The following is a 116,103-nucleotide window of genomic DNA, read 5'->3' on the forward strand; positions in this document are numbered from 1 at the left end:
ATTACACTAATAATATAGTATAATATAGCAATTTTATATGTATTAGATTATTCTTCATGTTATGACATATTATATCTTCGAATAACAAACAAAGATACATTTATGATTTATGAGTATTGACTACTCTTTTTTTCTATTATTCATCGAACCGACACAGTTCTACAATCTATCGAACCGATAACACCACATTAAATTTAACTTTGGTCAACTTTACACTTCATTTGAGCTGTGATCCTGTAAGTTCAGCACCTTGTATTCACTAAATTATGTACTTATGTTTAATATTAATGTATATTCTAAAGACAAGTGTAGATCATAAACATCTGCAGTAGCCTGTTGCATTTGGCATCCACATATATTATCAATATTATCGATATTATCAATATAAAAATATTAATATTACGACCGTGATATGAGCAACGTTCTGATCGTTCGGTACAACCGCAACTACCATCATTTTGTGTTTATACAATCACACGAGCACGCCAGCATGGGTTTTAGATTACGAACGTTTTCCCGCGGTCTCCAGTCACGAGTTGCGAGTCACGGCTTGCGGTTGCGTGGTAGTGCGTTCTTCGCGCCCGTCTGCGTTTTATTCCGCTATATTTATAATATACTATATATTTTTTAAATTATTTAGTTATTAAATTAAATTAAATTTTTTTTAACTGTTTTTGTGTAATCACCGGTTTTGAATTTTGTTCGGCATTGTTAATTCTCCCTACAGTGACGGTCGTCTTTTGTGTACCTGTGGGCTGTGATTGTTTTAATATTATAGAAGTGAGTGCGTTCTACTATTACGTGAATACCTAGCATTTCGATTGTTTAATATTGATGAAATTAAATTCAAAATATAATATTTGTTTTACTACTAATTTAATTAAAGTGTTTTGGTATATTTTAATTAAATGATGAATATTTCCAGGTGTTCAAATGATTTAATTGTGCAAAAATCAAAATGTTTGGATTGTCTAAAGATTTTAAATCGGAAAAAATCATTGTGAAAATTCATAATACAAAATCCAAACATTCTGGTGATTCTCCTCCTATGTCACGTAAGAAACGTCATAGCAGTATTAATATGAATAATGGTAGTTCAGATGAGCGAAAATTGTATAAATATGAATATGAGCATTGTAGAGGTAGAGGTCGAACGCCATCTAGATCATCTAGTCATTCTAAACTTGACAAATTTCACCGATCTAGGGATTTGGATCGTTCGCGTCACACTTATAAAGTTTTGCGTATAAATCCTTTACATCCAAATGCAAGTGACCAACAAGTCAAAGAAATTTTGTATCGAGAATACCACAAGTTTGGTGAATTTTCAGTTAAAATATCATATGAAGAAAATAAAAGATTGGCATATGTGTGTTTTAGAAGGTCAAATGATGCTAGAGATGCCAAACACAGTAAACGCATGATAAATATATTTGATAGTATAAGTTTAGTTACACCTGTTTATGAAAGTTCTAGTTCTAGAGATTATTATGAATCAAAAGCTAGACATTTTCAATACAGAAATTTTTCTACAGAAAGAGACTACCCAACTTTTACTGATATTCGTGGATCACTTTCAACTGATAGGTTTTATGAAATGTTACCATATGGTGCTCTTCCTTCCATGCGACCATCTAAATTCTATCGAGAAATAAGTTTGCCACTGTTACATCCCCCAGAACTTATGTTACATCAACAACCATTATTACATCATCCGGCACATATTCCTCATCATTTAGAGTCAATTCAACCGTTCTATGGACTACCAACACATTGTTTGCCATCGTATACACCATCCCCTCGTTCTTGTTTAACGCATGACAAAAAAGATAAATTTCCAAACTATTTACATCATATTCAACCAGAAGATGATCCATTAGCTACACGTACATTGTTTGCTGGAAATTTAGAAATTACTATTAAGGATGAAGAACTGCAATGTATATTTGGTAAATATGGAGTTGTAGAAGATATTGATGTTAAACGACCATTGGTGGGTACAGGAACTCCATATGCATTTGTTCGTTATCAAAATTTAGATATGGCCCATAAAGCCAAAGTCGAATTATCTGGCAAATATATAGGAAAATATGAATGTAAAATTGGCTATGGAAAACCTATACCAACACAACGGATATGGGTTGGTGGTTTGAGTCCTCGTACATCACTTGCTCAACTAGAACAAGAATTTGATAGATTTGGTGTTATTAAAAGAATTGAGTATGACTACGGTGACACTTGTGCCCATATACTATTTAAAAGCATTGATGCTGCAATTGCAGCTGTCAAAGGTATGAGGGGAGTACCTTTAAGAGGATCAACACGCAGACTAAGAACAGATTTCGCTAATAGATATGCGTGGGACAGTCCTACACTAACTTCTTCATCAAATTCTAAGTCATGTCAAGATGATTCTGCTGAAGATTCGCAAGAATTAACAAAACAAGATGAATATCCCTTTGGTGGGTCAGATGATGATATAAAAAGTTATCCTGAAGATGATCATGTGAATATTTATGAATCATCAATCAAACAAGAACAATATTCTGATTCTGATAATAGTCCTCCTCAATCACCATTTCACTATTCTTTTAATACTAATGTAAACTTTAATGAAGAAGCAATACAATCTGTATGTCCTTTGGATTCTATTTTTACACTAGAGGATTTTGTTCTTAAATGTACTGATGTATGGGATGGTAGATTTGTAATGTGCAACTTTCAATACCTAACTTCTTGTCATTTAATTTTTGGTGATATTAATATTTTTAAAACAGTAATGAAAAATAACAGTGAACCAATATTACACATAAATAGACATTTGCGTTTACGTGAGGCACTATTAAAAGTCATTTCTAGACCTGAAAAAACTGCTGATATGCTTGCTATGTTTTTAGCAATACCTTGTACTAATGACTCGATTTCCAGCAATGATGCATCAATAAATATTCAACCGTTTCATAATTTAATATTCTTACATAAACAAAAAATGGCTATTGGGTTATCATTAGAAAGTATTGATCACGAAGGTAATGTATTATGTGTATTTCCTCCATGTGAGTATTCAACCAAATTATTGAAACGAAGTGCAAAGAATTTAAATAGTGAAACATTAAAATATGATAATTATTTGGTTATATTAGTAGTCAGTATGAACTTTTTTATGTCCAATTAAATTTACCTAGGTATTAATAATATATATAAGGTATATTTATTTTATTATTATTTTTTTTTTCTGTATCAATTATATTTAATAATTTTTAATGGTATTAATTATTATAAATAATATATCAACAATAGAATATATTTTTAATTAAATATTTTTCATTGACCACAAAGTAATTTTTGATACTACAATATAATATAATTTTTTTGTTAATTTGTAAGTTTTATAAAATCATTATAAAATAAATTATGGTGATTCATTAAAATTGTATAAAAGTTATTTTTTTATTTTTATAAATTAAAGTTAACAGACATAGCTTAATTGCATATTAATAATATAATATATTACATTTAGAGTGTAACGTAATTTAATATACTGATTGTATTACTATGTTTATTGTAGAACACCAGTTGACTATTATGTACTTTAATGATACAATATTTTCCATAACCATTTTAAAATAATGCATTGTTTAATTATTGAGTATTAATATTTTTAATGATCTTGCATTTAATTAAATTATTTCTCTTACATTTTTGAAAGTATAATATAAATTATGAAACAATCCAATCAATTTGAATTGTTTAATAATAATGAATTTTCGTAACTATTTAAAATAAATTAAATACTTTTATTAATTATTCATGTGTATTATAGACATTTTGTATTAAAGTATTTTTTTTTAATTCAACTGTTATTATTTTTTTTAAATAATCCTTATTTATTCTATTGAAACCACGTATAGGGTCGGCGCTAGAAGTATTGACGTACTGGGCGAGACCATGTTTTAGAGCCCCCCTTACACCCCCTACCTAGTTTGAGTAGTAATAAAATCGAATTTTTTATGAAGTTTAAATACAATTAGTAGGTATGTATTTTTATATTATAATTTTAAACTTTATTACCTGATCATACAATATTATAATAAGGTTACTAACTAATAAATTACACAAAAAAATAAAATAATAGTAATATTAAATTTAATATTCATAACTATAATTAATATTAAAACTAGATCATTATACAAATATGAGACCATTGCAGATGTATCTTCAATTAAAACGATATTAGATAATGAATATTTAAAATTGTGTAGATTGTTAATACGTATTAAAAGATAAATTAAATAAAAATAATTTTCAGCTTGGCGCCCTGGTCACTCATAGCTTTAGCCGGCCCTAACCATGTATGACATAGTATGGTAATTTTTGCTCATTTAAATTATACAATTACTTGAATATGAAGTATTGTTGTTTATTTATAAATTATTACTAACAGCATTTAACTTGGAAGTTTAGTAAATATTGTTTTGAGTATCAATAAATGTTGGTATTCAGTATTTAGAGAATTAGGTGTATTTTTTCTTATGAGTTTATATGTAAATAATAATTAACATTGGTTAGATTCATGTAGATTAGATATTGAAATTCAAGAATTTAAAACATTAAAATTACAGCTATTTTGAATTTTACTGGGATTAAAATTATATGTTATGAATAAAAAAATTTTCTAAATTTAAATTTGGATTTGACGACTAAAATCTATAATTTTAACATATATTATGTGTATTTAATATTGATCAACACATACATTTTACATCTGTTATTATAATTATTATAACTAGATTTATTATTAAGTTAATAATAATTAATTAACATAATCATCACTCTCTCTCTAAAAAAAATTCCATGATACCTACCTTATTTTAAAACCAAATTAATATTTTCCTAAAATTAGGTATGTGCTCTAATTTAGTTAATAATCATCATTCATACTAAATAATAAATATATACATTAAATAAATAATTAGTTTGGTGGTCATTTAAACTATTCATTGACCAATTAAATTGACGTAAGCAGACACTATTCATGTACTAATAAAGAAGATAACAAGAAGATTTTAGTGTTCAACTAAATTAAATTGACTAGAGACTTATTAAGATTGAGAAAATATTAACACTAAGTCGAGCAGGATTCATTTTTTAATTACCTATATAAATGTATTATTTTTTAAGACCTGGTCTCGTAATTTATAATAATATATGTGATTGGACCAAAATAATGTCCATAACTCCATAAGCCTTAGATCATAATTATACTGCATGCTAATGAATACATGCAGTATTATTGTGTTTACTGTATTTCTATTATTACCTAAGCCTATATTGATTAAAAATATGACTACCAATTGAAAAAAAGAATAAATTCAATTTCACAAAACATAAAAAATGTAGATAATTAAAAATTGAAAAATATAATTTATTGCAAAATTACAATAAAAATTCTTTTTCATCAATAAGTTTCACATTAGCCTAATATGAATAAAAAATGTGATGCACCCAACCCCAGAATTACTTAATCAATTATAAAATAACAGTTTTATTTAAATATGGTAATTGACACTATATTGTAAATGAAATGAAAAAAATAAACTACTTGCATCTGTTCAGCATCATCATCAGTTCAATTTATATTAACGACTGAAATGTTCCAAGAGAATATTGTAGTAATAGACTTACATAATAAATATATTTATAATGTAGCAATTACTAAGATAATTGTCACAATTTCCTAGTAAGTATATCGTTAATAAAGAAAAAAAATACTTTAAATGTAACTTTATAGTATACTATTATTTTTCTATAGCTATTTTATAAAAGCACAAGTTATATTGATTTATACATAAATAATAAATGGGTTTTAGTATCTAAAAACCTATTTTTGATTAAAATATACTTATATTTATAAAAAATGTAAATAATAAAAATTTATTCTGTCAATGCACAGGAAATACTCTTCTTTATAAAATATATAATAGATACTTTTGCCCTAAACTGAACTAGGGAGTCGTAATCGTGGAAATACGGAAGTATATTTATTACTATATTATGTGGGAGAGTATGTGATGCAGGCATGTATATAAAAAAAAATGTCGGGGGTTGGAGGGGGGGTTGAACTCCAAACGTGCCTTATGTGGTGTACAGAGAAAACAAATGTTGGTGGAGCAGCTCCTTAAACACTTTCAAATCGTTTATCATATTCTTCTTCTTATAATATTAACATTTATATATATATATATATTGTATACCCCGCGTAATTCGCTAGAATACTCATAAAATAGTGATAATAATTTTTCGGATATCTGTGTTTTTTTCCCCTCTTCTGTAACGACTATTTTCACATAAATTTTATTGTGTTTGATTCGGTTTATGCGGTATGCCGTATATACGGTCAGGGCGCGCGCTCTCTCTTTCGCGTACACACAAGATACATTGAGTGTGCGCAGAAAGAGAAGAAGCGTATAACAAAAAAAAATCACTGTCGAAACAGGTGGTCCAGCGGTGTCGCGCTCACCTGCGCACGAAAGAAATGACCTTCATCTGCAGATAGAGGGATGTTTTGTTATTGTGTTCAACAACGGTGCGTTCACTGCCAACACAATAGTGCAATAATCATGTTTTTATATACTATTAATTATTGACACTATAGTATATTGTATAATGTATTTTAACAGTTAAAAACAATTGTTATTTATTTACTGTTTATACTTTTTTTTTTATTTTTTTTTTGAAACCATATTATAACTATGGGTGTATTTAAAAAAAAACATCTATTTCTGCCGGCAGAGTTGTAATTAAAAACAAAAATTAATCTACTAACCGGGGCGTACACCCGGGGAATTTATAAGCGGTTCGTTTGACTTTTACGACGGTTTCCGACTACAATATTGTATGAGTATAATGTTTAGAAACACTCGAGCTATTGCGAGGAGAAGACGAAAAACTAATAGAATTTCAGTGGGTTAGTGGGTATAGGTATATACCATCATCTTTCGACTACGGCCGTGGCGTGCATTATATATTTTTCCAAAATCGAACAACACACATAAAAATATTATTCCGTCAAGTGAACGGTTGGTACCTATGATATTTTATATAACACCTACACGACCGAATACGACATTCGGTTTTGCAGTGAGGGTCGAGGACAACCGCAGCAGCGGGGTGCCCGAAGTGAAAACACGTTTTGAATGCCGGACCGCCGGGTTCGAGGCGGTGGAGATTTTGGGTGGCCTTGCAAGACCCAGATTCTTGGAATTCGTAAACAACAATAATTTCGAATAGGCACTACACCGAGTTTCAGGGTCACATGTGTGTGTAAGGCGTATACAACGTAGTATTGTGTGTCGTTGTGCACGGGTCGTCCAGCTGTCATACCGAAATGATATATATTTTTTTTTCGGATTTCTCTTCTTTTATTCGGTTTCTTCTGCTAATAAAAACGGCCAAATCGTCGAACATAACACTGTAATATCGTTCACGGGACGCACAGAAATTATATAATATGCTGAACAAATGCTATGCCGGACGTGCCGTTTCATATTCCACCACCCTCGTTTTAATGTAAAAAAAAAAATAGTTATATACACATTTTAATACCATATTGATACCTATATGCCCTACATATTATATTATAAGTGAAAAAGGACCGAATTTCCGACCCAATGCTGAATTACAACGAGTCCGTATCGAATCGTAGGAATTTCTTTAAGTAACCGAAATGAAATGATACAATACAATTTATTATAACTATAGAAATTACAAAATAAAACTCCTTAAGTCTGTAAGAAATCTAAGGAACATGTGGTGTACATGCAAAGGACTGTCTGTTCATAAAATATTTAGTTATATAAACAGCATAATATTATAATATTATTACTTAAAATAATAATAATTTTCTATTATTATTTCATGGATAGAATGATATACAGACATACAGTGATTATATTCGTATGCATGGTTTGTTGTAATATTACAATAAAATAATATTATAATATTCTAATTTATAAATTTTTTTCGGTGGGCTCTTTTTCGATTCGTGATACGCCTTTTGTTGATGTAGGTATGTATGTTACATCAGATGTTTCATATTCTGCAGCATTTATATTTTATATTGTATGCAACTCGAGTACTCGACGTGTTTATGTTAATAATAATAAATTCATAAATCATAAGTACTTGTCATATTACGATCGGTGGTCGGCGGTGTCTGTCTATTGGACATTACCGAATAGAACATTTTAATGTACACCACTATTTACACCATTAATTTCCAACGTGGGCGGTACGACCCACTTGTAGGATTTTTAATGTTAAGAGGGACGTTTTATTTAAGAGGGCACGCCAAAAGGGAGCGATTCTATTGTGACTTTCATTTTTATGTAACTGCGTACATTCAAAAATAATTTAACTACCATAGTTCATAACTCATAAGTAATATACATAGCTATGTGCTCAGTATATGGGTACGTATAAAATATATATACACTAAAACACTATAAGAATTGAGTATTCAAAAATATAAATTGTTTGTAGATTTTTGATTTTTTACTTATATATTAAATTGCTGATTAAACTGTAATTATTTTAATTTATTGGACCTTGACAACTTAAAATTCATGACGAATGACGATAACCTTCTTATAATTGATGTCTAATCAATTGTAATTATATTTATATGTTTATAATGTGTAAACTATATGTAATTTAAGATAAAGAGTAAATCTTACATATAATAATGGTCGACCGTATATTCGCTGTCTTCATTTAATAAAATAAAAAATAAAAGGACTATAAAATACATCAATACATTAATATTTGGAAATACTGTCTATTACATCTTCATTCTTCAGGATTAACTCGGATGTTCTTATAAACAGTCAACATAATATTTATTTGCAAGCATGTGAAACAATAACCACTATACCTATGCCACGTTTTGGAAATGAGAAATACGACAATTTGGTTTGAGTTATCTCCGGCCACACCACACCACACCATCATTATGTTTTTTTTTAAGAATATTAATCTATTCAATTTATTCGGTTCTAATAAATTGTACCTATACCTGTACGTAGATCAAAATGTCAATAGTAAAAATAAATAAAGTTTTAGGAGATTTTTTTTATTCCACTCATCTTCTTTTAATTAGCTCGTGATGGATTTTCAACGGGTATCTAATAATTAAGTAATAATTTATTATATTTTAGAGTTAAAACTTAAAATTAAAGATGGAATTTTAAATGATCATTTTAAAAATTGTCATAAAAATAATAAATATAGCCAATATAGGATGCAAAACGAACTTGTACTATATGTATTTGTTTAAACACTATTTATCTAATAAAAAGGCGTCGGTAATATATTTTGTTGGGAGTTGGAAAAACATTTAAAAAGATGCAATTAAGAAAAACGAATAGGATCTTTTGATAGAACAAAAGTTTATCGAGATTAGTAGGTTTTTTTAAATTAATTAACAGCATAAAATAAAATGAAAATTTTTTCAAATCGGCCGTCTTTACAGTATACCACGTTTACTACTATTATTCGCATTAAATTTATTATCGCGGCTACGCCTTCTTATAATTGATGTCTAATTTTATAAATCAATTGTAATCATATTTATATGTTTATAACTTGTAAATTATATGTAATTTAAGATAAAGAGTAAATCTATGTTAATTCGTTACATCTAATAATGATCGATCGTATACTCGCTGTCTTTATTTAATAATAGAAAAAATAAAAGGACTACAAAATACATTAATTTATATTATTATTCATAAGTACCTTATACATAACATTAGCTAAAACACATTTTAATTTATTATATATTAACAATAATTATTATTATTATATATATATATTATTTTCATGCGATATAAAAATTAAATAATAACAATAAATACAAATTCTATTGTTCAACTGCTATATAATTCTGAGTCGAATTTTTTTTACATCTTTCAATATTGTATTAATAATGATAATAATATCAATATTAAATAAATGTTGTTCTACAATCTTTAGAACTTGTCTTAAAATTATTAATTATACAAATTTTAAATTAATAAGTCATATTTGTGTTCAGCTTACCATTACACAATATATTGTCGTAGGTGGGTGGGATCTAATTTGTCGGTGTTAATATTATGGCTTCATTTTATACATTTTTTATAGTGTGGTGGTTGAAATACCGATTTATCAGATTTCAATTTTATTGTATATTGAATGTAAATAATTGATTATTTAACATTGCATTTTAATGACTTTATATTTATTGTTCAATTGAAGGTTTACTATTTATTTTATATGTTACACATTAAATTGTTTTTTTAATTTTTTCAACATTTAATATTTTTAAGTTGATATTTTTCCTGATTTTTTTGGTATACCTAAATAGTTAACCTAACTAATTATCATTCTTCTCGTTCTCGGTAGTGGCATGCGGTCAGGGCAATCTAGGTAAGCGCCACATGCCTGCTTAAAAAAGGAAAAAAATATTTAATTAGAAATGTCAATTGGCAATATGTCATATTGTAGTATAGGCACGTTTATATATTTTTCATTATCTGTAATACATAATTTTTTTATTTAGATATGCAATACATATATCGACAGAAACATTCAGTATTTCGATTACCTGCCGCTCGTATCATTATAATATTACAATTAATATTACAACATGTCCGGGCGTGGTTTTTAATTTTGACCTAGATTTTGGCATGAACCGAATACCTAGTATTGTCATTTTCTTATTTCAATTTATTCAAATACTACATGATGTATAATTAATTACCATGCAACAATATGAATATCGCTTAATCGTAGTAGCACCAAACTCAAGTATGTCGAGGGACGTAACTGTTCACCTTTTTTCAATAGTGGGTAAGGGTAAGTTGATGACAAGTGTAAGGTAAGCAGTAGTCGGCGGTCGTCAAAACCGCACACTTACCGTTAATAGCCGCATATTTTACACCGTTTAATACCGCACACATTTATTCCATTATTAAAAAGGGAAACTTGAAGAGTTGATAATTCAAAACCGCACATTTTTGATTGACAGTCAAAAATTAAACAACAAAATCATAAAATTTATTTTATTTTAATTTTCTCTATCTAACCTATAACATATTATTATTGAACTATTATTATGTTTAAACTTATATAATATGTTATCTAAATTTTAAATCGTTCTTTGTTTAAATTATTGTATAGGGCTTCTCCATAAATAAATAAAATTGCTTTTCATCTGGACAAGTAACCATAATTTCGACAAAAACACCTAAGGAATCAAATGTAATGGTAATAGGGTAACCCAATAAAAAGTTTTAACCATAATCCAGATTGTGAATTTTTATCTTGTAATTTTTTTTTAATATTGGAATACAACTGATTTTTCTGTATAATCCCGAAAGTTTTATTTTTATGATTTTGTGATCTTGATTAAATATGAATATCTTGTGTGGTACTAAATAAACGATAATATTATTTTAGATAAATGTGTACGTTATTATTGTTATTAATATATATCAATGTGTGGGGTATAGAACGGCGACCTTTTTTTTGAAAATGTGCGGTTATGAACGTTGATTGCAGTCGTGTATGTGATTGCTAGATGGGTTATACTGTACGTAATATATTATATAATATTAAATATATGTATGTAATATTTATATTTGATTGCAACTGTTATTTGTTACTTTGTTAGTACTTAATTTACCTATACTCTATAAGTGCAAGTTTTATTAAGTACTTGAGATAGAGTATTCAGATATTTTTTTAATTTATACTAAAAGTCGTATCAGCGTTTAAAATTAAATTCATATTTTTAAATATTTTGCTTTTCAGTTCATAGATTTTATACTTACAAGTTACAACTCAATTGTATAAAATAAAAAAATAAAATTACGTAAAATAATCTTTAAAATTAATGTAGAAATAAGGAAATATTCATAAATACATTTTTAAAGTATCTGAATTGAATTGGAACTCAAATGCTTTTTTTTACTAAATTCAAATACCTTAGGAATTGTACCTACTTTAAAATGTAATTCAATACATATTATGTTTATTGCGTTTTTGTAATACTTTTTATAAGATTAATGTATACCTACACCTTAGGTAGTTAGATAATAATTAAGCTTGTGAATTTAATGCACTTAAAAACTATTAAATATGCTTGCATATATGCACTAAAAACTGACAAAATATGCAAAAAAACTAATAAAATTTAATTTTTATTCTTATTTTTTATTAATTTTAGTTTAAATATTAGTAATATATATATATATATATATATATTAAAAATTGGTATGCTTGCATGAGTATATGACATATTGGGCTTGAATAGTCTTGACCTTCGTCGTATAGAAGATCTATAAAAAAGATATGCTTAGAATAAAATATGTTTCTACTTAAAATTATATATTTTATACCTTCAAAGTAGTTATTGCATTGTTCAATCAACAATTTTTGTCATCCGTTATGTACGAGTTGATATCAGTAAATTAATTTAATCTCGACTTCAAGAGTACAATAATCAATAATACACGTTAAATACCCAATTAAAAATAGTAGAGTACGAAAAAAGCATTTATACAAAAAAAAAACGTTAAAACATTAATTTATAACCTAATCCAAGAAATATGCAAAATAAGATTTGGTATTTGAACTATAAGTAAGTCAAATCAAATTTTGCCCGAATCCATTTTATTATACGGTGAAGCAAAAAAAAAAACATGAAAATGCATTAAATTCACAGCCTTGGTAATAACACATACGTAAATTCAGGGCCGGATTAATGGCATCTGTACGCCCTAATATTGAAAAAATCGCCTCATTATATTATAGGTACTTTTGAAAACTATTTATATATTATGTACATACATTTATTTAACTGTTCATATTATGCTCCGTATCAATTAATATTTATTTGTAAATAATTTAATATTACTTAATTAATTTATTATGCCATGATTATTGTAATAAATAATACTACTTAATTATGTTAAATGTAACTACCTGTACAGTGGCGTATTTAGAAATTTCGGGATATGAGCATTAGGAACAACACATACTATGTAGGAATTAACGTATATATATATATATATGTATAATTCTTTACCGTTTACTCTCGTGTAGCGTCAGCGTGTAGCAACTTACGATTCCCCATACGTTAAACACTAGTGATAATATCACGTTCTCTTATAAACTTTAGATCTTTAAAAATATGTCGCTCTGGTCAACGGGGCCCATAGTCCCAATCTAAATACGTCTCTGTACATGCAACTATGTACTTACTACGATACTAATATAATATTTAAATTCATATAACATATAACTTCAAATTGTATTTTATTGATCTGATAAAAACAAATTTACAAATACATTAGTCAATAGTTATTTTCAATAATTTATTTATTAAATCTTTTTTAGTAAGTTTTAGACATTTTATAGTTGGAAGATAAGAAATTATTTAATATACATTTTAACATTTTTTCTTCATTTTGCGTTGGAAAAATTCATCAATTATATTATCATATTTTCTAGTTCTGACTTTACTGATAATAATGCAAGATATGACAATTTTCCTACACTAGTTGAAGATGTTTGCCAACTTTTAATTCTTAGCAATGAATATTATAATATATTTTTATAGTTATAGCTATTGCTCATTAAAATATACAATCGCCATGATTGTGGTCATTGACGATTTTCTAGGGAAATAACCATTACTTTGCTAAAAATAAACGAAAATAAAATCAAAATACACGGTTAAAAAATATATATTTTACTGCTGCAGACACTGAGTGACCGTGCTTGAAATCAGAAGTATTGCCCCGATAATCGTGTGAATTATAATGCCATTAAGATGTCTATACTAATTATTACTAATCATTTTCGACTATCGTTAGAAGCAACGTCGCTGTTGTCGATAATACATTTTTTTGCGTACGACCAATTAATAATTCCATCGTACAAAATTACATCAATTAAATCATCAGCCATCAGGACAAATTACAATATAAAAACTAAACACGCAGGTACACCTATCGGCTATCGCGATTTATAGGGGACGATGGCGATGTTGATAATTTATCGAGGAAATCCGAATGGCGAGACGGCCGAGACGTGTCTCAAAGCGTAGATAGTAAAGCTCATTGACATTAAAATCCCCCCTGTACCCGCGTATCCATAATATCATAATATTATAAATTTTTGGAATGACCCACACGCCAGCTCATAAGTACGGCCCGTGCATCTAATCTATTCTAAGAATTTTTAAAGACTAAATATTAAAACATATATCATTCTTATAATATAAAATATCAGTGGCTCAGTGGTAGTATAGCTCAGGAGTGCGATGAAAAAACTAAAGAACTAATACATCATACAAAAAATTAAAATGATAAAATAGTAATACAAAATTAAACGCGTCGCCGTCGTTGCCGTCCGATTTGAGCGATAAAATTCGCCGCACGTCATAAGCTTCTATAGCCGTCACGCCGCCGCGATGAAATTATTACTCTTATAAATTATAATATTATTAAAACTACGGTTATAAGGGAAACCGGTATTTGTGTGTGCATTCACAATGTCACACAAGCCGCGGCGTTGCATAGGCGTATTTATAGCTATCCATATACCCGTATAATAACATCGCGAGTTCGTAACGATATATTATAATAAACAATGAAAATAATTTTAATAATAATTAAAAATATATTTAATTGTTAAGTTGTTAATGTATAATATACTATATACTACCTAGTATATACTAAAATATGTACCTATTTATTTTGTAAATATATTTGTACTATAAATTGTTCATTTCTGTAGGGTGTGCGACCGCACCATCGCACATATGCACGAGCCGCCACTGTAAAATATAAATGACGTTTAAATTTGTAAATATTTTGTTAAACAAAATTATTTGTACTGTGTTCTAATTTCTTAGTGGGTAGACGTTGTCTCATTGTTTCCTATGACGCTTCGACTTCGTCACTGCGTTCAGCAGCAGATCACGTTTAGCTCGCCATTAGTCGAAAAATTAGAGTGAATTGACTTACTATGAAACTTGATTGTACGTTGGTTTTTTACGATAGTTCAATTTTTTAGTAAGTTCTACGTATATAATATAGTGTAAATTAAAAATGCTCATTACTCACTTAAAAACTGAAAAATCTTAAAAAAAAACCAACCTACAAACACATATAATGTTATTAGTTATTACCATCAAGTTTCATAATAAGTCAATTCACTCTAATTTTTAAACTAACAGAGCTAAACGTGATCTGCTGAACTTATTTGCCATGTTACGCATTGAGTTGTCTATGTTTTAAAAATGTAAAACATAGCAAAAACTGTTTTGCGTGGGAAAGAACCGAGAAAGTTTCAGTAATAACTAAAAAATGAAATTTTCACCACATAAAAAGGTGAACTTTGGCTGTGAAATATCGTTTTAATTTTTTAGATACTGTAACTAAAAAAAAAATTATTTAAGTTAAAAAATAATGGGTTTTGAAACAATAAGAATTTTTTTCATATAAGTGATATTAAAAAAATAAAATCGAAATTTCACATTTAATGTTTTTAACTATATTATACATAAATTTGAAGTCTTAACTATCACTACAGCTCGAGTAGTTCTATACCGTGCAAAACAGCTTTTGCTAAGTTTTACATGCGCAAGACAGAGACAAAATATGCGGGTGTAGTGTTCTCATAAGTTATTTATTTTACTATTAGTATTATTATTAGGGTAAATTAATTTTTAAAGAAAACTTGGGATTCTTTATTAAAATGTCAAGAATGTTGACCAAGTAATACATTTTTTATTGTCATTTATAGAAAATAAAATTCAAGAAATTTCATAGTATTAAAAAATAATACATGTAGGAAATGATAAAAACTTATATTAGATATATACGGTTATTTGTTTTTAAATTACAAAAATAATTTTATGAGTAATATGGTTATTATACCACTGGTGTAAATAATAATACTAATAATATCCATTGTCAAAAAATTTAAGCTTCACAGTAATAAAAATTAATTTAGTTCTTCGATAGATATTTTATTTTTGTTATAGGTAAAAAAAATCTGATGAGGAATCTCGTATAACATTTTTAAATTTTAGATATAAAATTATTTTTATGAATTTCTAATTTTAAATGCTTATAAAAAAATTTTATGACAATATAGTTCCGAGTTTTTTTTAATGTTTTTGTTCAATTTTTTTCAGATTATTTTGAAAAATACTAGGCATTTTTAATTTTTATCTCTATAAAGTTCAAACTACATCCAATTTTCTATCTAAAATTATCCTCAAAGTTGTGTTGTATATCTATCTTTCGATGGTACACCTCAACCTAACCCTGATAGCTCAAACTACCATAAATTAATGGGTTACAGAATAGTTTTAAAAGTATTAATAGGACTAATTCACATTTTAGACCTTGTCCTCAACTATAAATTAATCGGTTGCAACTTACAAGTTACAGATCAGACTTTAGAATAATACTAAGTGTTCGCAACTACTCAAAATAAAATTATAATTCACATTAGACTCTAAACTATTTTATTAATATATTAAATAAAACATATAAAAATACTGAATTTCTAAATCATCGCTACAATCATGTGCGGAGTGTCCGGATCAAGAATCCGCATTAATTGCACTGTTACCGTGGTGTTCGCGTCCTTAAAATATTTTTTACTATATGCTGCCTCGATTCATTTGCTTTATTGACATATATTACGAATATAATATTGACTATTTCATAATTGATAATATTATTATTATTATTATTATTATTTCATTTAATTTTGTATACACCAAATTAATAAACAGTTTAAATTCGAAAAAAAATGTTCTATTTATCGTCTATACCGTATATTATTCATACACAAAAGATCACATACATCATTTTAAAATCAATGCATTTATCGCTCCGCCCAGAATCTAATATAACCATATAACTAATAAAGTATAAGTCTATCAAATTCTTTTTAAATTATTGTAAATGGAATTATTATAGTTTAATATTCTTTGTATTGAGATACGTTTAGAAACCGAGAATTTAGCACACCTGTGCAGTGAGTTCCTACCTTGATTTTACTTATAAAATAAAAAAATATAACAACATACGACATATCTGATACTCTTAACTAATTTAACAATTACTGTACATAAAATATGCTATATATAATTATAAATAATATTCATAGTGCAATTACACTTCGAATGAATATTATATTATTATTATTAATAAACAATTGCCAAATTTAATTTTAAATAAAGTCAATTACGAAAATTGTTTATCGACGAACGGAGTGTAATTTCTGACATTTTCGAACGTACCTACTACCTATATCATAATTGTAGCAAAATGTTGTGTTTTCAGAGTGACCGTACAAAATATAACATAAATATTGTTATTTACTATTTACACGCGTCAACGCGTTGGCTATAACTAAATAATACAATATTATATCATGTAAATGACAGTTATTACAAAATAAAAACAGGTATATTGAATAAAGTCGTTGATTTTCCACACGATATTTTAAATTATTTATAAATCATATTCCTTATTAATTATTATTGATTAGATATTCTAATAATAATATTCGTTTGTAGGTAATAATTATTCTATTATTTTTTCCCCTTCATTATTGTAATAGGTAGATATGTAAAAATTATAAGGTTTAAAAATTCAACAATATTTTTAAAATAAATACTTAACAGTATTTGTAAACCTACTGAAGAATTTCGGCAGCGAGAATGGTTTATCTACCGTACCGTATATCGTATATGGCGTGTTTGTATTTTTGTATAATGTGATATATTTTATTTACCACATACGATATATATTATATTAGTGTTTGTACATGATATACTGTTTGTGGAAGAATATTCTGGTTGTTTTCGATTTCCAAATAAAAACGTTTTACACTGTCGAGTGTAGGTATAACATTCCATTCGAACGCGTTTGAAGTATACGTATATATATTATTAGATGCTTACCTAGGATTTCGACGAATATTGTTATGAACTGTTATGAAAATCCAAGAATAAGCACGTTAATCAATTTTATATATTTCGCATGCATTCTGTGTAACCAATTATCGTCGATTATTACAATATAAATAATAAATTATTTTATTTAATACTATATCTATACATAATATCAATGTATGACCATGGGCGCTCATTGGCAAAATAATTTAATAATTTTAAATTTATCGTATCGTCTTCTTGAGATCGGCTTTCCCACTTTTTTAATAACCCCCAAAAATATGCCATGTATAGCCCTGGTCTAAGAATGATATATATTTTTAAAAAAAGTAATTAAAAAATTGATGTATTCCTATTTTTGGAGAAGTTAAAATTAAAAAACATTGGAAAGTCGATCTCGAATAGATTTGACGACAAATTCAAATTTGTTTTCAGAATTCTTATCGCTTCATTAAATCAATCAGGTAAGTTGGAAATAGAACACGTTTTATGTTTATTCCTATGTTGCGACTTTGCGAGTGGTTAGACAAAAATAGAAAATCACCGCTTCCAATCCTTATAATAATTTAATTAATAAATACTACTACGATATTATTAACTTATATATTATTATAATAAGACATGTATTAGACTTCATAAAACGAGTAAATGTGCAGTTCTTTTTTATCAAATAATATATTTGATTATCTATGTTCTAATTTGTTTTCTATTTTTTCCTGTAATTATTACAATTTATATTAATCAAGTATAGTATACCCATAAAAATATTAATAATTATTATATAAAATAATAACAAATAATATTATAACATATATTTTGTATTAATATTATGTTGAGCTATCATTACACATATATTTAGCTTAAATTTTAGGTTTCTATATAATTCCCCGCCTCATACAAACGTCACCTGTGGGCGTTAATGTGTATTACATTTAGTATTATATATATCATAATCCATTGTAATATGTTTATTGTTTATGTTTAAATGTATAATTAATTTATGTTTCAATCTTGATCGTATCGTTATTTTGACGAAAAGATCGACATAAAATATTTAATTGATTACTTTTATAATTTGCATAATGATGGCAATAAGCAATAGTGTTTTTTAGAACTTGAAATCTATGACTGGAGAAAGATGGAAAAATGACACTAAATTCAAAAGATCACCGCAGAATATTATAAGTTATAACCGTGTTCATAGTATAATATGTGAGCAGGCAAAAACGCGGAAAAAATTTCGTGGTGGTTTTGAAAATGTGTTCTGCTGAACGCAAATTTGTTATGATGTACGTTAGTAAGACAGAGACAACACATGTGGGTATAATAATAATAATCAACAATGATAAATTTATATATTTTTTTGTCTAATAAATTGTTGGGATAGATAAATAAATTAAATAATTTATTATTACAAAAACAATCGAAACTATTCATTAAATTGATATCACATTCTGTTTATTATACAAAATAATAATATAGAAATAGTATTTTTATTTTATAATAAACAATTTTTAATTCCTGATAATTGACAATTACCAAAGTGCCACATAGTAATTTAGTACTGTGTAGTCAAACGCAGTTTGAACTGTAAAATGATATTATTGCATACCTTTTTATTAATTAAAGATTGTTTTCATTGTTCGATCTATTTATACACAATATATCGAATAATACCTAAGTGAATGTGATGAAATAAAAAGATATAATTTACAGAATGAAGTAATTTTGACACGATAGTAAAGTGAAATTTTATGACTAATTTTTATACTACAAATTTCAATATTTTTTTAACTGTCCACATTCCACAGGTCACAATCATGAATTGTGACCTAAGTAGACAAAATATTATGTTTTAAAAAAATATTTTTGGTTGTAGAATAAAATATACGAATCAATCATCAAGTATCAACACTTAAAAATTCAAATAACAACTTCGTAATAGATAATTATAAATTTATAACTAATCTAATAACAATAATAACTTTATTATTATGTCTGATGCGATTTCATAAAAAAAATCCCCATCATTCGTAAATTGTGTATTTATATGTACCAATACCACTATACAAATAACTGGCACGTGGCAATTTTTTAAAACTAATTACAACATTTTGGCACGTTACCCGAAAAAGGTTTGTTATGACTGATCCAGATAGACAATACATTTTTCATCTAATATGTTTTGTGCAATCTCTATAATAATATATTAATATCATAACGGATTCTTTTATGTGATCCTTCTTTCAATGTTACACCATTAAAATATTTAACTTTAGAACTAAATATGCTTTGTTAATAATTAATAACATATTATATAACGGTATAATAATAATATGTATATTATAATAGGAATCTATGTATACTAAATTAATATAATTTATAGCATATAGTTACTACAATACTATGGAATAAATTTTAACAGTAAGATTATTGGCTGAAGTATTTTACTTTTTTTTTTTGCCAACTCACGCGATTCGAGAATGTTAAATTTTAAAAAAAAGCTCAGAGGTACCTTCTGAAATATTTTATTTTAACATTTTATAATTATAGCTGTTTTTGTTCTAAAATCGTTTCCGAGTGATCTATTTTCAACCAAATTATACAAGTGTTATATTACATTAAAAAAAAATCACCTATGTAAGGTACGATTTCCCTGCAGCGTTTAAACGCTGCGTTTAGTGACAACTACACCGGTCTGGACATAAAGTATAAGCGTCTAGACTGTATAGACGCGGTGTCATAACTCCGTGCTGTTCTACTGTTTGACGATTTGACGTTGCACTTAAACGTCCTCTTAATTAAACTTTTATCCCATTGTTGGGTCTGTTAATTTCGATTTTTTGAGTCTAAATTATTAAAAATGTATATAATAATATTATAGTTAATACTTTAATAGTGTTACAATAGTTTATTACTTATTATCAGGGCTAGAATTTTCTAGCAATACTTATTTTATTTTTGTAGGTAAGTCATAAACTTGAACATCGAAAGTCAGATAAAAATTTGTTTCACATATTTTCTGATGTCGTATAAGAAAATTTATTTTGCTTATTTAGAGTTTAAAGTGTTTTAAACAATATAACTCCAGTAAAATATACCAACAAATACACGAACGAAAATATGTAATTTGATTTTCATTTAGTAAGTACGTCGTACGTTATCGATTGTTATCAGTTATCACTGATGAATTCGGACAATCTATTATTTATTCAATAAATTTCCAATAATTTGGATTTAAAATTTATATCAGATGCATTATACTGTAATTATCATCGTATTTACGTCCCAGAGCATTATTTTATTTATAATATTTAATTATTATGTAGATGAAAATTCAACATACATATAGTCCGCCACGCGGTACACAATGTTTGTGTACTATATAGTTATTGTTTATAAATTTAATAATCTATTCAAAAATATGAATTCATAGGAGTGTTTTTTTTTTTGAATCGTAGATATAAGCTTTATACATTCTACACATATTTATTGTTGATGTATTTATAGGTTTAAGTTATGTATTTGACTATTTTACATTTAAAATATTGTGTTGGGAAGGAGGACGGTTACAGACGTTACGGTGTCGACTCCTCTAGTTTTTTTCTAGAGTATATTTACAATTCATTAAATTTATTACGATATTATTTTGAAAGCCAATAACCAATCTAAAGCCAAAGTCTGAGAATCCTTAAACTCGGTTATAACCAACTATTAATTAATATTCATTTAAAAAATATCTATCATAATAGGTTAATAGGAATGCTTGTCAATTTCGACAAGTTAATAATAAGTTTCGACTTGTTAATAATATTAGACGAGACACCACTTCGTTAAATCGAGTACAATATTATTTAACGTACATTGAAATACAATTTTAAATATTTAAAAAATGAAATGCTGTTCATTGGTAAGCGAATGACTTGAAAATAGATGGACAAATTCATCTGATTTTTATTTTTAAGTCCGTAATAGTCCAGATAATGTACATTTTTAATTAATTAATTAATTAAATTTTTATTTTAAATAGTAAAATTCGTTATAGACAAGGCGCGTGGCAGTAATACAGTACAGCATTGTGTGCGTGCGTAAAAACGGAAAATCACAAGCTTCGGAAGGATATGACTTTCAAAATAATGATTTGCGCAAATTCGTTTCTGCATCATTGTTTTTAACTCGTTGAAATACCTATGTTTCAAAAATAAAAAAATCGAAAAAACGCGTGGTAACTAAACTGAAATTATGCCTAATTTTCAATTTATCACAAACACTGAATAATTTAATGACTAAGTACCTAAATCATTATAATGAATATTGTATAATGTGATTTTTAAGTATATACAATTCATATATTCTCTAATTCAATACACTCTATTTTGAATTATACTTTATAATATACCGTAAACTGGGGTAACATTGGCCCTTAAAGGCAGTTTTGGCCCAAAAAAATAAAAAGTTTATTAATGACATAACAGATGACCTATCTAACGTATTGTTTTCAAAATTGTATCAAACTATCGGTAGGAGTAATGGCTTCAATATTTAATGACTCGTATATTAACCATCGTACACAACTTCATTTAGTGAAATTGATAAAAATTGTTATCAAAACATCAATAAATTGACTACTTTATCATTATTCAAATAACATTCAACGTTAAAAATCTTCGGCAAGTCAATTTTATGTATAAAATTGATAGAAATAGGACATAGTGGTTTGAATACACTAACTTTGTTAAAATGTTGAATAATGATGCATTATCATTTTGGTCAAACTTTGCCCCTGTATATAACTATACAGTTTTATCATTAGGAGATTACCTACATATATAACCAGTTGACATAATATAATTTACCTACTTTGAGATTGAAGTTTGTTATAATATTATTTAAGTTTTTTGTTTATTATTAGATTGATATTATTTTTTTTTTTTGTTTATAATACTATTGTTTCATAAGGAGGTTACTTAGAAACAAAACAAATTATTATTATTAATTTTACCAATAAACAGTGGTTAATAAAGTTTTTTTGCTATTTTTTTTAACTAATGCATGTTTAATTTTGTTTGTTATATTATCTAATATATACTAGTATAATGTAACATTGTCCCAAATCATAAAATACACGATTCACAGTGAGTTTTTACACAAAGGAGAAAGTTACCCCAAGTACATGCAACAGTAACCCAAAATTTTGGTTTATACAACGTCAAAAATGCAAATGTGATACATAATATTAAATAGTTGATCTATATTTTACTAAAAAAAATTATAAAGTATTGATTTTTACAAAGATTTTCCCAAAATTTACCAGAATATAAAATATAAATAATAAAGTAATAAATTTGTACAGAAATAATTTAATGACCAAATACCCAAATCATTACAATGAATATTCTATAATGTGATTTTTATGTATATACAATTCATATATTCTCTAATTCAATACACTCTATTTTGAATTTCACTTAATAATATAAATAATAATAATAATATCAATTTCATGAATTACTTAAATAAAAAATATAATTTGAATAATTAAAAAATTATATCATTGAAATACTCATTATATTCAATTTCTTACTTACATAAGTTAATAATGAAGTTGATAAATTAATGGTATATAATTAAATAAATAATTAAACTGGACCTCAATAAATAAATAAAAAAAAAATTTATTACAACAAATTTGTTGAATGTTCTTAATATTTAAATATAAAAAAATAATAAAAATATATGCTTAGGTAAATAATAAATAATAATGTGTTGAGAACACATAAATGAAAAATCATACAAATTATGAGTTACAAATTTACAATAGCCTAAACTCTAAAGAAGCAAAAAATAAAATTAATAAAATATTAAAATAAAAATGTGTAAAGATCACACAAATTATTAATCATATAAATTATTCAAGATAAACTAGCCTAAATGAGCATATAAATATAATACATTTCTATGAAAGAGCACAAACATAACAATACAATGTAATAAAAATGATTTAAGAGATATTATTTTATACAAATAGGTCTGTCAAAAAAAAAAAATTATAAAATAAAACATGAACAAAACACATTAATAGTAATTGCTAAATCATAAAAAAAACATATTGAAGTAAAAAACATAAACATCATATATTCATTAAAATTAGCAAAAATAAGAAAATAAAAACAATGAATTTCAAATTATAATATGAAAAATAATTGTATGAAGATAAATGAATAACAAATATTATAAGGTATGCGAAAACCACCAAAAACAAATCCATATTCGTATACATGTTTATATGATAATACAAATTTGATTTTCTTTTCATTTGTAACTGAAGTAAAATTCATATCTTCTTCTTTTTTTCTAAAGATTAAGCATTATCATAGTGAAAAAATAGACTTCAACTATTCTATCTTTAATGCTAGAGTCTTCGTAAGTGAATACCCGTTGCATCCGGATATTCCTATGAATGGTCTTCCTCGGTCTTTCACTTCCTTCACGTCCATTGATTCTTCCTTGAATGGAAATTCGTTGGAAGAATTATTGGATTTTTTACCTAATGAAAGATCATTATTCCATTTCATCATCGCCATCATCACAATACCTAATTGATCTGATACAATATTTTCTAGTTGATTTTATATTTATATAGTCCTATTATCCGGTTTTGTTTATATCAAAAGGTTCTTGTAGCAACTCTCCTATTGAAACTGTAGTTTGTGTCTGAAGTATTGGATCAGGTTGGGTACCTGATTCGTGTTTATGAATAATTAGATTTTTTTCTCTAATAGCGGTTTTAGAGTATGGTTATGGCGGGCAGCTGCCCATACCAAAATTTCTAATGCCGCTTATTTTCATACTTTAATTTTTATACAATAATAAAATGTTTTATTATTTGACATAACCTAATGCAGTTTTTCCATATATACTTTTAATTATTATTATAGCTATTTTATCAATGTAAATCATATAACCTGAGTGGGTTTAGCTTGGTCTAAATGCATTGATTGATATTGAGTTTTTTGGTTAAAGCCAATTGCGCTAGTTTGTCTTCGTTTATGTCAAAAGCTCTCAATAGAGCTTTGAAGTCACAACATCAGAAACTATTCAGCATTTTGATACAATGATCTTCAGTAATATTCAGTCACTTAAAAAAAAAAAAAAAAAAAAAAAACAATAAAGGTAATTAAAACATTGTATTTTTATAAATTTATAATTTTAATAATTACATAATAAAAAAAAAAATATTATTAATGATAATTATAATTATCTATATAAATATATGTTACAAGCAAAGTATACAATTTGGACGTTTTATACAATGCCCGGACATAATATAAAATGGTCTTTGTATATTGATCAATATGTATAGATAATATAATATTCAATAGTACAGTATTGTCAAAATATCAGGACCAGATTAAGCACTGACTATTATTTGTATATTTGGATTAGTTAGTGTTTTTTTTTGGTTTTCTTACAATGGGACAGTCAACATATTGTAACGATCAAAACGATTTATGATTACCGGGGACGGTTATGTGTCTTTAAATCAATTTTTTAACTATACTATAAATTAATATATTACCTTTCCGATTGTATTGTATTGAAATTGTTGTTTGAAGAATGTAACGGTGACTAGGAATCCATAATAAAACAATTTTTTACTTATTTAATTGTTCAATTTCACTATGGTTGAATTGATTTTGGAAGCTTTGTGCTTAGTCAGTTGTTGATGATCAGCTAATGTACCTTGTCTTGGTTTAAGATAAATATATTGATTATAGTAGTGCAAATGATGTTGTATGAATTCTCAGTCCTTCGCAGTCATTGAGTGTTGAGTAAGTTACTTTTAAAAAGTTACTGATAATACTGGCAGTCATATACATGAATTATTTTGTCTTAAATCTATAATAATATGTTAAAATACATGCTTTTCCTAGATTATTTACTTATTTTGATAAAACAGATTAATAAGGTTCATTTATCTTAAAATTATATATTAGTTATACAAATAACTTTAAAAAAATACATTATATCTAATATTTTTTATACATATTATATTATATAAAGGAGGTTTATACAATATAAGTATGAAATTGGTAACAGTTATGATTATTAAATATACAACATGGTTCATATGAAATATAAGTATTAGAAATTATAATTCCAAATGTATAAATGAACAATACAAAAACATGCAGGGTTCTAGGACTATAGTTTCGTATGGGTAACATTAGATTTATGATTAGGATTTAACGGCAAATAATATTATTTTATTATTGTATACAAATTACATTATTAAAATAAGCAGTATCAGAAATATGAGTATGGGTAGCTGGCTAACCTGCTCACTCTCCAGAATAAAAAGGTCTTTTTATTCTAAAACCCAAGCTGGGTACCGATCCAATACCTCAGACGCAAACTATAGTTTCAACAGGAGAGTTGCTATAACTTTTTGATATAAACAAAACCGAATAGGATATCAACCAGAGAGTATTTTAGTATCATCTCAATGGCCCACAAACCATTTATTGTGATGATGTCGATGACGACGTAGAATAATGATCTTTCACTGGGTAAAAATTCAATAATTCTTTCAACAAATTTTCATCCAAAGAAGAATTAATGGACGTGAAGGAAGTAGAAGACAGAGGAAGACCATTCATAGGAATAGCCGGATGCAACGGGTATTACCTTATGAAGACTCTAGCATTAAAGATAGAAAAATGGAAATCTATTTTTTCGCTATGACAAGGCTTAACCCTTAGAAAAGAAGAAGATATGTATTATATTTCAGTTACGAATGAAAAGAAAATCGAATTTTATCTGTCATATGAACATGTATTTGAATATACGAATATGGATTTGTCCGTTACATGTTGTAGGTTTTCCTTGACGTGTCCATTGAGTAAAATGAAAATGGTCGCACTGGCGAAATATACCTAGCCATTGTGATCAGCTACAATGTTTTGATAATTATACATTTCTTAAAACGAATGACAAAAATAGGCAGAAGTGCCCAAACTGTTAGCAAGATTGTTTTTTCGAAGACATACAAATACAAAATAATTTTCTTGATATTGTGAATAATCCAATAAAGTGACTACAGATATAGAGTTTATCAAAGGGTACATGGAAAATAATGAGGTTATATTATGTTTGGATGATTAAATATCCATTATTTCATTGGGAGAAGCAAAAGAACAAAAATCAGTAATAGTTAGACAGCTCATGTTATATAATATTTAAATCCAAATACTATTTTAAAAGAATATTAACAAATATTAACATATTAATGCATAATGGTATTGCAAAACAGTTAAATATAAATGTGCTTAACACAATATTTTCATTATATTTGTTCAATGATGTTAATAGTGCAAAACATATGTTGTAATACAATATCATCGTCATCAACATTTTGATACTTTGATATCAATATTTACCACTTAGGAAAATATGTTTTTGTAAAATCAACTATTATTTGAAATTAAATAATTTTTAATTCAGGGTTTTTCATAATTTGTTCAGGCATTCAATAGTCTTGAGCAGATATACATTTTGATTGTGACACCTTCATTGAAACAGCCATAATCACCTAGAAAAATTCCTATGTTTTAATCATGATTTTAATACAATATCATAAGAAAAAAAAAAATTCATTTTACAAACCTAATTTAAGATATTTTTTGAAATAAGGAAAATAAAAACTTCATGGCTATCTGGTATTACTGTTTCAATCTATTCTTAAGTAAAGTTTGATGGAAAATTAAAACCTTTAATTTGTACGCAAACCTAAAAAAAACACATTTTAAAGTATAATCATATAACTGAAGTTTTCTAAATAATAAGTGTCCACCAACTGTTTCAATTTTGTTTAATTTAAATAATACCTGAAATAAAATAATTAGTTGATTATAGTTGACTTCTTTCCCTTCAGCTAATTTTAAGAATAATTCTTTGTCACAAAAATTAGACCAATTAAAATGAACAACAGATTTAATCTGAAACAAAAAAATAAATATATGAATAATAAAAACTACATGTTAGTTCTAAAACAATTTTGATAAATTGCCGCTGGTAAAATAAAATTAATAGAGACTTAAAAATGTTAATTTCATTTATATATATTTATAATTAACTGTAAATTTTATTAGACGTTTCACAACTATTTCAAAACAATTATAACTCCCCAACACAAGCTATGCTTATAGGGGAGTTGCACATCCTTTATTATATATATGTTATTTGTGTTTTGTTTGTTAAATTTCCAAATAAATATTATTATTATTATTATTATTATTATTATATATAATATATATTTAAAGTATTTTACAATAAGCCTAATTGCTACGGATAAAGAGTTTTTTATACCAATTTATTTAAAAAATATAGAAATACTAATATTTATATTTACTTTGTAACATGTAGTATAGTTGTGAGCAACATGACTAATATTATTTTTAAATTTATAAATGAATAACTTTTTTTTTATATATATAATATAAATTCTTAATACTAGGAAAACTTAATGAGTGAAAAATAAATTCATCATTTATAATCATAGGTATTATAAAAATAATTTTTATAACATTTATTAAAGTACTTTTTAAAAAACAATACTATAATACTAATTACAGATTGGACTAAAGATAAGTATATCATTTGATTTAAATAACCTTAAAACATAGTGCTTGAGGAATTATTTAGTTTTATTACCTGCATTCTACTAGTTAAATAAATTTACTTCATAATCAAATAAAATATAAAGTATTTTTAATAATAAATTATGATTTACTGAATCAAATGCTTCTTTTATGTTTAAAAATATCCTAAAACTTTTGAGTCACAGTCTAAGTAATCATGGATGAATTAGTTAATCAAGTATAAGTATAGTGAATTTGCTATTTAAAAATTCAAATTGGTTATTTGAAAATATTTATTATTTAGTATTTGCATTATTCTATTTTAGAAATGAAAAAATTTAGTACTATTCAACAATAATTACTACCTACTACAATATAGGATTATTTGATTTATATATTGGGTGAATTTTACATTTTTTTTAAAAATAGAACGAACAAGCCTAAGGAATTTTCCAAGTTGGAAAGGTAAACTAAAAGAACAGATATAGATTTTACAACTTTCAATAAAATATAATTTGTTAACTCTATTCAAAATAGGAGGAGTGATCTTTAATTTTATATATATAAGATTCTATTTTAATACTAAATATTTGTTTTAAACTGAATAAAAACTGAATCTGTTATCTCACAGTTGTTATTACTATACTTAAAAGATTTGTGATTAAAACCAGTTGATTTAATTTTTACTTTTTTCTTTATTTACAGGGAAAAACCCCATTTTACATAATATAAATATAATATTTGGTTTCACAAATTTTTTAATTGACAAACAAATAATTACAATATAATATGATTAATAAAAATAAAATTAGTTTAGATAATAAAACCTTCGTTAATAGAATATTTATTAAATGTATTACAAATAGTTTCATTGTTTTTATTTTCAGAATTATAATACTTAATTAATGACTTATGTATTCCGTTTTCTACCAATGGCTTTTTTAATAAATTTTCTAAAGTTGTTTTGTATCTTTACCAGATTTAATTAATTTACCTTAATAATACAATATTTTAACACTTTATTAATCAATTCAATAAATGTCTGTAAAAATTATATTATATTTATATTAATGTCCAAATGAATTGTTTAAAAAAAATTAAAAAGAGCTATTAAAAAATATAGTAATAACGATAAGTTATAAGTCATACATCATTATTTATTTAATTTTAAATAATATCATATATATTTAATTTTATTTAATTATGGATTTTAATTTAAGGCTAATATGAAAATGAAATTAGTAGATTCTCAAGTAAAATTAAAAATAGATAGTTTTTTTTACTTTATTTTAATTGAATTTTAAACATATATAAATATAAACTCATAAATAAAGAATAATATTTTATGGAATCAACCGGTTAATAGAATCAAAACAATCTGAACCAATGTGATCACATTATGCGGAACTCACTGTAGTATTATATAACATATTATATTGATAAAGACTGTAAATACTGATTATTAGAATACTATAGTCAATAATACCTATAAGGTATCATGTTATAAATGTTTAATTATATAATGTATAATAATATTCACTAGTCAGGGTTTAATTTAATTTATATTGTACATAACATCTGAAAAACTATAACAGTATATTATAACGTCTTGATTCCTTTGAAAAATACTAATTTTTCAAAAGTGACATCTGAAGCTGGTATTAAATTAAACAAATAATTTTTTTTTGTTGGATACTTTCAAGTCAGCTTTTTAATGGTTTTACCAGTTGCATATGGTTAATGGGTTGAAAAATAATTTACAAATAATACACATATTAGAAACAGTCATAGTGGGTAGATAGGTAAGTGAAAATAATCGTAAAAAATTAATTTTTTATAGTATCACATTAATGTTTACGATACAAGATACTCATTACTATATATAATTGTATCTAAGATATGTATCTTAGTACTGCATAACACTGGTTATTGGCTTATTCTTTTTTAAGCTAATATAATTTGTACCATAAACAAATCTAGAAATTCATAGCAGGGTGTGCCTTTACCTCAAAAAAGCCCTCTGTACTTCAAAATACCTCTCAGTTATCATTCATTTAAGAGGTGTTTCCCATTTGAAATAACAATATTAATAATATTAAGATTAATTTTTATTAGTTTAGAAGCCTATTTTTTATGCTGTAAAATATATATGTTATATTTAAAAATTATTCAATTTAATAAACTACAACTATTGCAAAGTTCAATATATGTTACTCAATTACTATTGGACACACTTATAACCAACAATTAAATTGTTAATCAATTATGTTTAAAATTCTTGGAAGTTTAATATAACATCTTAATCTTATTATCATTAATAACAAAGAATTGTATTACATATATAATATAACTGGAAGTAATCAACATTTATTTTTTATAGGTACAATTGCTATAATGCTTATAACGATAATATTTATTGATTGTATTTGTACCCATAAAAATGTATTAAGCTAAAAGATAAATTGTTTAATGTTTTACTCAATAGTCAATACCATTGTACCTGAAATGAGTATTATAGGCACAGATTTATAGGAGTCGCAGAGTGTGCACCGGCACATTCGGCACATCCTTTAGATTTGCCTATGATTTGTACTATTGTTTTATTATAAGGTATTATACTGACCTACATTTATTATGTGCTGAATATAATGCAGAACTACTATAATTAAGTACTATAAACAAAAATGTGTTAAATATACTTGTTGAGTTGTTCCAAATTCTTCAATTTTCTCATTGGTTATATCGTAATTATCGTATAAACGAAATCGAGTTATTTCACATCCTTCATCAACTGGATTCTTGTTAGAATAATAGTGGTACTTCTCACCGGCACCTGAGACCTATCTATAACGAAAATTTACATTTTTATTTTTGACAAAATAAAATTATATGTATAAAATCATTTTTGACCTTCCATAAGACATCTAAACTTATTTTTGGTAGTACTGTTTTAACACATATTGCAGTGTACTTTCATTTATTGTATGGCATATTTCAATTAATGATAGGTCGTAAAGTGACGTATTTCTGAGATTTAAAGTACTCATGATGAACTAGAAATAAAAATATCTCAACAAAACTACAATAAAAACATAATATGTTGGCATCTACTTACTTTCTTAGTTCGTGTAGTTTAGATTACCGACAATGAAATAAATTAATATTATTTTGCCAGTACCTACTTAGTCCAGCAGTTTGATGTCGAATGAAAATCGAATTGTGTGATAGGTTTATGTGTGACTTCCAGTATATCAAATCTTGGGAGGTTTTGCGAAAAAGAAGTGAACGATGTCGGCGGTCGAACACGTCGTTCAAGTATCGCTGCACAACAACTCAATACTAACATGGTGTTTCTCCGTCTATTGGATTTCATCTATTCACTACTTTTTATCGATATTTCCATACCGTTGCTCGGCGTAACGGTAGGCCCGTTTCACACGGACGCGTATCATACGCGACGTATCGTACGCGCGCGTTTTTAGCTTACATCGATTGGAGTTCATACGCGCCATACCGGCGAGGGGACGCGTCATCGTCGGAGTGGCGCGTATGTATTTAACCAATGTAACCGAAAATGCGCGCGTTATACCTACGCCGACTCATTTAACTATTGATCTGCGCCTGCGCATGGATTCGAATTATTTTTCAAGTCATGTCTCTGATATCGTAATATTTATATTTAATAATGTTTGATAATACTTTGATAATATGACAATATAATATAATGAATTATATAATATCGTTAAAATAATAAAAGTAACTATTACTGTTGTTACATATTATCTAAACGACGAATTGTTTTAACAATAAACTTGAAAAACCTAATCAGAACAATATTACAAATATATACCTATATTATTACTTCGAACTATGTGTTGAGCTTAATGCTTTAATTATACACAGCATGTTAAAGAATGTGGAGTTTTTATTATTTGCTGGAAGTTGAGTGGGATCTAATGATTTATGTTTCTTTTATCTACTTGAACTTATTTTATTTGTGTAACTGTGTTCTGGTACTCGTCTCCAAATCGGTGTTCTTCCTGCTGTAGTAACCAGTCGCTCTCACCGTTGGTGTTACTGACACGTTTCTTTTACGACGAGTGCACGTTCGTTTGTTACGTGGTTAGGAAGATGGATTGGATAGGCGTAATAATTAGTTACACACAGATTATAATTTACGTTAACTGTTTATTGATTAATAAAATAACTTAGTATTATTTACTAAAATAAGAATTGTTTCGACAGAATGGTTTTAATATTCTACCGGAGAGTAGTGTTTGTGAAACGTTTCCCTAGAGGCTTTTGGTAAGCATGGGTGAAACGTGTGTGTACAAAGTTACTTGAAACTGCTCTGAATACAACTCAGAAAGGCCTCCTATTTATATGGAGACATGCCGTGATTAGGAAAGGATGATATGCCGTCATAGACGGTATAAATGAGTTGATCCAGTGAAAACCTAATTGGATACCTAGAGTAGTGGCCTATTCCGGTGGCGTGATGTTGTTGTAGTTGGACTTTGTATTAGTAGGCTTTCCGTAAATGCGTAGGTTTACTACATTCCTCCCCTCTTAGAATGATACTCCGTATCATAACCGCGGGTACATGGAATATGCCGTGTCCGAATGCTTAGTCAAAACTTGAATAGTGTCATCACTTTACTGGTGGTGACTGACAAAGACGGTAGTTTGCTCTTCTTTAGTTTCCTCTTCTACAGGTTCTTCCGACTGTCCTGTGGTTATTTTCCCCTCTGGTTCGATTGATTGATTTTGCTCTTCCGGCTGCTGTAATTTATTTATGTAATTTAGGGCGAAAAGGATAAAGCTGACAATTACTATTGCACTTGTTACATATAGTAAATAGTCGTGTTTCTCTTTGCTATTTTTTATTTCTTCCGTCGTGGATTCTTTTGCGACTATTTCTTTTAGTTTTGCTGTTGACTTGGCCACTAGATTTAAATCTGACATTTGATTCGTTCGTACATGTTTATTTTTCAGCACACTTGTTGATAAATCAACATCTAATTTTTCTGATTCTGGGGTTCTTGAATTTGGTATGAAATCTATATATTCTTTTTCATTTTCCATTTTATGTGGAATTAATATGTCTCGTGTGGCGTATGCTTTGCATGTTTCGTTGAGTGATAAGATTCCTACTCCTTCTAAATAATGATTTTCACTTCTTTTGTCGTGATCGCACGTTATGAACATTGTTTCACCTGGTGTGGCATATATCCATTCATTTTTATATTTTAGTTTTTGGAATAGATTTGTTTGTAAGTTGACATGCATGATTTCGCAACTTTCTGGTACTTCCTTCGGATCTTGTAGTAGCAGTACCTCGCAAATTGGGCGAACACTCCTAGGATGTAAAGGATAGATCTCAGGACAAATGAGGAAATCAGTGGCATGTTTACATAAACTTTCGTCAATTTCGTCATATGTTGAATACAATTCGTTTGCCCTACTTATGGTTAAATACTTATAATTAGGTTTTACATATAAACAATTTTTATTATTACAAACAGGAATCGATATTAATTTATACAATGTAAGTTCCTGTTGATATATTAAGGGTATTTGTAAATTAAACACGATTTTATCATTTGAAAAGTATATTGCTATGTCTGAAAGTGATATTAATTCTTGTACATTGCTTTCATAAAGCTCTATTGGTAAATCTGTACCACTAGGTAACCCTAATTTAATATTTGCAAATTGTTTAAGTAACTCTTTGGGTTTTAGGATGGAGGGGTGTACTAGTCCTATCTTTGCAGCTTGTATGACGTCGAACAATATATCGGTTGCGGATAGATGTAATTGTAACATGAGACTCACTTGAATCAAGTGATTTGTCAGATAATGTTTTACATTGCTTTCCGTCGCCATACTGTTAATATCTGCTTTAAGTAGTGCAAGTGATTTCAACATAATTATTTTTCCCTCCTCCTGTTTAAGTTCAATGACTTTTAACTGTTGATTAATGCTATTCATTTCAGTGATATTACTGCTTTGTAAGGTTTCAATGTTTTTATTAGATTTGAACACACAGTATCTATCGCACAGGCCGTACAATATTTGTGCTGCTGTGGTTAGTGTTTTAAAAGATATAGCCCTTTTTGTAAATTTAGAATGACCTATGGATTCTAACATGATCTCTTTCTTTCTCTCGGCTTCCTATTCTAACATTTTAATCATCTCGTTAATAGTATCATAATTATACGTGATATTTTTCTCTTTAACATACATACATAATTGCTCAGTAATCTCTCTAAATTGTTTTATGGCTTCTACTCTTCTTTTGTAACCTGACATATCATAAAACGCTATTATTGTCCATTCGTTTGTCATTACTTTTAACGGACCTTGGTTCTTGAAGTAGAGCCCTGCTTGCGTAGTTATTTTTTCGTCTGCATATCTGCTGACTGCAATCACTGAACATATACTCACTAGCACGTATATTACTCTGAAAATTTTTATTAATTTATTTGTGTGTTCAGATAAGGAATTGATCACTAATGATTTCTTATAATATAATTATTTAATTTTTATTTGTTATTTTATTTATTTATTTTTTTTTTTTTTACGTAATTGGTTATGTCTATCTTTTAACTTGACCTCTGGACAACAATGTCATCTAGATACGCCGTACATAATTCCTCCAAGCCCATTAAAATTGATTTCATGGCTCGCGTAAATGTTGCCGGTGCGGAACTAAGTCCTAGTGGTAAACGTAAAAATTCGTAATGACCGGATTTCGTGGAAAAGGCGGTTTTATGGGTGCCCCCCTTATCTATCATTAATTGGTGATAACCGCTCGCGAGGTCTAACGTGGAAAAGTATTTAGATGAGCCTAAAGATTCTAATATTTCTAGAATATTGGGTAATCCGTAATCCTCATTATCAGTGACCTCGTTTAGTTTACGAAAGTCTACGCATACTCGTATTTTTTGATTTCCTTCCGAATCTTTTTTTTCTTTACTACCACAAGCGGAAAATTAAATTATGAAACCGAATCGCGTATTATGTTTGCTTCCTTCATCTCTTTTACTTGTTTCTCGATTTCATTCTGATATGCATGCGGTAACCTATAAGGACGTATGTTAATCGGTTTAACACATCGAGGTGTATTTATTTTATGAGGTACTATGTCAGTAGCGCTTAATCGGTCACCTTCAAAGAAAAACAAATCCGAAAACTTACTGCATAGGTCTATAATATTATCGCGTTCTTCTTTATTAAAATGCTCAGTGTTGATAGTTTCTTTTATTTTTTTTATTTTATTAATTGATTGATTCTCCTCATTCGTAATAAAAACGCTATCAGTGTACGGTTCCCATTTTAGATTACTTGTAGTTAATTGCTCAATTATAAATGGTTGTTCCGATATATTTATTACGTTACTAATCACTTTATCGCCTTTGACCGGGCTAATACTATTAGCTATTATAACGTCTTCATTTATTTCATATTTTTTTATCGTAATCAACTCGTGCCCGATTTTTTCATCGGCTCTTATTTGTAACACGCAGTTACTTCTCGGCGGAATAATTAACTCGTTATTATTTGTTTTTTTCTGGTATTATTACCACTTCTTTATCCCAATCTAATATAACTTTATGCATTTTTAGAAATGATATGCCTATTATACCTGCTTCGGGTATTGGGAAATTGTCTTGCACGATATCGAACTTAACCACGAAAGGCTGTTCTTTAATATAAACCGGAATTACTACCAACCCTACTGTCTCTACTGGACTTGCATGTATTCCTTTAATATTTTTTTTATCTTTTTCATTAACAATTATTTGACCTTTTAATGTAGATATTTTTATTATGTTCATTTCAAAACCACTGTCAATTAAAAATTTATTTTCATTTCTTCGGAATTTATCGGAAAAACACGTTCTGTGTTCGTGAACTATGGGTGTTATAATTCGTATATTATTACTACCTGATTGTATTTCCTCAATAGATTTATTTTCATTTGTTCCATTATTTGTTCCCTTTAATCTTTTTTTCTCCTTTAGCTTTTGACACTCGCTAATATTATGATTAGGTTTTTTACAGTATTTGCAAAATTTGCTAGAGTATTCTCTCTTAATCTCTGTACTTGTACCTTGACCGCTGTTTGGATTCCTAAAAGTTGGTAATCTATGCTCGCTTGTTCTACACTCGTTCGCATAATGGCCTAATCTCTCGCAATGGTGGCATTTTATCGTACTTTTATCCTTAAATTTCTTTTTGTCCAATGTATTAATTTGGGACTTTTTATACCCGTGCATACTACTAAAGTACTCGGTTGTTTTCTCTTCTTCCATTGCGTTCAAAACTGCTTCCTCGAATACTTTAATGTTACGCGCTTTTAATATTATACCTATGGATTGCGGAATACCCGCTACAAAGACGCTTAGGGCGTGCGCTTGCACCGTTTGTGATATAATATTAGCTTTATCGATCGTTAACGCGCGTGTTAATTCGTGTGCAGTTTTTTTGATTCTAATGGAAAATTCTTTAACCGATTCCTTTGTATTTTGTCTCATTTGACTCAGTTGTACCTGTAAGTACGACACTGAATGTGCTGAACCGAAAATGGTTCTAAATAATTTTTTTAAATCCTCCCAAGTGGAGATTTCTTTATATCTTACTGCCTCAAAAGCATTATTTTTTAATTGAGCCAAAATGGCTTCTAAAATATTTGGTTTTAAACTATCGGGGATATTTTTAAAAATGAATTCGCATTTAATCTCAAAAGATGCTAAATCGGTTTCTGTTCCTCCCGAGAAAGAAGGTACTAACTTGAGTGCCCCCTCAAAACCTAATTTTTCTGTGTTTACCATTTTTATTTTTAGAGTTTCTGGGTTATAAGCTACAACTTGCCTATTTGCATTTATACTTTCCGACATACAAAATATTATTCAAATGACTTACATAGATTGCATGTTTGAGTTTGAACGTTTTTTCCCTTTTTGAATGGTAATGCGTCCTTCCTTGAATTTGTCTGCGTGCCTGAATGCTCCCCAGGAAACTTCCTCTGTCGTGAACAGTGAACGTGGTCTCTTCGGTGGGTCTCAAACTACTTTTTTTGAGCAAGCCAAAAATTTTCGTTTGATGAAGTATGACCCCACACCCGACACCAAGTTTTATGTAGTAACCAGTCGCTCTCACCGTTGGTGTTACTGACACGTTTCTTTTACGACGAGTGCACGTTCGTTTGTTACGTGGTTAGGAAGATGGATTGGATAGACGTAATAATTAGTTACACACAGATTATAATTTACGTTAACTGTTTATTGATTAATAAAATAACTTAGTATTATTTACTAAAATAAGAATTGTTTCGACAGAATGGTTTTAATATTCTACCGGAGAGTAGTGTTTGTGAAACGTTTCCCTAGAGGCTTTTGGTAAGCATGGGTGAAACGTGTGTGTACAAAGTTACTTGAAACTGCTCTGAACACAACTCAGAAAGGCCTCCTATTTATATGGAGACATGCCGTGATTAGGAAAGGATGATATGCCGTCATAGACGGTATAAATGAGCTGATCCAGTGAAAACCTAATTGGATATCTAGAGTAGTGGCCTATTCCGGTGGCGTGATGTTGTTGTAGTTGGACTTTGTATTAGTAGGCTTTCCGTAAACGCGTAGGTTTACTACACTCCTGTCAAATTGTTTCTTCCTCCAATTTGTGTTGTCCGTCTAGCTCTTGCAGTGGGCTGAGTTCAAATTATTTTATTACTTATTAATTTAGAATTTTTCAATTTGGAGTTTAACCCAGGGTACTTTCCAAAAGTCTCCATAGCTGAACAAAGTCCTGCGTGTGTTTTTAAATTATTTTCCATTGATTTTACAAAACTTTTTATGGCTGGAAGAAAGTATGCTTTGTCTTAATAAAAAGCACACTTCATTTTATCAATACACTTATCAAACTATTTTATTGTGGCATCAAAATCATTGCAATTACTTATATCTTGGCAAATACCTTTCAGATTAAGATTATTATTAACTGATTTGCAGCTAACATCTGTTTCCTCTAATGCAATTTATACAATATCATCATTTAAATTTTGTATATTTTGTTTTTTATTTGGCAATTTACTATCATCATCTTTTACAGAACTATACCTCCCTTCCTTAATATTAGAACATCCTGTTGCTATAATATGTAGCCTTTTTCTAGTTTCTTCTGATGTAGGTAAGCAAATACAAAGATCAAAATTACTATTTTTTGCAATAAAAATTAAATGCTTGCACAGATATCCTGTATCACCTTACGGACAAGAAGATATTCCCACATCTAAATCCATATAGTATTGTATATTACTGCTATTATTGTGTATTTCAAAAACATTTCTATATCCATCTAGTTTTATTTTATTTTAAATCTTTTTCCTGTGCATCAGTAAGAAAATATTTTTTCTTCAAGTATTGTGCTGGTCTATTAACTGCAATGTCTAAGATCTTAATTTTATAAAACGCATCTAATTAATTTACTATAAAAAAAAATAATTGAAGTGGGGAATAGACTTTGGTTCTGTCAAGTATTACATCTTTTATCATTTTCATGCCGGCTTCCAGAGGCGGACTGGGGATAGATTTGAAAAAGTAGTAGCCCATTGCCTACGTGTTCTTTAATATACGAACTTGTAATAAGAACACTCCTTTACAATTCTGGTCTATATCATTTTTTAAAACAATGATTCAAGTAATTTAACTTATCTCTGTATATTAACGTATTATTGACAATTGGTAGAAATCAGGGGAGATTTTGAGAACCAAAGCTCTTCAACAGGTTTACTAAGCTCTTGGTAAACAGCAGCTATAATATAGGTATAATTGTTATTTTAAGAACCTATTATTACATCATTTAAATACATATTACATAATTTACTATACAATGTGAACATGTTAAATAATCGCACAAGCACATTATTTTATTTTTACACACTTAAAATGTCTAAATTATTATATCTTAATCCTTATCAATTTTGTGACAACTATCCAGTACCAGTTATATTGTTACAATGGTAACGAAGAATTGATAATAATGTGCATGAATCAGGGTGGTTTTGATCCGCTTGTATAAAGCATAGTCGAATGATAAGTAATCTAGAGAATCTCTCGAAAAATCATTCGAAATTAAAACCATTTATCTATTCATTTGATAAAAATAATTGAATATTTTTACTAATTAAGAGAATCAATAAAATTACTCAAAATATAATTATAGATAATTATAGTAAATAAATAATTTAATTTTACTTTATTATTTGTCGGTGTACTCGGTAATATTATTAAATTATTATTTAATTAAATGAACTTTAGGAATAATAATAACCATATTATATTAATAGTTAATACTTATAATTATTAATATTAATATTAATTTTAAGTTTCAAATAGGTACAATTTATAAAATATTCTACAAATAAAAATTATTCGATTGTATTATATGGCTTAAGCATAAAACATACTACTGGGTGGATTCTTTTATTATTATACACTCATTATTTCATCAATTATTGAATTCTTTTCATTTTTTTTCAAAATATTTTGTATCATGTTATTCTCAAACTGTATGCAATTTTTATTTTTTTATCCTTTTATTTAATTGTGAAACCACTATCAACTTTTGATTTTCAAATGGCATGTATTAAATTAATAAGGCTTTTTTTTATGAATTTTAATCTTTAAATTATTATTTTTCGTTAATTTTTTAGCAAGATAATAGCCAGTGTCGTCATTGCTGAGTGGCAGGGTAAGCATTTTCCCCCTCCCCCTTGTCACTAGCGAGCTGCTGACAGGCCGGCCGGGACGGGTATGTGCTAGTTTTGTATTGTTTTGTTTTATTTTTTATAAATTCCTTTATACTCATATTTAACGCAAATAGGACATAAATTGAGGTAAAATTCCCCTCAAAATAAGTCATCATATAGTAGTTAATAGCATTGAGTATACCATTTATACTATATATTATATATGTAATAATACTATATATACTCAATGCTAATAGGTAATATTAGGTATTTCTCTACATATTATACCAAAGCCCTCTTCCCCGATATCCACCCATAGTAAGAACTAAGAAGGCTATTTATATTGAGATAAAAAAACTGAGCGTGTAACAAATACGCGCGGATGAAGTGAAACTTCTTTCAGTCATACAACTGATATTAGGTGTGTATTGGAATAAAATAAAAATAACACACTTTATAATTTTATTTTCAATAAAACTGTATTTTTTTAAATAATATGTCTGTTTTTTTTTATTTTTATAATTTTAGTATCCTAGCAACCACCCATTAGAAAAAATAACAAACAATTATTAAACAATTAAAAATACTTAAGTAATTAAGCAATATAGGGGCGCACTAATAGTTAACTTTATCGGGCTGATTTGTGATTTTAAACCATCTAGGGCGTCACCCGCAAACGCATACAAAAAAATTCATTCAAATCGGTACAGCCGTTTATGAGTTCAGTGACATACACACGTACAGTAGAATTATATATATATAAATAATAATGTATTATATATATATAAAATAGTGGCGGCCCGTGACGGCGGTTCGTGACGGCTCGTTGACAGTTCCATTTTTTAGGATAGGAAATATATTAAATTAATAAATAAATAGATTGTTTTATCATTGCTATGACCTATATAGACTCAGGCACGTATATAGGGTGGGTCAACCCCCACGGAAATATTTTCGATTAACGAGGAAAAAATCGTTTTATTATGTTGTGGCACAATTTTTATTGCTACATTTTGTAACACCCCCCTCCCGAATTTTTTTTTTGTATACGGGCCTGTATGGACTATAACTTTAAACTGATATATATATATTAGGGTGGTCCTTAATGTATAAGTGATGATTTTTTTTTTTAAATTTTTGATCAGGCTACCCATGGAATTTGTTAAAAACCATAAAAAAATGAATTGTGTAAAGTTTCGTAATAATTGGTTTACCCTAAGGCGTGCCTCAAGAGGGTTGAATTTAAAATAAGGGTGCTTTTTGATTTTTTTTAAATTTTAGCCTAAAATATTTAAGATAGGCAAAAAAATACAATAACAAAATATTTTTTAAATTCTGTATCCTATAAAAGTTGTTACTTGTACTTTTTTCAATCAACTACTCATTCGCCCACAAAATAACAAATACTCGTTTTTATTATATAATAATGTATTATTTAATAATAAAAATAACGCGTTGCCTATATTTAACATTTTTTACATACATAAACACAATACATAATGAATTAATGAATAATAATTTATAATTTAATATAATATTTGAATTTATGTAAATCAAGTTAAACATCGCAATTAAATATAAAACATACTTACAAAATACCAGACATAAATTACATAATTAAATATCATTTTTTAGTGTATTTTTTTTAGCATCAGGAAATCTTTTCCGGTAATCATATATGGTCTGAATTAAAAATTGTTTTTGGTCCTCGTTTTTAGTGATTAAATTATTGAAATCACTGATCAATTTTACTCCTCGTTCTGCTGCGTCGTTTACAACTTTTAAGTTGGTAAATTTATTAAGACCTTGTATGAAATGCTGATTGTTATTCCATAATTCAGGATCTTTATTTAAAAAATCGGTTTTAATATTAAACCGATAAAATAATTTTAATGATGAGCTGTTGATAAAATCACTAATACATTTAAATTTCAATGAGTTCAAGTTTTTGATATCAATGATGAAACGATTAACATTATTTTCACCGGTGTCAATTATTGTATTTAGTGCTTTTACCATTTTTTTCTTTTTTAATAAAGGAACATTTATATCGAAAAAAGCAAGTGCTGCTGTTTCAGGACTTAAGTACCACAGATGTCCACACATTTTTTTTAATGCGACAAAGGAAACTTTTTGATCAATATTTTCATATTCAATTAAACTCTGAACAAACATGAGATCTTGATATGGCGCTTGAATTGCTATATGAGCTCCAAACCAACTTTTTATGTAAATAGAAATAATAAAAATGCATGTTTCTTGACATGCCTTTTGTTGACGTGTTGACATTTTAAATTGGTTTCGAAATATGAATATTTTTAGGCAATATATTGCCTTGGCCATCCACCTAGCATGATGGGAAGCACCTGGAAATACGAAATAATATTCCACGATGTGGAGTTCCTCCGAGAAAAATAATCGTAAGTTCTAGTAGTTCCCTGTAGTCTTCACGAAATTGTTTTTTTTTGAATGATCAAGAGCAAACTGAAGTATATCATTTTTTGTGTGTGATAAAGCCGTACAAACACTACTATTTTCAATGCCCGGATTATAATTATTAGTATTTAATTTGCTCCAGTATTCTTGAAATTTTTTAAAAAGTGGAATATTAGGCCCTGATGTTATGCCAAATTTTTCTTCAAATACACACCTCAATACTAATTCATAGATATGATGACGGCACATAAGATATAACATATCTTTTTTGAGACGTTGCTCTAATAAGACACACGCACCATTCAAACGACCAGTATTAGATGCTGTAGTATCACAACAAACTGCAACAACTGAATCACTAATCCCCCAATCAATTAATAACTGAAAAACGTTTTCAGCCTGTTCTTCTCCAGTTCCAGCCGATAACTTAGGAACCCCTAGAAGTTTCTCGCGTCCTTCACATGAAATTAGCACTGGCAGTCTTTCCACTAAATCTTTACCAGTTAATGAAGGTAACATTTTTTCATCCCAATGTACAACAGATTCTTTAAATAAATCATTATTAAAACTTGAGCGTAGTTGTTCTGCTCGCAGTTTTCGTACTTTTTCACGAACCCGGTGAATCGACGAACGATTTATTACTAAATCATCAACATTATGTCCTAATGCCTGAGCCGTGGCCATTAATATATGAGTTGCATCTCTGTCACTTACCTTGCATCTATCTAATACAGTTACAAGTTTATCGTTGATAAATTGTGTTCTTCCTCGTTTATTAGTTGTAGTTGTTTCATAAGATTCTTCACAAATTTCCATAACAATAGAGTTGGTTGTATCTTGTATATTTTGGCTCCACGTACAGTCTTCAGACAAACTTTCTTCCGTATCACTTGTAGAATATAGTTCCACAGATTTAACTAAAACAGTATTTGTTTATTATATTAGCTATAATTGAAAGTACCTATCTTCAACAAATTACAAAAATAGTAAAATAAGAAATACTTACAAATAGATTTCATTTTGCTTTCATTAAGTTTTCTTTTTTTTTCAGATTCTTCCAATTTTTTAGAGTGTTTAAGTTCTCTTTTTTGACTTATCCAATCGACACCTATCAATGCTCCTGGACGACCTTTTTGTCTCTGATTTATTAAAAACTGTTTGTCTATATCAGTAGTCATTATATCTAATGCATCTGCATGAGCAATAACAAAAAGGCCATCAAAACATTGTATAAACTCATTTTCATTTTTAATCTAAGTGTTTGTTCGGCGACTCGAATTTTCCTGCAAACTCCGCCATGTATTATACAACTCTTCTAGCTGTGGTACACAATTACGAATCTCCCTCGTAGGTATTCGAGCTTTTTGCCAAAAAATTAATGTTTCGTCTATCACTAACCGCGCACTTTCACGTACACTTAACTTGACTTCTCGAATGTTAAAAAATAAGACCGATAAAACTTGTTTGTTTGATGGTAACTTACATCCAACAAGTTGATGAGAGCTATTACCAATTAAATAAATACGTTTACGAATATTAACTTTACTTTCCATTTTTAAAATTAAAATTAAAATCAAAGCGACTGTTTGTTAAAGGTGCATTGACAATTATAAACTGATCCATAACAATATAAATGTTATTTATATATAGTAAAAAAAAATAATATAAATATACAAATAATGTAGCTAAAACCTGTAATGACGTGTCTAATAGACCTGTTAAGACACATATAATATTTGAAAAATACATGTCAACCGTGGTATCCGGCGTGGATGTAATAAAAAAAAAACGCGTGATCAATGTTGATAATGCAAGTAGGTACGAATAGGCGCAAGTATAGACGTGTTAAAACATGTATACTTAATATCACACAGTTTTGCATTAATTAATTAATGTATATTAATATGAAGCATTTGCATTAACCAGTTTAACATTGGACTATATTTTAAAAGCTATTAAAAAATTTTATGTGGTTATGACGTGGTTAAATTTGTGAACACGAAGTACATTTGTATGAACTAAACATATGAAATATACTAAAAACGATTTTTGTTATTTTGTGGGCGAATGAGTAGTTGATTGAAAAAAGTACAAGTAACAACTTTTATAGGATATAGAATTTAAAAAATATTTTGTAATTGTATTTTTTTGCCTATCTTAAATATTTTAGGCTAAAATTTAAAAAAAACCAAAAAGCACCCTTATTTTAAATTCAACCCTCTTGAGCAACGCCTTAGGGTTAACCAATTATTACGAAACTTTACACAATTCATTTTTTTATGGTCTTGAACAAATTCCATTGGTAGCCCGACTAAATTTAAAAAAAAAAAAATAAGGACCACCCTAATATATATGGATTATTATGATAATTTAATGATAAACTATTGGCCATAACTTGTTTTACCTATTTAATTTAAACAGTTAAAAATTTGTACACAGAAAAAAATACCATTGACAATCGCTTAAATCATATAAAAAAAATTAAAAATTTAAAGGAACAGCTAACGGAAACGCTTCCTTTTTTGTTACTGGAACGAGGAACGGCAACGAATTCCTTTTTAAAAGGAACTTTTCAAAAACTGGGAGTAGTAATAGACAATAGTGATTTGAATGATTTGATTTTTAACTTGAGCCTCTCTTTAAAAAGGAAAATGAATCATCTAGTTGGTTAATATAAATAAATTCTTAATATTTACATTAATATAGACGTATTTGCCGTGAGAATTTCTAAGCATAAATTCATAAATGAAGCACATAATAATGTACTTACTTGATATAATATATAAATATATAGGTAATAATGTAATATTATAGAAGATAGAACATAACGTCGTACCATTGCGACGACAGATACCAGTTGAAAAAAAGGCTATATGTACGCTGCAGTTCGATCATATTATTATCGTATAAAATGTGTCCATTATAATTTAACTGTTGTTATAATATGGGTAGTGGACAGTGGTACTCACCGGATCATACTTAATGTATAATAAATTAAGGTATTTCCGCTCTATTTATAATGGAAATTGAGTGTACATTTTCGTATTCACCATTTAAAAGCATGCGATTTAAAGATATCACATTCCTTGGTGTTTCACACAAGACGTGATTTTTAATACCTGTATAAAATATCTGTCTTAACTGCGATCTCGTTTCTATGGGTGTTTTTGTAGTGTCGCCAATAGGTATGTATTTGTGTTTAAGTTACAATGGTCATTCGTTGTCTAGACGCATTACAAATGATCAAAACGTATTAATAGGTAAGATTATCCGAGCATGATAAGATATATAATATACGTATTATACATTATTAAATCGATTTTTGATTATTTTTGATCGGAAAAATACATTAGAAGATACCTACCTTATTATTACTACTTATTATTGTCGTATAAATTGTAATAATATGTCCATTGGATACAGAATGTTAACAAAAACGTCGCCTCTGTGACGCCACTACATGCAGACTTGGCAAAAATATGTTCCATAATACATCGGTCAAATACCCTGGTATTCTCAGCACTCTGCTGTGGTGGTTGATTTTCGAACACACTAAATAATAATACGTACCATCTGTCCATATATTGTGTAAATGTGTACACAATACCTACATCCAGCCGTTAGCTTGACATTTTTTCTTAAAAATATATATTTTTTTTCGCGTGTAGAAAAAGTACAAATCGTTTCATTATGTCGAATCTATATAGATGTATCCTGGACGTATATTATACACGCTATCTGCAGTTTTTCATTTAATTTAAAAATTAACAATTTAATTGACAAATACTACACTTAATAAACACTTTAAATTTTTTATTAAGTGTATATTTTCCATTCTATTTCAAAAAGGGATTTTTATTCGTCCTTGGGGGGTTTATCCCGAACCCTCCTCCATTTGTACGCCACTGACACTAAAAGTAAAATAAATGACTACAGCTATATGAAAAAAAAAAACATTTCATCACTCGGTAATATAGACTGATTGACCATTTCTGTTCAGAATTGTACTTAGGATAATCGGATACAATGATATATCATTGAATTCAAATTTAACACAACTATTATAGTGACCCGTTTGGCCACTTGACACCTAATGTACCTATTATTAAGGAAACTATTGAAAAATTTTATTTTTGTTTTTGACCTCCCAATGCACCAACTGAATTCAATTTGCTATCAAGTAGTCACTCACTAAAGTTGAAAATCAAAACATTTTTCTGCCAAAAGGGTGATAATGGACAGAAAACACACACACACAACATTACATAAAATCAATACATTATTCCTTCACTCGAAATCTAAAAATGTATGTTACATGTAAAATGTTATGATTTTGAATAATATTTTACTACAAAATATAAGCACGAGGCCTTAGGAAAATTCCAGTGTTGCTTACCCTCGACGACAGTGCGCTGGTAAGAATTCAGTTTGTAGAGTGTCAATGCAATGCGATTGCGCCCAAGTAGTATAGGTGTATTGTTTTGACGCAATCGCGTTACAGTTGTAAATGTTTCGTATTGATCGGTTATGCCTTACGCGTGCATACTGCATAGAGATAACAACTTCAACAGGTTGCGTCTGTTTTAGCGTTGTATTTGCAAAATACGCAACTCGATTGCTCTCCATGAAATATTGCCAATTTTTCAGACTTGTAAAGGATTAATAAAGGAAATTGTTGGATTCGTTAAAAATTGTTTCATATTATGATATTGGTGGTAAAAAAAAAAACTACATAAGGTTCGGAGGTTCACAATTTTCATAAATACAAATATTTTATAATTTGTACTAAATATAATTTTTATTAAAAAAGGGAAATTGTATGTTAACAAGCGATTCAAGAAACACGATATAATAATACTATTAGTAAAAACCAGTGGCGGATCCAGAGGGGGCGATTGCCCAGATCGTCCCCCCCGTTCTCTCAAAAAAAAATAGTTTAAGTCCCTGATTTTAGTTTTTGACGTAATTATACTTCAAGGGTAACAAAATTATAGTGATATATTTTTTTATTACTATTATCTACTATAAATAATATTTTTTTTTGTTCTGTACGAGACTGTGGAAAGTGACATATGTATGTACCTAAATAAATACTTAATCAAAATTAACGTGTGTCCTTTAAAAATCGCCCCCCCTGTTATCTTGGTCTGGATCCGCCCCCGGTAAAAACCCTCAAAAGTATATAAAGTATTTTTTTATTTTTATTATTGACAAATTTACAAATTATATTATGATTATGAATATATCATTATTCATTAATATTTAATCATCAAATATGCTCTAAAAATGGTAAAACTGAAATATATGCTCTTAAAACTACAAAATCACTAAATATGCGTTTTAATATTTTTAAATATACCTAATAGGGCAAAAAACATGCAAATGCAATAACTTCCGAGCACTTATTATAGCTTATTATATAGTATAGAATATTGCAATCGGTTTTGAAAACTCTATATCTTTATTTCATGCATTTTATTGATAAATACGAATGATTTTAATGCCACATTAATGTATTAATATTTGTATGTAGTGTATTGTTAGATTGTTAAAACACCTGTATTATTTTTATAGAACGCAATTCACGTTTTTTGCTGGTAAAAAGATAAAAAAAAAAAATCTGGCAGATGGCTATTTGGAATGGATCTGTTGCGTGCATATATAGACAACAAATCGGGTTCTACTGTTAGTATTATCATTGAGTATATTATATTGTAGTATTTGTTGTGTTTTGTGTATACAATAATTATTATTTCCGATTAATACGAAATACGGAATAGTTCAATTAACCGAATATTATTTTATAAGAGTTATCTTGAAGATATTTATTATATTTATGAAAACTTAAGGGAATCTAACGCAGGTTTGGTTATCGAGAATCGTAATTAGATTTATATCTGTTGAATGTAAACAACACACCCTATAGTATGTAGATTATAAGTAAAATTATTCACACTGTAGTTCGGCAGACGCTGAATAGGCATTTTTGTATAACTAGCATATTCTCTCTATGTAGTAGTCTGTAGGACAATCAGTCGTTGTTTTATATTACGCCTCGGAGCACTATAGTTATTCGTTTCAATTATACATATTATTATATTATTACATATATCCGATCTTATTATTATTTACCTTTAGCTTCTGTATATCTGGTGTACTTTAACAGGTTATGGGCCCAGTAGTACGGTAATTATAATAGAGTCGTGTATGTTTGATACTATAATTATTGATTTACGAATCGCGTGTTTGTGTACAGACAGTGTACAGCAATAATAATTCGTGAAGTATAGTGCAGTGCAGTGTTAGTGCATCGATCGTGTGAAGCGCAGAAACTGTGTTTGTTATTATTACATTTATAGTGTACAGACAGTGTACAGATAATTCGTTATTATGGAAAACAAATCTATAAAAATAAATAAACTGACAGGTAATGAAAATTGGGAAACATGGAAATTCCAAATAAAAGTCATAATGACTGCAGCCGATATATTTGATGTTGTGACCGGAAATTCGAAAAAACCTGTTCTTAACAAATCAAGTTCAGAAACTGAAGAAGATGCAAGAAAAAGGTATGGTGTAGATTATTCAATATATAAAAAAGCGGACAACAAGGCTCAAAAGTATATAGTCACGTCAGTGGATGAACAACCACTGCAGTACATAATGAATTGTGACACGGCTAAGGAAATGTGGGACAAGTTGCTTAGTGTATATGAACAAAAGTCGGACTCGAGTGTAACATTGATTCAACAAAAGTTCTACAGCTATGTTAAAGACCCAGATGACAATATGGCGATTCATATTTCGAAATTGGAGAGTCTTAGTAGAAAATTAAAGCAGTTAGGTGAACCAATATCCAACTCAATGCTTATGACTAAGATACTAATGACTTTGCCAGAAAATTACAAACATTTCTACAGTGCATGGGATTCGATACCAAATGTGGACAAAACATTGTCAAATTTGTCATCTAGACTCATGGTAGAGGAAACAAGGCAAACTCAAGGTTATGATACTCAGAGAGATATTGCAAGTAGTAGTGCATTTTCGGCAAAGAAATCCTATGGAACAAATAAAGAAAAACATACGAAAATTGGCAATTCTGAAAGTCAATGGAACAATGATAAAAAACCAGGCAAGTGTAATCATTGTAAAAAACCAGGGCATTGGAAACGTGAATGCCGGATTTTCTTAAAAGAACAAAAAGAAAAAAATAAGAGCAACTCAGGAAATGCGTTGGTTGGTGTACAATCAAAGGACATCGAAATCAACGAGTCGGAAAAATGGTATGTGGATTCAGGCGCTAGCGATCATATGACCAGCAGAAGAGAATGGTTCAGTAACTATGAGTCATTTGAAGTGCAGTTACCAGTACGTATCGGTGATGGTAAACATATTATGGCTATTGGTAAAGGTAATATAAATGTACAAGCGAGAATCGGCGATAAATGGGTTGACAGTCATTTGTCAAACGTTTTACATGTACCTGATCTGAAGGTAAATTTGTTTTCGTGTGGAGCATGTCTTGATAAAGGCATAAAAATGATGACAGACAGTGACGGATGTAGATTTAAAAAAAACAATCGTATAGTTGCTATTGGAGTTCGTGAGAATAAAATGTTTTCAATGGTTCTGAGAACAAGACCATTACTACAACCGGCTGATCAAGCAAATGTTGCAGTTAAAAATCTCACGTTACTACAGTGGCATGAAATATTAAGTCATCAGAATGTTCAATATGTTCGGAACTACTTGAAATATAAGCGGATTCCATTCATAGAAACGAAAAACAAATTTTTCTGTGAAGCTTGCATTTATGGTAAACAACACAGAGAGCCATTCACATTAAGTAAAACTAAAACTACAAAGCTAGGTCAGTTAATTCACAGTGATGTATGTGGCCCCATGGAGGAAAACTCACTTGGAGGTAAACGGTATTTTGTTATATTCAAGGATGATTTTTCTAACTATACGTATGTGTATTTTATGAGCCAAAAATCAGAAGTTAAAAATAAATTTGAATTATTTTTGAATACAGTCAAAAATCAGTTAAATATTTCAGTAATTACTTTAAGAAGTGATTGTGGTCTGGAATATAAAAATACTGAAGTAAAAGCCTTATTGGATAAATTAGGAATAAAACATGAGACGAGTGTACCATACACGCCCCAGCAAAATGGCAAGGCGGAAAGATCAATGCGAACAATTGTAGAAGCGGCCAGAACTATGTTATATAGCAAAAATTTATCTAAGACACTTTGGGCAGAAACAGTGAATACAGTCGTGTATACAATAAATCGTACAGGTAACACAGGTCAAGAAGGAAAAACACCTTATGAATTATGGTTCAATAAAACACCCGATATAAAGCATCTGAAAAATTTTGGTACCGAAGTATATGCACATATACCAAAAGAAAAACGAAGAAAATGGGATCAAAAGGGTAGAAAAGGTATATTCGTTGGATACTCAGAAGAAACCAAAGGATATCGTATATGCTTTGATGGAAGAGAAATTTCAATAAGCAGAGATGTAATATTCAAAGAGTCAACAAGTCCATTTACAGCTACACAAGTAAAAATCATAAATAAAGAAGAAGAGGAAGAAATAAATTTGGAAGGAGAAGCTGGAGATGAGGAAGACAACAACGACGACGAAGAAAAGTTGGATGATGATGAACAGATAACAATAGGAGTTGAAGAGCAAACAAGAATGACACTCAGAGACAGAGGAAAACTCAATAAACCTATCAGGTATAGAGATGCGTTATTTTCAGCATGTAATGATCCAGTTACATTCGAAGACGCTATGACAGGTGACAATTCAGATAATTGGAAGGCAGCAATGAACGATGAAATGTTGTCATTGAATAAGAATGAAACATGAACACTTGTGGTCTTGCCTCAGAATAAAAAACCTATCAATAATGGTTGGGTATACAAGACTAAATACAAAGCGAACGGAGATGTCGATCGGTACAAAGCAAGGTTAGTGATAAAGGGATGTGCGCAAGTTCATGGAATAGATTTTCAAGAAACATTCAGCCCAGTAGTGAAATATGATTCTGTTCGAGTAATACTTGCGATAGCAGCAGCCAGAAAATTAGTACTCAGACAATTTGACATTAAAACAGCATTCTTATATGGAGATCTTGAAGAAGACATTTATATGAAACAGCCAAAAGGTTACGAAGACGGAACACATTTAGTATGCAAACTTCAACGGAGCCTATATGGGTTGAAACAGGCGCCCAGGTGCTGGAACAAAAAGTTCAAAAATATGCTGATGAACTTTGACCTAAAAGAAACAAAAGCAGATCCTTGTGTATTCGTAAGTAATAAAAACAATCAATTATTAATTGTCGCTATTTTTGTAGACGATGGGCTAATCGCAGCAACAAATAACCAGCTGGTGGACATAATGGTGAAGTATCTAAAGGACAACTTCGAGACGAAGGAAGGTGAACTTGATCATTTCTTGGGTATTGAAATTGATCAGAGACCTGATGGTTCAATTTTCGTACACCAATCTTCATATTGCAAGCGCATTTTAGAGAGGTTCAATATGGAAGAAACCAAAGTCTTGCATATTCCCACAGATCCACAACACTCATTAGATCCAAATCTGGCAGGATCATTGGAAGCAGGGGAAGTTCCATACAGAGAAGCAGTTGGAAGTTTGTTGTATCTAAGCCAAATAACAAGGCCCGATATAACGTTTGCAGTAAACCTTGTCAGTCGTTATCTAGAAAAGCCTCTGACAATTCATTGGAATGCGGTGAAACGCATATTTAAATATTTAAAGGGAACGTTTAATTATGGTTTAATTTATGATTCTAGTGTAACACCAAAGTTGCGTGGATATAGTGATGCAGACTATGCTGGTGATACAATAACGAGACGATCAACTTCAGGATTCATTTTCATGATGGGAGATGGAATCGTAGCATGGTGTTCACAAAGGCAAAAATCGGTAGCACTTTCGACTACTGAGGCAGAATACATAGCGCTGAGCCAATCTATACAGGAACTCACTTGGTTGACGCTACTTATCAGTGATCTTCTGGAGCCACAGGGAGATACACCTGTTTTGTATGCAGACAACCAAAGCGCTATCAAACTAGTGAAAAATCCAGAATACCATAAGCGAACAAAACACATCGATGTACGCTATCATTACATTCGTGAGAAGTTCAGTGAAGGGATGTTTTCTCTAGAATATGTGCCAAGCAAGGAGCAGTTAGCTGACATATTGACTAAGCCAACTCCACGACCAAGATTCCAGGAACTCAGGGAGATGTTGGGAATTAGATATATTAATTCTAAGTTAGGGTATATTGTTTAAGGGGAAGTGTTGAATGTAAACAACACACCCTATAGTATGTAGATTATAAGTAAAATTATTCACACTGTAGTTCGGCAGACGCTGAATAGGCATTTTTGTATAACTAGCATATTCTCTCTATGTAGTAGTCTGTAGGACAATCAGTCGTTGTTTTATATTACGCCTCGGAGCACTATAGTTATTCGTTTCAATTATACATATTATTATATTATTACATATATCCGATCTTATTATTATTTACCTTTAGCTTCTGTATATCTGGTGTACTTTAACAATATCGATGTAGAATTCTTTCGAGTCTCGACAATAATGTAGTGAACATACCTAAAAACCGGTCGGCAGACGCCGTTCAACCACTCACCGACTGGATGTACAGAGTGATAATCGAACAACACTCAATATTTAAAAATCTGTTAACATTTTTGAAAATGTTTTTTTACATAATTTGCAGTCGAAATAAACTACATTTTTTATTTTTTTAAATTTATATTATTTTATATTTGTATTGTTATAATTTCTTAAGTTTTTTAATTTTTTAAACGACAATATATATTTTTAATTCATATTCGGAATCAGAATAACTTTTCTGGGTATAATTAAAAATTAGATGAGTAGTTTAAGAGTTATAAGTATTTAAAGTTTGCGAACCAAAGTGGCACCAAGCAAAATGTTGATTATTACTCCTCTCACTTAAATATTTATAACTCAAACACTAAGAACTCATCCGAATTTCGATTTTATGTTTCAACATAGTTCAAAAAATATTCTACTTTAGAATATATAAAATTAAAAATACGTACTATCATTCAAAAAATTAAAATACCAAAAATATTATATCGATAAAAAATATAGCATTATTTTGATTAGAATAATTAATGTAAGAAAAATATTTTCAAAAACATTAATCGATTTTCAAATAATGAGTGTTCAACAATAAAAGAATCACTCCGTATATTATTGCCACTAAGTGTGAAGCTTATACTACGTTGACCTAAGTGGGTGCTCTAGTGCTCTACGTGGAATCGTACAATGTACCATTGTTATTCGTTTTAGTTCTACGTTGTAGGACGACAATTTTATTCATCGAATATTTTCGTTTTAATTTGAATTTTGTAAACACCAACCTTCAACCTACTATAATAGGATTATAAAGGTTTATAATATTATTAATGTTATTATCGACTCTTGTCCTGTAACTGTTGAAGATTTTTGTTAGATGTCGTACGCGTATAGTAGGCACTAGGCAACTATATAATACAATATAATAAATAGTGTGTACAAATATTATACTCTACACAATGATATAATATTTTGTAATTAATTTATATTTTATATTATACACTTATAGGAATTCATTAAAAATAAACTACTACATAGTATACATTTTTTTTATAAAAACATGATGTACCTACCTATATATATATATATATATATATGACTGCTACAATAGTCAAAGAAAACTATTTGTAATGTAAACGAAAGGCGGACTGTTGATCAAAATACATGGGATAGCTGTGTAGTGAGTAGTGACTATTGTTATCGAGAACGACAGTACGACACATAAGACGTTTGGTAAAGAATAGCCATAGAAATGTTTTTCGTTTTTATCCTTTTGAATATTCCCCTTACTATGTATTAATCTCGATTGTCTAGAAATGTGTTTGTACGCTGTACAAGTATCTTATTAAAACCGGGTGTGTAGCCCCACGGTCAATAGATACCTTTGTTGTTTCCAAATATTTAGTATGTGGGCGTGTGGTACCGTGGCCGTAGTCGTCCCCGAAAACATATATTATTATACATTAGTACACAAACACAGGGTATCCTTATTCTTATATATACTGAGTAATGATTTACCAAGCATGCACACTCCTTTTTTTTCTTATTCAAAATCTGATTTTTGTCATTTATTATCGCTACTGCTGTCAATTTGAGCTCAAAAGACGTAAAGTTTTTACAAGGTTAGGTTTAAAGTTAATAATAAAAAATTAAAGTTAGTTTAAGATGTCTGAAATTAAATCTGAAAAAAATTCTGAAATCTGCAGAAAATTGTTTATAGATTGTATGGAATACTTTGTAACAATTAAATCTTATATTCTAATGAAGTGGTAATATAACTTGAAAATATGAATTTTTTCAAATCATAATATTAAATTTAAAATTAAAATTAAAACCGGAATATTTCATACAATCTACAGACATTTTTTTGCTGAATTTAGATATTTTTCTCAGAATTAACATCAGACAACACGTTAACTAACTTTAATTAATGTTGTCAAATCAATAAGCAAGTTATCGTAAAATTCGTTTATTGAATTTTTATTGCTATCGAGTTATTGACGTGTGCATGCGCGTACAAGGGTGGTAACCGTCGGTGACTCCAACCGGTACCCGGATTGCATTTCACTTTCACTAATAACCATTTACAACCATAGGCGGAGATTTGATTGAATTTTAGGGGGGCTTAAATCTTTTTTTGTGAAATAAGCCGCGGGGGCTTTTCCCCCACACCCCCTCACTAATATTAATATATACGGGGGACGCCGTTTATAAAACTCACGGATACCTATAGGGTTTAATCGTGCGCTTATTAAACTCAACATCGTCGGAACGATCCGGACATATCCAAATACATTATAAAAAAATTCGATTATAAGACCTATCACTTCGTTTATAAGACTCAAATTTCGTAAAAAGTAAATATTTTTGGTTAAAATTTAGAAATAAATTGGTTTTCAAAATTTACATATTATTTGGGTTTTGTCTGGTTTCAATTCATGCTTTTTAACGTGAATTTTACAATAAATTTTATCGCATTTCACATTTTTTGCAATAATCGTTACTATAATAGGTACGAGTACAAGAAACATTAATATTCAAAACAAACCAAAATTACAAATTGTTTTCATAAATTATGAATACATCATACATCTTTTATAATTTTTTATTAATATGTAATAATTTTTAGATCATGTATTTGTATTATAATTTTAATTTTTTTATTAGAATTTTTAAATTTATTTAATAATATATATGTAGTATGTAATATTATATGTATTAAAGTAAATTAAAATTAAAGCAATATATATAGTAAAATAAAATTCATAAATATGTAATTCAAATTTTTTTCCCACTTCGCCTATCAGACTCATTCTGTGCTGGTCCTAAAGTGAGTCTTATAAGCGGCGTCTACTGTGTTATCTCCAATACATGTTAACTACTAAATAACCAACTAATAATTACCAAATAAAAAGAAAACCTACTAAATACGCATTACTAACTACATATGTACTTTAAAATCATTAATTTATAATACAATAAATGCTTTATTATTTAAGTATAATAAACCTATTTTGATTAGCAAATATATTAATAACGTTCTCATTTTCTCAATACTGATATTGATATCTTTTTCAATGTATAATATTGAAGAGTTATTAAATTGCTCAATCCGTCCTGACGGTCGTCCGGTGCGCACCGATGACGTGTAGGTAGATATATGTTGTAATAATTATTATATTGACTAAATTTCGGGAAAAATTTTTTTTTTCTAAAGTTCCAAGATTTTGGCAATTGTTGTAAAATAAGTCCGATGTTCGGCCGGCCACATGACTGAACTGAAAAATGTTCAATAATTTTTTTTTTTTTGGGGGGGGGACTTTTGATCTTTATGGGGGCTAAGCCCCCCAAGCACCTCCCAATCTCTTCTACAACTAACACATAGATCTCGGACGGCTAAGACGAGATTATGAATTGCCTAAATGTTGTCCCTTAAATAATAACCGTAGCGATGAGGCTCTTTAAAGACCATATTTTTAATTAATATTTATTAATATTTTTATACTATTATCCTTACTATAAAAATTTTAATAATTTAAAAACTATTCAATCAAATTTTGAATTAGGAGTATAACATTTTTAAAAAAAATCATCTACTAAATAATTTATAGTAAAAGGGAAACAGAAGTTTGTATCGTATCGCTACACGAATACGTGGTAAATGATAATCCTTAAATAGTAGAAAAAATATTATGAATTTGAAAATATGATCTAAGAGATTTTATTAAAATAGAAAGATGTACAAATCTGTAGCATAATATGTATTGTGTTAAATTATATTTTAATTATTAGTTTTGACATTTGATTAAAATCAATGACTTGGAAATCAAAAACTCGGAAACAATACAGTAGTACACATGTATTTGATTACAAATTACAAAATAATTTAATCATAAAACAACAACTTTACAGCTTACAGATATTTTAAATAATAAAAATAAATCAATACATTTGAGAATTAAAAATGTGAGAATAAGTAAAAGTAAAAATATTTAACTAGAGAAAAAATTAATTTTTTTCTATTGCAAAACATTTATTTATTTATATAAATATAAATAAAACGGTTTTTTTAACAACTTTTCAAAAGTCGTAATTATTATTATCATTTTTTAAAAATGTCAACTAAATTATTTATATCTATGAAGTAAAATAATAGCACTAATAAGTACCATAGTCAGGATGTACATATATGTATAGCCTAAATATTTCCATTATTAAATAATTTACCTACTATAGATAGTTAGCTACTAGCAAGTAGCAGGGCATTTTCTCATAAATATAACGTAGTTATGAACATATAATGAAATAAAATAATGATTACGAACCGTATAACATAGATTTTTAATCATATATATTTTGTTTTATGAGATAAATAAATGTACCCAGCAAAAATGTCAACTGTCGAGATTTTCAATTAGAAGAAATACTACATTAAATTGTGGTACAGATCACAGACTTCAAGGCTGAGACTTGTTTCAATAGCCCCATATCTGTAGGATTATATTATAGGTTTCACATAGTCGCTCCAGTTACCTATTCATTATCGTGTGACCTAGTTACGTATCGCCAGTATGTCGCATTCGCGCGCGTCAGTACGTCACGCAAGTGACTTGTTCACCGCTTTATTTTGAACCGATTATCGTGTCGATACCACGGACTGAGTTCTATATTATTACAATTAATTTTATTAGGCATTTCGGTTCGTAAATTTTCCATTGAAATGTTTTATGCGTTGACGTACACGTCCGGCATTTAAATTGCAATTAAAAACGACTATCGGTTCTAGTTTAATTGGCATTCCGCGACGGTATATTACCGTATTGTATATTACACTGATAGGTATTATTATAATAATAAATCAATTTAATAGCTTTTTAATTTTATTATAATTGCCTACACGACGTCTACGGGCAGTAGTAATATTATACTACACAAAGTATAATATTATATTAATATGTCTCAACAGTATCTGTACAGTATCGCTACTACAGTCGGACGACACACGGCCGATATCGGTGGCTTATCAACCGAAACGTATTCCGAGATATAACACGAAGATAAGAACATGAGATATCGGTTTTCGAACACGACTTGCTTTCAATTTATTCTTCGTCCTTTTGCGGAGGCGATCGGTGCGGTATAGTCACAGTTGTTCCTCGTCCGGTAAAATTGTTCGTTTCCGCAATCCGTTCAGTGTCGTCTGCTATGCGGTTCCTGGATTCGTTCGTACAACCTTACCAGCTGACCACATCGGAAAATCGGAACGTCGGTCGACGTCGGCGTCTGGAATTCCGCTAAACATCTCGTTTCGTTTTTGTCTACAGCCAGTTACCGACGTTTTACCAGCAGTACTATGCGCATCAAGAGCGTTGGCTTCGGCATCAGGCACCGCGCGTGTCTATTAATCGTCATTAATGTTATAACGTGAGTCCAAATAAATAATAATAAATTGTTATGTCACGTTAAACAATGTTCAATACATTTTTTGTCTATGTTTGTCGTGAGTGTTTGATTTTAGACTGTAGTTATACTGAGTACCTATAAGTAGTTGGTCAAGAAAATATATGTTGTGTCCTCCAAGTATAATAATATTTTTATGAAAAAGACTGTGTAATGTTATGAAATAATTGCATCATATGGTTAAATTTTGGTGAAATTTTAATAGTAACACGATCATATTGGACTATGAAGTATTAATGAAAAAAAATGAGTAAAGCTCAATTACATTTTTAAATTATTAAGTATATGTATTATTATAATTAGTAGTATTATGACAACATCTGTTACACTTGACAGAATTTTTTAAACATTTATGATATTTTGTTTCACACTTCTTTATTGCTGGTCTCGTAATTTTATTTTTCACTGACAATTATACTATGTCCTATGTTGATGTGAAAATTCTTAATACTTTTTACGGCTTTTTTCATGTTAGTTATGTATAATGATTTTTTAATATTATTATTTAATATTTTCATAAAATTAAAAAAGTGAATCAAATTTCATTGTATATTAAAATACAAAATAATTTTTTTTTTAACTGTTTTGTTATAATGAATGATTACTTGTATCGAGTCAGAGAATATAATAATATACTAACATCACATAAAAATAAAAATTATTTATTATAGAATTTTTTTAGAATGAGGCCTCATCATGTTTATAATATATATATATGATCATGATCAATAATTAGAGTATAGTATATAGGTCAATAGTATAACTTCAAAATTTGGCTATGAAAGCAAAATATTCAACGACCCCTCATTCAGGTATTATATATCTAAGTAGGGTGCATTCATTTTATTAACATTTAAAAAAATATTATTGCATGTTTTATTATTAAAAAAAAAATTAATAATTTAATAGTATTTTAATTATAAATTATTAAAGATAAAACGTTGTATTATTTCAGACCCTCTAAGCCAGGTGTGTGTGCCCTACCTTTTTCAATTTGTGTGTCACATTTCAAATTTATGTTTATAGTAGAAACCATTTATAATGACACCGGTTGTAATGACATACCGGGTGTAATGATCTTAGATTGCAAGTCGGCAAAACTCCTATATTGTATGTACTAATTTGTATCGATTATAATGATGTCTGTATAGTGACTATACGGATGTTATGACGGTTATTTTTGATTTTATTGGAAAAAGGTTTTATCTATAATGACTTTATTAATTTTATTGAAGGTCTTATAACAACCAATAAAGCAAATTTCATAAATTTTTTTTGTTAATTTATCGTCAGTTTTCCGATATTCGTGTACTTGATCATAATCGTCATGCGATAAACTGTAAATAGTGTTTAAGTGTTCAATCTTTGCAATATGAGTAAACGAATACGAGGTTAGGTTTATAATTACGGATTTTTTTAATACACATTAAATTTCAATTTAAAATACATAATAATTAAATATTAAAAAATTGTATTATTATTTTTTTCTGTATGAATTAAATTTATGATTTATATATGTATATATATAAAATATAATAACACATTAAAAATGTTATTGTAATAAAATATTTTGTTCATTGCATGTATATAAAAGAGTTTTTAATTTAATTTTTGTAATTTTGGTTATAATGATAATCGGTTATTATGACCAATTTTGACTAGTCCCTTGAATGTCATTATATGGTTTCTACTGTATATTACTGGTTGTACTTCACGGTTTTATTTTGTTAATTTTGATAAAATATACAATAGATATAATATTATTTTTATAATTAAAAAAAATTATAAGATATTTTGTAATTTTAAAAGCTTATTAAAATAACATTTTTTTTTAAAAATTATAATTTTAATTTTAATTTTTATTTATATTTAAAAAGCTTTTTAATTTTTATTAAATGTTTACGGTCTGCGGGTTGGGTATTTAAGCGAACAGACCTAGGTGCGCCGGCACCCTCTGATCACTCTTAGTTACACTACTGATACAGGTTACAGGTAAACTATTTAATACTTCTGTAGTGCAACTAATATATAATTTGCATTGCATAGTCCAATAAATAAATGTTATATTAAAAAAAAAACAGTTATAATAATATTATATATTATATAAGACTAGATTACTACTTAGATTTCATAAATCCGTTTGGTCCATATGATGTGATTAATTTTAAAAGATAACAACATTTATATCTATTTATTATAACTATTATTACATAATATTTAATTTAATACTTACTTTTATATTGTAAAAATAGAACATCATATATACTGTTTTTTTTATGTTTAATTATTTGTCTATAATTTTGACTCTTTAGTATAAAGTATAATCATTTGAAATGTATAACAATAACTAATGAGCTATAGTAAAAAAAAATCATGTAAATAAGTTTGCTTATCACTTGTAGGCTAAACCAGGGATATAAATGTATTAATTAATATAAAAAAACAAATAAAATGTAATGCAATAATGCCGTGATAAAATAATGCATGGCTATGCAATAGTTTCATCAGTTGATAGAAAAGATAAGAAAATCACCAAATTAAAATTAAATCGAAAATCTTGAAAATGTCTGTTGTTTTTAAAAACAACATACTGAATACAAATATGACTTAACTACTTTACTACTTATGACTTGTATAATTATATTGTGTATGAACTACTGTTGTCACATAAACTCAGTGCCGTGTCTAATAGGAGGCTAAGGGGGAAATTGCACCCAGCATCATAATTTTCATACGTTAAGAACGGTGTCAAATATTTTTAGTACCAATAATATATTATTTGGAAAATTTATTTTGCCCCTGTCGTCTTTAACTCTTAATCCGGCGTTGCATACACTTAAAATTCATTGAATTGCAACAATTTTCTTTTTTTCTTAGAAATTTTGTGGTAGGGGTTGCTAGCCATAAGTGAAACGTTGGCAGCTGATATCATGTTTCATTAGTAATGCATTAGTATTTACTATTTTTATAAGATTTATAGAAAATATTATAGAAATATACCAAGTTACTTTTAGCCAACACATATATTATAGCTCGATTAAAAGGCACATTTGTTGAAAAGCTGACTAACTATTTAACTAAAAAAAATACAATTTTTTAAATAAAATATCTTATTAATAATTTAAATATTTTAGGCCAATCATATTTGCAGAAAATGAAAATATCTCTGTAAGTGACTATAATTCATTGGACTATGATAATACTTCTACCATATTTATACACAAGGTAAGACTTCAAATATGTTTAATGTTAAATAATTAATAGTTTGCAATTTAATTTATTGTGTTATTAAACAGAGAAGAATTAATTAAACCACTCATATTTATTAAACGAAAATAAAATATGTATATATATTTTTTTTAGAATACTGACAAAAGAGCTTCTCAAAAGACATTCAATTATAAATATAGGTGGAAAAGTATTTTAAATGTTTTGGATACATGTAATAAAGAAATTATTTTTCCTGAAATACAACCAAATCTTGACACTGATAAAAGGTGATTACAATTTAACATTTTTTTAATATGTTAACAATTTTTAAGTATGTATTTTTTTTTTATAGAATAGTATCAGAAATTGAAGAAAGTCTAATGACAAATAATTTTAACTCGACCTCAGAATTTATAACCAAAGATAATTTGGCCGATGAATATATTACTATTAAAACTCATATGATTGATGATGAGTTTAAAGAAAGTAAATTGCAGACTGTTGATGTCTTATCTGTTCGCAATGCTACAATAAATGAAGATATTCCATCTTTTAGAGAATGGACTAAAAAACAATTAGAAGAAGCTGAAAAACAACCAGGTATGAAAAAACAAATAATAATTATGACATTTATATTCAATTTAATCTCTATTAATGACTATTTTAGCTACAAATGAAACAAAGTTTAATCACAATAAAAAAGTATTAAAAAAAAATTATGCATCGCCTGAATGTGGTGCTAAAGTAGTATCTACAAATCCTGAAGCAAAATATCCACACTTATTATTAACAAAACATTCTGATGAATATTTATTAAATTTGTGTAAAAGTACTACTTGGTTTGTTGTCGAATTGTGTGAAGCAATTCAAGTGAAAAAAGTATGTAAAAATGATGTGTCTATATATTGTAAATTATAATATTATTTTATTTTTTAGATTGAATTAGCAAATTTTGAACTGTTCTCGTCTACACCTAAAGAGTTTTCGGTGTATGTTGCTTCTCGATTGAATGCACGTGTATGGACACCAATTGCTAATTTAGTGGCAGAAGATGTGAGAGTATTGCAAGGTTTTATTTTAAATACAACAGATGAAAATGAATTTAACAAATATATTAAAGTTGAGATACATTCACATTATGGGAAAGAACATTATTGTCCAATATCAGTGTTTAATGCATATGGATTATCAGAAATTGAAGTATGACAAATAGATGTAACAAATAATAAATAATACATATGTATTTTTATTTTAGGTATTAGAAAGATCAGATGAAAATGGATTGGAAATAAACATTGCAGAAAATGAAGATGCTGATGACTTTGATGCATTAAATGAGGAAATTCGAAATAACCGAAATAAATCAATGGATAGTAAAAACACATTACTCGACAGTGCTCGTGTTGCAGTGATGTCAATTGTTAAAATAGCCGCAGATGTGTTAGATATTAGGCAAAAAAATACAAAAAATTTTTCCAATTATACATCAAATGATACTAATGATAATATAGCAGTAGAAGTCCAATTTTCAAAATGTATTACTCCGGGATACATCATGGTCTGCCACAGTTGTAATGATACCTTTTATAAGAAGTAAGTTTTAGATTTTTAGTATTATTTATGAAAATATAAATTAATATGTTTTAATATAATTTTTCTATAGAATGTTTGACACTATTAGTTGCGAAGCAGATCATTTAACCGAGATGTATCAAAATAAGTACATCCACAATACAATAATGAATAGTGATGCTTGTGTAGAATTTGGATTAGATTTTTTAACAATAAAAAAAAATCTCAACGAAAAATCGCCTTAATTAGTGATCGAAGGAAAAATTTTATCCTTTCAATTTTCTCACGTGTTAAAATAGCTGCATTATGTAATACTTTGGCAATTGTGCACAAAAAAATTGTATTAAATAAGGCAAAACGTGTTTACATTAGTGAAAATTTGATAATAAATCTGCAAACATCGATTCCAGACGAAAATGGGTCAATTGCTAACAATAGTTCTACAAAACTTCAGCAATCAAAAAATGACACCTCTCATTCTGACACAATTAATGAATATAAATCAACTGTAACTAGTTATATTGAACCTATAATTTCTCAGATATTGCCAACAAAAGCATTTTTAAGTTCAGATGAAGATCCTGGATCATCAAACAAATATTATGTTAAAGAGTCTGCAACAGTTCTTAATGAAAATGCAACATTGTCTTCATCATTCCATACCGAGTTGAATTCAACAAACGAAGTTCCTATTCCAAGTTCTACTCAATGTATATTATTATCTGTTCTTTATATTATGCTTTTCTAATTATTTAAATATTTTTCAGTTGAAACTAGTTATATTGTGGAAAAACCCATGGATTCTGAATTGCAGAATAATATTGAAACAAATATTACAAATGAAGGAGTACTAGTTGAACCACCTTCAGATACATTTGATAGTTTTTTCAAAGATTTTGAGGTTGAAGAACATGATAATGACAAATGTAACCCTACAACAGCAGAGTCATCTGTACATTATACTGTTCAACCTTCAGTTCAATCACAAAATACGAAGCAATCTTTATTCATTCGCTTAGCAAATCGTATTAAAGTAATACATAATATTACAACTTAAATAGGCATTTATAATTCATATGAAATAAAAATAAAAAAAATTATGAATACATATTTGAAATTATTAATTTGTTCTTTTTTGTTTATAGGATTTAGAACGTAATATGTCTCTCAGTGGTGAATATTTACAAGAGCTTAGTACACGTTATAAGAAACAAGTTGACGATATGCAACGTACTATTTTGGAGTTAACTGAAGAGAATAGAATCAAAAGAGAACAAGATCTAAAAATGTACGGAGAAATAAAATTTCTTAGTGATCAGGTGGCTTCTCTTCAAAATTCACTCCATTGTCTGAAAACTGAAACAGAAAATTTAAACTTGGTAATTAACTATATTTATAAACTATTTAATATTTGTTTGTATATATTTAGACCAATTCTTATGTTAAAATGTATTTTTGTTTTTACAGTTTTCAGTTATTGTTCCTGAAAGCAATCTTCTTAAAATTGGAATAATTTGCTTATTAATCTCAGTATATATACTTCTTAGAATGACAGGTATTATAGGAAAGAAAAATCAAGAATTAGAATGGAAGAATTCTAATACAGGATCAGGTGCACGTAGGCAGTCTACTAATGATATTTTATCAAATATTAAAGAGAAGCATCGTCGTCCTAGTGAAGAAGCATTATTTTCATCTGGTAAGAACATATTTACTGTTGTGACTTAATTATAATAATGGATATTAGTATTAAAATGTTTTAATAAAAATAATAATAATAATAATAATAATAAATAATAATATTAATAAACAAATAATACAAAGAGCTTAAAATCTGATATGTAATAATACATTTTAAAAGAACATAATTATAAGGTATATCTATTTTATGTATATTTATGGAGTATATTATTTAGTGATTTTTGATAGTTCAGACATTATTATTATATGATTAAAATTAAGGTTTCAAATGTATTATAATAATAACTAAGGTCTAAAAATAATATTAACTGCTTATACAAAATGATTTATTTTAATATTTAGATTTTCAAGGAAATTGTTTATTATTTCAAATTAAATAAGAGTAGTTATATTATTATTAATTATAAATATTTATTTTGACAGTAAACCCAAACTAAACAATAAAATAGGTAACTATATAATTTTCTTTAAGATTAACAAAAATAAATTTTATTTAGGAAATGTACTCTAAAATCATTAAAATGTTAAGTAGGAAATAGGCTATTAAATATGACATACTTCTACAATATTATTCAAATTGTTATACAATGTATTATATAATTTGATAATTAGTAGTTTCAAAAATTGTAAAGTATGTCAAATTTAATTAAAGAATTTAATGGTATGTTTAAAATGAGTAAACATTTCTAATACAGCTATATTAGAATATCCTTTTTTATAATTACTTTTAAATTAATTTTTCAGTATTTTTATTTTTACATAAAGACTACAAATTTTAATGTGACAAAACAAGTAACTTGTACAATTGTTAATTTGTTATAGGAACTACTCATCAAGATTTATTAATTCGAAACAATAACGGAGAAAACATAAAAAATGAAAAAAAACGAAGAAAAAAGAGAAAAGAACTTATTTTAAAATCTAAATCAAATGCAATTAACCTAGAAGCGGGTGGTATTGATGGTAACATGAAACTAAAATCTACCTCTAGTCTCTCTCAATCAAATCGAAGGGCTTCCTCATCTGATCTTACTACCTGCAATGGTTCAACACATGATTTCATAAAAACTGCATTGTCAGTTAGAAATAAACGAATGTCAGGACCATTACAACATACCTCAAGTGTTCTTGATTCCAATAAAAACAAAAATGCAATTGAAACAAAGTCTAAAAGTATTAAAACTTTTTTAAAAAAAATATTTTAAGTCTTTTAGCATGTAATTAAAATTACAAAGTATTTGTTGATTATATTTGTTAACTATTTTTATGTTTTGTCCTTTGGTATTGTGGAACAGATGTTATCTATTAATTAATATGTTATACATTTTAAAATGTTATTTGAATTGTTTATATTACAATTTATGTAATTATGTGATTTATTACAAACATATTTTTTGTTGATGATTGACTATTTTAGTCAACCTCGTGTTTATATTTATTAAAAATGTAAGATTTTTCATGATTAAAGCACAAAGGTTATGTAATGTAATTCATATTTAAGCATAATTAATATTATTGTATCTTATCTATTTTTATACACTGTATTTTAAAATTTTAAAATGTATTACATTTACATTAACTACGTAAGAAAATTAATTACTTTATATTTTTGAAGATGTATATGCATTTTATGTATGAACAACTTTAATAGCAAAGTACTATTTAATGTTTTAAGTGAGAAAATTCTAATTTAGTCTAAACTGTTAACTATGATCTTCAGTTTTATAGTTATTTATTTAAATTAATATATTCTAAAAAAAATTAATCAGTATGTGTAAATTGTGTACATTTTCTCGGAACATCAAAATAATCAAGCATGAATGTTTTTATGATGGATTTTAATTAATTATCACTAAGTATAGATCTATAGTTTTGCATAATTTAAATGTGAAATACTATTTTATATCAGTTGATTGAGTTTTGATATAACAAATTATACCAACAAATAAACAGTGAATTTGAAACCGTATATATAAAATATTTTTAAGTCTAGTAGATGTATGAAATATATTATTATTTTTATAAGCATCCTTATCAAAGATGGTATATTATTTTTTGAGTCATAAACCTTTATTTTGTAATTAAAGTCTAAAACAATATTAGGTGCCAGTAGGTTAATCTTGTTAATAATTCTGAATAATCAGTATTTAAAAAAATTTACATACTCACTTTTTTTTAGTATAAGTTGAGTATTTTGTTTTAAATGTAATAATGAAGTACAGGCAGCATTAGCTTTATCTTCATTCATCAATTTATTGTTTTATTTTCGAATTTGTTGTAGAAAATAAACTTTTATAACTGTTGACACTGTATCATCTGTATATTAAGACCTTAAGTGTATTTGGAATGAAGCACCTTTATCATAGCACAAAATATTATGTCTGGAAGTGATTTACAAATTTTTAACAATTTATATTTAGGAACTTAATTATTTAGATGTTATTTTTACTTTTTTTTTTATTAAATAGAAAACCGTAAGAAAATAAAAGTATTTTGGCATGCTATTTAAACTGAATTTGAGTAATTTTTTGTGGTTTTTATACATTGACCACTCGAATTGTATTATATTTAATAGATGGTTCACATTCTCGTATACCTATCGTAAACTTAATACTTATTGATATAATATTATTCGTTGTAGATATAATATTAATGTATTATTATGTCCTTACAAGTACATGCATGTTATGATTACGAATGTGTGTAGTTCGCATAGACCTTATATTAGTTAGTATAACGTCTATGGTAGTTCGACAAGTTCGTTATTAGTGCTCATTATATGATTAGACAATTCGGAACATGTAAATTTTAAATGAAAATATTTTATTAGAATCAGATGAACAAATACATTAACAAATTGCTACATCTACCTTTACTATTAATTCAAGTTTAGTGTTGTGGAAAGAGTTTGATTAAACTGTGGTCAATTTGATTAGATGGATCCAACACATCAGTGACAAGTATTATTGAAGTTGACAAATATTTTAATGAATTGTTGATTAGACGGACAGAAAATCCTTTGGTTTGGTGGGCTGAGAGAAAAAAAGTCTATCCAAGATTGTACACACTTGTAAAAAGGAGACTGTGTATTATGGCAACATCGGTACCTTGCTAAATAATATTTTCCAAAGCAGACCAAGTAGTAAGTAAAAAAGAAAGTCGACTCTCCACATCAAAAATTTCAAAAATATTATTTCTAAACCACAACATGTGACTAAGCACTTTTTAACTATATTAATTTATTTATTTTGTAATTGTATATTAGTAAAAAGTTGTAATAAAATTGAGTTACTTCCTTACTCAGTTATTCGTCGTACATGTCGAATGTCTAAATTTTATCATTATATATGACCACGACGTTATCATTGTTATCAAAACTCGTGGGTTTGAGTCGCGTTTCGAGTCTCGGTTTGTGTGATTCACAAACGGTTCGCGTCGTTGAACGCGACGCGAATTGAGATCCGGGAAAGTGTAAATCAGTGTGGACCAATACAAAAAAAGAATATTAGTTGATCTGGATCATCTCGTTTACTATTTTGACCCGTTAAATGTGATCCGTTGGTTCGCGAACGACACTTATCTATTTTAAACAGTCACCGATGCACAATAATAGGTACAAAACAAAATCAATCCAATGTAGAAATGACGCTATGTTCGTAAAAATGTATCCTAATTTTGGTGTCATATATTCCGTGTGTTTTAAAACTCAACAGATCGGCCAGCCACTAGAATTAGTGTTCCTAATTTCAGCCAGTGGCGTCATTTCAGTGTTTGAGAGGAGGGGGCAAAAGTTTTGACCGGCCCATAAAAAAAAAACATTCATTAACAATTATAATATCTCAATATAAACAGTCTTCTTACCATAGGTAGATATCCAGAAGGGGTGACTTAGAGGGGCTTAGCCCCAAATAATCGAAGGTAATATATACTCATGTATAGAAAAGGGTGGCGAGAAGGCGAAGCCCCTGCTGATCACTTTACATTGAATTATTATTCAATATAATTATTATTAGCTACAATATATGATGACTTATTTTGTGGGGAATTTTACCTCAATTATGTCCTATTTGCGCCAAATATGAGTTTAAAGGAATTTACTAAAAATAAAACAAAATATACGCGGCCCGCTAATGACAAGGAGCGGCAAATGCCCTCCCTGCCACCCTCAATATCGCCACTGATTTCAGCGTTTCTTATCATTCCGACGGATGGGAGGCAACTAAACAGATTAGGTAGGACCTACTACTTAATCAGGAATCCGTAATTATAATTAAAAGCTAGATAAATTTGATAAAAACTACGCACCAAATCTATTTATTCATAATAAATTAATAATTATAAATTATTGGTATTGAATATTGATACATTTCACATTTTTATACTATTGAATCAGTCGACTACGTTGTAACATGGAAAATGAAAACATGGAAATTCGTTTTGTTCATCGTTATTGTCATAAGCGCAATTTGTAGTTATAATTATTTAAAGTTAGTATTTAAAATAGTTTATAGGCACATAAAATGTGTACACAAATGTGAATTATAATTTATAATAGCCCCTAAATTTAAAACCCAAATTGCGCTTATGATAAATATATAAAATACTTAGACATACATAAATACAGTACATTTGTACCTACATTATTTGATCATAGTATTTTCATTTTATTAAGGTTGTATACCTTCAGTATACTATCATGATAATTTATCCAATGTTTATTTAATTATTTTTGTAAACTTGTTACTAACACCAAGTTAGTAATACAGGTTTAAGTATTTTTTAGTTAATTTAACAATAATTTTTTTTCTTTTTCATACAAATATTCATTTCTTGAAGATAATTCAAAAAAAAAAAAAAAAAAATACCTATGTAACGAAATATGTTTTGAAGATTAATTTTGAATAATATTTAAGACGGTCTTTCTTTATACGGTAGCTAATAATTATAAATAACACTTGGTTAATAAGTTACATATTTTTTCGTCTAATAGATTCACAATTGTGTAATAAATAATATATGTTTACTTAAATATAATTCACGGTCGTATAATAAAAAAAATATTTCTACCCATGATGGGGTTTGTGGTATCAAACAATTTTTTTCGGTATTATATTAAATTAATCCTTCCGCTGGATTGGCGATGAATTTATGAACTTTTCTATTTTGTAAGCTTTCCCTTTGAACGTGGGACATCACAACATTATTTTACTCGTGTCTTTCTTTATAGTTTCTCATATTTTTCAATTTTTCTTTTTTATTAGGTCTTACTCTAAGGCTGGTAATCATATTATGTAACACAGTCAACATACCCGATTATTGTGGCAATATTTCCACATCGATAGAATCAAATTTGAATTAAATAAACTTTAAAAGAGGTTTTGTCATTGTGTCAGTATTGAATTATTCAATTTTTAGCTTATTTTGAAAACAATATAAGAGCTACCCATATTTATTTCAAATAAGTAACAAGGTACGTATTATTATTAAATACTGAATAATTATTAAAAAGAGTTTCATTACAGTATTAAAATAAGTTCTTCACACTATTCATGTTGAGTCAGAGGTGTAGCTCAATAGCTGACGACTTGTCGTTAATTGTCAAACTTTGTATCGCCTTTTGATTTGATTTTTGTATCATAGGTAGAGACATTGCATTTACAACTGGTTATTTTTTCCAAAAGGACTTGTTTCTCCTCTAATAATTTATTATAAAAGCGGTTTATGTCGGTTGTGTCAGTATTAAATGATTTTTCCGTTGATAAATCTTGAATTTTTTTCTGTTAATTAAAAATTAATATTTTTATAAAATAAGTTTTTGATATAATTATATTATTTTATTAATAATTTATTAATAGTATATTAATTGATTAAAAATCTGTATACTAAAATATCCATGAGAGCTAAATTGATGTATCGATTAGAAATAAATAATAATATTATATTATATACCATAAGTTGTTCTCGGTCGAAATCCAAATACTGTCGTATTTTACTAATGTTTCCAAGAACATTTTTTAATATTTTATTTTTATCAGTATTTAATTTTAATAAGTCAGTTACTATGTTTTGTTGCGAGCAAATTGTATCCTGAAATATAACAATTTTTAAAGTAGTATGTGTCTGAAATGAATATTCTTAAATATAATACAATACTTCTAATATGCTTAGTTCTTGAAGAAAACGTTCCTTTGCATCTTTAGTATCAGTCTTAGATTTAATTATCATGTAATCGATTATTGTCATTTCCATTTTGTCTAGACATTTCCAATCCCTTTCAGTTTTAAATTTATTTACTATTTCATCTTTAGTGGCTAATTTAATATTTTTCAAAACATTCTTCATATTAGCTATTCTAAAACGATCCTTTTTTGCACATAATTTTTCTTGTTGTAAAGTTCTTATTATCTCTTTTTCCTCTTTTTTTAACTCCAATGTTCTATTTGATAAATCTTGTAGAACATTTCCATACAATAAGATACTGTTGTTTAGTGATTTAGCCTTGGATAATTGAGATTTATTTAATATAATCGTGGTATAAATATCATTTAGTTTCAATTGTTTTTTCATCTGTAGAATTCAAATAATCATAAAAATCAATAAGTAAACAGTAAATAAATAGTTCTAAAAAATTACATTTTTAAAAATAACTTATGCATCTATACTTTATAAGGTATAAATCAGACCCTTGAAGGTATAAAAGTTTGAGGAAATTGACGCGATGAAACAATTCTAAATTATTACTACTAACCAAATTGGTGAGATTTGATTACTTTTTGTACATGAAAATTATTGTGTATTTTCATATATTTAATATTAAAGGCGGTATGTAATCCAAAACATTAATATTTTGGCATATATCAGAATAGTTATCTACACGGTAATAAAAATAAATCACATTTCTAGTTTTTATTATGTGATATAATTTTTGCTGGAGTAATGTGTTGGAACATTAAAAATTCGATCATATCAAAAAAATTATATACATTTATAAATTATAATATTATAACAAAAATGTCCAATTGATAATTATTTAAGCGGATTCCATCTCATGATTTTCTATCTTTGTCTAACACACGCTTGATATAGTATTTTAGACATTTTTATTTATCTAGGATAAGTAGTTGTGACACATATTTTATTGGGAAGGTCATAGTAGGTACCTACTATATATTCTTTTAGGAGTACGATAAATGTATTACATAGATAGACCTAAAGTAGCTCAAAACTATTAAAGTAAAATTATAACCCGGCATTCTTCTAGTTCATTTTGAATTTCTTTTAGTTCATTTTCAATGACTTCAACTTCGTCAAAATGTATAATCAGCTGTGCATTACTAATATCCAATTTTTTTTTATTTATCTCTATGGTTTGTTCGATTTCATATTTTTTTGACCTCAACTCTAATGTTGTATTAAATAATTTTGGATCACAGCCTAATGGTAATATTTTTTCATCAAAGACTGGTACTCGACTCATTGACGTTAGTGATTCTCCACTTTCGTTATTAAATTCTTGTTCAGATTCGTCACTTTCATCGGATGAAGAAGATGATGAACTGGACTCTATAATATGAAAATTATATACTTATAAGTTATAATAAATGATAACTAATCCGGCTGCGTGGGCGATAAAAATATGAAATATATATAATAAATGATAAAATGTATTACGTTACCATCAGAATAATCAGATTTAATTTTGGGTATTTTAAATTTCTTCTTAAAAATTTTTTTTAGATGTTTAGCAAAACCTTTATTCTCCATTTTCATACACATATCAAACGTATTTTTATTGTCTATCAGCATATTTATTTGTTTTATGTTAATATCGTTATAATATTGAATGTCTTCTTGAATTCTTTGTACCTATTAGTAGGATTAAAATTATTATTTAATCAATAATTAATTGATAAGAAGTCGTTTGTCAAAACATAATACTTGTTGAGCTTTATTATTTTGTAATCCTGTTTTAATATGAACATTGTACAACAGTTCATCTTCGAGTAAATCAAAATCGTACAAAACTAACATTTCTTCTTCTAAAGTCGTAGCCCATAAATCAAGAAATTTAATTTCGAGTTTAACTTCGATTCGTATTTTATTCAATTTAAATAGATTGTCATCAAAAATATCGATTTTTCTGAACATAGTTTCATGCATATGCATATGTCTGTATTTTAATTTTTCAATTATCATATTTTGCATGACGATTTCTTGATGTGTAGGCTTTTCGTAAAAATATACATTCTTGTACAAAGGGCTTTTTTCGGGATTAAAAAATAAATCTATTGGATCCCAGTGATCAATCGGTTCAAACGAATTAATTAAGCTTGGCTGAAATAAAAATATAGAAAAAATAAACGATTATTAGACACCTTCGTATTTCATGTATATGAGTATATGTGCATAAAAAATTCAAAATTAAATTGTGTTTTTACTATAGGTACTGTTATACTACAATATTTAAACTTCTTATATTGTATTATTGTTATAATTATAACTTATAACATTGTTATAATTAGATTACCTATTCGTAGTCATTAGGTTTATCATATATTACTATATTAGTATACCGATAAATAATGATTTTATGAAAAACATAAAAATTAATGTTGATATTTGAGGTAGATGGTATAATTATAGCATTTATACGTTATAACCTAATCGTAATTATAGCTAAAAGACTTTAAGGTAGGAACTAATAATGCACCTCCTTCAAACATTTAAAACCCTGTGATACAGTTAACTGTATAATAATAATAATAAATTGCATAATACTTTAATATGGTTTTATATACAGAATATGTCTTACATCAATAGATTTGTCTATTAGGACTTCAGGGAAATTTGATGGAGTTATTATTTCTGGATCATTTAATTCCTTTTGTATGATATTAATATCAAACTTGAATTGTATGTATTCGTGTATTAATTTTATTTTTTGTGTTCTGAGTTCAAACACTTTTTCATTAAAAGTTGTTTTTAAATTGTGTATCTATTATAGTAGTACTTATATACATTATAAAATCTATTTTTAACTATTTTAAATAATTAAAATAAACCTTTTCTTTAACTTCCATATATTGTTCAAATGTATCTTCCATTGTAGTTATGTTATTTTCCATTATTTTATAATTTGATCCTGATTTTAAGTTCAAATAGCCAATAGAATCTATAGTATATTCTAGTAATGCCTCTTCTTCGATATTATTTTGGTCACCTGGCTTATTTTTATTCATGTTTTGGATATTAAGAATTATTCGGTTTTCAAAATCTTTTCTTGCTGAAAACTTATCTATGGCATGCTGAATTTTCTTCGGTAAAGACGAATATTCTTTACGTATATTTCGAAGAAATAATTCTGCTTCAGAAACCTTCTGTAGGCTTTGGGGAGCTGATTTGCTTAAAACTGTCATTTCACGTCTTCTACATAGTTACAATAATATAACTTGTTAATTTAAATATGGCTTAGATTTTTTAATCTAAAATAATTAAAATTTTTTTTGTTTTCACGGGTAAATTAAAATTGTAAAGAATTTAAAAAGTATGGGACTATTATTTTCTCTTTAGGCTTAGCTGTTGTAGTGTATCGTAAAGATTTATTAATTGGTTAAACAGATTATATTGTGTTTGATTATTATTAAAAAAATATTATTTACATACTAAATTAATTAATAATAAAAAGTTTACAACAGATGGACATTTATTACAACTTCAGAATCTTTTATGAGTTTAAATAAAAAAAAATAGATACAAATACAATGTTAGCTATTTTTTTTTTGTGATATCATAGCTGAAATTAACTACATACCGTCGTTTCGGATGTTTCTTAGATAAAAATTCATTTACTAAATTAATAAATATATTATTATTTTCCATTTTATGATATATTGTTTTGATTCCTATATTTGTCCTGTAAATATTATTTTTAAAATATAAGTATAAACAATAATATATAAAAAACATCCGTACAAAATTGCTTTAACTTCAAACTTATTGGTTAAAATGTTATCGACGAAATAATTTTTGACATTTTTAAGAGTTAATAAGCTCTTTTCATAATTAAACGCTAGTTTTAAGCGTAATTTATTCATTTTAGATTGCTCTCCTTCAATAATTGAATTATATATTCGTTCATCGGATTGAAAATAGTCATCGGAAAATTGCAAAGGTTCTGGTAGTAACTTATTGCTAGCTAAAACTTGTTTCAACTCTTCTTTTAAGTTTCTTAATAAACATCTAGTTTTTTCTTTTTCAAGATTAGCTAAGGTTAATGTTCTACGAGTTTTTTCTTCGGTAATTTTGTCTTCCAAACATAGGTCTTCTATTTGATCTGATGAAGAATTCCGAAGTTCATTTTTCAATCTTGCAGTGTTAATTGTTTTGGATATGCGATTATCATTTGTTTTATGGTAAAACATTTTGATAAATTCAAATTTTATAACTTTTATACATATTAGATTTATCAATAGGTATATTATATACCTGAGTCAACAAATGAATAGAATAATAAAAATTAATAATGCTTTTCTGTTGCTTAGTGAATAATTATAGCGTAAAATACGCGTTGCACTTATACTACAATGACTTTCGATTATTAATTTTTTTTCTAATTAACACATTCTAGTATCCATTGAACTATTCATTTGTTAATTTCTAGTACTAATTATGAATACTAATAGTTTAATACCTACAGGTAATACAAATTGATAGTATTTTATATTACCAAGTCATGATTACACGGCGTTCTAGATAGGCAATTAAGTTATATATTAATAGGCTCAATTATTCCAGTGTCATAATATTATCTATATTAATAAAATACAATGTTTGTGTTGTGTGTGTGTGTTTGTGTTTGTGTAAGCGATCCACGGCCAAGTCATCATTGATCTGAATATGGTACATTGGTAATCGTATAGGTACTTACCCGAGTTTGTGCACTTCGAATTCAATTTTTTTTTTGTTTTTATAAAATTGAAAAAAAATTTAGTTATTCATCGTATCACACAATTAAGTATTTTTATTAATGACATCAGAAATTTTTTTAATTGTAGTAACTACACTAGTTATGGCTAAACTTTTCTCGAGCTTTGAGTATATGTGCAGCAATTATTTTTCATTGCTAAGGGAGCAAAAATATAGATTGTGAAACTATGGGTCTCTTATTTTTTACATGTCATCAGCCAATGTTCGGAATGTAAAATGTATTGAACCAGAATATATATATATTTTTTTTAACACATTGTACTTATATATTATCACGTGCACGCTAATAGAGGTACCATTAAATATTTAAGTTGGATAAAGTCATCCAACAAGGTCGTATATGGGAATGAGGTTTTTGGGGAATGAAAGGGAAAATACACATTTTAGACAAATTTTAAATGTTTAACCCTTTCAGTTACTTATATTTTTATAAAATAACACCAGTTTATTTCTATTAATTTGGGTAAAGTATTTTTTTTTTAAAAGTTGTAAAAAGTTTGTTTCTAGTTACAAAATTGGAAAATTAAATTTAATGTAAAAATGTAATATTTACGAATAATATGTTCTTGACGATATTTTAACTACGATTACTTATACTCAAAAATCAAAGTAATATCTCTGATACTGCTAAATACTTAATTATTTGTAGACTGATGAGATATAAATAAACACGTATTTGTTATCGTTAACACAACTTGTTTTTAAGTGTTTTATAATAAATTATAGTAAAACAATAAATCCGCTTAAATAATTTACTAAATATAAAAATCTTTTTTTAAAATTCATGTGATAAACTTATAACTAACATAATGTTTCATACATATATTATGAAAAAAATCTTGACAATTCGAGGCCATTTTATCAGTGATTAGTGAAAATCAATAGATAAAACAAATAAATGTCAATTTTACCAGTACTATTATAAATATTTATAAGGTTACATTTTTTCATAATTCTAAACCTCCCTCTGTCATAAAACTGCTGGTAATAGGTATTGAGAAACAAACTAATATAATAAATAATTGTCTTTGAATATTATAATATAATATATTTAATTTAAAATCACTATATATTTCAATCTTGTCTACATTATCATTAACACTATACAAAAGCAATTCATATTATATAATCATTATTATTAACTTAACAACTAACGACTTTACACAATTAATACACACATAAAATAATAATAATAATAAGAAGAATAATAACAATAATTATTATTACAATATAATGATCATGATTTAATTACAAAAAGATTTATAACTTAATTAAGTGAAATTCAATAATGTACCTACATAATATTATAATATCCAGAGATTTAAATACGACTGTACTAGTAGTATTATAATATTATATAATACATACTCGTACAACATGTATTATTATAGTATCTAAGCAGGTACGATATAATTATTATGTCTCAGTATTATAATATAACATTCGATGATCTAATGCAAATAAAAAACGATAATGTTAAGTAAAATGTCATGGCATGGAGTAAAATTGACGGAAATTAACGTGTATTACCTTCCGTGACATATTAATGACAATATTTAAAAACCAAAACATAATATACTCGTATTGTAATGCACAGGAAACGGGTTACTACTTCATATGAAACCTATTCTAAACGCCATAATATTACAATAGTCTGTGGTCATTGTAAGACACTCTCAATGCCTATCTAATAATGAGTGGATCAACTGGTATACATATATTTTAGAGTGATTTGCGCAAGTGGTGTGTATCCTACAGTCCTACACGTTAGGTTAAAATTACTGTCCCTTTTGTGTGTTGTGGGTACGTCGAGTTCCGTAAACGAAATCCCTATGATGTATAAATGTGTATCAGAGTTGTGAAAAGGGGTTCAAAAAACAAATTTGAACGCAAATCGATGGTTTGAAATCACCACCCGTGCACCATTGGTTACCGATAACTACGAATAAGTGCGAAAAGCAAGTCTGTAGCTCTTATACGCGGGGTCCGATAATTATTTTATCAATCGATGATTAAAATAATGTATATACTATTGTAAATAAAGTCTCACTATAACATTTTTTTAGTTTTTTGTCATAGGTACGAAATCGTTACAAAGAATCGAGAGTCAGATATGTATAGTGTCATTTGTAATATTATTATACGTAGTAAACCTCAACATAAAAAACAAATTGAACGATAAGTAAAGTGGCCGTCCGTATTATTTTACTGGATGCACTCGTTTCCGCCAAAAAAAGTAAGGAAATCAATTATTAAAATTTTTAAATTACTAATATAATATGTGACCTGTAACAAAATTGAAAATGCAATTAAAATAATATGAGTCAAATTAATAAACTAGTAGGTTCATCTTCGTTAAAAATATTTCTTTTATGATTATGTGGGGTTTTTTTTTTAAAAAACTGCAATTGAATTGAACATTTTTTTGGGTATATTTTAAAATATTCAAATATAATTGATATGTGATTTTTTTATGAACTAAAATAATTTACTTCTTTACTTGTTCAACATATTATATTTTTGTAAAATACAACTATAATATACCTACCATAATAATTATTAATTATTAATATTTGACTTTCACCTAACACCTACGCTATATTATTATTATTTTTATTTTTTTGAATACGCCAATTATTATTATTAATAAAATTAATTTCTGTTAATAATATGCGTTAATTTTTTTTCTTAGAATTTCTCGCAAACAGTTTAGGTAATATCCTAAACAATATTTAATGAAAACAGATAAAAAAAGTATTGGAAACGGGAATTTAACTTAATAATATAACTTTATCGTTTTTGGCAGAAACAAGGCAGATAGTATATGTTTTTATTATTATATTGTAATAATGGCTCAACGAAATGAGGTGAATTTCATATACGTATATAAATATATAAATATATATTAGTATTGCACAATTATTATCGCATAACCACGACTACATGTTAAAAGTACAATTACAATAACTATGGGAAAAAGAAGATAATATTAAAAAAAATATGATGAATAAATGAAAGAAGATCTATGTTCGTTTATAGAACTTTGAATTTTTTGTTTATAGATCTCACACGATTGCGTTGCATTTATTATTGTGACGTGAGTACTCAGTGTACCGCATTAAGTTTTATCGGTATTGTGTTGTATCTATATATAAAGGCTTTATTTTATTATATTATTATAATATGTGTTATGGGTGTATTAATTATAGTCTACGATATGGCGCAGTAGACTTTTTTATACGATATTACTTATATAGGAGAATACCTCGCGAAGAAATTTACGAAGAGAGTCGAAGGACACAATATATTTAGTATACAATATTATAATATGAATATAATGAGTAGGTATATGTATGGGTAGACTATATTAACATGGATGAAATGTGTCTATTATTATAATAATATGATACCCTTACGTTATTTTAACAAATTATATGTGTTAAATATATTACATAAACAAAATTGTTGAGCAATTATTTATTTTGTTTGTAACTTAAAAATATAAGAAAAACTACCTAAACCCTACATAATATGCAAAAAAAAAATGATACCAATAATAATATTATACAGTGGACAATTTTTTCACATATTTCATGGGTCTAATAAATAAAAGTAATATACTACATAGAAAATACATATTTATATGATAATGTTTTTACAGTTGTATATCTATCACTAAATATGATAAACGAGTACCTACATAATTTTGATTTTGATTTTTTTAATTGATTAATTAAATTACTACAATAGTTTGAAATCAGTGTTCTATTGTCGATAACCACCAGCTGTACAGTTAAGTACCTAATAATATGACGTTCCGGTAAAATCGTTGAGATGCATATTCAACATGAATACTAATATTAGTGCTCGACGTATATTTAATTAAAAATTGGAAATCACGGGAGATGACGTATCACCTGGTGGTTTTAAAATTATATTTTGTATTTTGGCACTTGTTTTTCAAAAATTTAACTAGGTAATAAAATCAGTTATGGGTTTTGCGGAGTATGGACATTGTGATCGACGTTTAATGTTTAACTCGTGTTGACAGAACAACATTTTCGTAAAAAATAAATTGAATACAATAATATGTCAGCTATTTCAGTAAATTTTGATTTAGTTGTAAAATATTTGAATGTGTGTGTGCGTGTCACGACGTGATTGATGCGCAAAACACAAATTGGAAATAATTACACATATAGTTCAACAAATCGTGTCAATTATAAAAAAAACTCGACGTGGGTTTGTGTTTGTGCAAACAAACGTTAAATAAAGATTTAATCTCATAAGTCATGACTAAAATACGCCACACGCAGGTAATAAATTACATTTTACTACACAAACTTGAATATTTGCTTAGATGAGGGATGTAATTAATCTGGCTTTGAAGTTCACTATTCTTTCGGTGGTCTGGGCCAATCTCTGAAAAAAAAACACACAACGACAGTTGTTAATTATATAGCTATTTATGTAATGCGCTCATACAATCATATTATATTTACAATGTACATATTATTATACTATCGTGGGCGGACATTTTACTTTATTATTATTCTACTATATTATCATGTTTCGCCATATTATAATTTCGATTGCATCGAATTTTTGTGATATACATTTAAGTACTTTCCAATATAATATATTATATAGGTATGTAATAAATACAGTAATAAAATATGTGTTTAAGCACACGTTTTATAAGTAGGTAGGTATTATATATATATGCGTATCGAACATATATTTAATATTATCTAACGTTTTATATTCTAAAAGGGAATGTGCTGGAGATTTAGACGTTTTGTAAAAAAAAACGAAACTGAAAAAGTTTTTATATTATTTTACGTTTTGTAACTTTTTGAGAATTTTGATGCATATAAAAATAGAATACCGAAACTTACGTATTTGATTAGTTATGAGGGTTATACGTGTTTTACAAGTGTTTAGATTTTAGATGAAAAGACTGTGGAGTAGTGTAGCGCTGAAATAGTGTCACCATAAAAAATGTTGACGCATTACTCATCCAAACTTTAACGACTAATTAACTAACTACTGGTTCGAAATTCGATTAATGTAGTATTCTATATTATAGCTTATCGAAATAATCGTAGAATTATTCTGCTTTAGAACAAATGAAGTATAAAAACTCAAAAATTACAACGATAAAAAAATAATTAAAAATTACAATCTTGTAACAACTTCTATTTAGAGATAAAAGAATCACATTCTATGCAGTTTTTACGGTATTACCATACGAGTTGTTAGTGGAGTCTTTTAAATAATCGCTAAGCTTCAAAACTTACCAGTATCAAATCTTGTACCAAATTGGCAACACCTCTGTTAGCGATCACGAATATTCTAGTCAGTGGTCCAGGTACGCCGACGCTGTAACCGTCTTCCTTGGCATTCACATCCGCATGCACCTCCTGGGTTTCGCCTTCGGCCGGCACAGAGTCGACCGACTCGTCTTTGTCTTGGTTAGCACCGCTTCCCGCTACCAACTGTCGTGGGACCAAAACACATAGAAAAATGGATAATAGTCGGTAATAATAAAATAATAAACATTGCTATGTACAATAATTAAGAAATGTATTAATTAAGCGTACAATTTGTTTTGGTTATTGTGATTTGTATCATGTTTTTCTTTTCTATGAAATTATTTTATTTTTGTGTTGATGGTTAGAATTTCAATTGGAATTTGGAGTAGGTACATTGTACGGCAGGTTTTTTGTTGTAATCAATTATTAAAAAGTCAACAATTCGGTATTGTAACATATTAATATCTATTATAATACAATTTTCACCGTAAATTTGGCTGATAGAATACCCTCAACTCTTAAAGATCTAAATGATAATAATATATTACATATTTATTGTGTAGGTAATTTATTTGAATTATACACAGCGTGTATGGTAATATTATAGTGACGATTGACAAAACTCTGAACTGTACGATTATTGTTTATTTTATTAACAAACAACGCAAAACGTGATAAGTATGAAATATGAATTGAGATAGATATATTAATGATCTTGTTGTTTAAAGTACGTAATATTGTAAATATAATTATAAAATTGTTTATTTTAAACAGGTTTAAAATGGTTAAACAGATGATTATAGATTTTTTATATATTGGGCCAAAATCTTAATTTATTTTTATTTTTATAGATCTTGAATAGTTTTGAATATGTATGGAATGTTATTTATTTGTATACATATGCAATATAAATTATTAATCAAATGCATGATATATATAATTTAAACAAATTAGAGTTGAGAGTGTTCGGGTAACACGGCTAGTAGGTACATTGTTAAAATAATGTTCAGATAAAATTTCGATTAAATATTACGCAAAACTCTATTGTCATAATTAATATAATTTATAACACGTTGTAGAATTTTAAATGTTTGGACAACTTACGACTTAGATGTGTAGATTACCATGTACAAGGTAGATATTTTTTATGATATGTATGTGGTATATTGTTCAAGTTAAAAAATAAAATAAACAGCTTAAGTAAATTTAAAAAACGTAAATGTTTATTTATTTGTATTATGGTTGCAGTGAAGTTAAATATTATAATATTACAGTAAGTATATTAACTTAATCTGATATTATGGAGAAAAAGTGCGAAAGTCCACTCCGTTTTACTAGACAATACGAAATAAAAACTAATTATTTTTTTCTTGTCAAAATTATTGTGATTAATTATGCTTACATTCACTGTTCAAAAAAAAAATCTGTTATGTGTAACACACATCAATTATTGATATTTGATATTGTCATTCATACAAATACACAGAGTCATACAGTTTTGTCAAATTTATATAAATAGTGTTACAAGTCGCAAATTGTTTTATATTGTTGTTTAACATAAAACCAGATGTAGCCGATGTAGGTGTATAATAATAAACGTATATATAAGTTTTGATATTGGCAAGTGTGACTAGTTTTTTAGACGCACTAACAAACGATGACAATTTATATCACGAATTGTACTGGGTTATTACATAATAGTGGTTAGTGAAAGTAGAAGTGATCACTTGACTTCCATCATACACCCAACGAGTTTATATTTTTCAATAAAACGATAATTTATAAAGTTCAAATGATTATTATGTCTTATATTTACCGCGGTGCATTATGCTTTTATAACAACATGTGTTGTATCTAATCAATTTTTAGTGTGATAAATTATATTATTATATTAATATTATTATTATTGGGACGGAGTGATAGTGCGTACGGTATAGCGTTGTCCTTAATTTTTACGATGAATTTTTTTTTAAACTTCGGGAGCTACATGTTAAAAAAAATCTAAAAAAAATGTTTGACTAGGAATTAAGTTATTTACCGATGGATATTGAAGAGGCTGTGCGAGTGTTAATGTGTTTGGGTCGGTGCCTGCAACCACTCTGTAGAAACCACCGGCAGCCCTAGCTGCTCTGTCCGCTCCCCTCTATTGAAAACCAAAAAATCTTTTTTTGCCTCAAACCATATATTTTTAAGACCTTTTCTTTTATCTTAAGAAAAAAAACCCTTTGTTGACCGCGTTGTTTAATAATTTATTTTTCAAGCATTCTATGAAAACACTAGTTGAAGCAAACTATTCAACTATGGATTGGTATTTGAAAAAAAAAACAAAGCATTGATTTGTTTTTTTTCTAATTACCTATAAACGCATGACACGATTTACTCAGTTCTATTTACGATCAGCAACAATGCAAACGACTTTTGTTCAATTATGTGAACACATAATAAACGCTAATTAATTAAATTGGTATCGAGGTCGACAAAGGGTTTGGATAACATTTCATTCGACGAGAGCAAACTAAATCATTATGATACAAAATGCCCTAACTATATTACATAATTATGTACACCTCCCCCCGGCGGCCAATCACGATGACCAGAACGATAACCGTATTATATACCTCGCGGTCGTATTACTTTAATATACGTACTGAGTGACTCAGAATGACCGTTTAGTGATATCTGCATAGTATTTTAGTATTTATCACCTCCGATTACTAAATTAATTATTTGTGCAATAGATTTTATATGGGTCAGCATTTTGCAGGTATTATCATTTAATCGATTTTAGTGATTTTATACATTTTTAATAATGCCTTTCACTAATAAGCGCAATAGAAAATATTGAAGTATTGCACTTTCGACATTTTATGATATTGCACTGTTATGTACTAAAAATTACAATATTTTAGGTTTAAATTAACATTTATTTGAAATTCGAATTAATTAAATCATTCATTTTGAAAGATCTTCAAAATAATGAATGCGATTGTATTTATTAGTTTGACTTGCATAGCAATTTATCGTAAGTTCAAATTTCTAAATATTAATTGATCGCTGCTTGCTTTATTAAAATAAATAAATTGATAAATTGTGTACTAATACTGTGTTTTGAAAGTATTATTAAAAAGTTTAAATAAATATTAAATCATTATGAAATTAATAATAGTACATTTGTATGAATAGAATTCAATTAGCTTGATAATAATAATAAAAATAATAATAATAAATAGAATAATTATATTAATCCAAACATTTATTCTACTGTATTTATCTGCGAAGAATTTTTTAGAAAAATTATTCATCATTATTAATATAATTATATACAAACATATAATATATATATATACAAATAAGTGCATGAAAAGTTATGTAACGATATTATAGTAAATTATGATATAATGGTTTAATTTAATATTATAAACTAATATTAAGGTGCTATATACTTTAATGTCAGTGCAAAGAATTTTAATCAAACACTATAAGTTTTTTTTTGTTTTTTATGGCGTTAGAAATTGTTTGTCTTTTCTTTACATTTTTCAATTTTTTAATTCATCATACATCTTTCATATTTATTAGTGATCAATAAAAAGCTTTGTAGTATAGTTTTTCAGACAGGACTAAATGTAAATGATTTTCTTTTGGCCAATCGTAAGGTATATCATTTGAAATTTGTATCCAAAAATCGGTCTACATTTTACTAAAATAACTATACTGCAGCTGAGATTAATAGGGTTAACGCCTTAGAAATGTCAATAAAACATATGGTTCATTGTATAACTCGACCGTAAAACTGTTTCAAGCTTATATTATATTGTAGGTAATGCAATTGACAGGTTTCAAGTAAAAGTTGTCCTATAGGTAGGTATTTAAAACAAATGAAACACAATATCCTATTATTAAAAGTGGGCGTTCGGTTTTTTTTAGAATTCATTAGAATATTGGCCTTGTTAGATGACCAGTGAATGTTCTTCGTAAGTATGATAATAATTGATAATAATAATATATTGGTATATATTATATCCTATGCGGGCACTTATTAGTTATTTCATTAGCGTATGGTCCGCTGTCATTTTTATCACCACGATTTATTGGCAATATTAAATTAGTTTTGTCAATATTATTATCAGCACAATCAAAATTTGAAATCTACAGAACTGAATATAGTAAAACTACCAGAGAAGCATTGGATAATGTTTGCAGAGCAAAACGTTACCGAAACTAACTCGGAGATTTAGTGATAATATTAATAAATTAGGTTAATGTGTGCGGAGCATTCTGTTATTAATAATTTTTGTTCGGAGAATTTGTGCTTTACTGTAATGGTGCGTTTATAGTACATATATATTAGATAGTGTGCCAGTGCGCTACAGCCCATAATTGACCAACCGATACAACGTTTCGTATGATGTTCTATAGATATCTACAGTAGGTATTAATGGGTTGTAAACTTGTAAAATAAGATAATCGTAAGCGTAGGTATCATTGTATTTTAGCATATCATTGTTCATATAATATTATAGTTGGAACGTTTTGGGACTACACAGGATTACATGAAGTGGATTACATAAACATGTATGTGCATGAATGCGAATGATACGATTAGGACGTTATGGCGGAGATTGTAGTCTTAAACGTTTAAGAGCTTAAAACAGTGTGTTGTATTGTATATTATACTAAGCTGTGTGTTACTATTGCGTCCCAAAAATAAATTGATAAGAATCTTAATATTGCGGTTGATGGGTGGAACTCTTTTATTTTTTTTATGTAATTTAATTAAAAATATATTAATTAATATATAATGTGTAAAAATATTTTTTTTATTTGTTCATAAGGATTCGTTACTAGCATCATAGGTACCTCATAAATTTTAATTATGTATTTGAGGATAAGTTGGGAATAAGGGAAAGGTAGGTTAAGTTTTATCATTCGAGGGACGCTAATTTTCGCAGTTAACGAGTTGTATCCAGATAAAATTTCTCGTATACGAGTTGTATCCGAATGATAAAAGTAGGGTGCACGGATTGTGTCTCAATAGTTTTATGAAGTTTTACACAAGTTGTGTGCTGATAAATTTAAATTGATATTTTACATAAGAATAAAATATGTATAAAATTTGTAAAAACGTTATCATTTAAATTTTTGCTAATATGTAAATTATTAAAATTATTTATGTAGTTATTTTTACTTTTTATTTATATTAATTATACCATAGACATATAATTAAACGAAACAACATTGATTATTGTAAGGTTAGGTTAATATTTTTACTATAATAATATGAATTTTTTTTTAAACGAACTTCTCATTTTTCATGTAAAATATAATATATAACATATCTTTAGAATTTTAATAGACAAATTTCTTATTTTGAATTTATAAAAATTGTTTTATTTAAATTTTTGTCTGATATGTAATATTATTAAAATTATTTGTATAGTTATTTTTAATTTTTATTTATTTTAGTTAGACCAAACTTGTGTGTAACGCGAAAAAACTGAGGAACACAATTCATGTAATCCAAAAAAGACTGAGTGACACAATTTGTGTAACCTGAAAGAAACCTAGTGACATATAACAGTATTGGGAAACAATTTGTTTGCAGTCCTAACTTTGTCCAATTCGAGCACTTACTCTTCTGAGTTTTATTGTTATTTATAAAAAAAAATTAAAAAACCATTCTTGCGCGTGGTCAATACATTATAATCGACTTAATTAAGACTTATCAATTCGATGATGTCCCCATTGACCTTACAGGAAATAAGAAACAAGAAAATAAATCAATATGATATATTTGGACGAAATTTCATCGTATTTAAAATAGACAATTGTCAAGTCGTGTCTGAACACTGATTAGGTGCAATAGTTCTCAGCTTTTATCGATTCGGGACGCAAGTAGTAGGTATGGGTACACAGTGTTATATTACCTATAAGTACATTTTATGAGTAATACAAATTTTTTCGTTTTGGGTCGTGTATGAGATGCTATTACAATATACAGTCGAGTATCGATAACTCAAACCTCGATAACTCGAATTTTTTTTTATTCCCTTAGTAATATAATTTATATATAAATTAATATAAATTTGAGTTATATATTTCAAATATATAACTTGAAAACGAATTTTTAAGTTTCAATTTCGAGTTATCACGACTCGACTGTATTAGGTATATAATATAACAGTTGGTCGGGTTTTTGCGGTTCTTCAATGAAATCGAAAAAGAGAAAAAAGTAGGTAACGTACACGTCATATATGTAAAGCAAATCACGTGATATATTAATTACACTCACTCGGATCAGGTCGAATAAAAAGTTGCCAGATCCACCGCCGGCTCCTCCCCGCAGATTGAACAAGAACCGTTTGTTCCTTGGGTCTTCGTCCGCGACTGTCTCGGCCTGGGCGTCGTCGTCGGCGTTAGATGACAAAGCGTTGTCGGACGACACGTCGTTATCTAAAACAAAACATCATACCAGCCCGTTATATTATTATTTTTCTTTCTGCGGACACAGAAGGGATACAATATCTCGTGTAGCCGTCAATGCTCGAGAGCCACGCACCTTTAAGCACACATATTATACCATAATACATGTATTATACATATATACCAACACGGACCGTTTCGATACGCCACCGCCGTACTTTTCGGAGATTTATTTATTATAATACACTTTTTATGAAAATGTTCGCAGGAAAATTCGGCGAGGGCGCGTAACGGAATTACTGTCGTTCCGACGAAGCGCACAAGCGGGCGTAAAGGTATAACGTGATATGTACATCATAATATTATAATATGTATATATTAGCCTGTAGGCGATGATAATAACAATAATAAGGGTGCTATATACATAAAATACTCACAACGTGAGCGCGTGTCGTGTGCAACCGCGGTTGATGGTTTAAGTACGGTACTTATGGTCTTCGGTGTCGGTATTTTGTAAACCAACACGTAATAGGTGCGACAACACTGTGCAGCCTTACGTGTATTTTACACACAGATCGTACGCATAAAGCAACGACGATAAAATATTATATCAATACATTAATTATTATATAATATATATAGATGTTACAAGGGCGCCTGTAGTATATAGTGGAAGAGGGATGATTCGCGGTATTTTGGCAAACATTTCTACCGAATTAATTGGTCCGACCAACTCTGGTATTGGTGACTTACGGACTACGGTTGCAGGCGCCCTTGGACATCATAATATTATTATAATAAATTCAATCAAATGACTCGACGAAGTAGCCAACAGTCATGATTGTGTACAGCCGACTATCTTTAAATCGAACGAAGATTATTAAGAATATTATTCAAGTTATAGCGATAGTTAATAACTGCTCTTAAAACCGTCGTGTACGACGTTTATATGCCAATTCTCTATAGTACTATTCGATTTACCGACGGTCGTCTGTATCATACACTACGTGTTATTGTACATTATCCAGATAAGGAAATATTATTATTTAAAGAACTTTATACATACTATTATTGTTACAATATATAATACTATTATTATCTAAGCATATTTTTTATAGTTAGAAGATTAAACCAAACAAAGAATATGTAAAATAAACAATTTAATGCACTTAAATCTATTTAATATGTATTATAATCAGAAACGGCACATATGTCCAACGATTACACAATACTCGTGTTATATTATATACAAATCTTTTTTGGCCTCACAAAAATTACAAGTGTAAGTTTTAGGTTTACTAATACTATGCATCATATTATACAGGCATAAGATGTGTGGGTGTAAAATAGGGTTTTTTTTATAACTCATTGCAAACGGTAGCTAGTACCAATCGCAACGTTGAATTTTTAAATAAATTCGATCTTCAGCAGTTACACAGCCAGCACATGCAGTGCATACTTAGTATTCGATATACCGTTGTGGTATTGAATAACGTCCGGCTAATTATTGTGTAATTAAATTTGCAAGAAAATCGAACTTAATACCATGCCCGCAGTTACTCTTGAATACGTCATGATTATCAATAATTTCTAATATTACTATATGTACGACTAACAGCGAAGTTAAATCATTTGGCAGCAAATATGTTTACCAACTGATCAAAATTCGTTGGTTGATAAAAAGGAATGTGGGCCGAAGTGTTTTCAATCGGACCGAATTAAATTTAGCTATCTAAATAATAGTGATATTGAAGTGATTTGAATGGTTTAACTTGGACACGACATATCGTATCATAATATCATTATTACTATTACTATCAATTATCATAACTGTGTCGTCTCGCCCAGTCGTGTATACCTTATAATGTATCACAATAGAACACTACTACAGAACACGACTACAGTATTTTGTTCCCGACGAAAACGATACGAATAGAAATTGTTTTACTCCAACGAGTAACTGCGTTTTAGGTTCAATCCAGACAGTGATTTCAACACCAAAAATATATTGTAAGTTTAAAATTAAAAAGTTTTTATAAATAATAAAAATAATAATATAAAGGTACCTACCCCGAAGAAAAACAATAAAATGTATAACTTTTATACTACTATCGGTCTCTTCTGTATACATTAAATTATAATATTACAGTGAAGTATTAGAATATGCGGTATAAAGTATTACTAAACTAACGAGAGTGTAGCCCTTATTCCACGTGCAGTATTAAAAAATAAATGAAAGAAAAAAAGGATATCATACATAAATTAACTTTATTACAATATTAATGTTCACACATAAAAATAAATAGTCAAAAAATAATATACTAATTACCATTCACCTAATTAATTATTGAAATAAATAATAAAAAAAAATAAATTATCAACATTATAATATAATATTTTAATTGTAATATTATACTTATTTCCGTCATATTTTACCAGTGTCTGTGAGCGGTGACCGTTTTTTCGCTGAGCTCGGATTATCCGTCGACACTTCTCTCGCCATCCTCTTCACAATACCGGTGCCGACAGTGTTGTCCGAGTCCGATGGCTATAAAAATTTAACAACAATGATGAAACCATTAGTGAAAATCTTGCCATATCACAAACTATTATCGCATGCAATTATTTAATATTATTGTACATTATTATCATACAATTAACCATAAACCATGCACAAGCATACGAAAAATGTCATGCTAACCAACGTCGGTGACCCTACATATTCAACAGGGGTAAAGATTTACTGTGATCATAATTTATTATTATGGATGTATGATTATTCTGAAATTAAGTTAATTTAATACATATTTTACATTAATTATCACTACTACAAAAGTGATAAATCAAATGAAATACGAAACAAATATTTATACAAATATTATGTGATTCTTTTGTTTAGGTAACACTCATTTTTTCGAAAAACTTGTACTATAACGTTTTTGGATATTTTTTTAGACAAGTATTTTTAGTTGGGTTTAAGCATTCTAAGTTACTACTAAATTAGTAGTGAATTAGTACTGAGTACTAATTGAGTTATTAACTAATTATAACTAAGTAGTATACGTGTTTGAAAATACTATTTTTAGAAAAATTGTCTACTTAATAAGACAAAAAACTAGACTAAGACTAAAAATTTGAAAAGTTAAAAACAATTATTCCAAAAATGTTGAAATAAATAAGTTTACCTTTAACAGAATCTCTTTGAATATAATATCTATTTATTTAACATTCATTTGCTCCCTTCATCCATTAAACCTTGCTAGGAACACAAATTGATAAAATGTATTTGCAAACCGCACTGATATCAGTAGGTTGTAGGTAAATAACCACTAACCATAATATCAATGTGACATCGTCTAGCATTGTACAACGTACAACATACCATGTTTATATAATACCTATCTATATGTTATTATATAAAAGTAAGTATGATAGTGAAAAAATTAATATTATCTAAAGCATACAAAGTAAAAATATAATATTCGCCGAAGACGTTCGCACCATTCCATATGATATTAAAACCTGCAATTAAACCATTAATGAGGTGCAACTCTGTAAACGTTTTTCAGCAAAAACAATTAATGCAACCAACTTTCTACAAAAGCGTTATCCGTAAAATGATAATGATATGGTTAAAAGCGAACGATCGTGTTATACCTACGTCACCGTATATATTAAAACAGCGTTGCGTTTAATTATATATGATATATGCAATATTATTATTTTAATATACGCTAAAATTAATCGTTTCTAAAAAAATTAAGAAATCGATCTTTAGAACTGTTACGTATTATGCCTTATAATGCAGAGCTTAACACGACTATCGATATATCAGTTAAGAACATCTCCCTTGTTGATCGATGACATAATCCAAAATTAAATTTCTTACTGGATACATCGACTCTTCAAAGCTTTTATCCCTAATTTATTTTAATGTATCTATTCGTTCCTTTCGCTAAAGTTTTCCTTTCTTCATGCTAACATGCTCAACTAACTATATATGTTCAACGAACCCTTAAGCGGTTTAATGTGTCTATCTAACGCGAAGACTTAGTTTTCGTTTTAAATTTATATCTACAACTTGTTTATCTTTCTCTTAATGAATTTATGTAATTTACTATTTTTTTGTAATTATGTGATTATTACAAAATAAGTTGTACTACACCATAATATGTTATCCAAAGACCTTGCTCGCATATAAAATAAATAAATTTAATATTATTCATATACTATGAAATTTGCATGTTTTCACGATAGTGTACGTGCATAATGTTTTACTAGTGAAATAGGTATCAATACATTGTATTAGACTACGTTTCACTTCGACGGAGATGCGACCGTCAGTGTTTAATAATAATAATATTGTTAATCGTTTCAAAACGGTTTAGAACTATTACTGATTTTAATAATTAATTAACGACCTTTAAACGCATAGACTATGAAAAAAGCAAATTTTCACAAGCTATATTATAATAACTACTACTGCGGGATCAAAAACAATACAATACATTATACTATTATTACACAAAAAGCAAATTAAAATAATAACAACAACAACAACAACAATAATGATGTCACAACTATATATAATACAAACACCGATAATATAATAAGAATACCGATCATGTTGGCGAAACGAAAGCTGATAATAGTTATTACTGATTAGACGTATCGTCAAATTTATAGAAAATGGATGAAAATAATTATGTTTTTTACGCAATGATGATATAATTATATAATGATACGTGATAACAATCGTAGTTCTATCTCAATTGGTACAATTTTTTTCGTTCTAAAACAATTTTTTTTCCGTTGCCGCCGTAAACGATTACACTGTATATCTGTATGTATATATTACGGCAAACCACGATGGTCATTATTATTATAGTTGCTATTTTCTATATCGATATTGGCGATATTGCCTTTAAATAATTCAAAAAACAATTTTTTAGAAAAATAAGAACCAACTATAAAAACTGCTTTAATGATACCTTTGCTGTTCTATTGTTTATTATTATTACCTATTGTCCGGTAAATGGCAATTACATTATGTCTACACAGGGCATGGTCTTAGATATATAAATGTAATTGTGATACAGTGAAATTATTTTTTAATGTGAACGATCGACAATATCGTTACAAATACATAATTTTATTTTATAAAATAATGATAATTTTTAACTTCTTACTATTTTATATTTTTTATAATCTATATTTCGTGTTATGCTCCATGATTTGTACAAATAAAATCGATTATTGATTTACAAATGGTAAAACAAATAATTTTTATTTTAAATTCTAAACGATATTGATTTAAAATGTTGATTTAGGTATATTAAACATTATTTTTCATATGATTCTAATTTATGAGAACTTGAAATCAAAATTATAGATTGATAATCGAAAATAAAAGGATACTTAATTTTCTTTTTTGATTTGTATGTATGCTATATTTGACATCAATGAGCTGTACAATTGTGTTGTTCGAATAACTTAAAATATCACATTTAATTTAACAGTTATTTATAGGCAATAATTTAAACTTGCCCTCGTCCGTTGTATATTACAAGTGAAAATCGATTAAAAATATTGCAGCTCCATCCAAATATGGCGTATAGGTATAGCATACCTATGGTTATGGTTATGTACCATAACCATTGATCATAGGTATATCTACGTGCATATCGATAGTGTTAAAAATGGAATTTGTTTCCAAGACGTGTCCAGGCAAGTATACAACGTCCTCGGCCTCATAAAAATGAAAATATCGATCGGTATATTATCGTATTAAGTCATTCGGCACATGTATTTAACAGTGCCTTTAAACATTTGGACGTGCACGAACTTAACACTAATCAGTTATCATAATATCATTATAAATTATAATATACATATATTTACGCATGGCTCCAATTAGTGCTGGATTTAAGTCTCGGAAGGTCGACTATTAATATTTTGTTGTCCCTTAAAAAATGTTTCTATTTATAAGTCATTTAAATCAGTATAAAATAAACGGGAGCGGATAATTTCTTAAAATATTTCTCAATCATTATTCAATAATCTTAATGATAAAAAATTTTACAAAGTTAAAAAATCTAGAACATCAATCTAAGGCCCTCAAAACAAACTCGACCTCGTGGCTCTGATGCATTGCAATCCCTGCACTCCCCCCCCAAACTAAATCCAGCACTACCGCCATCATCAATACGCCTATTGATTGTTGTTGTTTTAACTAGCATATTATATTATATGTGTTATAATATTATGAGTGTTATCATGTCTAAGAATATTAATACGAAAACGTTCTTAAAATAATGATGATGATGATAATAATAATAATATATTGTACTGCGGGTTATAACATGCACCGACATGGGCCGTCCTCGGGATTCTCGGGATTCTCGGGATTTACCATTTGAGTGGTTGGCGAGCTGGTCGTGATTGCGTTGGCGGTGGTGGTCGCAGCTGCGGCAACAGCGGCGGCTACGGTGGTAGTGACTGATCCGGCGGCCGGTGCGGCGTTGGTGACCGGGACGGCTGCGGTTGCTGCGACGGTGGTGGTTTCCGGGGCTGAGGTGGTTGCCGGGGGGGCGGTGGTTGCTGGGGCGACTGTGGTGACCGCCACTTCGGCGGTTGAGTCGGCCGCCGCGGCCGAGTCCACGGACGCGGCCGAGTCCACGGACGCGGCCGGCGCGGAGTCTGTGACGGTCGCCTCGGACGACGCCGGTTCCAATATTCTTAAGGCCAACGCGTCAGCGTCCGATGCCGGTGTGGACGACGTGTCAGCCGCCGGCACGTTCGTTTGAGATTCTTCTTCTTCGTCGTCCGTGGACGGCGGGAACGTGGGCAATGTGATCGATATCCGCCGGCCGCCATTGCCTCCTGAATCACCACCTGTTCCGGCAGCTGCGGTGCCGCCCGCGGCGCCACCAGCGTTACCGCCCCGGAGTACCAATCGGCCGATCACGCGGAATACGAATCGCGTGATTTGTTGGATCTTTCGGTCGACTATCTAGAAAAACAGGTGCACCCCAAACACACGTATACACTAGGGTGATCCTTAAGTAATGGAAGTAGAAAATAACTAATATACTATATATATTATATACTAAAGAGTTTCGTCATTAGTCTTGTCAGTCTTGTCAGTCTGTAGGTTTTTTTCATTTATCTGTGCGTTAGTGCGTGTATTGTGTATGATGATGCCTAACCCACCTACCTCTGAGTTCAATAACTATATTAGTGTAATATGGTATTATATATGTATGTCGCAAATCATCATTAGGTACAAACGTAAAATATATTAAAGCGGCCGAAAAATGAACTATTGTAGCACGTGGCACAGGCTTAACCACGCCACGGGATCGGTGATTCATCTCACCCGACTGATTTCGGAGTTTGTCATTTGTGTGAGATTAATCCTTTAGGTAAAATCATGGAATATTATCTGAATATAACATAAAAATTTTTGTATGTTGTCGTTTTATAAATGATAATACATAACAATAAAAAAAAGTAAATCAATTATGTTAATTTTAAATTTTAAACATTTCAATCAAATGTTTTGATATATAAATGCAAACGATAGGTGTTTTGTTGATCATCACTACCACTCTTCTTTCCTAAATCACCCAAATTTGCTTGTAGATATGTTAGCTATAAGAATTATATTTTAGAATTTTTGTCGTTTTTAAAGATAATAGTATCTTATTTAAGTAAAATTGTATAGATGAAGTGTCACTAATGAGTCAATACTTTTCACGAGATTACAATATCTAAAAATTGAACTATTTATGAAATACTACGATTATTGTAGAAAATATTGTATAGATCGTCTATAAAAATTAAAAATAATAGTAAAACAAAGAGTCTTATCTTTTTGGATGAAAAAAAAAACAATATTTCTAAAAACGTTAAATTTTTTCAAAAATATGAGTTATTTAATTTCAAAAACGCATTGTAATAAATCGAAAAACTGAATGGTTGCAGTACGTTATAAAACTCACTCTGTATATTATTATGTTGAAGCCCTGCAGGTATAATACAAAGTCGTCGTCGCGCTGAAGTACTTGTGTGTATATTATTGTAATATATAATATGTTGAATGGATACACGATCGTTTAAGTAGAGTTCAAGTGGACACGCGCAACAATGCTTATTATTCTTCATAACCTTTGTAATACGCGTAACACGGAAAGATATTGCAATTATATTATATAAATGTTACCCCTGTTATCATTGACTATGCATCCCTATATGTATAATAAATCCTATTACTTGGCCTCATTTGCATAAGCCTCTAGAACGGTCAATACAGTGAATATTTAAATTGTTTGTATACGAAATGTATAATATGTAGTATCATCGTATATATGTGATTGTCCGTTTACGACGTTTTACTATGAAGCTTTGATGAATGTTATACCAATATTATATGTATTGATAACCAATAAACAAAAATGATATAAAACGAAAATAGTACTATTTATTTTTAACAAATTTAATCAAATGTTTATTAATACGTAATAATACAAATTTCGAGTTTTAAAAAGTGTTAACCGCTATAAGTCGTACACAATATAAGTTATATTAATACTATTAAGGACCATAGTTCATAAACTATAAAGTATTAAACCTCTTTGTAATTAAATAACAAATATGAAAAAAAATAATCGTTATATAATAGCAAATATTATGGCGTTGGAGGAAGAGACTGCAGCTTATATAGCCATCACTTCTCAGTTCAAAAATCAGTAATAAAAAACAATTTAGCTAATATTTTTTGAAAATGGTGGTCAAACGGAGGTCATCTTGTCATTATTATATAGGTATCTAACCAAATATAATTAATGTTGGACCTAGTTTACCCTTCAAATTTATTAAACGCCAATCACAGTACCAGTCCGACGTCGAACGTTTTGAATTTTGCACTCATATTGACTTAAGTAGTAATTAAGAGTTATAATATTATTATTATATATTTTCAAATGATTATAATGATAATAGGTAATATATTATTTATTATTTAATATTCGTATACAAATTTAAATATCCAAGAAGAAAAAACCTTCACACAAGATTACAATCGTTGTGTTTCTCTTCTATATACTTACTCGACAATATAAGCTTATTCGTTCCAATTAATAACTGTATAATAAAATATAGGTTTCTCATACATTATTATTATTATTAGTTATTACCATGTTACGCGTATGCAAAGACAATGAATTACGTGAACGCTATTACGCCATCTTAATCCGTATGTGTACTGCAGCAATAATATTTATTATTTTAATAATTCTCCAACTATAAAAGCATAAAATATAGTTTAAAAAACTTGACATCAGAACTTCGTCGTTGTATAATAATTATTAATGTAAAAACATAATTATTATATGCATGTGATATTAACAAAACTTGTTTCAGACAGATAGTCAAAATTATGTTGATATTAAAGGCAATTATTCGAATTCGAATAATAAACAAATAAATCTACGGAAATGTATAAATGTGGTGAACAACTCAGAACAAGTATAATATAATATTATACAGCGATTATCTCATCACTCTGTCACAGTTATTTTTTTAGTAAATGTATGTGTTTATGTTTTACATAATTTGAAATTTTATATTATTTATTTTACGATATAAGGGGCATTAAAAAAATTGTTTAAGTTTCTTACTTTTTTATATTTTTGATTAAACAAGTAAAAAATTACTATGTATAATGAGTGATTAGAGAATCAAACTTGTATACATCGGGCACATATAAAACATCAAAGGAAAAATATATGTACTTACTCTTAGAATACTGCAGCAAAATGGGTATTTTACCTATACGTGTATAGAAAGTCGACGTCTAGTCAGAGTTGTAGTAGAGTACTATCCGCAATGACTGTTGGTTAATCGTTTTTATTTTATAGATACATAATATTATATTATAGACGTAATAGAAATATTTTCTCCGACATCGTCACATAAATGATCGTTGTTATCAGAGACTACTATTATAGCAACGTTGTCTGAGACGTTTTCGGCAACAAGTTGTATAAGTAGTACGGTTAAGTTGTTGGACAGGTATATTATTTTACCTATTTGCCCTATTATTGTTTGTTTTGCCTACTTAGTATAATACTATTATATTATACACTCGTGGATAATACATCCAACAAAACCGCTGAAATGTATTGTGTCATCACTCATCATTGTCGTTAGTAAAAAATAAGAAGTTTTCATATTGCAAGTCACCTTACTAATTGTGTGTGTGCGCACGCGCGTATTACGGTTATAAAATATTTCCATATTTTTTTATTTATTTATTGTTATGATCGTTGTCGTTGAAATATTTTGTATTTTATTAGGTAATAAATTTACTATTATATACTTTCTAAACTTTTCAATGACTCGAACGAATGAAACCATTAACAATAAACATAATACCGAAAATATATTTCATACATGCGTCTCGAAAAGAAAGAAGGATTTTGTGTTTTTTTTTTCATATACCTACTCAACTTTTCTTAAAATTAATTCAATTGATAGGTATATGCTGGGAATTCAAGTAGGTTAGGTTGTTGTTATTATTTTTTAATCAATTCGTTTAATGATAAGGTCAGAAAACAAATTATTGAGTGACTATTGAAAAATCTAAAAGTATAACGAAATATTATAAACCTATATATACAACTCATTAAACGATACAATTATACGTTTATAATAACTGTTTTTAATTTGAAATAGTGAAATAGGTTAAGAAACAGTAGACTTTTTTTTTATTAAACGAATAGCTCAACAACAGTTGACTGTTGGACGCTAAATAATATAATATACTGATTTTAATCACTTTTGCCTTTTATGATTATAAGAGGTAAGTAGCAAACTTTTTTTTAATGTCATGGCTGTTCTTTAGAAATTAACACAGTACCCATATATATTATTATTATTATTATAATGTTCCATACACAGTTACATAAACTAAACTGGCTTCTGGTCATGTTCTTTTTAACAGATTTCAAAATGAAGTATTATTTGTCCTTGTCGTTGTTGTTATTACCGATATCTTAATATTGAATCAGAATAGCTGATCATAAAAAAAGACAAATAGTTATTATAACGGTTTAACGTGCGATTGACTAATACGGCACTTAGACGCTTCGTGGTTAGCCGGTATCCCAAATACGATATAAAATAAAAGAACAGATTTTATAAACGATACTTTGTTGTTATTCTATTTTTTTTTTTTTTAACAGTGGAGAAAATACGTCTACCGTTCGGAAGAAATAGTTTGTTATTGTCTTTAGCGTTAATTTAATTACGACAGCAGTTGTGCATGAATTTTTGTGCGTATTATTAATTTCTGTTCCGTGAAAATTGCATTTAAAAGTGTTCAAAGCGTAAAGCGGGCATTTTTAACGTTATTGTATCCGATAAGTTATCAAGTTCAATGCGCAATGCGTGTTATATATGGTATAGTAATATGTATATGTGTGCTTAACGAACTAACACGTGAGCTTTGTGCATTTGTTGAACAGTACAGTCACGTAATAATAACTACAAGTAGGTACCTACCTCAAATAAAAAAGTTTAACGAAATCTATGTGATTATAGAATATTAACATATACTTCACGCCTATTGTTCAGGGGGAATTCGAAGTATTCGTCAAATGATCGCATTGTTACTGTTTTAAATCATTATTATATTTTGCGTATAATCCATGCGTGTAGGAGGTAGCTAATAGGAAGGTATAAGTAGACACTTAGTAGTTACCTAGTAACTATACAAACATAGCGATCCATGAGAGTGAATTAATTTCTATGTCCGAATCGCTAAAGCAAATTATAGTAGGTTTGCATGACTGCATAATATGTGTATAATAGTTATTTACATAACCACTAAGCGTACCTATGTCGTAAGAGTATTAAAAAAAAAAAAAAATCGCATGTCCAGGTGTACGCCATATACTGGTTTTGGCTTAAAATGTAGTTGTCCTTTAACGAGAACACTCGATTATCTGCCTAACGATATAACCCACGAAAATGTTTTCTTGTCTACAGTTTAAATGTAACGGACGAAACGGTAATATTAAAATTTATAGTATTAATTATTATACTCGACATGCTGTAACACTCGTTTGTTCATTTGTAATCGGTTTTTATTGATTCGTCCATAATCTTACGATCGCCGTTCGTTAATCTCACCGAATAGTTATCGACGTGTGTTGGTTCTACGCTATTCCGGTTTCCCTTACGAATGTCTAACTTAACAAACAATATTGACATGATTTGTTCTCAAACGTATATGCATTTCTCAAAACACGTTTTGTGCTATAGATAAAAATATAAATTATGCTCAATATAAGCTTAAAAAAAAATAATATTAATTTTTTAATATGGCCGATACGTTTGAGGATACATGTAATAATGAAATACTGTAATGAAATACTCGAAATATTGAGCGCAGCCCGTTAAAGCGAATCGTCCTATCTATAAGATGGAATATGAACATATGTAGAGAACGAATATAATTATTTTATTATTTAAATATAATATAAACTGAAAATGTAACTATTCAACATAGTTCTGAATAAATAGGTCACGACGTGTTATGATATAACATCTACGTTTGATATTTTAATTTAATTACCGCAACGTTTGATACTTCGTCATTAATTAATTTGTTCAAACATTAATAACCTACATTTTCTATAACGAAATAACATCATATAATGTGCCCGTAGTATACAATGCCTGCTCTGGTAAATCCGGTACTGTAAAAGCTACACGAACGACAGATACGCTCTAGAGAATTTGTCAGCATTTCACATTGAGATAATAATAATAAAAAAAAATGCATACAATTATTCCTTAACTGTCTGCGTATTGGTTGAATCACCGAGTTATTTATTATCCATGAAAATACGGGATACATTATCAAAAACTCACTTTTGGTAGGTACCTGTTGTCTTTTATTTAACGTCGATTTATTATATAATAATTATCAGAACGATTGATAGCGCATAAGAGAGTGATTGTTATTGAGTTTGTTATAGGTTGATTTATACTATATCATAGTGTAAAGAGTGTTGAATTTTACCTGAGATAGATTTGGAAACAGCTGCCTTAAGAAGCCGATTGTCCTTTTGTCTCTGACATTCTTATGACTAGATGAGTCTTCTGCTTCAACAGATAAAAATGCTTCTGATTCCTGTATGGGAAACAAATTATTTAAAAGATAACACATGAGTATTTTTCATAAAAAATTCAATTTAAAATAATTCTTTAATTATTATTATTACACATGGCAGTTATAATAGGTTCCCAATATTATACCTAATACGTACTCTATAAGTATAATGTAATAATATTTTATGTTGCAATTTAAATTTTTCTTGCCTATCACAAGTTTAAAATAATGATATATGAACAATATATGACGCGGGTAAGTTTTATATCTTGTCAATTATGTATCCAATTTTAAATTATATAGATCATAATAAGACAAGCAATTGGGTAAACGTTATGTTATTATAATTTATGTTAGATCGATATATAATATGTTGTGTATGCCTACAAGCTATACACGCTGGGCGCTGGCACACAGCTACAGAGTATTATAAGATAGATTATACGGTAATTATTTGTAGGTGTATAAACTATTGTGAAATACTAATGCTATATCGATCAACCGTCGAGGGTAATTAAAATCAAATTGGCCTTAATCATCTGTACACTCAAATCTCAATTAAGCGTTAGCCGAAAACATAATACCTATATGTACGGTTTTATTTATAAACAGGTATGTTAAAAAATTATTGTAAACAAGCGATATTTAATTTTAATTTTAGAACGTGCCAATTTCTAGTGTGCTGTTAGCAGCAATTTGGTTATCTATAAAAACTGTTATCGGTTGATTTTAAACATCAATGGGAACATCTCTATTTGACGTTATTCTTTCCTGTGACACACTAAACAATATTATGATACACATTAATCATATTTAATACCTGCCTCCTACTCGTAATAAGACTCTGAAATGAAAGTGCACATAACAAAAAATTATAATTTAGTTCCTCAATGTTAATGTTAAGATTGTTCTAGCTAAACACACTTTTATAAGACATAATTATTTAATTTTTATTTACTTTCTGTTTACTGTTTATAGAATTATTGTATAACACTTGGGTGTATAAGCATTAGTTAAGCGAATATCTAAGATAATTTACAATGATTACTTTGTACCTATACCCTATGTCCTATATAGTATATATGATATTTTGTTTATGTCCTATTATGAAATTTCAATTTAGTTAGTTTATTTTTCAGTGTTTAAATTTATACTTATACTATTAAAAAATAATTAATTACTACAATTAATAGTAATATAATGTATTCACTAAAACCGTACGTGTATATTTAAATCATATTCGAATATGTGTTTATAAGTAGGTAATTTGCTGAGAACCATTGTAATTTTTTTCCCTATTAGATATATTGCCATTATCCCAAGAGTTTTATACATCATATAACTCAAATTACAGTACGTATTATGTAATTCAACTAAACATTTTAATTTAAAGATTTATGATTTATTCAAGATTAAGTATATTTAACGGAATGGTTGATTTAAAATGTATCTACTTAATTATGTACGTATCGATTTACTGTAGAAAAAATTAAAATTAAAATTATAAATAAAATATTATAAAATCAAATTTTTTGATTTAAAAATGTAGAACTGTAATGGATTTTATTCTTCTCAATTACAAATTCCGAATAAGCCCAACATTTTTAAATTCTCTTATACATATATATACATACGTACATACGTTTTATTTTTATGATATATTTAATGTGAAACTAAATTAATTAATGCCTAATCGTTGTAGTGTAAATATACAAATATAGTGTTTATAAATAATATAGCCATATTATAATCGTTTTTAATCTTATAGTTTAATAATAAATTGTAATAGTTTAAAATATATTTTATTTTTGTGTATCCTTATGCATTTTTTAGTTATTTATCTAGAGTTTTAAACTATATTATATTTCCATACTGCATCGTTTGCATTTTTTATTCTAATAAATAAAAACGATAAAAAATTTATATGGTGTTATTTTGTAAAACTAATTTTATTTACATGATTATAATTTTCCATCAAGAAAATATTATTATGTTCTTTAAGTTTAGATACGTTTTTTCTGCAGTGCCCAAATACAGCGAACAGTATTACGGTGGCTACATTCAGACCAATAGTTGTGTACACTTGTGTCTGTACACTGCACGGAAAACGTACATTTTTAAATACTAACATATTATGTTTGATTTCCATTATTCAATGACATTTTGATTAATTGGAAATGTTATTTTTATATATAGATGTTTTACGGCTCTACCAGATCTATCTACAAATTAATATTATCTACAATATAAATAAACACTATATACAATAATATTATGTCTATTGTACATTCATACCGCCATGTTACAATATATCAATAATATAACATATTATTATTTTTAAATGATTTTTGATTTTGTTACATAAAATAAATATATAAATCAATCAAAAGAAAGATTTAATTAAAAAAAAAATTTTAAAAATACCGTTTAATAAAAAATAATTCAGCGTACTGTACTTTGTAAAAATGTACAAGTTTTGTTTTTAAATACAAGTAATACAAGCAGTACACTTCTGATTATTATTATAAAATTATGCATGCATGTTCGATACATCGTATACCTATATAAATATTTCTGAATATTAAAAATATAACATACGAAATAAACGTGAAATAATGCTCAAGACATGTCATTCGAAAGTTAAATTAAAATTCAACCGAGGGTATCATAATGGTCCTTGAGACTCTCGTTACATTTAAATTCAACTATGACGTTAGAATAAATATTTAATTTTGTGATCTAACCGCGTGTGGCACTTTACCATTATTACCACTTCGCGTTTCGTATTATACAATGTTATTGTCGAATACATTAATTGATCGGTGATGAGTATTTAGCGATTTTTTTTTACCCAATAGAATGTATTAATCACGGATGGGTATTCGTTCCATGTACTTACGTGTTTCGTTTACGAAACAATCATTCATCTTTGTTTACGTATACATAGGTATACTTTTTATATTCATTATTAAATATTAAACCGTGAAAAGTTATAAAATTATAAACAGGTACGTCCATTGTTCTAAGACACGAAATTCATTACAGTGGACATACGTAATACACGTAATCTAATATTAACAATAATACTATTATGTTGGGTTAGTGTCAAAAAATTAAAAATGTTAGTTACACACTTACATTGAACAATAATATACAAAAGGACGGTGTGCAAACGATAAGGTATGACGACGTTAAGGTTTATTTGTTATTTTTGTTTCTTTTTTAAAAACGTTGTGTTTTGCGTGTAACACTCCTCTGCAACACAATGCTATCTATGCCTGTCTATATTACATATTTAATATATAAATGTAAGTATTTTTTCTATAGTTGCGATTCACTTATTCTAGTATTTAGGTTGATACCGAGTAAGGCGTATCATCCAATAGCATCCTATATACTTGAAATTCGAACGGACTTGTTTAATACACCATATTATTATCGATATTATGACCGTACGACAACTATTTCATCATAATTCACAATAATTATTAACGTTTAGAGTCGCAAAAATCCATTTCGCTTGGTGATATCGTTTAATGTATATATACGGCGTGTGTAAGTGTATCGTCTGTTATATCGACATATCGTGAAGTTATGCGCTTTGCAATTGCTGGGCATGCCACGTAGATCCCATGACCTAATATTATAATATTGACGTGTCGGACGAGCACTCGTCATCAGAATTTTTTTCAGAACTCATTCCGACGGTCGACCGTCAGTATATTAACCAATCGCCAATAATGAATCAATCGATATACCTACCTATATGTATACTAAGATGTTACAACTTACGTAAATATATATGACGTCGAACGCGAGACGACAGTGATTTCAACCATCAGTCGATACATATGAGTATCTTCGACAATATGTGTTGTTCTGCAGCAGTTTTACAGTAATGTCATATCATCGTATTCGTTTCGTATACAGGAGTATATTAAAAATTAAAATATTTATGAGCTACAAAAAAAATCAATGTTTTAATAATTGTATTATGATATTTTATTTTATACGACCCGCACCGTATAAATACCGTCTATTAACCAGTAGCGGTCGCCTAGCCGAAAACCGGTCAAAATGTATACCTCAACGGAATATTGTAAAGATATTGACGAGGTATCGCGTGGAAGACCGACATTTTGTCGTGTTTGTCGAAGTCCACAGTGGTACGCAGTAAAAAAAAAAGAACCACGACGACACTGCAGCTTTCACTTTCATCAGGCTTACTCGGAAACCGTTTACTCGCTCACCACTGACCACGGTTGCGGTATACCTTTATACCTATATTTACCATCATTTTGGTAATACGATACCACATTATACCGTTGTATAATCTACCCGAAGATGGCGATAATAAATTCCCGGCTCGATGTATCGCTGTGTTGGTATTGTTGCAAATTGAAACCACCCCGCCAAGTGTATAATACTTTATTGTGCGTCATTTTGTCGCGAGGGCGGAAACGTGCCTGTACTTTGCCAACGCACGTGAACTACATACATTTCGATAAACGCCGAGAGCGTGGGCTCGCGTATGAATTGCATATTATTTTATAATATATAACATGTAATATTATTACAAGAAAAAAAAAAAACGACGCGAGCCAACACAACTATACGATATTTATATGCAGTACGCGCCCGACGCGGCGGCGCGCTGTACCCGCGTATTATGTTCTGCTACGTCGTCGGCGACTCGGCTGTAAAAAGTAGGTACAGCGAAATTTTACATAAATATTCTACGATTATATTATTACTATTATTACTATCATTATTATGTAACACACGTGACTGTGTGCGCGCGCGCGCGTGTCGTGTGATATAGTTAATAATATGATAATTTTTTACGTATTACTATACTAACTGTAGTTGTACGGATAACGACGGTTTCATCGAGACGCGAACTCGCTGCAGTGGTGTCGTAATAACATAGGTAATATTAATATTATAGAAAGGGTGCAATACTGAGTACAATATACTATACATAATTTGTACGTGTATACGGGTACTTGCCTACTTTAAGCACGCTTGAAAAAACTTAAGCAAATTGCAAATAATGAATTTTAATTGCCGATTTGTTTGTATTATCTTTACATGTTGTATGGTAATGGAAGTTTATTTTTACTGGCCATTTTAATGACCCGGTCGCATACACATGCACACCAGTGTATCTGGTATTGGAAATCGTTTATGCGTGTTTGTGCGATACTCGCTATAATTATAATACAACGATATTACCTACAATAATGGGATATTCGCGACGCCTATAGTACGTAATGTTCATCAATAGGAAATTTAATTAAAAAAATATCATTAAGCGTATAAACATTTCCGAGTACATGTCTAGCTGTATTGTAGCCGTATCTATAAGACACAGATACAGTAATAATTTATATGTAGTAATTGAAAAAGTAATAACATGATGAAGATGATGATGATGATTGTATACTTTCAAAGAATAAAATACGATTGGACGTCGATTGATAAGAAAAATAACTGCAATGATTATAAATATACCAATAGCAGTGCGTTTTAAAATGGTTTAATACATTATATTATGAAATTGGTCGTCGCGAGCATGTAGAATGCCGATGATGGAAGCAAATAAGAGTAAATAGAGAAAACAATTGAATCAATTTACCTATTAATATTATACCTATTTTTTTTTTACTTATTGTGACTGATTTTAATTACTCCGAACCGTCGTGACTCTTAAAATATTGTTTCTAGGAGATCAAAACCTAATAAACGGTTATGTGTATATTATTAACTTAAAAAGTTACTACATAGCTGCCCATAGGTATGTATTTCATAAATCCGGTTTTTTACATGCAACCAGCGTCGTACAGAAAAATAGCTGTCCAATGTTCATTGGATCATATCGGGTATAGGTTAGTTATTATTATGAATTACTTATATTTTGTGATATACATTTTGTGATCTGATTATATATATACTTATATAGGTGATAGCCAATAGGTAAGTAATAGATATAGGTACATTGGTTTTTGATAATCATATTCTATAATAATTATATATCGATTATACATTGATGATTGTATATTTTACATACTGAAAATGGCGGTGACGCGTCAAAACACTAATTTTTGTAAAACGACCGGTAATCATCATCGTCATCATCATTACGAAATATATAAGATAAGACACGCGTAATAAATAATATAATAATAATATTATACGTCGCGTTACAGCTGTCACCAGAGAGCTGTGCGCAATGGCACTGTGATGAGAATTATAATAACATAATAATTTTATAATTATGTCTGGTTACAATAATACCTAATTACTCACTTTAGCAACATTATGTGTATACTTATTTATTATAGGTAACTGTCATGAATCATGACAATAATAATTAAAACACACGCAATTATATACATTGTGTTTGGTATTATTCTAAGTATGCATACCTTAACATTTAAGTCATCATTTTATTGTGGATGAGATAATACTGTATATACAATATATATATAATAAAATATAAAAATAATGAAAGTAGCTGTAGTTTAAATAAGTTTCGAAAAATGTAATGCCCAGATTGCCTTGGGTTGTGCGGTAATCCGTCAGACTCGCGTACACAGTTTGTCCTCGATGCGGGGCCAATACATGTTAACACTTGTATAATATATAGGTAATATTATATTATTTCACATTAAATAAAATATTTTAAACGTTTATCATAATCCCCGGCGAGTATAAGTGTTATACGCATGTGTTTATAGTTAGTGCTAAATATCGTATAGAGATTATCAAAAATAAGACAAACAAAGCTTCTTACAATATACTGAAGCCTATATATTATGAGAATGATTATTGTTTTTACTAATTTTTATCAATTTATTATCAAATTTTACCTTTTCAATCATGGAATCTATCGACTTGATACTGGAGCTTGCGGGATGGCAATCAGCTAACTGATACCACGTTATGAACAAAACCAAACACATGTATTTAAACATCATTTTGAATACCGGTCTGAAAAAAAAAATAAATAAAGAATTTAAAACTTAAAATTGTTTACGGAAACAGTTAGATAATTTTAATTTGCATCCCATTTTGTTGACGTTTTTATTGTTTGTGTTTTTATACTATAATAAGCTGCGTTTGCATACATTAAAATGTCACAACTGAGGCATCATTTCCATTTCCATTTAAAATCAAGGCCTTCGCTGTCGTATTAAAATAAAAAAATATACATATAACAATTACAATTTAAAAAAAACCGCTCAATATATTCCGTGAAAGTAATGTATTGCAAGTAAAGATCACTCGTATATTGTAGCGTTGATCGCAGTGAGACTACATACCATGAAGTTAAATGTTGATTTCGTGTATACTATAAACATATTACTGATGCACAAATATATTATTTGATTGTTGGAGTTTTTGGCTTGTTTTTTTTTTTATTGGTAATCGTTGTCTGGTTTAATAAAATCGGTAAATTTTGTGTAATCAAAAACACCCGATAATATTATGACCTACCTATACCATTTTAAAAACAATATTATTGAAAAAAAACTTATAATAACAGATGTTAAGTGAGAATAACATGGTTTTTTTTCAGAGAAAAACCGGTAAAATCCTTACTTTTAAAGTCATCGAATAATTTTACGAAACAATTGCTTCATAGCGACAATATTATGTATTAAGTATACGCGACGAGGTCACGCGCACTGTATAAAACGCAATGGTAGGTATTATAGAGATATATAATAATAATAGTTAATACTATAAAAATATATTAGATATAGATATTCTATAAACAGTCATTATATTACGAGTGCTTATATATCTACGAAACAACTCGTTAATATTTTAATATTTATGCGGTTTTCGCGACGAATTGACGATGCACTACGTTTGTATACACAACTATTATAGCTGGGTAACCGCAACAGTGGCACGTTAGAGAGGTATCGTACATTTTCGGTCGACAATAGTTTAGATGTGTCATGATGAATTCATGGGCTGATAAAGGGACTCACATCAGTTCTATAATAGCATATATACTGATGTTTATTACCGTGGTTTGATTTTGCGAAAACCAAAAAAAGTTCTCGTGTTTATTGTTTTTTTTTAAGAGAGTCGGTCGATTTTAGTAAAGCCCAATTATTGTATTAGTAAGTACCTATAAAATGTAATATGTATACTTGATATATTACAATTTTTTATGTGAGTCTGCGGGGCGCTTTTAATAATACGAGTATGATTGTCCAAACACGATAACAGCAATATGACGTGTCTATATTAGAATCGCGTACGATTAGTAGCTGGTCGAGTATATAGACTCGTAGTGAAGCACGTAAATTATGCAAAGACGAGGTGAAGATTTCGAGAGATTTAATTATACCATTAGGTACGACGATTTTATTTTTTCGACTTCAAACATCTCTTAATGACGATGATAATAATATTTTACAATTTATAGTATCACGTCGTCGAGTGATTTCGTAATATTTTCGGCGTGGGAGTGCATAATAAGCGCGCGTGCATACACTGCTGCACTGTCCAAATGAAAGCGAGAGTATAATATTAACCTGGCGATGAGCCACTGCAGATACAGGTACCTATAAGTATTTTCGCGATGTAGGTAAATCGTATAATAATAAAATACACACAATGTTGTTTCGAGTCTATATACTATATTGGAAATGCGCAACAGTTACAATGCCAACGTTGGTTGTCGTCATCTTGCAGTGTCAAGGAGACTTTAACGAATCGAAATTAAAAAAAAAAAAATTAATAGTCCGGTCGAAATATTACTAGCCTTTTTTTTTACCACTATTGTTCAGTCAATCGATAATTTTTAAACGTGTGTAAAAAATCAAAAAAAATCTGGAAATTTAGGTATATATGACGTAAATACCAGTCGGGACTGCTGAACATGGATATAATTAATTGAGATAAATAATAATACGTACATTATAAATAATCTAAGATATAATTAATTAACAATGAAAGCAAATTGTGAATACACATCTACTACAACCGTATAATATACACTGCCACATATAATATAATATGAGTATTAAATAGGTACCTATATAATTAAACTACAGTTTAGAAAGGCGGGTTTGAAATGAGAAAAAAAATTCTAAAAACCGATATGTATTTGGAAAACCGTTTTTTCACGTAAATATTTATAATATCACATATTACACATTGTTGTTAAATGCCGGTAAAGAGTGTGCTCGTGTTTTTGTGTATAGCAAACGGCGACCTACACAATAGTGTATTATAGAATAGTATTTATAGTTAGTCACCAACAGTTTGCTATATGAATTAAACGAAAATAATATGACGAGAACGTAAATCGCAATTTTCCGGTGCATGTAATAATTGTGCAGTTGTGTTATTATAATATAGTCCCAAGACTTGAAGTATTTGTGTGGCAACGGCATACAATATGTACGCCTAATATATACATGTAGGCTCTATAGCTATAATGTATCCGTGGGCGACAAACGTTCATATAGAAATCGTAGTCGTGTTCGGTTTACTTTGGTTTTTTTTTTTTTTTGGTTTTTTCTGTCACACCGATTAAACGCGCATGTACAAAACGAATAAAGTAATTTTTGTATCATGATATACATCTATACCTATATATGTATGGTCGTGGGAAACCACGATGCAGTGCACCCACAAAACACATGGTGACAAAAATATCGGCGTACCCGTACAAAACAATAATATCATATTACGTCCGACCGTATATTATATTATTATAGGCTTTATAGATCATTAGTTCGGCCGGAACAACGTCCGATGATTATAATCGTTTTGATTTTTAACAACTGTTGCTTATCAATACGATGATGACTTAAAAACCTATACGAGTTCGTTGAGACTAAAAAGATTTGAATCTTACAGTTATATGTATCCTAGAACGTACAGTTGCATAATATTTCAGGTTATTTTGTTTTTAGAAAATTTGTATAGGCACCGCACAATCTCATTCAAAACACTGCTTATTATTATAATATAATAATTTTGGTATATTATTATTAAGAAATCACATTCGTTGCGAAACTGATATATTTTTAAATTAATCGTCGGGAACTAGATTCTTGGAACGTCATCTGGATGTGAATATATTTACTCTGGCAGCTATGAGAAGGGGGTACGGTTATAGGTTGGGTACACTTGTTATTTCGTTATAGTTTTTATTAAAAAAAGCTTTCGACACAATGATAATATGATGTATGTTATTCAGAGCAGAAAAAATTAGTTGTTCATTTGCGATCGATTTTTATGTTTAATAATAATATGTACATCGAACTTTTGGTCCATTATTTTGGTCAATGTCAGTGGCTACATGAAATAAGAAAATGAAAACTTGTTGTGTATTTCAAATTATAATAGGTAGATGTAGGTACTACGCGTGTATAGTATTGTTAAACATAAATTATACATTGAATAATATACAGCACTAATGCTCAGACAAACTTAGACAATGTATTTTCGTTGTGAAAAAAAAATATATATTTTAATCGGTGTGTCATGATATATTTAAGTGTACATGGTGTTTATAAAACATATCAAAAAGAAATCCTTGAACAGGGAATTATCACTATCTTACAGGATCATATTATATTACATTTAGACAGTGACCCAATGAATATTATAATTTAATAATATACAACTGGAAATCCTTAGACAAACTATAAAAGCCTTATACCATTTACTCATAAATCATAAGATTATTTGAACGGGTTTTCTTCTCAAAAAACCGGAGAGAAAACCTACGTCAATATATATTAAGTTCATATTATGATGTGGACAGTAAAAATTTAACAGAATACGAATCTAATATAAGACACTGCAGCCTAGCGCAGATTCGAGATGTCAATACAAAATAATGATAAATACACAATATATATATATATATATATATATAGTGGCTGGACGATACGATGGGACGAATAATCAATAGAAAGTAAAATGCAACACACACATAAGAGAAGGTTCAGACTGGCCACCGACCTACAGTGTTTATGATATAACAGTTATTTCAGTTTCAATCCACTTTCCTTTTTACACATATTAAAACGTGTACCTTGAGTAACTCGTCCTCCTTATGGACGCGCGTGCGTCTAAACTAAAGAACCTATAGATAATGATAATAATATATTTATATATATCTAAACCAATTAGAGTATATTATACATTTATACGTACATGTGTAATAACGATCGATCATTAAATCATAGTATATTGAAGTTATTATTATTGTTATTAATCGTTAAGATCAAAAAATAAAAAATACATTGCTGATATATATATATTTATATAATAATGATAGGCTGATTTGTAGATAGCGCATACGACTGAAATTACAAGAAACACGATGAAATCGGGACGATGCGTTTTCAAATAATTTATGTAAACGATCCATTTACATTTACATTATTATAATATTATAATAGTGTCATCGATTTATTATAGTCGTGTCCATAATATATTACGCTCATCACAACGTAGATTATAGTCTTAAAGTATTATGTGATATTATTAATATGTTTAACGTTTCAATCGAAAAGCTGATACCCATGGTAATATTTATTTGCATACAAAATTTATAAAATATGATAATAATTAAAAAATAGCCTCTTCCACTATATTTTTTCACATAGCGTTAGCTATAGTCTATAGGTACTAACAATAGAATACGTTAATATAATTAGGTAACGAAAAACCTGTTATTAAATTATTTTAAGGTATAAAGTAATCGATATTTAGTTTTGTGCATACCTACATGAAATTAAAATGTATGTACTTATATTATATTATTATACAGGTACCTAAACAGTTAGTGCTTCATTTGTATTTAAATGCAATTTTTGTCTCGTTAAATTAATTCTACTAAAAAAATAATTTCGTGTATTTATAAAAAAAAAAAATAACTATAATAATAGTTATAATAAAAAAATCAACTTTTCATTAAAATTATATCATAAAAATTAATATATAATATCATAACGGTAAACACAGAACAAGCATAGGTTGTTAAAACACGTTTCGACTATTGCGAGCAGATTATCGGTGTTCGATAATGCATAATAATATATTCTTGTTATGTAAAAATTGAGTATTACTCAGTTGGTTCACTTATTACTTATTCACGTCATTAGCACTTCCCTCTGCCACGCGCTTTTTTCGATTCATGTTATTTTGCTTTCCCTTTCAAAATCGTTTAATATTTCCTCCTGGTTTGGATCAAACAATGTCGATCAATCGGAATAATAATATTAATTTTCGTTTACTATTTGTTAATTTCAATTGGGAAGTACACACATATTATGTCTTGTATACGATGATATGTACAATATAATATTATATATTATTATGTACTCCACAATTTGTGTAAATATCGTTAATGTGATAAATAACCATGAGAAAATAGGTAGTGAATACTCATGAACATTTTGAGAAAATATGCCCTTGAATATCACAACTAAAGAGTGTTTTAATCGTTCGCGATGAATGAAGAATAATATAATTTTCGTGTGTACGATGTGCTAACTATTTGTTCCTAATTAAACAGTGTATCCGTAGTAAGTGCTTATTATTCAATGCCACGAACTTGAAACAAAATTATTATTACAATGGCTAATTGAAATTTGTTGAATTTCGTTGAACACTGTAATTAATTAAATATATTATTATTGTAGTAACATTGATAGGTTTCTACTGTACTGGGACATATACCGTATATATCGAAACCAAAATATTGATAATCTACCAAGTAACATAAAAAGTAAAAATATAGAACAGTTATATTTTATAAAAATACATGCACCTTATCCGTCATCCAGTTTTATTCGTGTATAGAAATGATGAGATATATTTTTATTTCTCAATTATGATATGCTGAAATAATTTGAATTTAAATTATTGAAAATATGTGTTTATACGTAATCAATACGTAACCTATATAAAATCGATTATTATTATGGTATGTAGATAAGTAAGTGCTATAGATACATGATGATATATTATTTACTATATCTAGAGTATGTAATAAATGTGAATAATGTATTGCCGTACTTATGCCTTTATTAATTTAAAATTTGTATAGAAACGTTATAGAAATTTCATCTAACAGTAGGAATAAAGTATTATAGATTGTTTTGGTCTAAAAATTTATAATCATTTTCTTAGAAAACGTTTTTATCAATATATTATGTCAAAATTGATGGAAAATATTTATTAAATTATAGTATACAAGTGTCGTATCAGTAGTACAAAATTTGTACAAAATGGTCTATAGTACAAATTATATTAAACACATAATTTGTGCTAAATATTGATAAAAACAAAATAATGATTCAAAACAGTAGATACATTTTATTGTTGTGGTGCATAAATATGAAAATAATTGTAGCTGTAATCAATAAGTATTGGTGAGTTAAACATACGTTAAACAAGCTTTAAATAAGATATTAATGTAATAGGTGCACATAAAAAAGTTCTTATTAGGTATATTAATTTACATAATGACTACAGCTTTTTATGTAATCAAAACAAACAAAAATAAAGTAACAAAAAATATGATAATTAATCTTATTGTGACATAATATTATTAAACCTTTTGCAGTGGTTTGTATAAAAATAGATTTATTTTTATTCGCACGTACTATTGAAATTAAAAAAACGTATTATGCATAGTTTTAAAATACGAAAATATGTATATACATTTTTAATTAATTCGTTTTTTATTTAATAACTCATATAAACAACATGCACCGAGGAATTACTTAGTTAGATGTTTCTTGAATAAAAATGTGTTATATTATGCTATATGTACTTATAAAATATGCAGCATATAAATCAGTTCGTCTCATTATCAGCTTATAGGTAGAGTAGGTAGTCAAATTTATGATGTGGTTGAATTTTTTTTTTTTCATGTATTCCAGAATTAAATAAAACTGATATTCTGGTAAATTTCAAAATATTTTTGATTATTGTTTAACGATTTTTTAGTACCCGTCTACTACGTAATGTGCGGGCGTGAGCAAAAAAAGGAAAAAATAAAATATATCACGATGCTACTTACTTCTTCTGATAGTTTTTGCACGGAAACGCGGTTTTCAGTTGCAGTGTCGATGTTATTAACGTCAACGCGCACTCGGAGCACTAGCACATTTCAAGCACGAGGACCGACGATGACTTAACAACGTATCACCTTGTTCCTAATGTGCGAGTTTAAAGACATAGTGGATCTCTGGTACCGTAGAAGGGTCGGCGCGTGCCGGACTGGAGGGGAAACTGACCAATATGTAATAATAACACTATATACCTACCTACCTATACCTACGTATGATACACGCGGTGAAAGTAAATAATATATAATATAACACTACCAGACGGGTATGGGAAAAAAACCTAGTGTGCCCCATTAGCTGGCATCGTAGGTATAGAATATTGTACATATATATATATAACACACAGAAATATTATATATTCGTATTCTCACAGACGTATTTTAGATTAATTATTATTAATGTTATGAGTGGGTGCGGTTTCAAATTTGCCGTTTCCAACTGCCGCACAAATTCGATACAAATTTGTTCTTTTTCCCGATACTTTTACCTCTTCTGAAGGCCCGACACAACGCTGCAGCAAGTATAGGTACCTACGTAAAAATACATTATGATATTATATTTTTTACCATATATTATGGGGAGGGGGTGAGGCATTTT

The 116,103-nt window shown here is 28.3% G+C and overlaps 4 protein-coding genes and 1 long non-coding RNA gene across 6 annotated transcripts; 2 read left to right on the forward strand and 3 right to left on the reverse strand.

The window, feature by feature from the left end:
- The first annotated feature begins 658 nt into the window (after positions 1-658).
- LOC113560031 (RNA-binding protein spenito-like) lies at positions 659-3,175 on the forward strand. The gene is made up of 2 exons (XM_026965813.1): positions 659-780; positions 926-3,175. Exon 2 carries the CDS (start codon positions 959-961, stop codon positions 3,173-3,175), a length of 2,217 nt encoding a protein of 738 aa, XP_026821614.1. The 5' UTR covers positions 659-780; positions 926-958.
- Positions 3,176-27,919: 24,744 nt separating this feature from the next.
- LOC113560178 lies at positions 27,920-32,162 on the reverse strand. Its single transcript, XR_003406082.1, has 4 exons — positions 31,781-32,162; positions 31,576-31,718; positions 31,365-31,509; positions 27,920-28,023 (listed from the first exon to the last, which is right to left on the reverse strand). It is a non-coding gene; the product is annotated as an uncharacterized LOC113560178 (long non-coding RNA).
- A 26,339-nt stretch (positions 32,163-58,501) lies between these two features.
- Positions 58,502-66,905, forward strand: LOC113559754 (SUN domain-containing ossification factor-like). Its single transcript, XM_026965499.1, is given in 13 exon segments — positions 58,502-58,963; positions 62,134-62,224; positions 62,363-62,496; positions 62,562-62,809; positions 62,877-63,088; positions 63,146-63,409; positions 63,465-63,802; positions 63,873-63,991; positions 63,994-64,491; positions 64,549-64,814; positions 64,927-65,160; positions 65,249-65,480; positions 66,305-66,905. Coding segments are annotated over 13 exon segments (3,090 nt in total). The 5' UTR covers positions 58,502-58,892; the 3' UTR covers positions 66,688-66,905.
- Positions 66,906-71,039: 4,134 nt separating this feature from the next.
- LOC113560032 (cilia- and flagella-associated protein 44-like) lies at positions 71,040-75,903 on the reverse strand. Its single transcript, XM_026965814.1, is given in 11 exon segments — positions 71,040-71,133; positions 71,135-71,259; positions 71,432-71,569; positions 71,636-72,049; positions 72,729-73,045; positions 73,159-73,348; positions 73,421-73,816; positions 74,295-74,477; positions 74,545-74,905; positions 75,294-75,395; positions 75,455-75,903. Coding segments are annotated over 11 exon segments (2,769 nt in total).
- Positions 75,904-80,030: 4,127 nt separating this feature from the next.
- LOC113559793 (uncharacterized transmembrane protein DDB_G0289901-like) lies at positions 80,031-115,616 on the reverse strand. Of its 2 annotated transcripts, XM_026965549.1 has the most exons (9): positions 115,458-115,616; positions 108,256-108,376; positions 101,294-101,404; positions 94,616-95,215; positions 90,640-90,751; positions 88,073-88,233; positions 83,822-83,926; positions 81,769-81,966; positions 80,031-80,890 (listed from the first exon to the last, which is right to left on the reverse strand). In XM_026965549.1, exons 2-9 carry the CDS (start codon positions 108,361-108,363, stop codon positions 80,825-80,827), a joined length of 1,461 nt encoding a protein of 486 aa, XP_026821350.1. In that variant the 5' UTR covers positions 108,364-108,376; positions 115,458-115,616; the 3' UTR covers positions 80,031-80,824. The 2 variants fall into 2 exon arrangements, with proteins under 2 accessions (XP_026821350.1, XP_026821351.1); XM_026965550.1 differs by lacking the exon at positions 83,822-83,926.
- Positions 115,617-116,103: the final 487 nt, after the last annotated feature.

Source organism: Rhopalosiphum maidis, chromosome 3 (genome assembly GCF_003676215.2).
Source record: "Rhopalosiphum maidis isolate BTI-1 chromosome 3, ASM367621v3, whole genome shotgun sequence".
NCBI classification, from domain to species: domain Eukaryota; kingdom Metazoa; phylum Arthropoda; class Insecta; order Hemiptera; family Aphididae; genus Rhopalosiphum; species Rhopalosiphum maidis.

Coding starts and splice junctions, on each gene's coding strand:
- LOC113560031 (XM_026965813.1), top strand. CDS start 959: ATGTTTGGATTGTCTAAAGATTTTAAATCGGAAAAAATCATTGTGAAA.
- LOC113559793 (XM_026965549.1), bottom strand. CDS start 108,363: ATGATGTTTAAATACATGTGTTTGGTTTTGTTCATAACGTGGTATCAG. Junction 101,405..108,255: donor TAGATTCCATGATTGAAAAG/GTAAAATTTGAT, acceptor TTTCCCATACAG/GAATCAGAAGCATTTTTATC. Junction 90,752..94,615: donor GCTCGCCAACCACTCAAATG/GTAAATCCCGAG, acceptor AAATTTTTATAG/CCATCGGACTCGGACAACAC.